The 137,578-nt window shown below is 58.3% G+C and overlaps 5 protein-coding genes and 1 pseudogene across 13 annotated transcripts; 4 read left to right on the top strand and 2 right to left on the bottom strand.

Moving 5' to 3' along the window:
• The first annotated feature begins 3,605 nt into the window (after positions 1 to 3,605).
• SIMC1 (SUMO interacting motifs containing 1) lies at positions 3,606 to 34,522 on the top strand. Of its 2 annotated transcripts, XM_036014647.1 has the most exons (11): positions 3,606 to 3,845; positions 10,813 to 11,860; positions 11,927 to 12,327; positions 15,616 to 15,848; positions 16,627 to 16,696; positions 23,456 to 23,610; positions 27,601 to 27,753; positions 28,073 to 28,201; positions 29,840 to 29,996; positions 30,125 to 30,209; positions 33,517 to 34,522. In XM_036014647.1, exons 1-11 carry the CDS (start codon positions 3,717 to 3,719, stop codon positions 33,777 to 33,779), a joined length of 2,823 nt encoding a protein of 940 aa, XP_035870540.1. In that variant the 5' UTR covers positions 3,606 to 3,716; the 3' UTR covers positions 33,780 to 34,522. The 2 variants fall into 2 exon arrangements, with proteins under 2 accessions (XP_035870540.1, XP_028383445.1); XM_028527644.2 differs by having other exon boundaries at positions 10,813 to 12,327.
• LOC114510449 lies at positions 22,069 to 22,184 on the top strand (annotated as a pseudogene).
• KIAA1191 (KIAA1191 ortholog) lies at positions 34,441 to 47,220 on the bottom strand. Of its 7 annotated transcripts, none has more exons than XM_036014649.1 (9): positions 47,010 to 47,219; positions 45,941 to 46,053; positions 45,571 to 45,656; positions 42,590 to 42,768; positions 39,960 to 40,086; positions 37,903 to 38,027; positions 36,155 to 36,258; positions 35,859 to 36,003; positions 34,441 to 35,750 (listed from the first exon to the last, which is right to left on the bottom strand). In XM_036014649.1, the coding sequence occupies exons 3-9, from the start codon at positions 45,596 to 45,598 to the stop codon at positions 35,547 to 35,549; spliced, it is 912 nt and encodes a 303-aa protein (XP_035870542.1). In that variant the 5' UTR covers positions 45,599 to 45,656; positions 45,941 to 46,053; positions 47,010 to 47,219; the 3' UTR covers positions 34,441 to 35,546. The 7 variants fall into 7 exon arrangements, with proteins under 7 accessions (XP_035870542.1, XP_028383448.1, XP_028383446.1 ...); XM_028527647.2 differs by having other exon boundaries at positions 34,441 to 35,755; positions 35,861 to 36,003; positions 45,552 to 45,656; XM_028527645.2 differs by having other exon boundaries at positions 34,441 to 35,755; positions 35,861 to 36,003; positions 47,010 to 47,218.
• Positions 47,221 to 50,408: 3,188 nt separating this feature from the next.
• On the top strand, positions 50,409 to 57,824 carry ARL10 (ADP ribosylation factor like GTPase 10). Its single transcript, XM_028528639.2, has 4 exons — positions 50,409 to 50,660; positions 51,232 to 51,433; positions 54,370 to 54,545; positions 56,153 to 57,824. The coding sequence occupies exons 1-4, from the start codon at positions 50,478 to 50,480 to the stop codon at positions 56,324 to 56,326; spliced, it is 735 nt and encodes a 244-aa protein (XP_028384440.1). The 5' UTR covers positions 50,409 to 50,477; the 3' UTR covers positions 56,327 to 57,824.
• Positions 57,825 to 60,401: 2,577 nt separating this feature from the next.
• NOP16 (NOP16 nucleolar protein) lies at positions 60,402 to 63,967 on the bottom strand. Its single transcript, XM_028528111.2, has 5 exons — positions 63,756 to 63,967; positions 63,563 to 63,671; positions 62,832 to 62,901; positions 61,344 to 61,450; positions 60,402 to 60,813 (listed from the first exon to the last, which is right to left on the bottom strand). The coding sequence occupies exons 1-5, from the start codon at positions 63,860 to 63,862 to the stop codon at positions 60,670 to 60,672; spliced, it is 537 nt and encodes a 178-aa protein (XP_028383912.1). The 5' UTR covers positions 63,863 to 63,967; the 3' UTR covers positions 60,402 to 60,669.
• A 1,759-nt stretch (positions 63,968 to 65,726) lies between these two features.
• Positions 65,727 to 79,044, top strand: TMEM130 (transmembrane protein 130). Of its 2 annotated transcripts, none has more exons than XM_028528576.2 (8): positions 65,727 to 66,184; positions 70,741 to 71,046; positions 72,729 to 72,888; positions 73,431 to 73,597; positions 73,811 to 73,895; positions 75,044 to 75,246; positions 77,177 to 77,289; positions 77,731 to 79,044. In XM_028528576.2, exons 1-8 carry the CDS (start codon positions 66,100 to 66,102, stop codon positions 77,914 to 77,916), a joined length of 1,305 nt encoding a protein of 434 aa, XP_028384377.1. In that variant the 5' UTR covers positions 65,727 to 66,099; the 3' UTR covers positions 77,917 to 79,044. The 2 variants fall into 2 exon arrangements, with proteins under 2 accessions (XP_028384377.1, XP_028384378.1); XM_028528577.2 differs by having other exon boundaries at positions 65,794 to 66,184; positions 77,767 to 79,044.
• The last annotated feature ends 58,534 nt before the right edge of the window (positions 79,045 to 137,578 follow it).

Here is a 137,578-nt window from a genome sequence, read left to right on the forward strand (position 1 = left end):
CTTGTTAATAAAAGGAAAACAGTCACACATTTTTATTGCAGTAAAATACACATGAACTTGCCACTATAGCCATTTCAGTGTACGATTTCAGTGGCATTAGAACAGTGACAACACTGTACAATCAACTAGCACCGCCATCCATTTCTAGAGCTTTTCATCATCCCAAACGGAAAGTCCGTCCATTAAATAACTCCCTCTTCTCCGTCCCTCCGATCCCTGATAACCTCCGTTCTATCTTCAGCCTCTATGCATTTGCCTGTGGAAGGCACCTCCTGGTAGTATCACGCAATTAGCATCATTAGTAGAATCGTGCGATATTCGTTCTCCCTTGACTGGCTCATTTCATGTAGGACGATGTCCTCAAGTTTCGTCCGTGTGGTAGCAGACAACTTGCTTCCTGACCTTCAGGCTGAGTAGAACTCCGTGGCGCAGGTAGGCCGAGTTTGACTCACCTGTTTCCATCTTCTGGCTCTGATCAGTAATGGCGCTCTAAAGGCTGATGGACAAGTATGTTTGCATCCTTGCTTTCAGTGCTTTGGCACACATACCTAGGAGAATTGCTGGGCCATATGGTAATTCCATGCCTAACTTCTTGAGGAACTGCCAAAACGCTCTCCACAGCAGCTGTACCATTTTACATGCCCACCAGCAAGGCATGAGGGTTCCAATTTTCCCACGTCCTCACCGGCACTTGTTTCCTGTTTTTAAAAAAATAATAGGCGCCCCAATGGGTGCACGGTGGGAGCTCCTGGCAGTTTTGACTCGCATTTTCACATATCGTTTTTTTCACGGGTACATTTTCAATTAAAAGTGACTTTTAAAAAGGAAGGGATTAGGGCGTGCATTCTTCACTCACAGAATAAGGAGACCTCCTTCACCGCAAAGCTCTGTGAGGACAGAGGCCACGGCCGTCCTGCTCACCGTGACACCCTCAGCCCCCGCATGCACCGGGAGCAGGTGGATAGCATGCTGACCGCAGTTAATGATCTGTACTGCATACCAGAAAGTTCCTGTGAGTGTAGAGCTTGACCCTTCTCACCACAACAGCAATTTAAAAACCATAATTGCATGAGGCAAAAGGACATTTAACTAACCTTAGTGTGGTGAACATTTCACAGTCTACCTATGCACATATCGAAATACCACACTGTACACCTTAAACGTACCTAGTGTGATATGTTTATTATGCCTCAGTAAACCTGGAAAAGATAAGGCACTGCTGGGGAAAAAAAGAAAAGAAAAGAAAAATGCACTCACTAATTTCTGGAAAACACACCGTGATTTTGGATGTCTTGGGTCAACAGCGTATTTCAAGATACATCCAGGATGGCCCAAGAATCCTAAGTGACATTACTTACAGTTTTAAGAAAGGCGACTTCTGGGACAGCATTCATGCATCCGGGCTGCCAGACAAGGACAAGGCAGATTTCAAGCGTGCTCACATTTGCACAACCAGGACCCCGGCACTTCCTGAGTGCCAGACAGGATGGCTGGTGAGAAAGATGTGCACCACGGTCAAACCACTGTCCCGCTGAGGTCAACCACTGTTTCTGTGCTTGCAAGTCAGTTACTAATAGTATTCACTGTATCGTAAATTCTACAACAGAAGCAGATATTTGAATTTTTCCCAATTAGTTCAGCTCTCCATGGACGGACATTGCTTATTATGGATGACAACCATCCATGAACAGCTGAAGAAACTTTGAAGTGCAGCAAATGCTCTTTCTCTTCACTCCCCATGCTGAGAACTCGCCTGAAAGTCACTGAACCGTTGACCCGGACAAGCCCCTGACGCCCTTGGGGGTGAGGAAAGGAGAGAGAAGCTGGAGCTGAGAGCGGGGCACCGAGATGGGAGCTGCCTGCATTCCCTCCCTCCTTGAACTGCCCGTGGAAACGGCCCCTGGGTGATGTGAGTCAGCTGGAGAATGCAAAGCTTCTGCTGGTGCTCCCCAAAACCCCTCCAGGCCACGACCCCCCAACAACAAATGATTGCCCCTCGTAGGAACTGGTGGGGGTGCCCGGGAGAAAGGGCTTGAGGCTCACCTTCCCTAGGTTAGGGAGTGCACAGGGGAGGCCCCAGAAAGTAATGATGTGCCCAGTGCCAGCAAGAAAGAGGACATCTGGGGCTCCTGATAGGTGGGGAAGACTGTTACTAAAGTAGCAACAACAACGGGCAGAAAGAGAACAAACAACTCTTCGTGGACAGTGTTGCAGAGAACATGCTTGCCCCCTCCGCCTCATCCCTATTTGGGAGGAACAGGAGCCAAGGTGAGAGGAAGGGAATGGCGTTATCACCCCACCACTAAGGGCAGCGGAGCCACGTGTCCACCTGCACCAGCAGAAAGGGCAGAGCTATGAATATGAAACTAAAGCTCCAAAATGGGCGGCCCTAAGTCTTAATACCTGGCGTGAGACCCTAGTAGTTACTGAAAGTGGCTGCGCAGTTATGGGACCAGATCACATAATATCCTCCAGGACTCCGTCCAACCAACCAAGCCACCCAGCCAGGGCCAGACCACCAGGCGTGGTCCCCTGACAGCAGTATAAACAGTGGCTGGGAACTTGTTAGAAACGCAAATCTTGGGGGCCCCCACCTCCCAGTCCTGAACCAGAAGCTGCAGAGTGGAGACCCAGAAATCTGTGCTTCAACCAGCCTCCTCTTGTGATTCTGGGTGACAGAACACCTGATACCAGTCTCCTTAGGAACCGGTTCCCCTTCTAACAAACATATTTTCATTCGGATCTGTTAATATTAACATTTCACCGAGTTGCTGCAGCCTGAGAGGGAGGAACGTGCCAATACCTCACATTTATTGTAACACAGATTCTATCTCGATTTTAATGATCCTGCCTTCCAACCAACCACCTGCCGCTTTCCCCTCTGCTGGGTATATCTTTTTTCATCTTTATAACCTTGTCCATTGGTAACATCTAATTACTCATAGCGTCCACTACCTTATGGCTTCTCTTTGTGCATTTCTGTAGTTTCCGATCCTACTACCAACTGAGCAAGTCTCTAAATCTCACAGTTCAAATCTCTGAATGACTTGGGTTGTTAAGTGAAATTGCAAATCGGTACAGTTGAGGAGAGTCACTTAACCTCGTTTATTGAAACAACTAGGGGAACGTCGCCTTTGACCCGGTAATCACACTTCTAGGAATTTTTCTTACAGAGGTACTCGCACATGTACACCAAGAAGTGGGGCCTCTCTCCCCCGACTCAGGCCCCCCGTCTCAACCGGATGCCAGGTCCCCCACGGGAATGGACGGACCCGCTGCGGTCAATCAGTGAGGCCGGATTAGTCACAGTCCCGCTCACCCCTCCCTTCACTCTGCAGTCAGTCGGAAGCGTGGTTTCTCACCCCCGCCTTCGCCACCGGCCCAGACGGGCTGAAGCTCGATTTTCTTTCTCTTCTCTTCGGTAAGACAGGACGAGTGCCGCCACCAAGCACAAAGATCATGGCCTTGACCTGGAGGTCACCCGCCAACAGCCAGCAGCAGCCCGCCTTCCGTGGGGCCGGGCCCAGGAGGGGGCGGGGCTCGGAGCGGGCTTCGGGGGCGGGAAGGGGCGGGGCCGGGGGCGGGACTTGGGCGGGAAGGGGCGGGGCCTGCCGGGGGATGGCCCGGTGTGTAGCCGCCGCGACCGCCGTCTCCCCGGCCGCAGGAACCGAAGTCGCCGTCGCTGCCGCGGCCTGGGGCGCCGGCCGCGCGCAGCCATGGAGGACTTCATCGTGATCTCGGACGACAGCGGCTCCGAGAGCTCCGAGGGGACCCGCTCGGGCCGAGCGCGGAGGCTGCGGCGGGCCCTGTCCCGGACCTCCGGCGCGCTGCCCCGCCGAACCGTGGTGAGTGAGCCGGCCGCCGCCGCCTCCGCTCGGGCCGCGCCGCTCGGCGACCGTCGGCCCGGCCCGCGGTCCCCAGGGCCCCCGCCGCCCGCCCGGTGGCGCCCCGCGGCTGCAGCCCGCTCCCGCCTCGCCGCCTTTCCAGCCGCTCTGGCCTTGAGCGCGGCAGGCCCGTGCGGGGACGGCCTCCGGGCTCCGCGTTCAACCCCGAGCGGCCGGAGGCTGGAAAGGGGCGGCCGAGCACATGCGCGACGTCCCACAGCAGGCGGCCGTCTCGGGCCCGGCCGTGGGCTGGCCGCGAGTCTCGGCGGGGCGGGGGTCGGGGCTAGGGGTTCAGGGGGACGGGGAGTCCTGCGGGGAGTCCCCGACCTGGAGGTCGGCACGCGGGGGCGTGTAATGGTTTGGCTCGTGCTGGGTGCAGATGTGTGCTGGGAGCTAACGGGAGCAGGAGCTGGGAGGGAGGGGAGGGAGGCAGGGAGGCAGGGAGGGAGGGAACCGCGGGCCTGGGCAGATGGTGGCGGCGCTCCAGGGCCTGGCAGCCGAGCGAGGGGCCCGGTTTTGGAGTTGTGCAGGAGAGTGATTTGCATCGCTCGGCAAACATTGACCGAGCTCTGCGGGAACGGAGAGGGAAACATGTTGCACTCTTTCTTTCCCCCTGAGTGTCCTTAGTCTTTGTCCTTCTCCCCGACATGGTGACTAAAACATCCACGGTCCCCGCCTTTCTAGAATCCTCCACACGCATTTATTGGACCCTTACTATGGGCCAGATGTTTTTTTTTGGGGGGGGGGCGTAGAAGGGGGAACACCGCATCTGTGGTCCGTGTCAAAGAAGGTGACGTAGCCAATAAGTGGCCACTGAGTACCCAAGGGGTAGGAAGTGGACAGGCTTTCTCTCAGAGGGCTCTCAGCATCATCAGACTTACAACACCTTCTCAGCCTCCCGAAGCCACACCCCAGAAATGAGAGGATGATCACGCTCAGGCTGTTTCATGGGTCTCTAACATACCACCTTTCTTCATATGCAAATACTCCAAGACAGATCTAGTCTCTGCCCCTTCAAACCCCTTCCCAGCCAGACTGATGATCCCTAAGCCTCCAAGGAAGCCCCTTCCGCGCCCCAGGTATGATGGTCCACAGAAAATGAATACCATGCAGAACCAATTAGCACACAGTGCTGTGTTGCCTCGGTTCGAGCACCAGGGGTTCCCAATAAATCTCCGTAAAGAATTTAGATGAGTGGACACGTAAGAGATTTTCAAGGTGGAAGTGACCCAACTAGGAAGCTGAATGGATGTACCTAGCACTGTGGCAGTGTGTGGGACAAAACCGACCCACGATAAATATTTGCTGGGTGAAATGATGGCAGGAATGGGGGAGGGGGCGAGGTTCAGGGGGGCGTTTGGTAAGGGAGCACACACTGGAGAGGAGGGGCGGGCTGGGTGTGGAGGGGAGACTGCGTTCATTCCGGCCCCGCCGGATTTAAAGTGCTGGTGGGAAAGGCACACGGATGCGGCCCGCCCAAGGAAGCTGGCCTCCACAGAACAGGCAGAAAGGAGAGATCTGTTAATTATCCAAAGGGAAAGCACCGAAGGCCTAAGCGTGATTGAGATCATCAAGGAAAAGATACGGAGAGAGAAAAAAGGTGGAAGGAAGAAATACTGAGAACTCACAGCTGCCTTTCCTCCAGGTGCCCCCTCCTTCCTACTGCCTCTTCTCTCACTCCCCCTTGAACTTGGCCCTCCCCACCCACTTCCATCGTCTCAAGTGCTGTCTCCTTTCCTTCATCTTAGTCCAGCTTCCTCCTCCAAGCACACAGGTGGCATCCTTGTCCCAGTCTGCTGTGTCTCTTGAGGCCCTTCCCACGCGTGCATGGACGCGCTCTCTACATGCCCGCCGTCCCATGGCCGCCCAGCCAGGCATCTTGCTCTTGACCCTTTTCGAGTTGAAGAGGAATGAAGAGCAAGTGCTAGAGAGTAAGCTGTCTCTAGATATTTTACCACAGCTTTCTAAAAACACCAAGCTTTTCTCCTTTTCTCTCTCTCTTGTCAATTAGAGAAGGGAGGTAGGGTAACCCCTGTAAAAGATCAAAGGCATTGAGAGACTTGCAAGGTAATAAAGCCTCCAGTGGGCCCAGCTGGTGTGGCTCAGTGGCTTGCATGCCAGCCTGCAAACCAAAGGGTTGCAGGTTCCATTCCCAGTCGAGGCACATGCCTGGGTTTCGGGCAAGGTCCCCAGTAGGGGGCATGTGAGAGGCAACGACACATTGATACTTCTCTCCCACTCTTCCTCCCTTCCCCTCTGTCTAAAAATAAATACATAAAATCTTTAAAGGCTTAAGTGCCTTTGTCTAGCTTTCCCTCTTCCTGAAGGGCCCGAGGCCAGAGAGACCTCTACACGTCACAACCCTGACACACCAGCTGTGCGAGCGTCGGCCAGTTCTGTCACCTCTCTCAGCTTTGGCTCTTGGGAACATTAGTGCCTGCCTTGCAGGACCGTTAGATTTGTAACGGGGCAACGCAAGGAAAACGCCCAGCACAAACGAGAACTTTGGCTACACTCTGTGTTGTGTCTCAGCCAGGCCTGACCTGCTCAAGCTTGGCAGGCCGTGAAATAAAAGAAACAACTTTTACAGTTTTTTTTTTCCTTTTTTGTAATACTGACTGTGGGGAAGCAACACGCTTGAAGTCGGGAACTCAGGCAGCTCTCCCCAGTACTGTGGCGAATGCTCCTGAGCTCCTGGCCCTTCGCTGGGGCTTTCACCTTCGCTGAGTCGGTGAAGCACGTCTGTGTTTCCAATAATCTTTCCGTTTTTTCTTTTCCACGCAGAACACGTACGTGTAGCCGGTTCATTTTGGTTGACCTATTGCAAAAGTATTTTTGAAATGTACATAAAGGGGAAAATGAAAATTGCCCTTAATCTCACTATCCAAAGACAAGGGATGTTAACGTTTTGATGTAGGTCTGTCTGAACTTTTATCTGTAAATGTTCATGAATGCTCATGCATACCCACATGTCCCCCCAAACGTGTTTTTGCAAGTGAGATCTTGCTATACGTGTGTTTTTTAGCTTGCCTTTTTCCATTAATGTACTTTTATCTCTTTCCACACTAATAAATACACGTCTTTACCAGTATTTATAGTGTAGTTCACTATATAGGTTTATAATTTATCACCAATCAATCATGCTGGTTGTTTTTAAATTTCTCTGTTATAAACAGCCCAGTGAGGAATTGCCTCAGAAATAACCTTTGCACCCCGGTTCACTTGTTTGTTTAGGATAAGATCCTCTTAGATGTGGGATTGCTGAGTCAAACGGTGTGCCCCCCTCTGAAGACTTTAGACATATGTTGCCAAACTTCCTACAGAAATTGTGTATCAGTTGCAGTCTCGTCACACCCCTTTCTTCACTACTTCATTATCCCAGCCCTAGATAGTGTCCATTTCTCTTTTTCTTTTTAAATATTGTATTTATTTTTAGAGAGAGGGGAAAGGAGGGAGAAAGAAAGGGAGAGAAACATTCATGTGTGGTTGCCTCTCACACATCCCCTACCGGGGACCTGGCCCACAACCCAGGCATGTGCGCTGACTGGGATTCGAACCTGCGACCCTCTGGTTCACAAGCCAGCGCTCAATCTACTGAGCCACACCAGCCAGGGCATATTTCTCCAGTAGACATTTCCTGAACACCAGGCTCTCACAGGTGCTGAGGATATAGCTGTGAACTAGACCGGGTCCCTGCCCTCGTGGAGATTTCATTCTAGTCAGTGAACAAACAGTTAACAACCACACAAGTGTAATACCAGGGGATACACAGTGTTAGGAAGAAAACTGAGGCCTCTTCGTTCCTTTCATCTTGGCGGAGCTGATGGCCAGATTGTGTCAGCCATCATGTTTTAATTTTTTTCTTTGGTTGTGGTTCATTTTTTTGAATACATACTTTTTGAGCATACGCTTTGACTCTGGGGACCGGAGGTGAGCAGGATAACAACAGACCTGCGTTCTCAGGGGGAAAGACGAGCGCCCACGAACACGGGAGCGATTCAATGGGGAGTAACCTGAGTGGGGTTGGGGGTGCCGGTTGTGTTTTCAGAGAACCCCTCTCGGAAGGGTTGGTGTTGGATCCGAGACCACAGTGATTGACGGGCAGGTGTCACTGAGGTGTTCTGAGGTCCGGAGGAATGAGGGAGGAGCGCAGGGTGCAGCAGAAATAAAGTCCTGGGAGTGGGAGAGTTGACGACTCCCTGGGGGAGCAGAAAGGCCCGAGAGGGTGGAGCGTGGTGAGTGAAGGACAGAGTCCGAAGGGACGAGAGGAAGGTGGGCTGGGTCGCACAGGGCCTTGCAGACCCCATAGGGAATTGGGGTTTTATTCTGTGTATTCAGACATCTTTGAAGGATTTTAGGCAGGGGAAGGACATGGTCTGATTCACCTTTGGAAAAGGTGACCCTAGCTACTTACTGTGAGACAGAAGAACTGTAACAAAGGTGATGCATCATTCATCATCCAAATGGGGGTTCCTTTGCAAATGACAGGGGGCGCCGACAGGACAGGTTCTCAGGCAACAGGTGAACACCGGAAGTGTCCTAAACAAGCCAGAAACACAGTCAGCTCACCATAAGGGGGCAACAGGGGCATCGGGGGGCTCAGTCTGCCAGGTGCGTGCCGCAGTCCAGGCGCGGCCGAAGCTGGGCCTACAGTGGCACAGTGGCTCGGAGACCGCAGGGACGCGGCAGGAGACGGCATCTGGGAAGTGCCGGTAAAACCAGTGGGTCCCGATGGCTCGGATGTGGATAATGAGGGGGACGGAGCAGTCGGGAAGGGTGTCATGGTTTGGGCTTCAGCCACCGGATGCCACTCACCGACATGAGGAAGACTTGGGGAGGACCCGAGCTGGAGGAGCAAAGGTTTCCAAGGCTGCCGTTTCGAAGGTGCTGGATGTAAGACGCCCGTGGGTTAGCCAGCCCGAGATGCCAGGTGCGGCGTCTGCACTGGGTCTGTACGGGCAGGCCAGGGAGGGCCTCCGCCTCAGGAGGGACACAGATCGGGTGTCGTGAGCACGTAGGTCGTAGTGGCTTGGATGTGATCACCTAGGTTGAGCCACTACAGGAGGAAGAACTCCCAGGGCCCAGCCCAGGTGACGGCGGGGGCAGAGGAGCAGCTGGGGAGGCCGGAGGTCAGACAGCGCGCTCAGCAGGGTGTAGGGGCGGGTGTCTTGTGAGTGTTTACTGGAGACGGATTTCTATTGTGTGTGTGTGTGTGTGTGTGTGTGTGTGTGTGAAAGAGAAAGAGAATTGCCTGTCATTGTCTCGTGGGGGGGGGGTGATTTTTCTTACTAGTATGTAAATATTGTTCATGTGTTAGACTCATCGTGGGATTGAACTGGGTCCCCCAAAAAAGATATGTCGAAGTCCCGACTCTCACTGCAGAGAGGGACCTTATTTAGGAATTGGGGCGTCGAGGATGTGACCAGTGCAGACGAAGTCATGGGGAGTAGGGGGGCCCGTGATCCAACATGACCGGTGCCCTTACAACACGGTGTGGAGGGCGGGCGAGGAAGACCCCCAGGTGATGACGGGGGCGGTGGTGGGGCGAGGCAGCGCACACTGAGGGTTGCTTGGGGCTCCGGCAGCCGAGAGAAAGGCCTGGGACAGATTCTCCCAAGGAGCCCCCAGAGAGGGTGGGCTCACGCTCACTGCGCTGTGGCCTTCCAGACTTCCGGGGCTGAGGGGACGCGTGACTAGTGTCCCAGCCAGCCAGCTGGTGGCAGTTTGTACTGGAAAACCGAATGCGGCCCCTGCACCGCACAGGTCACATCTTCCCCCGACCCCTGACTTCCTTTGGCCTTCCTCACGGGAGTTACAGAGTTTTGAGTTACACTCAGTTCTGCCACCCTCGTACGTTGTTTGACTTCTGTCTTTTTGTCGTGCTTAGGACGGCTTTCCTCACTCCTAAGGTTATAGAAATACTCTTTACATTTAATTGGTTCATTAATCGGCCTGGAATTCGTGTCAAAAAAGGGATAAAATGGTAATCCACTATTTTTCTCTCCATAAGGTTAGCTAATTATCCCAACATCATGTACCGAATTATTCATCCTTTTGACCCAGCAGTCTGAAGCATTACCTTGATTAAATGGTAAGGGTGAATATGACGTCTTACCTCCGTGGCCTTGCAGCCACGTCCTGTTGCGTTCAGCCAGCCTCGGGGACCCACCAAAAGCAGCGAAGGCTGCTTCTGAGGGGGGGAAGGAGGTGCTGGTTTCACCCAGCAACCCCTCTTCCAGGTGAGGCACACGCCAGCTTCCTCCTGACCCACCCGGCGTCCTGTACCTGCTTTGGTGCCGTTGACAGTGGCGACTGTCACAGCTGACAAGAGGCGGCATGGTAGCTGTGGCAGCCCGGCACCTGGCACGGAACACGCCAGTGCCAAGGCGCCCAAGCAGGCGAGAAGACGCCTGGAAGGGAGAGCAGTATCAGTCCGGGCTCACGGGAGGCTGGTTCCAGGACGCCCGGCTGGCGTGGAGAGGCTCCGTGAACTGCCTCGTCATTTCACGACCCTTTACCGTATCAGCCTCCGTATCTGACGATGAGCTGGTTACACATTGACTAAAGCTGTACACGCCTCGGCCCTACCAGGGAGAGAAGGAGAGAGACCTGCGTGGCATGTTGGGCTCTGCTCCGTAGCTCTCTGATCCTCAGGTAAACAGCCCGATGTCTCTCGACTTCCGTGTCCCCACCTGTGCAGTGGAGACGCTAACGCTTACCTGGCAGCGTGGTTGTGAAACCCAGAGACACACGAAAGCTCTCGGCGTGCTCTCGGCACGCACCAGATCCTCTTCTGTTATCTTCCCTTTTCTGTAGCTTCTGTTGCAGGTTGTCCCGTGTATCTGCTCTTCCAAACGAAACGTAAGCCTATCTCGGATAAGGCCGGACTCCCTCCGTGACCCTCTGTCTTCTCCCACTCCCTCCCCAGGACTTCATCGACTTAACCCGGGAGAGCAGACCGAGGCCCAAGGATCGCGGCGGGATCTGTGTGATCGACCTGACGACCACTGAGGACGAAGCCAGACCCATCGCCACTTTCGACTTGACCCTAGAGCCTGTTACTCCTCCCCAGAAGGAGTCGGCCAACCCTCACACGTGTCCCGGCCTCTCCAGCAAGGAGGCGAGGGAAGGGCGGGCGGACAGAAGCTCGTGGCCCGGGGCACGGAGGATCATTAACAGCGACCCCGTGGATGTGGACCTCTGGGAAGAGACCGCATTCGAAGACCCCCAGCCCTCTCCATCCGTCAGCGGGGACTCTGTTCAGCTAGCAGAGCCGAACTGCAGCTCGACCACGTTCAAAGGGGACCTCGGCTTCTTGGCCGGCCTGCAGCCATCTTCAGACGTCCACCCCCTCTCCCCGGTGAGCAATAATGGTGGCGGCGGCAGTCAGAGGGCGCCCTTGGTGTGCCCACAGCAAGATGCAGCTTGCCCGCCGCAAGCCTTGCTGTGCCCGCTGCGAGCCTTGCCGTGCCTGCCGCGAGACTCGCCATGCCCACCACGAGCCTCCTCGTGCCCACCCCGAGCCTTGTCGTGCCCATCAGAAGCTGTGCAGTGCCAACTACAAGCTTTGCCTAACCTGCTTCAAGAAGTGCCATGCCCTCAGAACGGGCCATGCCCACCTCAGGACTCATCGTGCCATCCTCAGCACTCACCAAGCCCACCTCAGGACTCACACTGCCCACCTCAAGACTCCCTGGGCCTACCTCAAGGGGTACCAGGCCCACCTCCACTCATATCACATCCACCAGACGTGGCATACCTGCAGGGCACACCGTGGTCACTGGGAGACATGCCACGGTCACCAGATGTGCCACAGTCATCAGGAGACACGTCACAGTTATTGCGAGACGTGCCACAGCCACCAGGTGATGCACTGCAGTCACCTACAGACAAGCCGCAGACACCTACAGGCATGCCACAGTTACCTACAGACAAGCCGCACTCACCTGCAGACAAGCCACAGTCACCAAGAGGCATGCCGCAGTCACCACCAAGAGATGTGCCACAGTCACTAGGAGGTATGCCGCAGTCACCAGTGGGGGCGCCGCAGTCACCTGGCAAAATCTCACACTTACCCGATGTGCCACACTCGCCTGGAGACATGCCACGCTGGCCAGGAGGCGGGCCCGACCCTCCCCCAGACGACGCACAGAACTGCGACACCCCCATGGACGTCTCGGCTCCCTCCTCTCCGAGCTGCGCCCCCAGCCCTCAGTCTCCGCCGTCCGAAACCTCCTTACACCCAGTCCCGTGGCTCTCGGTCACCGAAGCTCCGGCCAGAACGGAGATGGCCCTGCCGGGGCCCGCCGACCCCGGGCCCGCCCAGGTGGCGCCCAGCGCGCTGTACAACAGGCCCTGCCTGCACAGACTGAAGTACTTCCTGCGGCCGCCGGTGCACCACCTCTTCTTCCAGACGCTGATCCCCGACAAAGACGTGAGAGAGGTGAGCCGACCCGTCTCCCCGGCCTGAAGGCCATGCGCCGGGAGCCCTCGCGTGGGAGAACGCGCCTGGCACGAGCTTGACGTTTCTGCCTCTCCCCGGCTTGTGGAGCCATGTAGCGTAGTCAGGTCTGGGTTCCAGTTTCGGCCCCATGCTTAATAAAACCGGCCCTGTAGGGTCGACCTGTCCCAGCCTTATAGCCTTCCCGTCTGTGAACTGGAAACGAGCGCCCGCCTCCCGGGGCCATCACGTGAGACAGCGTACATAAGGTGCCTGCCACGTCCGCTCTTCCGTGCCCAGGCCTCTCCTTGCAGGGTGCCCCCGTTCCCGCTGCCGCGTCACAGAAATCGTAGCACCGCTCCTGCCACTCCGCTGCCTCCAAAATGATTAGCCTCTGACCTTTGGGGGGGAAACTCGGTCTTAAGATTTTAGTGGGAATGTTACTCCCCATTGGTCCTCACTGAACTAAATGAGACGTGTAAGGGGAAAAAAAGTGCGAAGCTGTTTTCTCATTTTCTTTTTTTTCTTTTAAGATTTTATTTATTTATTTTTAGAGAGGGAAGGAAGGGAGAGAAAGAGAGAAATATCAATGTGCGCTTGCTGGGGTTATAGCCTGCAACCCAGGCATGCGCCCTGGCTGGGAATCGAACCTGCAACACTTTGGTTCGCAGCCCAGGCTCAATCCACTGAGCTACGCCAGCCAGGGCTGTTTTCTCATTTTCCATAACCACGTACTGGGGCCAGTGTCAGGCAGGCTGGTTGGAAGTGGCTCAGGACGTCACAAGTGCATTCTCGCTGGAACCATCCGTAACCTGGCTTAGCAGGCCAGGCGCCCACCTTGGTTCGGCCTTGGAGAGTGAAGGGTCCTCTCTCGCTTTGATTGTTGTTATGTCTTCTGATAAGCTGGTCTTTTTCTGAGTGACTCTCCCAACCCCTCGCCTGTTCTTTTTTCCCGTGGGTGTGCCTCAGGTTGGTGACACGTTTGTTTGTTACCCAGAGAGTTGGGGACTCGGAAAAGCCGATGTTTCTGTAGTCAGAGCTGCCGTGCTTTCCGGCGCTGCATAACCAGAGAAGCGCCAGGAGCTGCGGGCTCCTGCAGGGAGACCCCGTCCCCCTTCTGTGCACACACAGCTCAGATGACACAGCAGACTTTTCTCCTTCTGCCTTTCCTACCCTCTGACCTCAGCCGGCTAGAGTGCAGCCGGACGTCCTTCCTGTCTCTCCCGTGGCTTCTCTGGGGCCTTTAGTACCTCTTCACTGGGCAGTTTTCCCCAGAGAACCTCGCGGCCAGCCCCTGTGCTCTCACTTACCAGCCGTGGGCCTTGACTCGTCTGAGCCTCTCTCTGTTCAGCTCTAAAAGAAGTCACAACGCCAACGTCACGGGGTTGTTTGGCTTTGAGGTAAACACATAGAGCACAAAGCCCCCTTCCAGGACCTATAAATATGCTCTGTAAGTATTAGCTCCCTTTCAGGACACAGGCATGGAAACAACTGATAAACTGTACCTTTGCAGATGTCACATTTATGGGCAGGAAACGAGTAACATGGGGTCAAGGCTGTAGAATGCATCACACGTGGAACAGGCACCAAAGCAAGGCTTTGCTCTCTTCCCTTGCTCTTCATCCCTTGCTGCCCATGGCGTCCATTCCCTGCGGCCCGTGGCGTCCATTCCCTGCGGCCCGTGGCGTCCATTCCCTGCTGCCCGTGGCATCCATTCCCTGCGGCCCGTGGCGTCCATTCCTTGCTGCCCGTGGCGTCCATTCCCTGCGGCCCGTGGCGTCCATTCCCTGCGGCCCGTGGCGTCCATTCCCTGCTGCCCGTGGCATCCATTCCCTGCGGCCCGTGGCGTCCATTCCCTGCGGCCTGTGGCATTGGCCTCTCATCAGTGCGGTCAGGGGACACCCTCATGTGGTTTGAGACGCGAGTGCTAACCAGGGCGGTTCCCACCACCACCGTTTCATTGTTGCACATCAGCCGTCAAACCTTTGGTTGCTGTTTTACAGTTAGTACCTATTCTCAAATTTTAAAAATTATGCTTGCTTAATATAAAACATTTAAAAATATAAACTATTAAAAAAATAATTACCCATGGTACTGTCACTCAGCATTTATTATTATTAATAGCTCAGTGTATTTCCTTCCCCATTGCCTTTTTATATATATGCACTTAAACACTTAAAAAACCATATGTATCATGGTTGGTTTTGCTGTTTCTGGAGAGTACGAGCTTACAGGTAGCTCTGGAGTGATACCACCGGTGTCTGCCAGCCATTTGTTGCTCGACAAAGGCTTACTCTCTAAATCTCAGTTCTCTTACCTAGAAAGCAGGACCAATAACAGTATGTATTTCTTAGGGTTGTTGTGAGAGTTAAGTGAAAATAGGTTAAATGTTCAAAAAGTGTCTTATAATTATTGCTATTATTATATTCCCATATCAAACTTTAAAAAAAATTTTGAGATTATTTATTTATTTTTAGATAGAGGGGATGGGAGGAAGAGAGGGAGAGAAACATCAGTGTGCGGTTGCCTCTCGTGCGCCCCCTACTGGGGACCTGGCCTGTAACCCAGGCATGCGCCATGACTGGGAATCGAACCAGTGACCCATTGGTTCGAAGGTTGGCACTCAGTCCCTGAGCCACACCAGCCAGGGCTTATATCAAACTTTTTAATGTTTGTTTTTCTTCTGCTTATGAAAGTAATATATGTCTATTGTGGAAAAATTGAAAAACACAAAAGAGTCTGCAGAGGAAAGCTTGTCTGTGGTTTCGCCCCCCAGATCACAGAAACCGCTTCTCACGTTTCCCGCCCCCCAGACTTTATATGCACGCTTCTGGGGGGAGAAAGCACCTTATTATTTACTATCCACTCCAAAAAAAGTTAACAAAATTGGATTCTTCTCCTGACAATAGAACATTTAAAATATCTTTCTTCCTCTATTTATTTCAGTATCTGAGGAACTATTATAACTACCCCTAAATATCTTATCACCCATACCCCAAAGCAGCGTAGGCTAGCTTCTGACTCTCCTGTACCATTCTTTCTGTGCCGTATTTTAACATGACGGAGTCACGTTATATGTACAACACCGAATTCCTGTTTTTTAACTTAATATAAGCATTTCCTGTATCACTGAAAAAATTTTTTTAGATAAGGCTTTCCAATCTATTTTTTTAAAAAAATTGTGAATATTTCCAATGCATGGAAAACTTTGCTGTCTTCAACCTGTTCCAGAACTTCTTGTTTTTACGTCTGTGGAAACCCGCCCGAACTCCTCTCTTCTTATCTCTGCAGAGCAAGGGTCAAAAGCTGGAGCCCATCCCCCATCGAAGACTGAGGATGGTGACAAACACCATCGAAGAGAACTTCTCCCTGGGCACCGTGCAGTTCCTGATGGACTTCGTGTCGCCCCAGCACTACCCACCCCGCGAGATCGTGGCCCACATCGTGCAGAAGATCCTGCTCAGTGGCTCGGAGCCGGCCGACGTGCTCAAGGAGGCCTACATGCTCCTCATGAAAATCCAACAGTACGGCCCGCAGGCGCCGGCACGCCCTCCGGGGAGCCCGGACTCGGGGCGCAGCGCCCTCTTGCCCCGTCTCTATTCAGCCGACCGTTAGGGAGAGCCACGCAGTGCATCAGTGCTAGCTGGATGACGGGGGACAGGAGACCCAGTCCAAGCGAGCTTTAAGCTAGTAAAATAGAATTTAGTGACTCGTGTTGCCAGACACCTAAGAATGAGACGACTTAGTTCCGTTCAGGAACGGTCACAAGGACCCGTTTCCCAGCTCTGCTCTGCCTCTCTGCCCAGCAGCCCTCAAGGGGCAGCCTTCTCAGCCTCCAGCTCTCGTGACCTTTATGATACGCTCAGTGCGAGAGCCCGCCTGCTTCCTCTAGAGTCACACGAGAGTTCTGCAGACCAGTCTTGTAGCCTAACTGGCATCACTTAGCACACGAGCCCATCTGCGCGAGCCAGTCACCGGGAGCCGCGGGGTAGAATGTCAGGACTGGCTCGGTGTGCCCCGTAGGCTCCATTTCAGGGCCCGGCAGGCGGAGCCAGCAGGCGGGCTAGCACAGAGTAGATGTCCTCAAGGCGGCATTGGGTTACTGTGGCCTCCCAAACGAGAAATGGATACTGTGTAGAAAAACAAAAAAGCAGGGAGTTCCCTTGGCCTCACATGGCATGGTATTGTATCAGAGAGGGGGCAAGGGCACTCAGGATAAGAAGGCCTCTGGCTTCTATCACCTTCCAGATCCCATCCCCTCTGCCACTCAACTCTTCTAATTCCATGTCACTTGACTTGCAGGCTCCATCCAGCCAATGCCAAGACAGTGGAGTGGGACTGGAAGCTGCTCACTTACGTCATGGAGGAAGAGGTAACATAACAATGACGAGAGTGTATCTTTTGCAGAGCAAATTTCTAACTAGAAACAAAAGTAACAGCAAATCTGATACTAAAGCCTTCCGCCATTATTTCCTCCTCCTACTCTCATCCCCATCAAAAAATTCCTACCGGAAGGGCACGTGCTGTCTTCCAGTTCACGAGTGAGTGCTTCCACTTGTCCCTCTCCTTGAGATCCCGTAAGTGAATGAGGAGAGTCATGAATCTGTGGCCATGAAAATTAGGCGAAGGACCTTAGATCTGAAGGGAGAGGGAGGAGCTAAAGGAGCTGTGAGAGTGGTGGCTGATGAAGCCAGGCAGAGAAAGCCAGAGGCTAGAGCACGTATGGGAGGGGCTGCAGCCGCGGAGGGGGGAAGGCTGTGCTCAGGGCAGAGGGGCTTTGGACTCGGAAACACCACACACCGGAGGGTTCGAGTCAAACACAGGCCGTGTGTCTGTTGAAAGTCTGTAGCTGGAAGCGACAGCCTCTCCATTGTTGAGGACAGAACGTGCAGTCTTCAGGGTACCTAAGGATTCGTTGTCTAAGAAACTTAATGACCCGTTTGTCACCAATGAAGGCAGCTACTAGGGTTGGTACTCCAGCAAATAATTCTTCTGCATTCTGACCTGAACTTCCCATCTTTCCGTCTGCTCATCCAAAAGCACTCGGATGGAACAAATTATTTTCAACTTAGAATTCTATACACAGCTGAAATATGAGTCCAGTGTGAGGGTAGAATAAAGACATTTCCAGACATATAGGGACTTGAAAAATAGCCTCATACCCCATTTCTTAGCAAGTTACTTGCGGACACACATCCAAAGTGTGAGGGAACAGCACTGGCTGGGTGGCTTGTCGGTTGCAGAGTCACCCCGCGTACCACAGGGTTACAGATTTGATCCTCAGGGCACATACCTAGGTCGCAGGTTCGATCCCTGGTCAGGACACGTTTCTCTCTCACGTTGATGTTTCTCTGTCTCCCTCTCTCCCTTCCTCCACCCCCACCCCTAAAAATCAATAAGCATGTCCTCAGGTGAGGATTTTAAAAAAACAGTTACAAACATGTATGCACTTAATGAAAGATCAAAATATGAAATAAAACTGACAGAATTAAAGGGAGACATAAAGGGTTTTTTATTAATAGTTGGAGATTTTAATACCCCACTCTCAATAATGGGTAGAGCAACTAGACGGAAGGAGAGAGAGGACTTAACATGATAAACCAACCAGATCTAACAATTACGTGCAGAATATCCTACTCAACAGCAGCAGTATGCACTTTTTTCTCGGTGCACGCGGGACATGTTCCAGGACAGACCATATACTAGGCCACAAGTCAGTCTCAGTAGACTTTATAAGATAGATATCTGACAACGTCTCTTTAGTCTGTGAAGCCAGCATCGCTCTGATATCACAGCTAGACTCAGACACACCAAGAAAGCTACAGACCAACATCCTTTATGAACATTGCTGCAAAAATTCTCAGCACAATACTAGCAAACCAAAGTCGGCAGCGTGTCATAGGAATGATACACCATGACGACCTTGTGGGATTTACCCAGGAATTCACGGATGGCTCAGCACACGCACGCCAGTCCCTGTGAGGCACCACACTGGCAGAGTGAAGGGCAAACTCCGCACGGTCACTTCAACTGATGCAGAAGAGCATCTGACAAGATTCAGCACCCCTTCACGATAAAAACTCAACAGAATAGGAACGGGAGGAAACTAACTCACAAAAGCCCTGTGTGAAAACCTACGGCGGACACCGTGCTCAGCGGTGAGATCCTGAAAGCTTTTCCCCTGAGAGCAGGGACGAGGCGAGGGTGTCTGCTTCCATGTCTCCTCTGCGACACAGCGCAGGGTGTTCCGGCCAAAGCAGTCCGGCGAGGGGAGGAAATACAGGGCGTCCAAACAGGAAAAGAAAATTATCTCTGTCCACACGTGACATGACCTTACACGTAGGAAACCCTAAAGATTCCATACAGAAAATAGTTAGAATAAAGGAATTCAGCCCTGGCTGGCGTAGCTCAGTGGATTGAGCGCAGGCTGCGAACCAAAGCGTCGCAGGTTCGATTCCCAGTCAGGCCACATACCTGGGTTGCAGGCTACGGCCCCCAGCAAATGCACATTGATGTTTCTCTCTCTCTCTCTTTCTCCCTCCCTTCCCTCTCTAAAAATAAACAAATAAAATCTTAAAAAAAAAAGAGAGAAAGGAATTCAGCAAAGTTGCAGGATTCAAAATTATGCAAAAACCAGTTTATTTCTATATACTTAATGATTTACAAAGAATATTAAAACAATTCCATTAACAATAACATCAGAAATAATAAAATACTTAGGTATTAAAATGACCAGGCGGTGAACAACTTGTACACCTAAAACTATAAGACATTGCTAAAAGGAAATAAAGAAGACATAAATAAGTGGTAAGACTTCTCATGTTCATGGATGGGAAGACTAAATATTGTTAAGATGGCAATACTACCCAAAGCAATCCACATATTCAATACAATCCCTATCAAAATCCTAAAAGCTTTTTTTTCCCCTTTTTTCAGAAATAAAAAAATCCAGCCCTGGCTGGTGCGGCTCAGTGGACTGAGCACCAGTCTGTGAACCAAAGGGTCACTGGTTTGATTCCCAGTCTAGGGCACATGCCTGGGTTGCAGGCCAGGTCCCCAGTTTGGGGCGCGTGAGAGGCAACCACACATTGATTGCTTCTCCCCTTCCCCTCTCCAAGAAATAAATAAATAAAATCTTAAAAAAAAAAGAGAAATCCATCCTAAAATTCATATGCAATCTCAAAGAACCCAGAATAGAACCCAAAACAATCTTGAACAAGAAGAGCAAAGTTGGAATACTCACACTTCCTGATTCTAAGATATGTTACAAAGATACAGTAGTCGGATAGTGTAGCACTCTTACAAGGAGAGGCACACAGAATAGATGGGAGAACTCAAAGTCGAACTCCGTGGAAATCGTTAGGTGACGCTCACCAAGGATGCCAAGGCCACTCCATGGGGAGCGCGGGGTGTCTGCCACAAATGCCGTTGGGAAAATCCATAAGCACGTGCAGAACTGTGGAGCTGGACCCTTACCCAACACCCATATGCGAAGTGGGGTGCGGATCTAAACATAACACCCCAAACTATAAAACCCTTAGGAGAAAACATGAGGGGAAGCTTCATGACAGTGGATTTGGCATTGATTTTTCTGACACGACACCAAAGGCACAGGCAAAAAAAAATGCAAATGTAGACCAAAGGGCCCACATCACAGTTAGAAACTGCAGCCAAGGACACGAGTGGGAATGGGAGAAAATGCTTTCAGATTGTGTATCCGATAAGGGGTTACTATAAAGAACTACAGCTTAATAAGCCAAATTTACTTTTAAAAGGGCAGAGGACTCGAAGAGACGTTTCTCTGACGATGAGCTGCAAACGGCCAGTGAGCACGTGAGACAGTGTTTAACAGAGAGTAGGCAGCAGCAGGGACGTGGAGAAATTAGGGTCCTCGTCCACCATGGTTGGGATGCTAACATGGCGCGGCCACTCTGGAAAACCAGGTGGTAGTTCCTAAAGAAATGAAAAACAGTTACAATACAGTCCCCCAGTCCCGCTGCTGGATGTGTGTGCCCAGACTTGAGGGCAGGGGAGGAGACATTTGCACACTCACGTGCGTGGCAGCATTGTTCTCAACAGCCGAGAGGTAGGAGCGACCCAGGTGCCCGTGGCAGGCTGGACAAAACGTGGTCCGCCCGTGTATGGGAGTGTTCATTCTGCTTTAAATAGGAGGGACGTCCTCTCGCGTGTAACAAGGACGGCAGTACAGCGAGGGCGTGACACTAAGTGAAACGGGCCCGTCGCAAGGAGACACACTAGACGGTGTGACTTGCGTGAGGCGTCTGCCGCGGTCAGATTCCCAGAAGCAGCCCTGAGGCCTTGGCTTGCCAGGCGCTGGGAGGAGGGGAGACTCGGACATATCGTTGGGTGTGTGCAGGGTTGCAGCTTAGCCAGATGGAGAGGTTCCGGAGGTGTGTCGCACAGCTACGTGCACGTGCTTAGCACTACCGACCTGTACGTTGAGAAATGGTCAAGATGCTCGTTTTTATGTTAATGTTTTACCACAATTAAAATGACGTTTAAAGAAAGCGGAGAACAGCAACCGTTGGCTGGCGGGGACGTGGAGATGGAGCCCTCGTGCGTTGCTGGTGGCACTGTGCGTGGTCCGGCCGCTCTGGGGAACGGTTCGGCGGGTCCTTGAGCCGTCTTAGCAGAAACAGCGTGTGCCCTGGCTGTTGTGCCTCCAGAGAGCGACCCCAGAAAAGTGAAAACCTTTGTCCACTGACCACTGGTTGGTGGATGTTCTCACTAGCCGTACTCGTAACAGCCCCAGAGTGGAAACAACCCCGGTGTCTAGCGGCTGGTGAACTGGTCACACAACGTGCCGCACGCACACAGGAGCACCACTCAGCAAGGACTGAGCCCTGATCCACGCTGTGACACGGATGAGCCTCGGAAAACATTCCACCAAGTAAAAGGGACCCCCCCCCCCCAGCCACACACACACATGCGCGCAAGATCACATTTTATATAATCCTGTGTATACGAAATGTCCAGGAAGGCCAGTCGGTCCAGCCGGAAGTAGATGAGTGGCCGCCTGGGGCTGGGGGGAGGGACGGGTGGGAATTCTCTGTGGACAGACAGACATGGGGATGGTGGTTATGTGTTGAGTGGCCAAACTCAATACATTTACAACAAATGGAGTTGTATGTTTACCACGGGTGAATTTTATGCTTTGTCAGTAAAGTTTGCTTTTAAAAATACAAAAAAAAAAATTTAGGAAAGAAGGGTATTCTCAAAATTCAACCTTTCTTGAGGAGGTGAAAGAAGCAATAAATGGCAAGCAGTGTGGAGAGGATGAAAAAGAAGCTTTAAGAAAATAAAAAAAAATCTTCACAAGACATGAAAGATTCTCCTAGTATACTACGTGGGTTTCCAGTGTAGTAAATAACTTGAACGCGATCCGTACACTGTGAACACTATCTAGTGATGTTTAGAATCAGTTTTATGCACAGCACGGAAGACGGTTTTGTCAGTTTTAACTATGGGGAGTAGGAAAGTATAGAAGATACAGGTCAGGGGATGAGAAGAGATCGTGCGTGTGCGAACAGTAGGGCCATCACGGCATCCCCACCTCACAACGGCGGAAGACAAAAGACGCCACCTGTAGATGGTGGAGTGTAGATTGAGTGAGTTATTTTAGGGAGAGAAGTGGGAAGTGGCAGCAGGAGTCAGATCCTTCTCTGGCATAGCAGAAGCAATAGGTAACGTCAGAAGTTCATAAATCGAGAAACAGCAGGAAGAGTCTGCAGCCACACCACCCTGGACCCACCCGATCTCGTCTGATCTTGGAAGCTAAGCAGAGCTGGGCCTGGTTCGTACTTGGATGGGAGACCACCTAGGAGTACCGGGCGCTGTCCCTGCCCTGACCAGCGTGACTCTTGGGCGCTGTTCGGCAATCCAAAAGGTCTCGGGTTCGGTTCCCGGTCAGGGCTCGTGCCTGGGTTACAGGTTTGGTCCTCCTGTTGGGGTGCATACCAGTGGCAACCAACTGATGTTTCTCTCCCTCTCTTCCCCTCACTCTACAATATAAATAAATAAAATTGTTTAAAAAGCTAAAGAAAACTAGCGCTAAGAGCACATCCTTTAGAGATGTTTAGGGTGACCTGCAGAAGAAACCGGTAAGCAGTTCTTCCCTCTCGGGCTGGAGACTAGTGCTTGTGCAGACTGGTGTCACTGGGGACTTCTTTCTTCACAAGCCTAGCACCAGTCCTGGAGCTTTCAAAAGTCATTTCTATCAATAGAGATTAGAGACCCCTTAAAAGACACTGGTATCCCATCCTAACCTCCTCCAAAAACAGAAAGAAATGGCAGATGCCTGGACTGGCCATTCTTCTTCCTGCTGACCCAACCGTACCTTGCTTCGAGAGCTTATGTTTCTGGAAAAGACGCCAACCCTTGGGTGCTGCCCACGAGAAATGGCTTGTGGCCTGGTGCCCCCTCACCCTCAGGTTTCGGAGCCCGAGCCCCCGGGCCCCGGCCCCAGCCCTTGTCCCCCGGGAGAGGGAAACTGCCGCATCGTGCGTGCCTGCCTGCCGAGGGGCAGGGACTTGCGCCGGCTGTGGTGAGAGCGCTCACCACCCACGTAAGCCACACGGACACCGAGACTCTGAAAGCGCAAGTTAGATCGGAGGCTTCAAACAAAAGTCCACGAACCGGGCCCGGGTGCCACCCAAGCCCACGCGCTCCACCCGCCTCAGCTGGGCTGCATCGGGGTCGTTTCCCCTGAAACAGAAACCCCCCCACTCAGACTCGCTCGCTGGAGGCTGATGGTTTGGCTGACGGTTTGGCTGTTGGACGGAGCAGCTCAGCAGAGTCGCTTTGCAGCCAGTTCCCGCCGCCCTCTTCTGATAGCCACAGTTGCGGGTTTGTTCCCAGACGTACAGACTTAGCAAGGGAGCGAGACTGACTCCCGACCGTTGTCCCTTAAAACCAGAAAGTGGGCACGCCTGCGCCCCAGGCTGTGTAGGTGCCCGATGGCCCTCTTTGCAGCGACTGGGACTGCCCGCCGCCCTTCCAGGTGCAGACACTGGCCGACACGCGGCCTTCCTTTGCACCGGTATTTGAGAGCCCCCACGCTCACCGTCCTCGCGGGGGACTGAGGAGGCGCCTCTCGTCCTTCCCCCCACAGGGGCAGAGCCTGCCGGGGCGAGTCCTCTTCCTGCGCTACGTGGTGCAGACGCTGGAGGACGACTTCCAGCAGACCCTGAGGAAGCAGCGGCAGCACCTGCAGCAGTCCATCGCCAACACGGTGCTCTCCTGCGACAGGCAGCCCCACAACGTCAGGTACCGGCTGCCCGAGCCCTGGGGGACGTGGGGGGGTGGCATGGAGGAGCCAGAGGGCCTGAGGTGGATGAGACAGTCGAGGAGCTAGAGGGCGGGACAGGGGCGGCTGCCGACGCTGGGGACCTGAAACCTTCTCTCTGCACCAAGCGCGCGCTGGGTGCTCTCTCCGGGCCGGCGGACCCGCTGTGCTCTATTTCACGTGTGTTTCACGGGTCCAGACCTCACAGGATCTAGGAGAAACCGGAACCGGTGTCCGGCAGTCTAGGGGCAGAGGGTCAGTGCGCAGAGAATCTGCCAAGAGCACAGGGCGGCGTAGGTGGGTGTTCAACCGAAAAGTGACCGTTGGAATGGGACGCACTCGGCTGACCGCCCTGCCGTGTGAGCGCAGGCACCGGACTGAGTGGGCAGTGGGGGCAGGCCCTCCGCAGGCCGAGGTCCTCGGTCACGTTCATTTCCACCTCTCCTGGGGGAGCCTCCCGCTCTACAGAGCTGTGGTGCACGAATGGGCATTGGTGGCCTTGAAGGGCACGCCAGGTCCTCCTTCATCGGTGCTTTGTGGGGACAAAAGCCCCTGTTCCAGATGCGAAAACCAGCTGTCTTCAACCCGAGTAAGAGGTGGGCGTGGGGTAAAGGCCGTGGTCACACAGATGCACGCATGCGTGTGTCAGAAGCATCACACAGAAACCTGTGTGCCACTTACTGTGTACCAGTCATTCTTCACAGATGAGGTTTCACACGGAGAGGGACAGCAGGTTAGCCTCCACATGCCCCCTTTGGAAGGGCCTTTCTTTCCTTTCCTTTTCCTTTTTCTTTTCAACTGTAGGATAAAGGATAAAGTAGCTCCACCAGGTTTGAGAAATAGGCTGGTCCCGGGTCCTCTCACTTGCATTTTCCTGCCCCACAGGGCTGAGTACTTTCAGCGCTGCCATCTAAGTCAGGGGCGTCCCACTCACGTTGACGGGGGCCGCGGCAGCCTCGAGGCGGCCCTCAGAGGGCCGAAACAATTTCAGGACTGTGTGCATGTAACTGCTCCTTAACTGTGATGGAGCTGACATGACATTCGGCCCTCAGGAGGCAACCACGAGGCTGATGTGGCCCCCGGTGAAATGAGGCTGACACCCCTGATTTACATGATTCTTTCGCTGTTTCCCTCTGTGTGCCGCCTAACCTGTTGGTGCTGCTGCTTCTCCACTGTTCATTGCTGGCTCTCATCCACCCACGTCCCCCGTGAAGATGAGGAGTTGCCCTTCTTGAGCCCTCCCCCTCCCTCCCACACCGGGGTCTCCCATGCCGTCCTTAGCGTTGTATCCCCGTTTCGCGCAGGTCAGTGTCCGGTATTTCTGTTGCCATGACCATGTGTGCTAGTTGGAGCTGAGCCAAGTACTGAGCCATGGTAACTTCTCCTCTCACCCCTGCCCATGTGTTCTCCTTAGAGCTGATGGTTGCCTTACTTTTCACTTCCTCGCACTCTTCGAGGGTATGGGACATCAAGGTCAAGTCCTCTCCTGTTCGCTGGGAGCCTCCCCCCAGCCGCACTTGCGATCCGCGGTCTTGCCAGCTTCCTCTCCTCCAGCACCTGCGGTGCGGCCCTTCCCCCTCCGGCCTGCAGGGGTCGCTCTCGCTGCCAGCCCCTGCTGTGAACTCGGGAATGCCCTCCACGGGTTCCCAGCGTTGGGCCCCGTTTGCCCACCCGTCCTGCGTCTTCTCTTTCTTGGTTCATTGCCTCGACCTGAGGGATCGGCCCCCAGCAGCAGCTTCTTAGAAAGGTACTCGGGCAGGACAGTGTTCCAGATTTTCCGTGCCTGAAATTACCTTTGTCCTCCCACACATTGGCTGATGCCTGAGTGTGGGCATCGAGGTCAGAGAAAACTCTTCCACAGAACATTGGAGAGTTTCCACTGTCTTCCAGCTTCCAGAACCACCGTGAATTCACCAGCTGCTTTGACTGCTGATTCTTTTTGTGTGCCCTGACGTTTCTCTCTGGAGGTGTGTCAGACCTTCTTGGTGCTAGGTGTGCCGTCTGCAGCTCCATGTCCACCCACCGTGTGAGCCATGGGCACCTGGAGACACGGCCTTCGTTCCCGGAAAACGGAGCGTTCGTCTCCGCTGCCATGTTCTCCGTTTCCAAGGGCTCTTTTACTTATTTCGCTAAATGGTCCCTTTTAAAGTTAGTAAATCACATTCTGCGTTCTTCTCTCACGGACTCCTGACCTCATGCACCTCTGATGACGTTAACGACAGCTGTTGTTTCTGTTCATTCCCTGCATGATGTCTCTCTTTTCCAAGTTGCTTTTCTTTTGGGGGGGCGTGGCTGTTTTGGCCCTTCTCTCTCGTGTGAGAATGTCCCCCAGATGTCTGGCGAACCATGGCAGTCTGTCCGTGTTGCGGCATGACAGACTCCAAGGCTGACGGAAGCCCCAAGAACTGGGGGGACTTGTTTCCGAAGTTTCCTGCAGGCAGAGCTGGCTGTGCCTCTCCCAGCACCTTGTCCAGTGCCTTCAGGTCTTCCTCGTGGGCGGGGTGGGCTTTCCCTGGAAGACTCCAGTCTCCCCGGTGATGCACCGGGATGCCAAGGCATTGGAAGACAGGCACAGGAGGATGGCAAGGGCCCCCACCCGCAGCACGTGTGTGCCCACGTCCTGCCCGTGTTCGCTCCAGCGCCTCTGCCCCCCCCCCCGTGCAAAGGGGCCTGGGGGGCCTGGTCCCCAGGTCCAGAGACCCCCCCGTCTTTCCTCTCCCAAGAGGCAACCCGTCGTCTTCGGGGTTGTTGGGCAAGAAGACCTAGGGTCCGAAAGTTCCTTAAACACCTTACAAGCCATCGGTTTGCCCCTTCCACCCTCACCTCGGAGAAACCTTGTACTACCATTTGCAGAGCTCATTGAAAAACTTTTTTTTTTTTTTTTTTAGTTCTTAGGTAAGTGATATTAAATAGGGTTGCCCTTAGCTACTGCTGGCTCAGAAGTCCGCTTTCTCAATTCTGCTAAGTCAGTTAAAATGTATCCCTTTGCCGTTTAAACATTATCCTTACAACATGACTCACTTCCTTAGTTAGTTAGTTAATTGGTTACTTTTGATTTTGTAGTCAGTATCTCTCAACCACCCCCCAAATCCAAGGCTGGGACCTAGAGGATTACTTACATCGAATAACTCATCTGTCTCCCCTCGCCTCCCCCGGCTCCTTCCTGCGCCCGAAGTAGTCAGCATCCAGAATGTTCGTCATTCCCTCCGCTGTGTGTGTGCTCTTACTGCATCTGCACGTGTCCCTATAAAGTGTACATCTTCATTTCAGTTCCTTTGAGCTGTAACAAAAGGGTATCATGCTGTACGTAGTCTATTATAAGGAAGTCTTTTATTTTTTCGCTTAGGATTACAAAGTGCTAAGGTTTGTTCGTATCGTTACCTATCACTACAGCTCACCCATTGTCACTACTACGTGATTTTCTCTTTTGTGACTATACTTCCCTTTCCTTGCAGCTTCCCAAACTTCATGACTGTCGTCTCCTCTCTTTTCCTCCCCTTCCTTGCAGGCTTTTAAAAAGTATCTGCTGTAGTGTTTATTAGTGGGATTTCGGGAAGGAACAAAATTAGATGTGTGTTTGCAATCCACCATTTTTGCCCGGGCTCCCTAAGGGACGGTCGGAGGTACTTTTGACTGCGTGAGATGTCTTGGCCTCACGGACTTTCAGGGCCCTCGCCCTGCGTAAACTGGGACCCTCCTGCGCGCACCGTAAACCGGGGTTTTTAGCGTTAACAGGTGACACCTAACGAGTAAAAGCCATTCGGTCCAGCTTCCCCCCTGGCCAGGGGGCCACCGAGAGTGCCCTCCCAGCCTGCAGGTACCAGCAGGCTTGCTCACCCAGCGGGAGCCGCCTGCGGGCCCTCTGCGGCCCCTGGGGAGGCGTGGGGGTCTAGGGGCCCAGGCCCAGGCTGCAGTTCTGAGCTCCGCACAGCAGGACAAAGTCCGACCTTCTTGTTGTCTTTCCCCTGCAGGGACGTGATCAAGTGGCTGTTCCGAGCGGTGACGGAAGGCGGGTTACCCCCACCCCTGCCTGGGGGTCACGCCTCGGCGGGAGCAGGCGTCTCGAAGGCCAGCAGCAGCCACCCCTCGGCCCAGCCGGCCCTGACGAAGAACACCACGCAGGTGTAAGGGCGCAGGTGTAAGGGCGGGCGGAAGCTGTGTCCCCCGGGGCTGCCGGGGCTGACTGTTGTAGAAACAGCCCCCCCACCCCTGCCCCCGCCCCTGCCCCCCGAGAGCAGGTTCCTGAAGCAGACAAGCCCCCCCTGCCCCCCCCCCCCGTAGCAGAGGAGTCTCACTGGAGACTCCCGGGTTTGACCAGAGACTCATTTCTGACTCCGAAGGTAGAACAGCCGCAGACGCCTCCCCCGGGTGCACAGGGCGGCCCCCGCCAGCAGGGCGGCCCCATGCAGACCCCCGCTCACCTGTGCTCTGCCCCGGACGCAGGGTCGTGTGCCAGCTGCAGCGCATGCTGTCCATAGCCGTGGAGGTGGACCGCACGCCCACCTGCAGCTCCAACAAAATCGCCGAGATGATGTTCGGGTTTGTGCTGGACATCCCGGAGAGGAGTCAGAGGCAAGTCCTGGTTCTGTCTGTCTGTCTTATGCTGGGGACGTAATGTTGAAAGAAAATTCCAAACAGTAAGTTGGGGGGTGGGGTGAGGAAGAGGTAAAAGGGTAATTCCTGTGTACATAACCTGTGAAAGAAAAAAGTCCTCAATAAATTGTTATTATTTGCAACTAAGGCACAATTGTGGGGGAGGAGGCAAGATACCTTGAAATGGAGGTCAAGTTTTCCCCCTTTGCCCATTGGGCGAACCACCTTACCCACCCTTCAGGGTTCGCCTGTTCAGCGCAACCTCCTTCCCCGACCCTCAGCCACACAGCCTGGCACCCACGTTCGCCGAAGGCTTGAGGGGTGAACGGAACAGGCGTGTCCGGTGTTAGAGATGACCCACGAATAAAAGGGGCTGGACCTGTAGCGTGAGCCCAGACAGTAAGAACAAGGAATTCGGTTTCTCTAAGCATGAATCAATGACACATTCCATTAGGAGGGGATCAAGAATTAGAGTCTTGGCTAGAACGAATCCTTCCTCCTTTGAACCAGTAACCTTAGAATCCAGAGGAAGAAAACCAGACTGGAGTGACTGCGAATCCTCGAACAGGTGCTGGTGCAGGAAGTGACTATGAGAGGGCCATTGTGCCGTGGCGGCCCGGGGGACAGTATGTCCCTCCACCCCCCCGCCCCCGCCTGCCTCCCACCCCCCCACCAACCCCTGAGCTCGCAGCTGGCAGCCGGGAGTGTTCGTCTACACCTCTGGCCCCTCTTTTAGGAGAGTTTCATACCAGATACCACCATCACAGGGTTTAATTAAAACACCCTGCTACCATTACGGCAAACACGCATGGGGTCCCTGCCGTGCACCAGTCACTGTCCCGTTGTCTCGTATTTTCATGAAACTAACACATGAGGACAACACTAGAAGTAGTGAAATAACCAGCCTGGGGTTACACAGCCAGTCAGATGGGTCCAGAACCCAAGTGGAACCCCAGGACTTCTCCCCCCACGAGCTCGCTGTTCCAAGCAGGCAGACGTCTTCTGAGCGCTCGGTAAGAAGGTGGGTGCGCGGGTACACAGGCGCTGTGCTTGGCCTCCCCCTTTTCCAGGAGTGTCTCATTCGGGTCCCTTCGCTCACTTAAGCCCGAGTTCCGGTAAGAGATGAGAAATCTAAGGAATGCATAACTATAAACAAATCTGGGCTTAACTATAAACTATAAACAAATCTTGACTTAACATAGGCAAAAGTAATTTAAATAAAACCTGGCCCAACTTGAACACTCTCTCAGAAGGGGCCAACTGGCAACCGCCCAAATTACACTAAAAGATCCCTATCTTAACGTCCTTTGCTGAGCCCAGCAGCTTCCAGCGTGCTGTGAACATTCAGGAACGTCCACTCTCAGTGTCCATTCTCTCGGGCACGCTCCGAAGTAGTGCTTTCTCGCGTGTCCTGAGCTGGTGTTTCCCGAGCACCACAGACCTGCCGCTCCTGCAGCAGCAGTGAGTCCACGACCGAACCCGTGTCTGCCCGGCCCACGGGCCCCGCGGCCGCCTGCTCCAGGGCCAGCGTGAGAGCGCTGAGGGGGAACCGTGGAGCGCACGCGCTCCCGGAGACAGGAGCCCTGACGGCTCGCCCCTCCCCCCTTCTCCGCGCAGAGAGATGTTCTTCACCACCATGGAGAGCCACCTGCTGCGCTGCAAGGTGCTGGAGATCATCTTCCTGCACAGCTGCAAGACGCCCACCCGCCTGCCCCTGTCCCTGGCCCAGGCCCTCTACTTCCTCAACAACTCCACGTCGCTGCTCAAGTGCCAGGTACCCGCCTCCCCGCCCCAGCTCGGGCCCTGGGCCCCTGCCCCCGGCCCCTGGGCATCACGCCGGGGTGACTTGGGAATGTAACCGAGGGAGGCGTTTGTCAGCGGGCGCTCTCGCTGTCCCCGCAGTCGGACAAAACCCAGTGGCAGACGTGGGACGAGCTGGTGGAGCACCTGCAGTTTCTGTTATCCAGCTACCAGCACGTGCTGAGAGGTAAGGAGCGCCTGTTCGCAGGCAGGGCGGTGTGCGAGTCCCCGGGGGCGTTACCGGGAACGCAGGTCACCCAGGGGTTCTAAAGCAGCGAGCACTGTCCCTTGGCTGCAAGAAACAAGGAGTGACGCCACTAGAATCACTGCTCTGAGGTGGAAGAGTCCACCTGTGTTTCATCATAAAGTGTAATACGCCGGACCCCACGGGTGTTAGGAGTGACGAGAGTCATCGTAACCCGGGAGGTGGTCAGCCCCGACCCGACTAGCCCTGGCCTCTCACCCCCCGCCCCCTGCTGCCACCGCAGCCCGGGGTCGGTCGCTCCCTGACCACAGACATCACAAACGCCCACCGGTGCGGCGCAAGTGCAGGGCGATGAGCGACAAGGTGCAGGTGCACGCCTCGCAGGAGACAGGAGATGCCCCACAGTCCGTCCAAGTGGCCCTGCCCGAGTGCCCGGTGAGCCGGCGGTCACCAGGGCCTGGAGGAGCCGAGTGACTACCGCTCAGGAGGCCGGCACCGGCAAGGAGAGTGGTGCGGTCGCCGCCTCGAATGGGAACGGTCAGCCGAGGACCCCTGAGGTCCTTGGGAAAACGGACATTATTCATTGCGAAGAGCAAAGGCGGTAACTTGAGGAGGAAGCAGGCATCCCTCTCGCTGCACTGCCCCGAGAAGGACACCTGAGCCCTTACGCCACATTCCTGCCCAAGACCCACGACCTGAATCGAAGGAAGATCAGACAACCCCATTCTGAGGAGCCTTTCACAGAAGGAGTAGCCTGCGCTCTTCAAAGGTGCCAGAAACAGCCCCACTTTAGAACAGAGCCACAGCCCGAGAATAGCCCAAGAACACCAAATACAAAGCCTGGTCCTAGACCGGACCCTGAACCAGGAAAAAAGAACCTAGAAAGGACATTATTGCGACAATTGGTAAAACTTAAATAGATAATAAGATTGCATTAATATGAAATTTCCTATTTTTGATCCTTGTTCTGGCTTACGAAACTAAACATCCTTGATCTTAGGAAACCCACACGGAAGAGTCAAAGGGTGGAGGGGCGCAGTGTCGGCCGCTGCCTCTCACGCCGGAAACAGGAGAAGCGTGCACATACAGTTTAGCTGCTAGGGTCCCACTGAGGTTGATTTTAGCTCAGTAACGATGCCCTCGGGCCTGGAACTGATGGAGCTGTTGTGGAGGTAGGTATATTAAAAGGCACTGGACTTGAGGTAGAAGATCAAAGTCGAAGTCCAGCCCCGGCACTTACTCCGCGTTGGGCGGCCAGCCGCGTCTCCAGACCTCGGTGCCTCCCTTCCGCAGAGGGGGGCCGGGCCCTCAGCCTGCCCCAGCGACGGCGGGCGGGCGGCGCGAGCAGCGGGCAGGGCTCAGGCTGCCTGTTCGCCTTGACAGGGGCGGGTTGCAGGGGTCTGCTCTGTGTTTGAAGTCCTTGGGACCAGACTTAACGGAGAGCACCGTGCGGACCGCCACATGCGGTCGTCTGGGCATTTTTAGCGCTGCCCCTCCCCCCAGGACAGCGCCCGCCCCTCGGAACAAAGCCCCAGGGGCAGGCTCCGTGTGTGCTTGGCCTCGCTGAGCTTATGTGATTATTCCTTTTAAAGACCCAGCCAGAAATTTCATGTTCAAGCAGCGGGTTTGTACTTCAACTTCACCTCGAACACTTCTGGTTCATTTGTTTTGCTTCCCAGTTAATACACCTGGGTCATGGGCAATGGTGACTTACTTAATGTGGACACGGAACCTGGTTTCGTTGCAGCATGTTCTTGAGTTTCAAATGAGGGAAAGGAAGGCCTCAGACCAGTCTGCAGGGGAGGGCAACAGCAGGTTTAGAGTTGTAGCACCGTAATACAGTGATTGACGAGTAACAGTACAATAATAGACTTGTGTACGCACGACTGTAAGCCTACTTTTGCCCACCCCTACTGTTGGGCTGCGTTCCACTGTTATTTTATCCTCAACATCTTTTCCAGCTTCTCTGGAGACCAACAGTCAAGGAGAAAAAAAAATTTAGAAACAGTCGTTTGAAATGGTGTCCTACAAAGAACACAGCCGAACAGGACCCTGAAAGGGTCGGCGTCCTTGCCGGTGGCATTTCACTGTGCGGGCTCCTCGGCCGGCGCGGAGGGGGGCCGCTGCTGAGGGCGTCTGGAGGTCAGCCCGAGCTGTCGAGCTCCAGGGGTGAGGGGAGAAGGGGCAAGGGTGGGGAGGACAGAGGAAGGAAGGCAAGTAAATCCACAAACCCTGGTTTATATCATCCAGTGACCTCATGAAGGTCACTGACCGTGGGAAAACAGAGGCTTGGAGAAAAGTAAACGCAGAGCCCGGCTCAAGCTTAGGTCTGTTGCCAAAGCGTGGAAGGAATTGCTTTTCTGTGAGATCACTGGGCGAGATCAGGAAGTGAGATTCTAAGGAATTTCCAGTCCCACTTTCCTAAACTTCCTATGCATTGAACTTCCTATACAGTTAAACTGCTTTCGTACAGACCCTTGACCTTGGGGAGAAGCACATCCTGGAACTTCACCTTTCACGAATACTCCCACAGACAGCAGAGCAGCCCCCGGAGACCGGGGGGCTGGGGTGTCTGCTGAACTCACCGCCTCTGGCTCAGAGGAGCAACCCCACACCCCACTTCTGGACACACACAGTCAGCCGCTCATCTGCACTGTCCTACAGTTTGTGCAAAACGGCCTCCCTTAAACAGAATAACTATAGTAAACCAATATCACAATAAACTAAGTTCAATGCTTCTTTGCAATTCTTTCATACTTAGGGAAAAACCTCCCTAAAGATAATTCAAAATTCACGTGAATATTTTTCAAGTGGTTAAATTAACTTTAAATATAACTTCATTGTTTAAACCAACAAAGGGAAAAATTCAAATGGAACATGAATTTTTTTAACATGAAAAACTGGGGGAAGCCCTGGCTGGCATAGCTCAGTGGATTGAGCGCGGGCTGCAAACCAAAGTGTCGCAGGTTCGATTCCCAGTCAGGGCACATGCATGGGTTGCAAGCCACGGCCCCCAGCAACTGCACATTGATGCTTTTCTCTTTCTCCCCCCCTTCCCTCTCTAAAAATAAATAATAAAAAAACCCTGGGGGACCAGAGGGAACAATGGACCTCCAGACACAGAGTCCCCCCGCCCCCCCGCACGTTCCCACTTGGTCTCTGGCCTGTACCCCGGCACCCGGTTAGCAGGTCCGTGCCCAGACCCTGCCTGGCAGAGCCGGACTTTCACCTCCTTAAACCATGACGAATGAAAAGCAGTTCGGTTCAACTGACTCGTTACCCCTTGCAGAGCACCTGCGGAGTTCAGTGATCGACCGGAAAGACCTGATCATCAAGAGGGTGAAGCCCAAGCCGCAGCAGTGCGATGACATCACCGTGGTGGACGTGGAGAAGCAGATAGAGGCCTTCCGCAGCCGCCTGGTCCAGATGCTGGGGGAGCCGCTGGTCCCCCAGCTGCGAGACAAAGTGCACCTGCTGAAGCTCCTGCTCTTCTACGCCGCAGACCTGAACCCCGATGCAGAGCCCGCCCCCGAGCGCTGGGGCGCCCCCTGAGGGCCTGCGACGCCCGCACTGGGTGCCGAGAATACCTCCCGAACTCTCTCGCCGGCGGCTCCCGGAGTCCTGACAGTACGAGACGTAGCTGAGTCTTAGAGGACCAAACCCACCTTATTTATCTGTAGGTTACAACTTTCTAACTCTCTAGCAAACACTTTTTGATAATCCAGTGCTAGCCTATTCTCAGATATGGCTTAAATATATAGGGTGTATATATTTTTTGATAAATTATTTATCTATACTTTTTGAAACAGGTAATAATACTATATGCACTTAGTATATGTTTAACATTTCCGTTCAAGATGTGAAAAAAACCCCTCTGAACAGACCCTACACGTCAATGTCACGTCACTCCAGGTACTGGCCACCTGTTTCTAAGAGAAGGGCGTATCCGTTCCTCCCTAATGAAACACAGCCACCCACATTATGCCGCACACAGACCGGACTTTGTGGCCAGTCCATTGAGATCTCATGTAATGAGGTGGAAGACGGGAGGTCAGAAACAAGAGGATGAGTGTGTTGCAAAGATGTTTAAGGGATACAATAAAAAGGCAATGAATGGTTTTTCAAAACACCAAGTTTCCTGCTTAGGTTCCGCGGCTGAGTAGGCAGAATGCGGTGAGCACTCCTAACGGGACAAAGGAAGCAGCTATCCACGTTTGAGAAAGCAGTACAGATTTTTATTGTCAAAACAAGAGATCTGAGTGTAACAGAACACAAATAAATTAATTGTTCTCGTCGTCTGAGACTCCGGGCCTCTCTCTGGAAAGGTCAGCGCGGCTGGCCATGCAGCCCCGCTCCCTCCAACGCCGGGGCAGCAGGGGCTGGAGACCAGGTGCTCAGGACGACGACCGAGCGGTGCTCAGTGTGGAGAAACTGGCGGGTGCCCCCCCCTGCCCCCGGGCTCCTTTCCTCGGGAAGCCCGCCGTTTGCACAGGTGTGGGCTCCTTTGGGGGGAATGATCGCACACAGAAAGTGTTTCATCCTTCCACCTCTTGGCAGCCGCTGCAGGCCCCGCTGATACTCATTTCACGTGAGTGTCCAGGCTGTAATCGATGTACAGTCACCGCCACCTTCCCTCTGAAAAAGCTGAACAGCCATTTCTACCAAAACGGGAGGCTGAGTTTGCTCCTTACAGAATGTCTTCCACCAGACTGGAGCTGACGTGATCTCACTCGGGAGTGCAACCAAGGACCTGAAGGAGAAGCACCGCCCAGCACAACTGCCCCGGGGGCCCCGCCGCCAGGAGCTGGCCCAGAGCGAGGGCTGCCATCTCCAGGCAGGAGGGTCCCCGCCAAGCCTGCTCTTCTCCAGGCCCCGACCTCAGACAGACCATGGGTCCCTGCGCAGACAGGGCGGGGGCAGCCACACCAGCCGTCCAGGGGGCGGGGCCTCTCCGCCAGGGCCCTGCAGGGCACGTGCTGCCCGTGGCGAAGGAGCAGCACAAACGCCATCTGCCTGGGCAGCGACGGCCGGGTCCTTGTCTGGGCCAGACGGTGCCGACACAGGTGGCGGGGCCCCCACGCCGCTGCTGGGATTATTACCTAGTCTAACTTGACACTAAAGCAACACGATGGCTTTCTCCACACAAGGACAGACCTTACACTACTGTTTCTCAAAGACCAGTTGTGTCTCTAGTTCTAGCCTCAGGTGCAGGGGTTTAAAAGAAAGAAACAAGAAACCCAAACGCTTCCTATGTCGGGGCCAGAGTAACAGTGGAGCGGGCGCGAGGCACCCTCTGTCCGGTCGCTGGAAGCGAAAGCGCTAGAAGCCGGTGGGTGTGAGCACATTCAGGTCCCGGGGTTTGAGATTGTGGGTGCGTGGTGGCGGTTTCTTCCCTTCGACCACCGGGACGTCCATCTTGGGCGGCTTGCAGGCCGCCGGGTCCTCGGCCAGCCGGGCGGCCTGCGTGCGCATCAGCTCCATCGGGGAAGGCTTCTGGGCTCCTCGGTAGGGCTGCACGGCCAGGCCCGCTGCAGGAGTGGACCAGAGCAAGGGGTCTCAGGGTCCGGGCGGCCCCCCGCCCACACGGGAGGACGCCGGCCATGCCGGGCTCTCCTCTGAGAAAGCTGCCTTACCTGCATCAGACTTCTGGAGGGGTCTCGGTCCAAAGAGGCTCCACTTGTCTGCCGAGGCTCTGTCTTTATCCCTGCCCCCGGAGTCCATGGCGCTGAGGTGCGGGCCGGGCAAGGCTGTGGAAGAGCCCGAGGAGAACCAGCCCCTGGCAGGGAAGGAGTAAAACAGCCCATTGGCCTCGCGTGCGCAGTACCGGGGAACTGCCCTCTCCCCCTCCTTGCTCTGGAACCACCGGCTTAAGCCCCAGTGTCCCGTGCACGCCGCCCTCGGGAGGGCCGCACGCAGCAAGGGCTCACCTAGGCTTCTGCTTAGGGGAAGAGTGGGGCGTGCTGCTGGGGGTGGACTGGGCCGAGACCGGCTTCTCGTCTCGCGCTACCGCTCCGCTCTGCAGCTTTAGTTTCTGTTCGGATGGGTAAGAAGAGAGACTTCGGCTAAGTTTGGGTAGAATCCACCTGGTCCACACCAACTTCAGGCAAAAGGGAAACATTAACAGGTGGGATAATTTTGGATTATAGAACAGTCAAGTCAAAGGATGCATGTTCCTTTGACTTTGCCATACCAAATAGAACTCCACCTGTTTAAAAAATGCACTAGTTCTACAACACACCTTAAACGTTTCTGTGCTAAATACCACACTAGACCTTTTAATGTTCCCGCCTCTGCCAGCCAGGAAGCGGAAGAGCCGGAACTCAAGCTGCAAGCCTCCTGGGCCTTCTAAGTACGGCCTTGAACTCTTCTCCTGCTGCCTCTCTTGCCATGGACAACCCGCCACTGTGTCTCTTGAGACCACAACTCTGGGGGGGCACGCCCCCCCCCTGCAGCTGCCCACTTCCTCCTTGAGGCCTGCCCCATTCTGTCCCTTTTCCCTCCCATGACCAGTCACGCTGGGCTCCCTCCGCCTTGCAAACACACCTCTAACACAGAAGAGGGTCCGCTGGGGGACAGCCCAGCCTACTAGCCGGCTCTTCCAGAGCGAGGCTCCCCGGCCGTCTCTGTGCCGCACGCCCAGTGCGCCGACGCCGAGCCCGGCCCCACTCCCAACACTCCCCTTGTCAGCCTGCGTGAGCCGGCATTCCAGCCCTGGGAAGGCCCGTGTCATGGGCCGCGAGCACCCCTCTCCGGAAGTGACTGTCCTGTCTGACAGCTTAGACCGGCCACCAGCCCGCCCCCGGTCCCCCGCGGCAGTGGTTCTGACTCTCAGCGTGTGTGAACGTCCCCGGGGATGCTCGTCACGAAACGCCCCAGTCCCCAAGGTCAGGCACCCGTCCCCGCAGGCCACCAGAGCCACACTGTTCCTCCTTCCACACCCTGTGTCTCACGATCTGCCTCAGAGCCCCCCTGTGGGTCAGGGTCTCAGACAACTTTGGGACGTGGGGAGAAACGCCAGCAGGAACTAGGGCATCACTAGGAGACATGCGCTCAGGTGCCGTGACTGGTTGAACGCAGGACCTCGGGCCTCGGCCCCTTCGTCTACAGGACACGAAGCATGGGCCCGCCTCACAGGGGTGACGCCGGGGGAGCGAGTGCGAGGGCCCCGGAAGTCGCGCAGCGCGGTCGGGCCCGAAGTGGCGTTCCCTGGACTGAAGTCACTTGAACTGACGGCATTCGTGCAGCTGTTCGGGCGTTATCAACCTTACCAAAAGTCAGTCCCATTCATTCCAATTTCAGAAAGAATAAAAACATCCCAATTCCACACTAGCTTTTAATTAAAAAAAAAAATTAAACCTCGAGCACGACCTTCCTTTCCAGCTGGTGGCACCTCAGAGGAGGCTGCCCGCCCGCGCCCCCTGTCCCTGGGTGCAGCCCGTCCTGCTGCGCCCGGGGCCCACCCGGCCTCAGCGCCGGTGACGCGCTCACACAGGCCACTCGGACAGGACGGCTGGGCTCCCGCACCTCCCGACCGGACGCCCGCCCTGGACGGACGGGGAGCAGAGCCCCCCCCACCCCCACAGCCCCCCCTTGATGAGCCGGTGACTTCTGGACCACTCCCCCCGACAGGAGCCACGACCAAGTCCCCGACTAAGTCCCCGAGCCGAGGGCTTACGTGGAGCGCCTCCGCCCCGCGCAGGTACTTGGTCTCCTCGGCGGTGAGGCCCTTGTGGGGCGTGTAGCCGGCGTCCCTCAGCCCCGCCTGCTGCTCGAAGCGCTGAATGCTCTCCTGGGTCTGTTCTGGGGGCAGAGGAGACGACGGTCGTACCTGTCCCCGTCCCCGTCCCCGTCCCCGCACACACCGGGGAGGACGACATGGACACCCGCTGTTCTCCCCGCAGCAGGAGACCACACCGGCCACCCTGGGGGGGGGGTGTTCCCAGGAGCAGCAGGGAAGCCCCCCCTCACACCAAGACACAGACCGGACGGCTTCCAGGGACTCCTCACCTCCCTCCCTCCCTCCCGTGGCCACGCCGCTCTCCGTGTGTTTGGAAATGCGACAGGGGGAAGCCCGCTGACACTGACACTCAGAGCCGGTGGGCGTTCTCCAGATACGGTCCCCGAGAGGGACTCGCCACCCTCACAGAGACCCTCACAGAGACCCTCCCCAAAGAGAAACGGGCCACCTTCTGGCCAGATGGCACCAAGCGACCGATCAGAGCCAAACCCCAGAGAACGTGCCTCCAACCGGCCAGCCCCCTGGGCCGACTTCTCTGGCGTGCCCAGGTGCCTCTCGGCGGTGCCGGCGCGGCAGGCCGACGGGCAGCTCCGAGTTCGGTGAGCACTGCGTCAGCCGCACCGCGGGAGGACCCTGTACAACCCACGTTTCTGCTCCCTCTGTACACGCGCTGCCTGGCACAGCCCCACGCCCGGGGACGCGGCGGCTCTGGGCCGAAAGTCGGGGTCCCTGAAGTCCTTTAGGACTCAGTCACTCCCCACTGAAGGAACTATCTTATTTCTATCAGAACCAGAAGCGCAGGAAAAAAAAAAAGTATAAAGATCGTTCCCCGGGTTACCAGGTAGTTACCTGACAATTTAAAAGGCAGGAAGGAATGTAGTGCATTACGGCACACCGAGACGAGGATGTTAACCGCGGCTGTTTTTAAAAACGTGAACCTACAGCGACGCCCGAGGAGGCCTGGCAGACAGACACGGCCGCTCCGCCTGCAGCCGTGCACAGCTGCACGCACGAGCACACGGGAACAAGCCAGGCGGCCTCTGAGCAACAGCAGAGCTTCCGGGTGCCGGAATATTCTGGACTGCGGGGGAAGGGCATTTCCAGCGCAGAAGCTGCCCTGTGCTGGAGGAACAGGGACGGGAGCTTTCTCTCCAACACCCTCAGGCTTACGAGAGACAGGTGGCGGCTGCTGATTCACACGGTGTGTGTGCCATGAACTAAAGTCCAAGGAGGGTTTGGACTTTGGGCCCTTGGGCGAGTTCTCCAGAACAGGCCGGATAGGCTGACCCCCTCCCAGAGCAGAGAAACGAGGACTCCCGACTTTGAGACCCAGCCGACAACGAGGAGGAGGGCCTCCGAGGGCCTTGTCGCTGGCAGGGGCCGCTGCCGACATGCCGCGCTGTCTGACAACCAACTGTTCACAGCAGAACCAACGGTTCCGAAGAAATGCAAGCTGTCCCGTTCCCACTCTCACTAGGGCCACAGATCACACATCCTAATGCACAAAGAAGCTTCAGGCAACAACGTCCAGGAAGGGGGAAAGCTTTGAGCCATTTAATTAAAAAAAAAAAAACAAAAAACAAATGAAGAAGAAGACATACAGGGCAGGTGGCGGCTGCCCCCGAGTGCCACCTTTCCCGGCAGCAGCCCCTAGCCACCAAGCCCCAGGACCCCTAACCCTCTCTCCGCCTGCCAGCCGGGCTCCCCATTTCCGTTACGAGGGAACAGTCTCAACGGTTGAGTAACCTGCCCCAGGCCACACACACGCACGTGGGCGTGTGAGGCTGTACCAGCAGACCCGCAGGAATGCACCTCTGTCAACATAGGTGCCCGGGTCTGGCCAATCCTTTCGTCCGTGTGGCTTCGCTGGTGACTGACTGGCAGCCCAGCCGGCCCTTGCCTGGCACGGTGGGCACGGGCGGAGGCCGGCGCGCCTGCAGGACCCCACGCCCGCTCCCCACCCCTGCTCCGCCGGGAGGGCGCAGAGCGCTTACTTGTGATCAGAGAGTTCATGATGACATGGGTGGCTTTAGCCTTCACCACGGGGACCTTGTCCGTACTGTCAATGGCCGATGACAGGGTCACGGCAGGGGAGGGGACACCGGCCTCTCCTTCCTCCACCTGTTCGAGAGAGGTGAGGTAAGCACAGCAGGAGGGCCGCACACCCGAACCCACTCCCCTGGGGAGGCGGCTGCGGGAACACCTTGAACCTGATACACAAGGACACCTTTACAGGCAGGGGATTTGGCATCCCCACCCGATCAGGTGTGTGTGTATCATCCGTAGTGACAACAGATAAAGCCACATAAGTGGCCTGAATGTATAAAAGTGGGAAAGCCAGAGTGTGAAGCTGAGGGCCTCTGATTCCCAGCCACGTCTACCCCCTGGGCCGATCCAGGCCTCCTGCCAAGCGCTGGCCCTGCACCAGGCGCCACGCTGGCCCGGCTCAGCTCCCCACTGCAGGCGCGAGGCAGACCTCAGACTCGCCGAGCACCGGAGGCCCTGGAGGGCTTGCCGAGCAGGCGGCTGGGCCCACCACAGGGCCAGGTCAGTAGGCCTGGGGTGGGGCTCAGGAATTTGCTATTTTTCTAACAAATTCTGAAGTGATGCTGACGCTGTTGGTCCCCAAAACCACACCATGAGGACCGCAGCTCTGGGGTTCAGGAACGGTCTTTTAGAACGAACCAAACAACTCTACGTAGCTCCTCATCTTGGAGCTGAGGGCCGGGAGCTCGCCACCCTCTGGCGTTCAAACCCCCAACGCCATGCTCGGGACCGGCAGGGAGAGGAGGACCGGCTTTATTCTGTCGTCTGCTTCCCCAAAGGGACGGATGAAGACCGTCAGCAAGGAGGGGGCGGAAGCACTGACATGCAGGGTCCCTGTTGCAAAACGGGGCCTGTGCCCTCAGCTGCGACTTCGGTGGAGCAAAGCTGGCGCCTCTGCCCCCTCACTCGGAAGGAGGAGACAGTCGGGACAACGGAAGAATGCATGCAATGAGGCCCGCCCAGCTCTCCATCAACAGCAGTTGTTCCGGGCTGTCAGCTGCTCCAGCCGGGGCACCACAGCGAGGTGGAGCCCACTCTTCGCCTCGGTGGCGAGCAAGCAGCGGCCTGCACACAGGAAAGGGGGCCCCACCCTCGGAAGCATGGCTAGGCCCCTTGCTCCCGGTACTACCGGTCCTCTGTATGCTAGACGTTGACTCCTCCCAGCTGACTGCGTCAGACTGGCAAGTAGAGGACACGGGGACGAATGTCCCCCTGAGCTGGAGGGGATGCTTTTGCAGAAAGAGCTCCCTGTTCTGACAGCTTGAGGGAGGGGAGCGGGGAGGGCCCACGAGAACGGAAGAATCCAGGGCAGCTCCACCGGGTCCGGGTTAGGCCGGGGGCGGGAGTCACAACGTCCACCACAGACCCGACACGTGTTCCGACCCCCTTTGAGTTAACCGCACGGCACCGCCATGGCCAAGGGGTTTCGGGTGGAGACACTTGCTCAGGGAGGAAGCTGTGTGCCCAAGGTCATTGCCAATACATGGGCCATTAGGGGGTTTACACCCAGGTCTGTTAGAGTCGTGGCTCACTGTGTTGTACTTCCAAGGTCAGGCCCTCACCTGCCATGCAGCTCAAAGTTCAGTGCACTTGCAGCTGCAGACTAAACGGCCTCGCCTGAACTTGGCAGGCCCCGTGTGCTCAGGCAGCACCACCAAGAGTCAGAAGTCACAGAGACGCCGCCCCTATGGCCCAGAGCGCGGGCTGCAGTGACAACGAGCCCAGGAGAGCCCCCGGAGCCACAGTGTGCGGACCGGCCAGCCGCAGCCCGAGGACAAAGGCCGCTCCCCAGCGGGAGAGGCGTGTGTGCCGGGTGGGAGAGTGTGACGAGAAAAGGAACAGCCGTGTTTGGGAAACAGCCAATCCCCCTCCCCCCCCATCACTCCGGGAACATTCTTTGGTTTGGTTTGGGATCTGTTCCGTGCCGCGTCCCCTGCCTGACACCGCAGGTAAACGACAAATCTGGCCGCGGCCCCTGCCCCCAGCCCCCCAGAGCTAGCGGGAGGTGACGAAGTGACGCAGGGCACGCGACAGGGGCCTGCGGTGCAGAGGCGGGCTCGAGGGGCGGTGGCAGTCTTGTCAGAAGGAAACCCCTCGCCGTGGAGATGTCTGCACGGAGACCTGAAGGCACCACTGCGCAGGCAGGTGGTGGGAGAAGAGGGTGGGGACGGAGACATTCCGGGCAACAGAGCAGTGACGCAAAGACCTGGAAGCATCAAACACCCTACTAAGTGCAGGACACCTTAGGTGACGTGCACGGTTAGATCACTGGGGGGCAGCAGCACACCAGGACCAGGCAGAGCCAGGCTGAGGAGCTTGTACTTTTAAGGCTGTCGCAAGTGGGGTGGGGGCGGGGTGGACAAGAGAATCTCAGGGAGGAGAAGGCCTGTCCACGCTGGGTTGAATGGGAAAGGACACAAGGCCCACCGACTCCAGCTGAGACACAGAAGACACACGCGGGGATCAGAGGCAGCCAGACTCTGGGTCCCGCGGCCACTGAGGCTCCTGGCGCTGGGGAAGGGGAACGGAAGGCTCGCCTCGCCTCGCCTCACCAGGGGCAGCCGGCGGGGCCCGGTACCTTGGCCAGGTGCTGATACTTGCGCTCTGGAATCACGGGCTTCCAGGGGATGCTGCCCATGTCCGACGGGGGAGGAGTCATGGGCGCGGGGTCGTCCAGGGCATCATCGTAGCTGAATGCCCGGCGGTGCATCCCGATGGGCAGGGACATCTTGCCTAGAGGCCCGCTGGGCTCGAGGGCTGAGAACAGAGACACCTGTCAGGATGGGCGCAGCGACTGCACACGCTCGTGGCTTCGGACTGACCGGCGGGCAGCGACGCTCGGAAACGCTCACCCTGGGACACGGCGAGGGCGGCCTGTTCGGGACCAGCGAGTCCACTCAGGGAACAGGACTCCGCGGTGCCAACCCCTGCCTCTAGGCCTGACACTGGGGTTCTCCTCCTAACCCACTCAGCAGCCCTGGGGCATTCGTGCCGTTCAGAAAAACTGGGAGTCCCATTTAAGTCACCCGAGGAGGTCACACAACATCAAAGCGCAGTAAGGGATCAGAGCCGATCCTGCCTGATTTCGAAGCCTGTGTTCTCTACGCCACGGACTCTGCCCCACAGCAACGCCAAGGCTCTCACTCCTGCAAGGCTGAGGGATGACGGTCTCCCCCTCCCTCTCCCCCCGACTCTGCAGGTGAGGAAACCAGGGCAGGGAGCATAGGGCCTCGCCCGGGTTCACTCCGCACGCATGGTTGCTTCACCCTCTCTGCCTGCCCTCCCTCACCGAGGGGGACCAGAACCCGAAGACCAGGAACATTCACAGCCCGCGGCCAGCCCAGCATCGCCACCAGGTCCCAGCGCTCTGCGGGGTTTAAACGGCAGCGCCAGCCACCACACAGACCCTGCCGGTGGCCACTCTCCTCCAGCACCGCCAGCTGCTCCCGCTGGGCCACCCGGCGGCGCCTCCGGCTGGGACACTGGCACCTTGCTCCAAGGGCACTGTCAGCGCTGCCAGGCCAGGGAGCAAAGCTCACTTTGTTGGCGTCAGAGCAGGACTAACACCCAGATCCTGCCTTCAGCGTGACATTTTCCCGTTGCTAAAATTATATAGTCACCCCCCAAGACATCAACTTGCGTTGTGGCAGCAAGTCCAAAACCCGCAAAGATACTTCATCGAGCCCTGGCTGGCGTAGCTCAGTGGATTGAGCACGGGTTGGGAACCAAAGTGTCCCAGGTTTGATTCCCAGCCAGGGCACATGCCTGGGCTGCAGGCCATGACCCCCAGCAACTGCAGATGATGTTTCTCTCTATCTCCCTCCCTTCCCTCTCTAAAAATAAGTAAATAAAATCTTAAAAAAAAAAAAAGATACTTCCTCGAAACAGCAAGGGACCAAGCAGCTACCGGTATTTTTACTGTTAACATGAATAATAACCACCAACAAACCCACAGAAACAGAAAGAGGGTTATTGGTGGCCAAGCCCCGGGGCGGGGGGTGGGGAGCAGCAGTAGGTGGGCGGGGAGAGTGATCACGAAGGGACGTGAGGTTTTCTCTGGGGGTGAGGAAGATGTTCTGGAATGAGACAGTGGTCATGGCTGCCCACCCTCGTGAATACTAAGGACCACTAAGCTATTCATTTTAAATGGGTGACTTTCATGGTATGTGGGTTATCTCCATTAAAAAAGCAAATAATAGCCGTGACTGGTGTGGCCCAGTGGGTTGGGCATCATCCCACAAACTGCAAGTTCACTGGTTCGATTCCCAGGCCGGGCTCATGCCTGGGTTGCAGGCCGGGGCCCTGATTGGGGGCATGCAGAAGGTGACCAATTCATGTTTCTCTTGCACATCAATGTTTCTCTCCCTTTCTCCCTCCCTTCCCTGCTCTTTAAAAATAAATAAATTAAATCTTTAAAAAAAAATAATCACCAAGGACCCCTCCTTGCCAAGCTCTTACATCCTGAATCTTCTCTGACTCTCATCAGACAGACATTGTTCCCAGGTTCTGGCTCAGGGAACTGAGGCACGGATGCCAGGCGACACCGAGCTGGCGAGTGTGGGTGGAACCGGAACCCAGGCCCCGGGCAGCACTCGCTCTGCATGCAACGCTCCCCACTCCCCGCACTGCAAAGCCTCGGCGCAGTGAGCACGGCAGCCCTGGGGTCCGGGGCGCTCACACCAGAGCTCACGGTCAGCACGACAGCAATGGAGGACAGACCAAACGCAAGCTGATGAGGCTGGAGACTAGGGAGGGATCGGTGTTGGGAGACACGGGGGAGACTCCTGTTACTCCACCTAATTTGGGAGTGAGTTCAAAGACATCCTAAGACTCCTCCCATGAGCCATCCCAACAGCCCTCCTACAAATAACAATAAAGTCAGCTTATATATACACTAAGCCACACAGTCCTACAAACAGACCCCAAAATTTTCGGGGCAGTATATGCATGTTCATCGCTAACTTCTAGCTCACAGTTTCACGTATTTTCCATTTAACCTTCACAGCAGCCCCGAGAGATAAGCACCGTCATCTAACCTTCACTGATGATCTAAAATCAAGTGATTCTGATTTGACTTAAAAAATCACTGCCCTCCCCACTAAAGGTGTCTATGGCAGGGTCAATGACCGAGTTAACCCAGAAGTGACTGTCCTACGGAGACCCGGGACTCACCACACGCGGTCGTGGGCATGTTCATGACTGAGTTCCACTTGCTGCCTTTAAAGCCGGCCGAGGCCTTCCTGCCCAGGCCGCCGTTCCACTGGGCCCCGCCCCCCACAACGGGGGGCTGAGTTTACAGTTTTGCTGCGTACCTTGGGAACTACCCAACTTACTCTGAATTCTTATTTCACACCGTAGGAAAGTGACAAGTTTGTCATACCCTGGAGTGAAATGGCTACTCTCCAGTTAGACTCTGGGTTCATGACGCTGGCTGGGTGGTTAAGAAGATACTATTTAAAGGATGCCAACCTAACCATCGGCACGTGGGTCAGAAAGAGTGGTTTCTGGACAGCGGCGTCAAGGGAGAGACGGGGCTTTACCAAAAGGAATTCAGTTTACCGGGCACTTCTGATTGTCTCGAAGCCATTGAGAGACTGGGATCCGGTGCTTTTCCTATACAGATCTCAGGGCTGAGTCCCTGCCACCTGATAAAGATAACAGAGAGCATTTTCTGACAGTGAACACCAAAGGGGGCACCAACGCTGTTCTTCCGACAGGCACGCAGACTTGGACGGCTCGTTTACAACACAGAGACACACACACACACAAGGAGCCAATGGGTGAGAAACATGCCAAGGCGCGCATGCACGCGTGCACACACACACACACACACACAAAGGGATACTATCAAAGGTCTTGCCACACCTGTGGCTGATCTTAAACCCGTGATACGACAAAGACATTATACCTGGTGAAAAGGTCACCTTACCGGAGAGAAGGGCTGTGATGATTAAGCTCACAGGTGGGTATTAGCGAGGAACATTGTTCAGCTGCCGCCCATTAGCTAGGCTGGTTGGGAGGAGGCCATCCGTTCCGGAGGTTCTGAGAACAACAACCAAGCGGCGTGGGTCCAGCCGTCAGAGTCTGCCCAACACCCTCCCTCCTCCTGACCGTTCCCGTGCTCCCTAGCCCCACGAGAGGGATTTGAAGTTTGTGTTTGTTTTTTTTTCCATGTTTTAAGTCAGTTAAGGCTCAGCGTCCAAATAACCTGGCCCACAGCAAGGGGCCACGTAGCTAGAGGTTAAATTCCTGCTTTATTGCCAACGCTGACTATATTTACAAGGGTTTTAGACAACACCTAACCTGTGTTGTAAGCCTCGAAGGAACGCTGCAAAGCAGGCATTGTTTATCCCCACTTTGGAAAGAAAACTAAAGATCAGGAGATGAGTGATTGGTCCAGGGTCACAGATAAGTGGCCCGGCTACGAGATGGGTAGTTTCATCCCCATTGTACAGGGGGGTTCTCGCAAAGCCCTGAGAAAGCTGTTATTTGCCTTGCAACTTGCTACCTGACCCCTCTCTTCTGATGGAGCTCAGAGGGCAAACTAGCTAGTTCTTCATGAAAGAGCATCGCAGAAACCAAAGTTCAGCCATGCCCCGGGTCTGGGGAGCTTACCCACCCAGACACATCCCTTCCCGCCCCCGTGCCCTCCCCCGCAGGGCTGACGCTTCTCCTACACGGGATGCTGGAGGATGCCACCAGGTTGAGAAAGGCCAGCTCTGACTCAACGCCCCCTCCCTCCCGGCGAGCAGGGAAAGACTAGGGCGATGAGGGTCGGGGCCTGGCACTAGGCGAAGGTTCCCCGAGGGCAGCGCAAGTAAGAGGCTTTAACAGGTGAGGGGGCTGGGCAGCTCCGATGAAGCAGTGGCGAGGCCCACTGGGGCACCCCAGAGCCTCGGGACGGGGAGAGGACTCGGGCCAGGGCCCAGATGGAGGGGCCGGGGAGCGGAGGCTGCGGCCCCAGGAAGGACCAGGCCCGCCTGGCCCCGTGTACTTACTGGTTTCGCCGCCGCGGAGCTGCCTGCAGCCCGAGTCCCGGCACTAAAGAGGCGCCGAGGACCCACGTCGCTCGAGAGGTTGTGTCGCAGTGGAGACCCAAGTCATGGTGTGAACGGCGCTGTGTCAACAGCTACCCCGGAGAGGTTCCGGCAGGGACCAGAGCCTAAGTTGCGAGGCTGACCCGCAGCCTCCGAGATAAAGCCTCCGGGGACTGCGAAGTCACGCGAGACTTTGCCCGGAAGGCCCTCGTGGCATGCTGGGAGTTGTAGTCCACGATCGGAAAGCGCCCCCCCCCCCCCCCCCCCCCCGCGCCCCGACCCTGACCTCCTCTGCACTGGTAGTAAGAAGAGAACGGAGCGGGGACCCTCTTCCAGGAAGAGCCGTGTTAGAGAGGGTTCATGCCAGTAGCAGAGCCAGAACGGGGAGCAAACTTCACCTGCCTCCCCTGGACGAGGTGGTCCGAATGTCATTTCCCTTTTCCACCAACAAAAGCGACGCTTGAAGAGACGCCAGCTGAGATATCACAACCTGAAGGAAGACTTATTCCCCCCCCCCCCAGCAGGGTTTACTAATATGATAAAGCAACATGTTTCTGCCCCCACGTGCCAAGCTTGCCATCAAGGCTCATCTCTGGAGGAAACTCCTGGGGCTGGGGCTGGGGTGCTGGGGAGTGGATCTCACGTTTAGACTTTAGCATCTGACACCTGCTAGTTCTACCGGCAGCTCGGAGAGACTTTCCCCAGGAGTGCGTTTCCCAGGCCACCGAGCCTGAGTGCACTGTGAATTAGTCTTTTAAATTCTATAACTAGCTTATGAATAGCATTGCAGTAGGATGGGGTGTGTGTGCGTGTGTGTATGTCAAAAGTGTTACTTTGTTAATTTGGAAATTTTAAAATACCGTATGCCACAATTGTTTACCCTCCATGGAAGCAGACCTGACACTCGCCGTCCTCCGGCAGAAGGGCAAAGTGCAGGTCACGCCTCAGCCAGGAGGGGAGGAAACTGTACTTTGCATCTTTACGTAAACCAGAAGACAGGATCGCCGTGTTCAGTTCTTAGCCCCCGCTTCCACCACCCTCCTGACCCCGAGGAAAAACTGAATCCTTTCCTGGAAGTTACCAGCTTTCTGACTAAAGCGACTTTACCCCTGACTTTTGCAGCACCGCTGTCTGAAGGCACAGCGTGACCGAGGCAGATTGTAGCCGCATGAGAAAGCCACTGTTTCCACGAGGAACATCCTAACCATATATTTGTAAACTTCACCATCTTATGGGGTTTTCTTCTTTAAATGGGCATTGTGGTTTGCTATTTGCTTGTTTGTTTGTTGGTTTGTTTTTAACTGGGGATCTTACTCATCCAAAGCTTTCAAAGCCTTTTGCAAATAAACTAGTTTCCCAGACGGTTTGGTTGAAAAGGAAGATTCAGTCATGACTGACCCACGGGTCTGAGAAGGGCACCATCTGAGCTGTTAAGTTCAGGCTCTTTTTCAGCTCCTGGGAAGGGGTGGGGTCTCTTGTGGCCACAGAGGTTCCCTTCCACCCCTCTTCTGTGCTTTCTTCCTGACTCTGGTTTTGGTTCTTAGCCAAGCCTGATTCCAGTTCTCTGCACTGCTACCTCACTTCCCCAAGGGCAGCAGCATCTTGGGGAAGTTCTTTGAGGTCTGGCTGTATGGTCCTTTTCTGGGGCAGACCCCAGCCAAGGGGCCGTGTGTGTGGCCGACCAAGGGATCTGGTTGCCTTTTTATGTAGGTTTACAACATACACTTACCAGGACACTAATTTTCTAAATGCTTTTGCCCCTGAATTGTCTTTTTGAAGTTCCTTGGGCATTTCATGCTTTCAAAAACTTGGAGCCTCAAAAATTAGAATTACCCAGGATCTCCCTTGCATCCACCCTGGACGCCCCATATCTTGCATTCTACTTCACAGGGGAGGGGGCACCTGCTTTCCTGCACAGGTCTGCCCTCTCTGGCCGGGCCAAGCCCTCAGAAAGGCCCATCCCCTAGACAGAGCTGCCAGGGTTGGTTGGCCTGACCCATCAGCAGACAGGAGCTTGGTCACTGGGGAGGCAGTAAGAGGGGCATTTGCACTTCTGGGGTCTCTAGACTGAGAGCTTTAGCTGGAAGCCTGCCCCCTTTTTGGTTATCCTAGATGAGGCTTTCCACCTGGCAGTGCTCAGAAATGTCCATTTCCATTGCCCAACTGGCAGCAGAGGAAACTAACACGCTCAAGGGGACCTCGACAAAGGTACCTTAGCCAGGGAGCAACAGAGCCAGGGCTGAGTATGTGCGGGATAACTTAGTTATTGGCTGCCCTTGGTCTCAGTTCCTCCACTTGTTACATCCCCGCGGGCGGGGGACAACAGGTTGAAAGCACATTCCGGAGGAAGAAATAATGGGAAGCAACATCTCCCTCTAGTGGTGAGGGGGAGAAAATATTTCACTGAAGAGATGAAGGATGCTGGGCTGGCCGAGTCAACAGTCAGACTGTCCTTAGAAACCAGTTTATCCAACCTGGTATTACAGGCGGTGCGACTAAGGCGCGAAAGGAACCAGGCCTACGTCACACAGCTAGTGTGAAGCAGTTGGTTAGACAGAAAACATGTTTTTGGGTCTTCCCTTTCGCCAGGCACTGTGCTGGGTGCCCCGGACACACAGGAGCAGTCTCTGGCTGTGTTGGGCCGAGTTGAGTGCTACCAAAATTCATATGAAGTCCCAGCCCCCAGTACCTCTGCATGTCACTGTCTACCGGCTTTTCAGGGACCCACAAAAAAAGTCTCTGAGTACTTAACAGTAAAATAATTGGTCCAATGTTGTTAAAAGCCTGCATTATCAAATGCAGTTGTTTCATTGTCTGTAGATTATGATGTCAACTTCGCTTACGACAATACATACTTTTCATAAAGGTGGCGTTTGAAAGCAATTTTGGAGGTATTTTTCTCGCTTTGAAATAAATCCCTAGTGAGCACCTTAGGGCACCTTAAAAAAAGTCCTTAGCCACAAATTTGACAGGTTACTGCAGCCATTTCCTCCTTGAGGTCTTGAGGGATGCTCAGCACACAGGTGGCCTGGGTTTTCAGGCAAGCTCTGCCAATGCCCTACGGTGCGACCGGGACGGCGGTGTTCCCTCCCACGAGGTACTGTTTTCAGGAGTAACCGAGAGCATCCGCGGGCTAACTCCCTGGCGCGCAGCAAGAGCCCGGTGGATGCCGATATCACCGCCTCCGGTCCTGCTCCGGCACAGCTTCTCGCTCCACTCCGCACCTAGCACCGGGGCCGGAGGTCCCTATGCCCCGGCCCACGCCCCCACTCCCGCCGCCGGGGCGCGGGCTGCCAGTTGCAACGGCGGTGGTGCATTGTGGGGCTTGTAGTGCGGGGCCGGGCTGGGTGGGTGGGCGCGGCTGCAGCGTCGCAGTGGGGCCATCTTCGGCCCGCAGGCTGGTTCGGCCAGCGCACCCGCGCCGGCCTGATGGCGCCGCGGCCGCTGAGCCCTCTGCTAGTGGCGCTGGGCGGCGCCGCGGCCGTGCTCGGCTCGGTGCTCTTCATCCTCTGGAAGGCCTACTTCGGCCGCGGACAGGAACGGCGCTGGGACCGCGGCGAAGGCTGGTGGGGCGTGGAGCCCGTCCGCCTCCCCGAGTGGGACGAGTGGGACGTGAGTGTCGGGCAGGGGTCGGCGCCTCCCCCGCGAGCGACGGCAGGGCCTGGTTCCAGGGTTGGAGCTGCCACCCGCAGGCCCCGCGTGGGCAGCTGGGCTGTCGAGAGCCGCGGAACCGAGGAACGGGTGGAGGTTTGGGGTGGGGGCTGGGGGGGTGGGGGTACCACCGCCGCAGCCGGACGCCTGGAGCTGTGTCCCGGCTGCCCCTGGTGCAGCCGGCACCCACCCAGCGCCTGCGCAGTGCGCGCGGTGTGCGGCTCGGGATGTCGCGAGAGGTCCTAGGGTCCCTCCGTGAGCTCGTGGCTGCGCGGCCTCACCCTCCCTACTCCGTCGTCGTAGCGGCCCTAGCACGTGGGCAAAGGGAGTTCGCCCGAGGTCACTCAGGGAGAACCTGCAGAATGAGACTGGGGACTCGGGACTGCAGAGGCCGCGCTCGTCCCGTTGCCTCTGGCTGTGCTGCCTGCCCTGAACAGGTGGAGGGCGGGGATGGGCGCTTTGGGGCCTGCGGTCTCCCCTCGGGAAGAGCGAGGCAGGAGGGTGAAGCCGCAGCCCGACCTGTGCCCGGCAGCCCGAGGACGAGGAGGACGAAGACCCGGTGCTGGAGGAGTTGGAGCAGCGCGAGGTGCTGGTGCTGGGCCTGGATGGCTCCGGGAAGAGCACGTTCCTGCGTGTGCTGTCCGGGAAGCCGCCGCTGGAAGGCCATGTCCCCACCTGGGGCTTCAACTCTGTGCGGCTGCCCACCAGGGACTTCGAGGTGGACCTGCTAGAGAGTGAGCAGAACCCCACCCCCCCCACCCCCACCCCTGCAACCCTGCCCGTGTAACCGTCTCCCCATCACCTCAGTTGGATCCACGCTTGGGCTCTTTGCCTGGGGGTGGCTCCAAAATGCACATCTAAGCAGAGGTCACCCCTGTATAAAATCCTTCCCGAGCTTCTGGGGACACAGGATACAAAACAAACTCCGTATTCCGGCGTGGGCTCCCTTCATGAACAGGAGGCTCCAGCAGACCCCGTTGCCCTGCCCCTCGCTCCAGCGGAAGCCCACCTGGCCAACACAGACACCCCCCGCTAGTTGTCCCTGTGCCATTCATGTGACAGGCGTTACAGTCAAGCGCCAGTGCGTCATTAGGTGACCTTACCTAGTGCGACCGTCACAGTCTGCACTTACACACACCTAGGTGGTGCACAGCCGGGCTGCAAGCCTCTGCAGCCTGCTGCTGTCCTGCATTCTGCAGACAGTTGTGATGCGTTGCACCAGGATGCCGCTGGGTGATGGGAGGTTTCCAGCTCCATTATAATCTCATGGGACCACTGCTGTACATGCGGCTTGATGTTGGCTGAAACGTCACTAATGTGGTGCATGACTGAACTTAGTGAAATCCGAGTTATTCTCTGCATTGATACATGGGAAACTTGAAGCCCAGCAGCTGCCCGAGTCTTGACGCTGAGCACCGTGCTACGTTGCTTGTTCCTGAAGGCTGCTTGCTGTTTTCCTTCTTGTCTCGTGCCCTCTGCCAGCGCTGTCCCCTCCGTCGGGAAAGCCCATCTTCCCCTGATAAACTCATCCTTCCAGAGTCACATCAAACGTGATGTCCTTGTGGAGCCTCCTCTGCCCCCCAGGCCAGGTGTAGGGCTGCTCCTCCGGGCTCCCCCTCCGCCCCAGTACTGGCCACACCCCAGCCTGTGCCCCTGCTGAGGCCTCTGGGACACGGGGGTCTGACCCAGCTCCAGCTCCAGCTCCTAGGGCCCAGCCCCGAGCAGGGGCCTGGGAGAGCTGGCTGAGTGAGTGATCGGAGGGGGCCTGAGCAGCGCCCTGCCCTCGGCGCGAAGCTGCCTGGGCCCTTGGGGAAGGACGGCAGAGAGGGGATTGAGAGGGCAGCAGTGTTGGCCACCTGTGTCCAGGGGGACAGGTAGACTTCCTGCCCAGCAAAGTCAGACCGGGAAGACTGGGTGGGTGTGGTTAGGTGCTAGGCAGGGCCTTGGACTCAGGGCCCGGCTGCTGGCCTGACGGGGCCCAGGTCCTCCGACTCAGGCACTGGCCTGTGGGTCTGATGTGGCTGCGTCTTTCCTCCCTGAATATAGCAAACACTGACACTCGCTGGGATGCGGGCTCCGCAGCAAGCTTTCCCCATCTCCCTCTTTTGCGCCAGGGACACGGAAAGGTCAAGTGGGGGTTCTGCACTTGAGGCCCACTCTGTCTGGGGGCAGGGGTGCCCCTCCCTCCAGCCCTGGGGGAGCAGGTTTGGTGTTTTCATGGTACCCAAGGGTCTGACCAGTAACAACGTCTAGTCTCCAAAGGGTCACTCGGCCTGGACTCCACCACAGACCCGCTGTCCAAGTCAGGGGCTTTCCCCTCCCACAGCTCAGTGTGCTGCGGCCTCCCACACCATCAGGCCCAACACCAGCTGAGAGTGGGCCAGGGGTCTTCCATGGCCCTTCCCTTCCCCCGTGTCCAGTACCCATTTGCCAGCTGCGCCCTTGTCTCTCTGGATGCGGGTCTGTCTGCTGCTCCCCACCTGCACCGCTGCTGGCTGGGTCCGAGCCACTGTCCTCTCTCGGTGCCACAACAGCCTCCTCACTGGCCTCCCTGCTTCCGCTCCTGCCCCCAGAGTGAGCCAGTGGTCTCTCTCAGATCATGTCGCTCTTAGTAAGGGGCTCCCCATAGCCTCACTGTGACTATACAGGCCCTGTGTGGTTCGCCCCGGGCCGGCTTTGCTGGGAGGGCTCCCTCCCCTCTCCCTCTGGCAGGACCTCAGCCACCCTGGCCACCTTCTGTCCAGCTTGCTCTTCTCTCTGCCTTGAGCGCTTTCCCTGTCTCTTGCATGGCCGGCTCCTTTCCATCACCCCAGACTTGGCTCGCATGCAGCCTCCTTGGGGAGACCTTCGTAGACCACCCAATCCAAGTCCATGCCCCTGGTCACGTTCACTGCCTGTTTCATGCCCTTCCTTTCTGGGCATGCGTGTGTGTGTTATTGCCGGGTCCACCCTGACTGCGGAGGGAGCTCCCTGAGAGCAGGGCCCCTGCCTGCCGCGCTCCCCTTTGCATCTCCAGCACCCAGATCAGCGCTGGGCACCTAGCCAGCACTCAGTCAACACTTGTCGAGTGCCTGCTGTGTGCCAGGCATTGTGCTGAGGGCCTTGGGGGGATCCAGAGATAAACGGCTCTTACTTTCCAAGAGCTCCGAGTGCGCAAGGGTCAGACATGTGACCAGAAAAAACAATGGGATGCAGGGTGACCGATGGGGCCTGCGCAGAGGGACAGAACAGAGAGGAAGAGGAAGGCCACCCATGCTGGGGGTGTGCGCGGGCAGCCGTGTGGCAGGATGGAGTTTGGCGTTTCTAGGGGGAGAAAATGGGGTGCCGGAACTGAATGAAAGAAGCTGGACGGAGAGTGGTTGTGCACAGGCAGGGCAAGGAGCCCTGGCTTCTGGCCGCAGCTGCCGGAGACCCACGAGGAGGCTAGGGCTGGCGGGAGGCGCCTGCTACACACCGGCCCTCAGAAAAGAGCGGTGTGTTTGCACCTTTGGGCTTTGCTGGTGGGTGAGTTCAGTGAGAGGAGACTGATGTCTGGAGGTAGCAACTTGCCAGGGAGGTGCCGCTGTCAGCCAGCGTGAAACCCACATCCGGTCGCCTCTGTGGGGCGGGGCTGGTGGGGCGGCTCAGGGCCCAGGACGATGCTGAACTGGCCCCGGCCTCTCCTCCTCAGTCGGTGGCAGCCAGAACCTGCGCTTCTACTGGAAGGAGTTTGTGAATGAGGTGGACGTGCTGGTGTTCATGGTGGACTCGGCCGACCGGCTGCGGTTGCCCTGGGCGCGGCAGGAGCTGCACAGGCTGCTGGACAAGGACCCTGACCTGCCTGTCGTCGTGGTGGCCAACAAGCAGGTGAGGGCCAGGCTCGATCGCAGGTACCTGGGTGGGGGCGGGGCGGGCACCCTGGAGAGGGACCCAGGCCTGGGCCCACAGCCTGGGGCACTCGGTGGAGACCCTGCCCCCGCCCCCTTCCGCCTGTGCTCCGCCCCCATCCCATCTGCCTTCCCTGGTGCCCCCCTGTCACCCGTCATCCTGGAGAAATGAGAACAGAATTATTCAGCATCCGCTGGATGCCTGGTGTGGTTTTGAGTGACCTTTCCTATCACGCTTCCGCTGGCCCTCCGAGGCGTGGAGCGCTGGTCCCGCGCCACACACGGGGAGCCTGAAGCTCGGGGGGCTGTGATCCCCCCAGGGCTGCATGCCTGGAAAACAGTGGAACCAGGATGTCTTACTCCGCACCTACGCCTTTTGTGCTCTGCCGTGTCCTTGGACTTGGGGCTCTAGATCCAAGAACTGGAGCTGGGAAGTGATGAGAAGTTAACGGAGTACAGTAGAGTAATACCTAGATTTTACTTACTGTGTGCTGCTCACTGTGCGCCAGGCACAGTGCTGGCCCTGACGACGTGACCTACAGACCCCACGACAGGCCTTGCTGTTGGCCCTGAGTGCCCAGTTACAGTCGGTGTGTGGCAAAGGCAGGACTTGAACTCCGACTGTCCCCAAAGTTTCTGCTGTTAACCCCTACACCACACCTCTCCTGGGCGCCAGCGAGGGGCTTGGGGCCTTTTGGCATCACAGACCATAAGTCCCGTTCTCGGTACCAGTGACACGGCCACGGTACGGAGCCCTGAGCTATTCCCTGTGGCCTGTCCCCACGTCCCCGAGAGTCCAGGGCCACGTTTCCAGCCTGGGTGGGGAGAGGCTTATGTCTTTGACCTCAGATTCCCCCTGCCCACTGGGACTTGACATTTATAAATAGGGGCTGTGTGTGTTGGTCTGCCCGGGACAGTCCCCTTTTACACTCGTTATTGTAGTATAATTGCTAACAGTGCCCACTTTGAGTCTCAGAAGTAGCCCCGTTTGGACAGTGAATTACATCATCCTCTTACACATAAACTATCGTTTGTAGCAACTCTGAACCCACAGGAGACAGTATGGAAGGTCCCAGCATTCTATGAGGGACCTTCTTGCTCCAAGAAGAATCATTTTAATCTCAGAGCAGGGCTGAAAGTAAACCGCGCCCTCCCCAGCCGTGTGCTGCAGTGGCCGCTTCCTTCCTCAGCCAGGGCCTGGGGGTGGGGGAGGTGCGGCCCTCGCCTGGAGGCAGCCCCGCTGTAAGATCTGTGCACACTGAGTTCAGGAGGCTGAGCCGGGGCTCCCGTGTGGGTCCTAAGCGTGGGCACACCAACCCGAGTGTGAGGCCTGGCTAAATGACTCCCCCCCCCCCCCCGCCCAGCCGGTCTCCTCGTCAGGTGAGTGTGGACTGTGAAATAATTAAGACTCGGTGCCCGTCACTGAGCAGAAAGGGCGTAGGAAGTGCTGCTTCCAACCGCAGGGCTGGCGATGGGATGGAGGGGGACGCGCACAGAGGGAAGGCAGAGACGAGGGAGAGTGGAGGCCAGGGTTTGTTTCCTGGACAACCAGGCTGGGCGTGGGGAACACTGTCGGCCGTTCCGCAGGACCTGAGCGAGGCCGTGAGCGTGGTGCAGCTGCAGCAGGAGCTGGGCCTGCACACCGTGGACAGCCAGCGGGAGCTCTTCCTCCTGGGGGCCAGCATCGCCCCCGCGGGGCCCGGCTTTGAAGACCCTGGCACCGTGCACGTCTGGAGACTGCTCTTGGAGCTCCTCTCCTAGGCTGCCCCTGCCGCTCGCCGACCGGCCCTGGAGCCCAGGGCTGCTGCTCCATCTCCAGCAGTGGCCCGGGGCGGGAGCCACGTGGCAGCTCGTCCCTGCAGCTAGCCCTCTCAAGCAGGGCCTGGGCAAGGCTGAGGACCACCGCGAGGAAGCCTTCCTGGTGAGGTGGCCGTGGGGCTGCCGCAGGGAGGTGGATGGGGCACAGGGCGGCCCGGAGTGGCCGTCTCTGGCCTGGGAGTGGGCCCAGCTCTCACCAGTGAAGGCCTCTGCTCCTGGCCTGTGCGGTGAGCTGCTCTGTGGGCCCAGTGCTCCCCTCCCTGCAGGTAGGAGTGGCTGAGGACCGGGACGGGTGCCAGAGTGCTCCCCGTCTGGACTGTGGCTCCCGGTAACTCCATGCCACAATCCCGCGAGCGGTTCTGGGCGGCTGTGGGGCCCTGGCTCTCGGGTCCACGTTGCCTCCAGCCCAGCGCTGCCCCGATCGGGCTCACGGTCTTGACAGGCCTCTTCCTCTCTGGCCCTGGGGCCTTCATTAGCACGGTGATTTCTGTGGACTTTTCAGACTAGACCGGAAGATGCATTACCTGCTTACAGAGGTAAGAAGCGTGAGGACTAGCCCGGAGATCCTAGCAAGGATCCCAAACTTCCCTGCTTCCCCAAGCCAAGGCCTGGCCCGCCAGCCCCTTGTGACCAGAGTGAGTGGTGCCCCCCCCCCCCCCCCCCCAACTCTGGAGACTGAAGCTGCTGCTCCCGCACAGACTGTGCCGGAGCCCGTGTGTACACAGGTAGGGGACAGAGGCGTTCCGTTCCCAGAGCGGAAGTCCGGAGACCGTCCGCCAGAGCTGGGCACTGGACGGCCGCCCAGAACTGCGTGGCGATTATTTATTTATTTATAAAGGAACAGGCCAAAGGTGCAGCCTGTTTCTGGGTGCTGCTACCAAAACTCCAGACGCCTGCCACGGGAAGTTCGGACCTTCGAGGAGGACGGCGGGAGTCGCGAGTGACACGGGGGGAAGCCACCTGTGTCGGAAGTCCCTGAAGCTGTGGCTCCCCCTGCCTTAGCAGACTCGGCTGCACGGGAACCGCAGCTCGGTCGGCAGGTCGGACTGATCCTGAGTGGGTGACAGACTCTGGGACAGGCAACTGCAGTCGTGGGAATCCAGGCAAACAGGATGGGACTCAGCCGACCCGCCCAGAGGGCAGCCTGGGGCCCGTTGCTCCGCGTTTCTGGGCTGAGGGTGGCCCGGCCCCAGCCCTGCGGGACGGAGTTCCGGTGTCCCCTCCAGCGCGCATCCACGCCCCTCCTCCTCCCCGGGACCAGCCGGGGCGAGGGCCACCTTGTCTCCACGTCGGTGCCTCTCATCAGTGCTGGCAGAGGACGGGCATCTTGTCTGTCGGCACCACGGAATGACCAACAGCCACAGGTGGACTTTTTTTTTATGAGCAGCTATCCAACTTGGTTTGCCTTCTCGTGGAGAACAGGTGACGTGCCTCCGTGTCATCTGACGGTTACTCCGTGCTCCGGGTCTGTGCCCGTGGGGCGGGAGAACTGAACCGCTCTGCTTGGGGCTGTGGGCGGCCAGCATCCCTGCCCTTTAAACTCTGGTTAACTTCGTGCACTAATTGAGTTGTCTGCTTTTACTTTAAATAATTAACGAATGACGGGGTTTAGAGGAGCCTTTGAAGCCGTGGGAAGGCAGAGAACCCTCACTTCTGTGTCCCAGGAGCCCCGCCCCCCATCTGGTTTCCAGTGCTTGACAGTCACCTTTGGGACCTGCACTGGTGAGGGGACCCTCCTCTCCTCATTCCCACCTGCCTGTGGTCCATTACCACTGTGTGCTACAATGTTTCAAGGTCCCAGCGGGGGAGGCGAACTTGAATGGAGTTCATCTGCTTGTCGCGGAGCTCCTTTCACAGAGCAGCCAGAACCAATGATCCCGGCGGCACTAGAAGACGCACGAGGATGAGGGGCGCTGCAGGGCCACGCTGTGCCCCTCCCTGGTGCCTGCACGGGACACAGCTGTCCTCCTGGCCTGTGGGTGTGCCTCCGCACGCCCGTGGCTGCCAGCTGTCCTCCCAGCAGAGTGCCACAGGGCCCCCTGCTCCGGTTTCCGGGACCAAGCTGGGTGAAGGACAGCGGCCTTAGGAACAGCTAGCTGCCTGGCCTTGTGGCACTCTGAGCAGTTGCTCCTGAATGTGACTTTGTTTCAGGGGGCCAGGTAACGGCTCTGGGGAACCAGGCATTACATGGAGCTGTTCATCTCACCCCGAGCGGGGTTCCCGGGCTGCCGTGGGTCCCCCTGCGGCCCCACCACTGCCCCGACTCTGCAGCCCCATGCCTGCCTCCATGTGGGGATAGGGACGGAGGGTCTGGCGGCTCTCCTAACAAGGCGGCAGAGGAGGAAGGCAGTGCGCACTCTCCAAGTGGGAGGGAGGGAGGCCCCTGCCTGCGGAACTCGTGTCTGGGTCACTTCCCCTGGCCCAGGGGCGTCTGTTCTTAAGTGATTTAAATGAAGCCGAGGCTCCTGATACTACGTTCTCCGACCTGCCTCCGTCCCTTTGGGGAGAGGCCGGCCGGCCCAGAGCTGGGGCACGTGGACGGTCTGGGCGGGGGGCTCTCGAGGCTGCTGGCACCACCGCCCTGGACCGGCTGCCCACCGCGAGAGCCTCTGGTGTCTCATGCCGCCAGCACTGCTGGCGCAGAGGGACCCGCATGAGACCGGGGAGGGGTGCAGCCAGTCCTTTGTGGATCCCTGCAGAGGTGCCGACGAAGACCTCCCGGCGTGGGCCCGTCTGCCTGAAGGGGGTGCTGGGCCCCCACAACACGTTTCCACTCGCCTTTGAAAACCCCTCTGCCCATGGGCCAGTCTGGTGGCACCTGCCAGCACCTCACAGCAGCCACTGACACCCACCTGCGGTGCCGCCCTCACGCTGCTGCCCCAACCTTGGAGCCAGGGCAGGCTGAGCAGCACCCTCTCTCGCCCACCGGCCGTCTGCACGTGTCCCCAAGTCCTTCCCGGCTGCTCTGGACGGCCTCTCCCCATCTGCCGCCTCTGGGAGGAGACGGGCCATTAAGGGGCAAGGGGGAGGCTCCCATCGAAGCGCTGGAGGTGAAGGAGCCTCGCCGCCCACCCTGCCTGGCCCCCCAGACCCACGGGGTGTGGAGTGGAGGGCTACACAGTAAATGCCAAAAACCCTCGAGTGGCTGCACTCGAATTCTGTCTTTGAGGAACAGGTGCTGGGTGCTCCCAGTCCCCGTGAGGGGGAGCCACAGGGGTGGCCCTAGAACACCTCCTGTGATCTGGCTTGTCAACAGCAAGGCCCGGGCCCCGGGCCCCTCGGGCGTGGGGTGCTAGGGAGCATCAGCTTTGGCCTCAGCACCTTCTGGGGGTGTCCAAACCCTTCTCCCACTTCCTGGCCCTGGCCCTGGCAGCCAGGTATGGAGACGGGAGCAAGGATGTCACCCAAGGGCCCCCACGCCTGAGGTCAGAACGAAGGCCACTCCCCGAGCATTTCCGGGCAAGGTCCCCGCACTCGCCCCTCCTGGTGGGAGACGTGGAGCAGAGGGAAAGGCAGACCCGACCGACAAGTCTTGCTAACAGGAAGACTGGGCGTGGGGACTACAGGCCACTTTGTCGGTCTGGGGGCAGGGGATGGTGGCAGGTAGGGAAGGCTTCCCAAAACTGGTGCCCGAACTGGCCAGAGAAACGAGGTCGGGGCCAGCCTAGGCAGAGGCCTGGACCTGGGACACTGTCAAGGGCAAAGTCACGAGGCCAAACACCAAAGGCCATCGAGCTCCACTGCAGCCCGGAGGCTGGGCTGGCCATGCCTTGTGGCCAGTCAGGCCGGACCGCCCAGCCTGCCCTGACAGTGGGCTGGGTGCGCAGCGTCCGGGGGGCCAGGGTGGAGGGCAGCGCATGAGAGCCTAGACTTGGCCGTTGGAGAGAGGACTTCAGTCCCCCAACCCTCAGTGCCTCTCGAGCCTCAGTTCCCTTCCAGGGCTTTTTACATGAAATGGACCGTGTGGAAACCCAAGGCCCTCCTCAAGAGCGGTGAGAAGAGACATGTTAGGGCTTGCAGGAGAAACCTTAGGAGCAGGGGACTTGTGTATTGACAGCTGAGGATAAAGTATTCCAGGCTAAGAAAGGGCCCAGTGCCCACGCCACACCCTGCCCGTGGTCCTGCTGCGGAGAGTCACTCCCTCGTGTCCCCCAGACCAGGCAGGCCTGGCCCGGAGCATGGGGTTGGGCCGGCCTCACCTGCGGCCACACACCTGTCCTTGCCTTAACCCGGCTCCAGCTCCTCGGGTCCGGGAGAGGCTGCGGCCTGGGGCAGGCACGAACCAGTCACTCCACCTCCATCTTGCTCTTCTGCAAAGAGTCGGTGAAGGCCTGCCACTCCGCTGGGTAGAAACGCTTGTAGACGTTGATCTTACTCCGGATCTGTTTCGGGGTGTCTTGGTAGTAATTCTTCTCGTCCCGGGCCATAGCCTAAGGAGAGAGAAGGGCCACTGGAGGGCTTGACAGGCAAAGGTTCAAATCCTCGCTCCGCTGAAGGTGGGCAAGCCACTTCCTGTTTCGGAGGTTCAGACTCCTCACCTCGGAAGCCGCAGTGATGGAGGGACGTGGGTGCAGACACTGCAGGGGCCGGCCAAGCAGCTCGTGCTGCACCCACAGCCAACCAGTCCCACTGGACTCCGGGGTCCCGTGTAGCTAGACCTCTCCATTTTTAACAGAAGCCAAAAAATAGGGACTTTGATTTGAACCCTCCCGTAACTACAAAGGTAAGGAGTTCAAGTTCTTTGGAAGGACCATGCAAGCGAAACCACCCCCGTGGGACCGCCGCTCAGTCTGTCTCAGCCGCGAGCACTGTCGTCAGCGGGACCCGCCCCCTGGCATCCTCCCTTTGTTCCCGCACAGGAAACGGGCACAAGGCAGGCAGATCGGGTCGGGTCACCAGCGGCGCAGGGCACCTTCCCAGCAGGCCCACGAGGTTCCTTCTGCCAGCCCGAGTGGCCCACCTTGTAGTCCTCCCCGTGGTTCTCCACCATGTAGCGCACGTAGTCTATGAGGTCCCGAGACAGTGTGTTTCCCTTCTTTTCTGGGAGGCTGGCTTCTGTCTCCAGGTCTGGGGCGAGAGAAGCCGGGAGATGGGGTGAGGCGTTGCTTTCTGCACCATCTGAGCTGCCTGGTCACCCCTTCGCCCAGTCCCAAGCCACAAAAGTTGCTACACCAGCCATCTGATGGGCCATGCCTCTCCATCCCACATTCAGTGCCAAAACCTTCCTCTTCAGCCCCTCGGGCCCCAGCTCTGCCTATGATACAGTCGTCTCTTTGGGTCTCAGATGGGTAAGAGGAGGGGAGGAAACTTATCTTTACTCAGTGCCAGGTCCTGAGGACAGAGATGAAGGGACAGGACCCCCTTCCAGCTCTAAAACAGAGAACCTTTCTTTTTAAAAAATATTTATTTTTAGAGTAGGAAAGGGAGAGAGAAAAATCAATGTGTGGTTGCCTCTCGTACGCCCCCTACTGGGGACCTAATCTGTAACCCGGGCATGTGCCCTGACTGGGAACCGAACTGGTGACCCTTTGGTTCCCAGGCCAGCAGCACTCAATGCGCTGAGCCACACCAGCCAGGGCAGACCTCTTTCTTGAAGTGTTGCACTGATGCACGAATGGAAAGGTCTGTGCAAATGGGAAATGGCCTCAGGCTGGACCCCGGCTCTTCCCTGTTCCACGGGAGGGAAAAAGCCAGGCTGCGGAGCCTGGCTTTTCGCTCCTGAAACAGCTAGGTAGACATTTCTTAATTCTCATCTACAAAGGCAGAGACAGAACTCTCGGAGACAAGGTGGTCAAATCTTATCTGGAATTAAGTGCTAAACGTGCTTATAGTCAAAAAACTTTAAGTTAGCTTCGACTACAGTAAGTACTTGATTTTATACGTGCAGGCTAGTTACGTGCTTCTCATGAGAGTCCCCGAGATACACTGCAGACGGGGCCTCAAGGAATTCTGTGCCGAACATCTGGCCACCCAAACCCTTTTACATTCGAAACTTAAAAATCTCAGGTAACAGGAAGGATGCGTGGAGGATTCCAGAGTATCCGCCTTCCCCGCGGATTGTACTCTTCTGTTTTAATATTCAGTTTCTACGGCCTTAATGAACATGGGACAGATTGGTTATTGGGAAAATGAAACGAGACGGTCAAATCTCTAAAAAAATCTGTTCATCCTGAAATTCTGGAGAAGCTGAAATGTGCGCCTGAGACTTGATGGTCTTCCTTCCAACCTCCCAGGCAGCTGGTTCCACCCTCCCTGAACACCTCTGACCGCACTTCACACACTTGAGTCTGGTCAGCAGACTGTAAACGTTCCCGCCAGGGACACAGCCCTGACCCCGTGAGCCCGGGGCCAGTTCACGTCTTCCCCCTGACCCTCAGTCCCCCAACCTGCCCTTTTCCAGACCTGACCACGCTGGATGGCGACCCAGAGGGATGCGGCCCAAACCCACCATTCAGCACATAGGGCTTTCGCACGAGCTCCTGAGGCCTCTCCTCCACGTCCACCTCCATGGCCTTGACCTACAGAGAAGAGCCAGGGAGAGCCGTAGATGAAAGATGGACCCTGGATGAGGGAAACTTCTAGAGGCTCCTGCCCATCCCAGCACCAAGGCCCCAAGGAGATTATGTTGGGGCAAAGAGGCCCAGCCAGGAAACATAAATAAATGTGTAACACACCGCCGAGTATTTATAAGTGCTGCAAGGTAAAATAGTACAGGGAAGAATAGTGAAAGGGTGCTATTTTTTAAAAGGGTGGCCCAGAGAATCCTTCCTTGGGAGACACTGGCCCCAGAGAAGCCTCAGGCCAATGAGGCTGGATGCCTAGGGAGAGAGGTAACGAACAGCAAGTAAAGATCCCAAAACCTGGGGATCTTTCACCTTATGATGAAAGTTAAGGACAGAAAAAGGTAAGTCCTGGGAAATATCATTTAGATGCCAGTGACCGCAAGCAAGTTAATTTCAGAGAAAAAAAATGAGTGAAGGAGAAGCTCCAACCCAGGGCCAGAGCGTGCTGGGGTGTAGGGCGGAGGTCGTAGAGCCGCTGGCCGAGTTCGCCGTGGCGAGGTCGCAAACGAGGACCGGCGCGCGGGAGGTAAAGGGCAGGACCGAGTCCTCACACCCAGCTAACGCCGGCGGAGGCCGGGGGCCGGGGGCCAGGGCCGGGACCCCGCCGTGTCAGTACCTTTCTCTTACGGAGGGGCACCGCCTTGTTGGGGTCCATGGCCAACCCCATCTCGGCCAGGTTCTGCCGCACGGATTTGGCGTGGTCCCAGGCATGTCGGATGTGGGAGCTAAAGACAGAGAGAGCGCGGAACTGTCACCTCGCCGGCCGGCGCGGCCGAGGCCCGCGGCCTCCTGAACCCCGGCCCCCTCACCACTCGATCCGCGGGGCTGCCTTCCGTCGCGCATTCCGGTTCAGGCGCTTCCGGTTAACGTTGTAACCGAACTTCTGCCTCCGGGTCTTCCCCTTGGCCTTAGGCATCCCGCTGACCACTGCACGGGTAACTCAGACTCCGCGCCCCTCGCTCCTAAAACCTCGTGGAGCGGACTCCTTCCGGCGTGTGAACGCACGGCTTCGCAGGTTTCTTGGGAAACGTAGTCCTCCCGGTAGCACTAACATGCTAATGACTACAACTCCCAGAATGCAATGAGAAGTTGCGCCTGCGTACATCGCTCAGTAGGGTCCCCGCCCCTTTCATGACCTCATCAGAAGGAGGGGCTTCGCGGCCCAATTTTCCTCCTACCGCTGTTACCTGGGACACGGCTGTTACCTGGGACACGGCGTCCCTTGGCCGGGTGACTCAAGAGGCACCATTTGAACCACCCTGGCTTCCCACTCCCGTCATTGGCTTACCTAAAGACTCCATCTATGGGAGAAGTTGAATAATGAGCTGCTCGTGTAACCCACGGTTACCACGTTAGCTGCACAGAGCTGGAAAATGCTGACCTCTACGAATTCCAGGACCCGCCTCCATGCCCCGCCCCTTCCTGACAGTGCTGAGCCCCCACTCCCCATCATCGCGAACTCCCACAAATCTCTGTGTTCCCTCCCCAGACAGATACATTTCACATCTTGCATTAAGTAGAACTTGCAACACCAGCCGATACCCTGGAGGAAAGGTATCTCGGGCGGGAAACACGCTCCTCACTCGTTCCATGTTTCCACCAGTGAAGTGCTGGGGTTGTGAGTGGATGTATTTAGTGCCACTTATTTCTTCCCCAGGAGAAACAAAATGGGTCGGAACACCCTTTCCTTCCCCCTGGAAGAAGTGGTCCACTTGCAAGAAAAATCCTCTCTGCTCCTCCACCACCAAAACCCCAGAAGTAGGAGGTCCGGAGTCCGGGAAGGCTGACAAATCTGAGGGCTGAAATCAGTGTGCTGAGTGGGGCCGTTTAATGTTGGTGGGGAAAGGGGGAGGAGCTGTAGACAAATCTTCTGATAAGTTGCACCTTACCTACCTTGGATAAAGGCCTCCACAGTTAGGCCTACCTTACCTACCTTGGATAAAGACCTACCACGGGGGAAATCCCTTTGCTTCTGCATGGCCCTAACACCCCCATCATGCTGTTACTGTCTTTAACTGTTTTATCTCCTGAACTAGAGGTCGGGGACCGGGTCCCTGTCACTCTCACAGGTAAATTAGATCACTCCTCCCTTCTAAATAAAATCTTCGGAAGACTTTTCAGCTCGCCCTCATTACCTGGCCCTGCGCACCTTCCAACCTCATGCACCCTGTTCCAGCCACGATGGCCTCGCTGTGCCTCGTGCCCACCTAGCACCTTTGCAGCTAATCCTCTGGTCTGGAATGTTCTCCCCTCAGAGTCCTGCCTGGCAGGCCGTGCTTGACCTCAGCTGCACGACCTCCGCCTTCTGGGCTCCACCCCTTGCCCAGGTGCAGAATGACGCAGAGCTGGCCCCAGGCTGTTAGTGTCTCGCCTTTAGGGCCAGTGAGGCCTGGCCACCGTCCCGGAGGAAAGACACCCTCTGCTCAGTGGTGGCAGGTGGAAGGGGCTGCTTAGGGCAGCGAGTGTCCCAAGAGCAGTCTGGTCACTCCTTGTCACGGTTGTTCGAGTCTTTGTTAACGTGGCCGCGGGCCCAGGTTTGAGCACACACCCCATTTCACAGCAGCACAGAGAAGGTAAACTGAGGAATAGCATCCGTCTCTGTGCTCAAGTCCCTCTCTCTGGAAGGAAAGACGGTGTTGCCAGGCCCTTTGCCCAGAGCCTGGCACACAGTAGGTGCTTCATTCTTGGAATGAAGAACTGCACCTCTAAGCCATATGCCTTACGATCAGAGAAGGCACCTGAAGAAGACCCCAAAGGGGCTGCTTGCGGCTTTGCAGTGCTGCGCGCGCCTCTGGGGACGCTGAGTCAGAGGCGGCGCGGAGGATTGGGGGAGGAAGCGCAGATTGGAGAAATAGGGGAGAGAGGGGCGCAGGAGGGGGGCAGATTGGAGGAGTACGGCCGGGGGAGCAGAGGGGAAGATCGTGAGGAAGAGGAGGCTACGGGGAGAGGGGAAGCGCGGGAAGGGGTGCGGGGAGGGGGCGCTGAGCAGCTGACGTGGGCCAGGGTCGGTGCGGCTGGCTGCGCGCAGCAACGCAGGGTCCCAAAGCGAGGAAGAGAGCGCGCCGAGCCTTCACCTCCCCGCACAGCACGCGCCTCGCGCGCAGAGTAGCGGCCAGCGTGTCCTCTCCGGCTACTGCTGCTCCGGGAGCCGCCATGGCCCTGGCCCTCTGTCCGCGCGTCAGTGGCATCCTCTGGCTCGCCTGCCTCCTGCCCTTGGCCCCGGCCTTAGTGGCTGCAGGTAAGGAGCTGTCCGGGCCAGCCGGCCGCCCTCCCAGAGCCGCAGCGCGTAGCGCGCCGGGGCCTCGCCCAGAGCCTGAGCTGCAGAGCTGGCGCCGTGCCCCCGAGCACACCTCCCTCCTTCCCGGAGTCCCTGCACCGCGCTGCGGAGGGGACACGGGCAGCTGGGCACCGGGAAGCCCTCTACTCTCTCCCTTCGCCGCTCTGCCCAGTAATCGCCTCGCCACTGGCGGGGGCTCCCCGCGCCCCTGGGTTCCTGCTGCTGTCTCTAGAACGTCCCTGCCCTGGGAACCACGCGCGATCGCGCGCGCGGTAACCCTAGAATCCATCCTGATTCTTGGGGACCCGGCAGCCGGTGGGGGTGGGTTAGAATAGTGCGGTGAGACCAGATATGTGCGGGGGGAGGGGGTGGTCGGTCGTCACGCCGCAGTCCCCCAGGGAGCTTGGCCAGGTCGCCCCTTGGAGCAGTATTTTTGCTTTAAAACGCCGCCTTGTCTGGAGAGCCTCTTCCCCCTGTTTGTGTAAGCTCCAGATAGGAGGCGACTTTAAGGCCCAGGACGCCAGTCTGCCATTTCCTCTCTGGGAACGGTTTCCAAAATGGACCCCGCGCAGGTTCCCCAGGGTGCCACGCCGAGTCCCTGGTCGTGATTCTACGGTCCCCACAGCCCCACCGCTGGGAGGCCAGCGCCAATTTTTCTGTCTCATTTTGGCGACAAAAAAGGGCCCAGATTGGAGGGTTGTTGGGGGACAGTTGGGACGTGGGCAGGCAATGGGGGGTGTTGAATTTTACCCAACAATTTCATTCCCCCCGCCCCCTCCTCATCTTAAAAGGATGGGAGAGAAAGGAAGGCAGTTTGGTGCAATCGAAGTGACGAGGTAGAACAAGGGCTTGCATCTCAGGGATGACGTAAGAGGATCGTGTGGGAAGTGTGCCCGCCCCTAGAGGTGCAAAGAGGAGTGGGGTCTCTTGTCCTCTAGGTTTGTGTCCAGAAATGACTAATGTGGCCTAAATTTCAAAAAAAGGGGGGGGGAGGGGAATTATTTAAAAGTCATGCGTCGCTCCCAGCCTGGCCAGCTGCCCCCATGACATGGGCAGACCCGCTGGGCATGGGGTGGGGAAAACCCACAGGAGAGAAGTGAAGGCTCAGATGCCCTTTCCTCAGATGCGCCCCCCCCCCCCCCCCCGCCGTGGGTCTGGGTCCGACCCAGTGGCCTGCTTCCTGCCCCGGGGGCTGAGGTCGGAAATTCTGTCCCAGATCGGTAACTCCAGGCGCCTCTGTCCAGACCTCAGAGGTACGCTGGGGAGTGTGCGGGGCTGTCTACCCGTGCAGAGTGAAAAGGCTGATGTGGCCATATTCTAGAATGTTCAGGGCCCTGCATGCTGTGCTGTCAGAGAAAACACGTGAGCCCCGAGTGGAAGCCCCAGAGCTGGCTCCTGGGCATCGCCCCTGAGGGTCAAGCTTTGTGGCCGTTGCCACTTTGCTGTTTGCCTTGGCCCCTTCCGCTCTGGGTCCCTTGGGGCCCCTGTGGTGCCTTCTCAGCCGTGCGGTGACCGCACTGTCACTTAGGCTCAGACTTGCAAAGATGGGTTTGGAGGGGGAAGGTGGCGGACCTGAGCCTGGGTCCTTCAGCCACACGGGTCAAAGCCTTCACGGTCCATTTCAGCCCAAATATCCGGGACACTTCCCAGAGCCCCGAGGAAGAGGGGCAGCACCGCCCAGGAACCGGGAAAAAACTGCTTTAAAAAAAATGCTTACGAAAAAGTGCCCTTGGAGGCTTCTCGTGTCTGGACAGGTTGAGATCTGCCAGGAGCTGCGCCAGCGTCTGCCTGTTACATCTGCTGTAGCCTCGGCCCTCCCCCCCCCACATCCTCCTCCCCTGGAGCCCATCTGCAGCCCCTCCTGATTCCGTTCCCCTGGCAACAGTTCTGCATCCCGCTGACAGGCGCCCATCTCTCTGCAGATGCTGGATGGCCATGAGCTTGCAGCCAGCCAAATGGCTCCCGCCACCCGCCAGCCTCACTCGGCCCACACGCCCTGCCTGGGGGTGGGCAGGATCGAGAGGGGGAAGGGAGGGCATGGCCTCTCATCAGAGCACCTCTCTCTCTGCGCAGCCCGGCCTGACGCTGCCTCCCGGCCAGAGGGAGGGAGAACAGGACCCAGCCCGGCGGCGGTGCTGGTCTGCTCTGTGGTCACAGGCGGCGGTGTGATCCCAGGGGGCTCCGAGAGCTCAGTCCCTCGGTGTGAAACACACACCTTATCTTCTTGGGGAAGCTTCGGCCAACGGCTCCTGGAATTCCCTCTTTGGGACATGGGCGAGGGGAAAGGCTAGAGCCGTGGGGACAGGCAGCATTGCCACAAGGCGAAGGGGGACAGCTGAGGTCACACTCATGTGCCTCCCAGTTTTGCTGAGTCCAGCAGGTCTCTCCTGAGCTCCCTGAGGGCAAGGAGGCACATCTGCACTTCGGGGTCCCCTAACACCTGTGGGGGTGCAGCCCAGGGACAGGTAAACTGTGTCCCAGGACGTCGCCAGGTCGGCTGGCCCCTCTGCCCCACCCTTCTCTCCAGGTGCCACTCAGCACCAGCATTGTTGAGCACCTACTGTGTGCTAACGGCTAAAATAATTCCAAATGGTGTGCAGAGTGTGATTATAACGAAATTAAAAAAATTTATGCATGAGAAAGAGACAGGATGATCCTCTGGGAGGACATTTGTGACAAACTTTATGCACACGGATGAGCTTTATGATGGAAACAAGCCTTAGTTTTAAAGTCTTACCTTGTTTGTGTGATGAAATATGCAACCCTGTAAAGCAGCTGAAGAATAACGACTTAGGGAAATGCCTGTGGTTCATCGTTGAAAAGAACAATCGACGACACAGTCCCAGGGTAAGAGTAGGGTTAATAAAATGGTAGGAGCCTGGCCAGTGTGGCTCAGGGGTAGGAGCATCGTCCTGTGACTGAGGGGTGGGTATGATTCCCGGTCGGGGAGCATGCCTGGGCTGTGGGTTCGATTCCTGGTCTGGGTGCATGTGACCCCGGCCCGGGCATGCGTAGGAGGCAACCAATCCCTGCTTCTCTCTTGCATCGATGTATCTCTCTCCTCCTCTCTCCATCTCTTTAAAACCAATGAAAAAAAATTATGTCCTTGAGTGAGGATTTAAAAAAAAGGAAATGCCCAAATCTGGTAACAATGATTGTTACTGATTGTAATTCTTTTTTTTTTTAAGTTTTTATTTATTTATTTTTAGAGAGAGAAGGGAGGGAGATAGAGAGAGAGAGAGAAACATCAATGTGCGGTTGCTGGGGGTTATGGCCTGCAACCCAGGAATGTACCCTGGCTGGGAATCGAACCTGCGACACTTCAGTTCGCAGCCTGTGCTCAATCCACTGAGCTACGCCAGCCAGGGCCTGATTGTAATTCTTAATAAAACATTTTAATTAATTAATGTATTTATAGAGAGAAGGCAAGGGAAGGAGAAAGTGAGGGAGTGAAACATCACTGTGAGAGACAAACAGTGATTGGTTGCCTTTCTAATGCGCCCTGACCGGGGACCAAACCTGCACCCAAGGCACGTGCCCTGACTGGGAGTCAAACCGCCAACCTTTTGGTTTGCAGGCGGATGCCCAACCAACCGAGCCACACCAGCTGGGGCTCTCATAAACTATAGTTTTTAGTTTCTGTTTTGTACTTTATTTGCAGGTTGCCGTTAGTCTCACCTTCAGTGCGGGGGTCAGGAGGGGAGTGTGTTTTGAAAGGTCTGCATCCCACTCCCTGAAGGTCCTGCTCACCAGGGCAGCCTGCAAGACTCAGGCCGGGTTTCCCCTAAGAGCTGCATCCCCCGTATTTCCCCCAGGAGTCAGTCGGTTCTCCTGGAATCATAGAGTTCCAGCGTCCGCCCCACAGGGACCCCTGGAGGCCGCTGAGAGCAGCGCAGCCCAACGGAACCCTCTGGCAGTGAGAGGTCCGGGGTCCACCCTGTCCACCATGGTGACCCTCAGTCACAGGTGGCCGGTTGCTCCCGCGTCGGGTGGTGCTGATCTAGAACCTCTCACATCTTCGGCTGAGAAACTCAGGCCGAGAGGGAAGGAAGGGGGCCTGGCTCGGATGAGGGTGGACCTTCTGCACAGCCCAGGCGCCCAGCCTGTGCCAGGGGCCAGGCTCAGCTCTGCGTGTGGAGCTGGATTTCTGCGGACTCGTGCCCAGCGGCGGGGAACGGCGGGTGTTTCTCAGCAGCGGCCGCCGGGGTTCCTCCCGAGACGTGCGCGGGCAGGCACGCATCAGCTGAGCTGCAGTGCAGGCGGGGCAGGCCCGGGCCACGCACGTGCCCTGTGATGTAAACTGGGGACCCTGGAAAGGGCGCGTGGTTCGGAGTCAGCTGGGCCCAGGTTGGAACCCCAGCTTCAGGGTGAGCTCGTCCTATGAGTCTTGGGCAAGTCACCTGGGCCTCAGCTTCTCCACTGTAAAGCAGAGTGATGGAGGCCAGCTCAGAGGGTGGCCGTGGGGCTCCTTGCCACGTGCCCCTCCTGAAACATAGCTTTTGTGTTTTGGCTCCTAGGCCTGTATGAGCTTCACCTTGTCACGGATAGTCCTGCCACCACGGGGGCAGAGGTGACCGTCACCGCCAGCCTGGTGGCCAGTGACAACGGCAGCCTGGACCTGCCCACCGACACTCACTTCTACCGCTTCCACTGGGTCCACTCCCCACTGCTGCTCACGGGGAAGACGGAGGAGGCCCTCAGCTCCTCCATCCGTGCTGTGGGGAGCGCGCCCGGGGACTTCCCCGTGTCCGTCTGGGTCACGGCCGCCAGCTGCCGGAGGTGCCAGCCCGTGGCGAGGAGCACCCTCGTGCTCTCCATCACAGGTGAGGACCCGCCCTGTCTGCTAGTCTGCCTTCAGACTCGGGGTGCAGAGGAAAACACCCAGCCTCGTGAGTGATCGCAGGCACACACAAGAGACCCGTGGGTCCCCCTTGGTTAACAGAGGATCAGAACATGGTGGGCTCTGCCGCAGGGCTGTGCTCAAACCGCCACGTCATGCACCTGTTGCCGCTGGGGGTGCAAGTTACTCCAGCCCCTTGGGGAGCAGCTGATTCTCGGGGATCCATTATTCTACTCTTTTTTAAAAAAAAGATTTTTATTTATTTATTTATTTATTTATTTATTTATTTTAGAGAGGGAAGGGAGGGAGAAAGAGAGAGAGAGAAACATCAATGTGTGGTTGCTGGGGGCCGTGGCCTGCAACCCAGGCATGTGCCCTGACTGGGAATCGAACCTGTGATGCTTTGGTTTGCAGCCCAAGCTCAATCCACTGAGCTACACCAGCCAGGGCCCATTATTTTACTCTTTAGCCCACTCACCTTCATTCTCTCTCTCTCCCTCTCCCTCTTTTCTCCTTCTAAGAAGTTCCTGCTCTCTTGGAGTTCACAATCTCTTAACGAGTTTATCTTCAGGAAATAAACCTCCATTTGGGTGGTGCCTTATGCACAAAGGTGTTCATTGCAGGGGCGTTTATTATAGTAGAGGGAAACAGGAACAAGCTAAGTATGCAGTCACAGGGGAAACGGTTAAGGATCCTGGTATAATTTGTACCAGGAATAACAATGACCTTTACCCAGAGTTCGTAATGTCCTGGAGAGTACCCATGCTCGTCAAACTTTAAAAAGCAAGACAAAATTTTATCACTAATTTGATCAAGTGTGTTTAATAAACGTATACACATGCACACATGAACACTTTGCAATTCTTCAAAAGTATCAACAATGGTTGTGTTTGAGTGCCACGACGCTTCTTTGCTTTTCATCCCACTTTTCAGCATTTTGCAAATGAGCATGATTAAGCACACCTTACTCTCCACTTTTGTGGTTAAAAAGAATCAGCTCTTCAATTTTTAAAAAAATATTTTATTTATCCTTTTTAGAGAGAGGGGAAGGGAGGGAGAAAGAGATGGAGGAAAACATCAATGCATGGCTGCCTCTCACGCACCTGGCCCACAACCCAGGCATGTGCCCTGACTGGGAATCGAACTGGCGACCCTTTGGTTCGCAGGCCGGTGCTCAGTGCCCTGAGCCACACCAGCCAGGGCTTTTCTTCAGTTGTTTTAGAGAAGGACACAGAGCGGAGGTCCTTCCCCGGCCCTGCACGCTGGGTGTGGAGATGCATCCGTGGAACTGATTGCGTTCTTAAGGCTCACCTGATCCTTTGACATATTTCCCAGAAGTTCCTTTCCAAAGCCTGTGCATTTCCTCCTGATTCTGGGCATCTTTTGTGCCAGAAAGTTCGGGGTCCCCGTGAAAGGGGTGCAGGCGTGAAGCGATGCATGTCACCCCTGCTGTCTTCAGCAGGTCCACACAGCAGGTGCAGTGACTTCGGGGACACTCGCCTCTGTGCACAGCGACCCGCAGGGGACCCTCTCACCGACACCCGGCTCTGACAGGGAGGTCAGGTGTGGGGGAGGCCACTGGGCAGGCGGGCAGGTGAGGTCACTGCTGGCTCCACCCCCTCTACATCTCAGCGGACTCACCCTCCCTCGGCCTCTCTCTCCCAGAGTTCATTGTGGGGAACCTCACTGTCACCCAGAACATGTCCCTGCCCTGGCCCGGCTCCTATCTCACCAAGACGGTCCTTAAAGTGTCCTTCCTCCTCCACGACCCGAGCAGCTTCTTCAAGACGGCCTCGTTTCTCTACAGCTGGGACTTCGGAGACGGGTACGTCCTCCTCCCCAGGAAGCCCCAAGGCTTTGGCCCGCAGTTGTGGCCCTGTCCTCCTATGCGGGGTGCTCTGCGTTACCCCACCTTCACCCACTCACTCCCACTCCGAGCCCTCCTTGAGCGCCTGCTCTGTGCTGAGCTCGGGGTGCACGGGGACCAGCGGTGAGCCTGCAAGCTGACAGAGGCCGCTGGTGCCCCAAATGGCCCTTTAAAAAAGGTCAAGGTAGGAAGGATTTTCCCCCCATTTGACTTTGGAGGGACCTGTTCTGGCTTCGTTTCCCAAATGTCTCTCCAAACAAGCCAGGCTGTAGGAGGCAGGTTGGGGAACGGGGGTCAGGCAGGTCACAGACACCTCAAGTTCATGCAACGGCAGTGCGCAGGGGAGACCTCCCACCCGCTTGAGTGCCCCCAGTCCCACAAGCTGAGCCCGTAAGTCATGAGGAACCGGTAGCCAGGGTGTGTCACGGTGCAGTCACCCTTGACTCTGAGAAGTCCCATGAGTCACTCCTGCCCTCTGACTCCTCCCTGTCGCCTTCCAGCACCCAGATGGTGACGGAAGACCCGGTGGTCTATTACAACTACTCCATCATCGGGACCTTCACCGTGAGGCTGCACGTGGTGGCGGAGTGGGAGCAGGCCACGCTGCCCACTGGGAAGGGCGTCGTGCAGAAGACGGGGGCCTTCTCCACCTCGCTGAAGCTGCAGGGTGGGTCTTGGGGGGGAGTGCTTCCTGTTGCCTGGCCACATCGGCCTCTGGTCCAGGGCACAAGGCACAGGGGACTGTGCCTCCGTTCCCCTCGCAGGGAGGGGACACTGGAACCCATCCCTCCCTGGCTTTAGTGAGAGGGGGTGGTCCCACAGCCCGGGCTCCGGGAGCCCTGAGCCACCAGGTTGAATGGGGTCTTTCTCTGCCTTTCAGAAACTCTTCGAGGCATCCAGGTCTTGGGGCCCAACCAAATTCAGACCTTCCAAAAGGTGACAGTGACCTTGAACTTCCTGGGGAGGTAAGTGAACCCCAGAGGGCTCTGTGTGTGGCCCGCAGCCCAGCCCACTCTCTCCCTCGGGTGCTCCTGAGGCTCTCCTCACCCTGATGCGCCCCATGTCCGGCGGCTCTTGGAGGGATGATGCCTCCCAGCCCCTCGCCCGTGCCGGGGCTGTGGGCTCAGCGGCATGCTCAGGGGCCAGGGGAGGGAGCACGGGCCTTTCCGGGCTGTGTGCAGTGTGCGCCTCAGGGCGAAGGCAGCGAGGGACCACCCCTGTGAACGGCCCTCCGTATGTGATTGGGTCTGCGTTCCAGGCGCCTGGAAAGCGAGCCATCTCGCGTAGGATGTGGCCCAGCTCTTGGCAAGAATGGCATTAAGCTGAGTTTGTAGCAAGCGACATGACACGGAGAGGCCGGGAGGGTTTGCCTCGCGAGGAACAGAAGGAGCTGCAGGGGGCAGCAGTGAGGGCCCAGCCCTGCAGGGACTCTGGTGGGGACGACCCCCCAGCCCTGCCCCATGGGGGCGTGCCCAAGGGAGGCGGGGCTGGACGGAGACTGAGCAGCTGGTGGGGAAAGGAGAAGGACCTGCTGTGGGCTGGGCGGGGCTTCTAAAGCTTGGGGGCGGGGCTTTGGAGGCAGGAGCCCCACCCTCGGAGATGGGGTGGGAGGCCACGTGGGCGTGCTGAGCGTGAGTTTCCCTCGAGCCTGGCGTCGCGTGAGACGGGAATTCCCACTGGGTGCTCCTCGGGTGGCCCCTCGTCTCCGGTTTCTGAGCCCCTGCTGCGGCAGGCAGGTGACACGGAACGCTCTTGTCCCCTTTAAACCCACCGCAAGCCGAGGCGCCCTCTCAGATCCCCCGCAGGTGTCACCCCCTCTGGGAGGCGCACATGGCACACCGCATGTGCTGCTGGGCATACATGCTGCCTCGTCCAGCCGTCTGTGCGGGGCTCTGTCTGTCTCGCTGGCCTAGAATCCCCTCGGGGTCTGAGGCTGTCTCCAGGCACTCTTCTCTGCCCCGGTCTGCAAGGTGCAGATTGGAAGCCAGGACAGCTGGGTGTTCTGTCCTGGGAAGGACACCGAAGTTCATGGCCACCTGGCCTTTCTCGCGCCTGGTCTGTGTTCACACTCCCCTCGGAGCCATTTCCGACCACCGCCCGCATCTCCCCGCAGCCCCCCGCTGACCGTGTGCTGGCGCCTCAAGCCCAAGTGCCTCCCGCTGGGAGAAGGGGAGTGTCACCCCGTGTCCGTGGCCAGCACGACCTACAACCTGACCCACGTCTTCCGGGCCTCCGGGGACTACTGCTTCAGCATCCAGGCTGAGAATGTCGTCAGCAAGACACACCAGTACCACAGGATCCAGGTGTGGCCCTCCAGTAAGTGACACCCCCCCTCCCGCTTCAGGGCCACCCTGCCCCCAGGCCGCTCAGGCCGAGCCGTCCACAACCACCCCTTCAACACCGGAATCATCAATAGCCCCACTGACCCCAGCCGACACCACTGACCGCCTGCCCGCACCTTCTCTGGCCAATTCCACCGGTGCCACCGATCCTCCTGCCAGCGCCACCCCCGACACCACACCCCCGGCAGCACCAACAGCCGCCTCAGCCACCACCAGCCGCCCGGAGCGGCACTTCTGCCGCCGTGGCCACACACACCGCTGACCGCTCTTCCAGAGCCGTCCAGAACCAGCAGGCAGCTCTGTGATCGCCATTCCCAACTGCATCCTCCTTCACGTCCCTCCCGCCAGCCCCTGGCCACTGGGACCAATGCCACCCCCGCCACGCCACCCCAGCCTTTCTGCTCGCTTGCTGTCCCCAGCATCGCTGTCAACGTCCCTCCCTGTTACCAATGCCACACATGTCCCCAACATGAACACTCTCATACAGAATGGGCCTCCATGATCGCAATGCACCCCCATCCGTCCCCCGCCCAGTGCAGGGTCTCTGTCCACCGGAGCAGGGTCACCGCCACTCAAACCAGCATCTCCAGGGGTGACTGGGACGCACGGGGCCGTCCTGGGTCCCCGGGGAGTGTGAGCGGCTCAGGAAGTGCATGGCACAGTCCCTGTCACTTGCAGGGATGCCCGGCCTATCCTCCTGAGCACCCTTCCCCCGGCCGTCACCAGGCCCAGCCGCTGGCTCAGGGCCGCAGCCGCGGGTGACCGCGTCAGGCTCTCCCCTTGGTCTCCACGGGGGCTCTTCCGTGACCCAAGACCAGTGCTTCCCTGTGTGGGGTAGAGAGGTGGGTCCCAAACCCCTCCGGGATGGTCTCCCAGATGCCCAGTCAGGTCCCCTGTATAGCACAAAAGGGGGAGCCCTCCCAGCAGCCCTGGCCCCTCCAGTCTCCCCAGTCCCCGCACCCCACTCCAGGCCTTGGCTGAGCTGGCAGGACAGGCAGATTCTGACCCGTGGGAGCCCTTGGGGGCCTGGGGCCCTGCCTCCCCCAGCGCCTCCTGGTTGCTGAGTTCCCAGGAAAACCCTGAATTTGGTGGACAAGACAGCAGTCTGGGTCATCCACACCACCGTTGCCCGGGAAACGCCCTCACGGTGTGTGCTGGTGTCTGTAGGCAGGGAACACAGGTGGAGGTGAGCGGAGAGTGAGGGGGAACTCGCACCTGCTAATCGCCTGCCGGCACCTGGCACCTCCGCACCTCACCTGGTCACATCCCCGTGGTAGGCTCCAGGTGCAGCGTTAGCATCAGGTAGCCCGGTCAGAGGCAGGATTTGAACCCAGGGCCGCCTACCTTTAGACCCTGGGCGCTTCCTGCTCTGCCCTTCAGCTTCCTGACACCAGGATTGGTGAGCGAGCCTCAGGCATCCAGAGGGCACGAAGCTGCGACAGAGGGGGAACAGGTGGGGGGGGCTCAGGGCCCTCCCAGTGTGGCCTCCCCACTGCCAGCCGCCGAGGAAGAGCCAGGAGGAGGCTGTGACGTCTGTCATGGCCTGGACTCGGAAGTCCGGAGCCGCCACCCCTGTCCTATGCTGTTCACTAGGAGCTAGTCACGAAGTCCGGCCAGCACCCAGGGGTGGGGACTTGAGCTGCAGCTCTTGGAGGGTACTGTCAACACCTGTGGGTGCACCGTATTCCACGACCCTCACACGTGCCGACTTGGTTTTCGTGGAATCCGGGCTCTGCCTTTCGAAGCTGCCCAGCTGGGAGGCAGGCCCCTAAGGAAAAAGCTCCAGGGTGGGGGTGGGGTGGCGGTGTGGTGACTCTTCTCCCCCCCGCCCCCACCGTGGCCTCCCGAGAGCTGGCGTGCAGCCCGGACGCCGAGGTCCGTGACTTCTGCTTCCTCCCCCCCAGGCATCCAGCCGGTTGTCTTCGCTTTCCCCTGTGCCACGCTCTTCACCGTGATGCTGGCCTTCATCATGTGCATGACCTTGAGGGGCTCCACTCACCAGAAGGACATGGTGGAGGTGGGTGCTCGGGAGGGTGGGGGCTGGGCCCCCGGGCCCTGAGAGGATGAGGATGGAGCACGGGGGTGGGGGGGGGTGTGGAGAGGACCTGGGGGCCGGGCCAGAGGGCGTGGAAGGGGTCTGGACCCCAGCGCCAGGCCGTGGGGCTCGGGGAGGCGTGAGCAAGAGGCACCTGCAAACCAGGGGAAATGGCTGAGTTGGCTCCTTCCCTTTTGACTTATCCCCTGTGCTCACCCCTTGCCTGGCAGCTGGGCCCATGAGCTGGGGGGGGGAGGGCCACCTGCAGAGGGAGCCCCAGGGAGCAGAAACGCCCAGGGCACAGTGACGCGCTGGGTGGGACCAGAAAGGTGTTTCAGTGCACACTGCCACCAGGCAGCCAAGCTTGGCAGGCCACCGTGTGTGGGTGGGCGACTGACCCGTGGGGTTATTTCTTCGTCACAGGTGGCTGACTTTGACTTTTCCCCTGTGTCTGACAAGAACCCGGAGCCGCCCACGGGGGCCAGGTGCTGCCAGATGTGCTGTGGGCCCTTCCTGCTGGAGACGCCCTCCGAGTACCTGGAGGTGGTCCGTGAGAGCCACGGGCTGCTGCCGCCCCTCTACAAGCCCGTCAAAACCTACACAGTGTAAGCGCCCCCCAGCCCTCTCCGCTTTACTGACTGCCAGCCGGACGCTTGGGCGAGGTGGGGCCTGCCCCCGGCAGGAGGGGTCCGCCTTGTGTGTGCGGGGCCGTCCTCCACGGCCGTCCGACTATCTGCACAGTCCAGCCGCTGCCATGAGCCTCCTCGCCACACCCCCAGCCGCCTGTCCATCTGTGCAGCCCAGCCACCACCATAAGCCCCAACCTTTGAAGAGGCCCCAAGTGGGCCGACGCTGCGCTCTGACGCGGTCCCTCCTCGCTCCGGGCGTGCCTGGCTGCCTCTTTCCCCACCCTCGCGCATTGGCACGTCCACCGTCTCCCCCGGGTTCGAGCCTTCCGCCCCCAGGAAGCCCCGAGAGCTAGGAGGAAGGTGGCAGACGGCTAGGGATGCATCGTGAAAGGTCACGCGTAGACACAGGTGGGCACACACACACGTGTGTCACCTGGACACCTCCGGCGGCTTTCTCCGCATCAGTTCAGCCGGTCACCGGGACGTACCCCAAATTGGAACTAAGATGAAATCTGACCTTCTCCCCTTGGGCCCAACAGCTCCTGGGCCTGGTCTGTCCCTTTGTGCACTGTCCCTGCGGCTCCCTGGTCCCACCGGAAGGACACCTTGTTCCCTGCCTGCTTGCTGGGGGCGGGGCTAATACTGGGCGAGCGCAAAGTGCTTTTATAAATGGCCCCGTCTTATACCGGGACCGCGCTAATAACTCCCACTGGGGAAAAGGCCTTGAAGCAAAGAGGAGTCGAGCTGGTGGGGACTTGGAGTCCCTGGGAGGGGACGGTGGTCTTGCCGCCCCGCTGCCCCCAGGAGGCCCGAGAAGGAAGAGGCAGGGGAACCAAGGCGGGTGCTCTCGCCTGCAGCCCAGTGGCTGGGGCAGGCGGAGCAGCTGGAGGGAGCGGCTTCTGGGGGCAGCGGAGACGCAGTTGGGCCCCAGCCAACCGTGCAGGGGTGCTGGGAGCAACCGGGGCCTCAGTTTGGTGGGGGGCAGGGAGTGGGGGGGGAGCTCAGCGGCTGTAGACGTCCGCGCTTAGACTTTGTGCAGAAAACACTGTCGCGCAGCTCATGCTCATGCAACACGCCGTCATCGCTGAATAAAGTCTGTGTGCTGTGAGTATACAGTCTCCCCTGCGGGGCGGCCCTGGGCTCTCATTTCCCACGCACGCCCGTGTTAGTGGTTCTCCACCGCCGCAGGAGTTCCCTTCTGTGAAGTAAGTAACAGGATGGAGCTGCTGTCTGGGGGCCCAGGACTCGGTCCGTGATTCTCAAACCTGGGGCCCCAGGACTCGGTCCGTGATTCTCAGACCGCGTCTCCCTCCGCGTCACCAGCCAATCAGATTCTGAGGAGGGTCTGGCGAGGGTCTCTGGGAGGTGGGTCCAAGGCGCCCCCTGGCGACCAATGTGCAGGCAAGTCTGACACTGGATCAGACTAGATCCAGAGGATCCAGTCCACCAGGCCTGGGCCCTTGCTGAAAATGCAGGTCCTCCGGCCCCGCCCACACCCCGGGAGGGGGCCGCGCCCCTGTGTTCATGGACCCTCGGGACCCCGGTGCGCCAGTGAGGTGTGAGAACCTGGGTCTCCGGCAGGGCTTCTCCGACCCGGACATACATGAAGAGCGAGGGAGGCCTCGCTCAGTGACCCATCCTTATGAGGGCAGCTGGAGTGTGGCCCGAGGTTCTGCATCTCTAACAAGAGCCCCGCGGACCCTGCTGGGCCCAGGACCACCCTTGGACCAGAACCCTCTGGGTGGACACCCTTCCTAAGCTCTTCTCCTCCTGTAAGAGCTTTGGGTGTTTCTCTTCATTACCTCTGCTCTCTCACCACCCCCAGCACCCAGCACCCAGCACCCAGCAGGCGCACCCCAAGCGGAACACAGGTGGGAGCGGACCCTGCCTCCGCCCCATGCTGTGCCACTCTGGGAAACCCCACTTTGAGGGAACAAAGACATCTGCGGAACTTTCTGGGGCTTTAGCATCATTGGCACGCCGAGGGGCAGAGGCTGCCACATGCGGCCCACCTCTGACCCCCCAACCCCACCAACTCCGTGGGCAGCTGTCCGCTACCACAGCTGGGGAGGCAGGGGACAGACTCGTACAGGTACACAGCGCTTTATCGAGCCTCACTTGGCTGTGTTTCACCAATGTTGTGGTTTTTACAAAGGGAAGGCGAGACCCTTCGCCGGAGAAGAGGTCACAACTCGCTTCATTGTGGCGTTCCGCAGCCACACCCACGGCACCTCCAAGGTGCAATGGTGTTAGTCCGCTCTGGCTGCAACCCGCAGACCCGGCGGCTCACACAGCTGGAATGTATTTAGTTCTGGGGGCAGCAAGTCCAAGATCAAGGTGCTGGCTGGCCGGTTCCTTCTGGGGCCTCTGCCGTGGCTTGAAGACAGCCAGCCGTCTTCTCCCTGGTCCTTACTCGGTCTTCCCTCCATAGGTCCGTGTTCTAACCTCGCCTTCCTGTGATGAGGACACCGGTCCTGCTGGGTCTGGGCCACCCGAGTGGCCGGGTTGTAACCTGACCCCCCTTAGCGGCCCCGTCTCCGTGTTCTGGGGTGCTGGGGCTGATGAGGCAACACAGGAATGCTGGAGGGACACGATTCCCCGCAACCCCTAGATTTCTGGTGTCTGGCCTGCGGCCCCGGGAGAGAACAGGTTTCTGTTGTCTGGTGTGCCAGTGGCCATGGGAAATGAATACACTTTCCCCGTGTCTGTTCTGGTGGCTCCATCGGTCACAGTCAAGTCCATCCAACAGGAAGTGCTCCAAACCAGAGCCTGTGTGCAACTGCTTCTGGCCTCCCCTGCCCTGCGTCCCCCTGCGGAGCCCTCCTGTCCCACTGTCCCCTCACCCTGCCCACAGTGTCCTCAGAACCGCACCAGGACCACGTCTTCCTCCTCCCGAACCCGTGATCACCCCCCAGCTTAGAGTCTTTCCAGTGGCTGCAAGTCCTGGTGACCTGACCCTTTGAGCTTTGACCTCGAAGACCTGATTCCCATTGTTCATCCCCTTAGCTCTGTTGTAATCCTGGAGAGAGGGACTGCTGTTGGGGTGCGGGGTGTTCTTCCCTGCTCAGAGGACCCAGACCTGCCCCAAACTGTGATGGCGTTTCAGAAACCAGTCCTGAGGTCTGTCCATCCCCAGGGCAGGAAGCCACGGCTGGCCCTGCGGAGGACACCTTGTTCTATGTTGAGGAGGGGGATCATGAGGTTGGGAGGGGCAGCTGGGATGTGGAGGGTGTGCCAGAGCCCGGAGGAGCAAGCTGGGGCTGGGGCTGGGGCTGGGGCCTGCCTGGCAGCTGGCCAGGGCGCTGAAGAGGGGTTGGGGGCCACCAGGCGGGGGCTTGGCCAGGGGCTCTTAACCTGGGGTGCCTGAGTCCCAAGGGAGAGAAGCCACAAACTTTAACGGAAGAAATGACATCTTTGGTGTTAAAAACCTTCAATGAAATGGTGGCATTCCCTTCCACCATAAATCTAGGCAAAGAGGGGAGGTGGGGTCTGCGGTGGCTATGACTTTGCGCTGGTGGAAATCACCGGCGTTTTCCCACCACATTCTGATTGCGGAGGATCCCCACACTGTCGTCTGCTGATGGCGGCCCCCAAAGCGCCGCGGGCATTCGCCTGCGGCTGGAGCTCAGTTCACTGAGTAGCTACAGTACAATCACTGTTTTGATACCCACAAGTCAGTATAATTGGTTTCCTTTGTAATCCTGTTATTTTATGTTATGCTTTGAAATACATTACTCTGAGAGCTTAATCCAACTTGTGGTGCCCAAAAGGCTCCGGGGCCCCTGGAGCTGTTCCCTAGAGAGGCCCACAGGGACCCAAGGGAGACTGGAGACTCTGCTTCCTTCCGCCAGAGGAAAGGGTCCTTCTGAGGGGCCCTAAAAGCTGCTGCTCCCCGGGGCTCTGATCCAGGACACCAGGCACCCGCTCTCGACAGGCCGTCTGCCGGCAGCGCCCAGCGTGACCAGCAGGTGGCAGCCTTGCCTGGCCATGCCTCCCGAAGTCTCCTCCCCGAGGTCGCTGGTGAGCGCTGCCCGGAGACACAGAGGACGGGGATGGCAAGCGTCTCGGGCACATTTCAGTCATGAGAGGCATGTGCGGGGTCAGTATTCTGGCGACGGTGCTCAGCCAACAGCCCTCGGTGCAGCGGCTTTGCCGGGATGGGGTGTGGGGGCGCTCTGCCTTTTCATTTTCTTTCCCCGAAGGCTCCCGTGTGCTTCCAGGCACTGGCAGCAGGGGGCGCTAAAGGCCCTTCTGAGAGGAAACCAGCAACAGAGCTACGACTTGGAAGGTTGAGCCTCCCTTCCAGATTCAGCCGTTCCCACTCTGGCTGCAGTTTCAGGCCAGTCCCCTAGCGCCCAGGTCCCCAGTACGCATTTGCCCGGGCACCCGGCCACCCCCAGCCTGATCCTGGAGGAGCCTGGTGCGGGAGGGGGGTGGGGCAGGCGCTGCATCTGCTCTCAAACAGAAACCGCAGCCTCTGGCCCTACACACACCTCGGATCAGCTCACTCTGCTGCTCAAAACCCTCAGCGCCTCCGCATAACCTTTAGCAGCCCGCCCAAACTCTCAGTCTGGCATTGAAGCCCCGCCCACGTATACCTCCAGCCCTGTGCGCACAGAATTCCCCGTCGGGGTTGGAGGACACCCCCACTGCCCTGGGGGCTCAGCCCTCGTGCATTCAGCAAACTGTCACTGTGCCAAGTTCTGGGACCGCAGGCTCACACAAAGCAACGCCTGGCCCCTCGGGGTTTCCCATCCTGTGGGCGACTGACGTGGAGCCAGGAACCACAGAAACAGCCACCGACCGCCAGGGGCCAGGGCGGCAGCGCCTGCTGCTCTGGAGCTGCTCCCTCCTGCTCTGCCTGGAAAACGAGCCTGAGACCTCGCCGGCGCCCAGCATGGGGCCTGGTGCCAAGGAGGCCGAGTGTCCTGACCCCAGCCCAGACCACAGTGACGGTCATTCTGGTGACTAGTGTGGCTTTCCCGGCCGAAAACCACGGAGCTTCCCCAGGCTCGGGCTTCCTGGGGAGGCGCTCTCGAACCCTGAGCCCCAGGGAGGGGGGCAAAAACAGCAGCAGATAGCCCAGCGGGTGCCTGATTGCAGCCGCCACACCAGCTCTGCCCATGGTCACGTGCACACTTCTTGCGGATTTTAACAATTACTAGGAGAAAGGTCAGCGCCTGTGGTCTCCCCGTTCTTGCATTTCACTGTGGACACCACGCGCATTCCTGCTATTTTCAGAGCCAGCCCACTGGTGAGAACAGTGTTACCTGCGTCCCGTGGGCTCCTGGAAAACGGCGGTTCAAAAGAACCTTTTTATTCTGGAAAACAGGTTATGGCAAAGAACCTCCTTCTGCATATGACCTAGTGTACCTGTGACAAGGCCAGGTACAGACCTCGAAATCCCCTTTCCTTCTTCGGAAATGATTGCCCAAACTGCTTGTTTCCACCGGTCATCAGGGACGGGACCAAAGTTTGGTTAAGCTCCTCGCCTTCCTCCAGACCCCCGAGACTAGGCCCCCGGTGGAGCCAGCAGACAGACCCCCAGGGACAGGCTGGTCTCGGGGGAAAACGCACTCTGGTCATCTACCCCTCAGCCCCGCCCCTGGTTCCCGCCACACGCGCTTCTTCCTTTCCGTGGAAGGGAACCTCTTGCTGCCTAAAGCTCTCGAGAAGCTTCTAGACCTGGTGTTTAGAACACTCTCCCTTTTGCCAGAGTTGACTCCCCCTTCCCAAGAATACTTTTGTGTAAAATCTCTGTTACTGAGTCTGGATCTGTCCTTATGTGATGCTCTTGCACGAGCAACGTGGGGATGGTTGCCATCGGCTGCATGTACGTCTCAGGAGGTCAGAGCAGGGGGTCTCGGAGGCCTGCCCACCTGCCTCAGGTTCTAGGCAGGGCTCCCAGGGGTGGGGAAAGTGCTTTTCTGCCCAAGCAGACAAGACCCAGTGATTCCTAGTGGCCCAGCCCAGCCCAGCGCAGCTGTCCCAGAGCCACCCCTTACACTCACCCAAGGACCCGGGGAGCGATGCGCATTGGACACGGAGAGACCAGGAGGCAAAGGAAGAAGGAGGGAGGCCTGTTCTCTTCCCGGAACCAGGGGGTAGGGTGGGGGGGAAATGCAACAGGAAGAAAACCAATGAACAGCTCCGGGATTTCTCCTGCCCGAGCAGCTCACCCAAGGTCAAAGAGCTGGGGGTGGGTGGCACGCTAGGAGTTGGCTACCTGGCTTGTTGGCTCCCACGTGGCTCTGCGCTGGGGTCGCGGCTCCTGCTCATCAGGCCTTCAGAGGGGCCCACCTGTCCTGGGCGGGACCAGGAGGAGGGGAGCTGAGCTGCAAGGGCCGCTCTGACCACCAGGGGGCGCCCAGGCTCCAAGGATGGACGCCAGGAGGCCTGAAGCAGGGCATGGAGCAGAACCGTGGGTTCGAGGCTTGTCTCCCCCATTCTTCACTCCTCCCAACAGCCCTGCAAGGCAAGCCAGGCAGGGCTGCCTGGGCTCGAACCCTCACGAGCTTTGTGACCCGGGACAAGCCTCATTTTCCCTGTCTCAACTGAGTAAAATAATGGTGTCCCTGTAGGGACGTATGTGACCATGAGGACCCAGGGGTATTAACAGTCTCTACTGTCACCCGCAGCTACGGCCGAGGACACTGAGGCCCGGACGGCCAGGGCTACTGGCACCCAAAGCCAGAGTGGCCCTTCCTCACCGGTGCCGACAGAAACCCAGCGGGCGGTACCTCCCAGGCACGTCCTCACGCAAGTTCCAAAACCTCCCAAGCCCCCTGAACCAGAGCTCTCTGGGGGGAGAGGAAGCTCCCCCGCACTGTGGAAGGAAGGCTGGAACTGTGCAGACAGAAAGAGGCTGGGGTTCGAGTCCCCGCTCAGCCACATGCAGCCACCGGCCTCTCCGAGCCTCCGTTTCCCCTGAGCTAATGCCTCGGACGTGGGTGGGATTAGGCGTGGGGATGTGCTCCCAGGGACACTGGCCCCACCTGGGAGTTCCTGGAGGGCGGGGACCAGGTCTGAGCTCTTGGTTCCTGGGTATGTGGTGAATATGCCCTAAATTCCGGCAGCCATGTGCGTGGGGCCGGGGGTAACTGATCTAAACAGTCGTCGGTGGGTGTCAGAGGTGGGAGCCTGGAGGGGGGAGGGAGGTGTGGAGCCGTGGAGGGGTGGGCGGAGTCAGGGCATCTCCCTTTGGAAAGCCAGCAGCCCAGAGTGTGGCAGGAGCCGGCCTTGTCCTGGACATGGGGACCGGGCTTATGGATCCCAGAGTCGCCCAGCCGGAGGGACCAGGCTAGGGATGCGGTGGAGGACGGGGGGCCAGATGGAGCTGTGTTTTAGGAGTTGCACCCAGGACCCCTGTCGTCTCTCGGGGCTCCTCCTGGGGGCCCGTGAGGAGCCCACCGGCTCTGGATGCCCCCTCTGTGCTGCGTGACCTTCAGGAGATCGCTCTCGGTGATTTTCCTTGCGGCCCAGCCTGCAGCTCCATCTTTAAAAATAGTTCCAGAGAAGCCCATTGCTTATTCAATGAGTTCTTTTGTTAAAAAAAAAAAAATTCCTGCCGTTTTGGTTTGTTTCGTTCATAAAAGGCCGACTGCGATTATTAAAAAGCTGGCTCATTCAAGACAAATGGGATGCTGGGAAGGGGTGGGAGAGGGCGAGGGTGGGGAGGGTGGGGAGGGCGGTGGAGCCAGACAGGCCGTGGGTGGCCCGAGGGGCCAGGGCGAGCTCCAGTGCCAGTCTCAGGCCCCTCTGGAGGCCTGGGCCATCAGTCCGCCTCTTGAAGCCTTGATCTTCTCACCTGTCGGTTGGAGACAATAACAAGGATGCCGGGTCCCGGGACTCAGAGCTGATGGGACACCCGCCCCCCCCCAAAGCCCCTCTCCAGGTCTGACACGAGCCCCCAGCCGAACTCCTGGGAAGAGGTGCGCCCACTCGGGCCCCACTCCCCTCCGTCCCACTGCTCCGTGCAGCCGGGCTTCCAGCCCCGCCCCCCTGCCCCGAAAGTGCTCTTCCCAAGGTCATCCGTGCTGTTCCCCAGGCTGAGCCCTCCCTCACGTTTCCCTCAGTGCTCCTCGGGTGCCTCCTGGGAGCCAGGCTCGGTTGCCTGCCGCATTCAGCTCGCCCCTTGCCTGGCGCTCGGCGCCTTGGGTCCCGGCCAGCAGCCCCTCCTGGTGGACGCCCACAGGCCCCTCGCTCCCCTCGGAGGCCCCTGTCTTTTTCCTGGCTTCCCCTCGGTGCGGGCGGCTGGTTGCCCACCCAGCCTTTGTCTTTCCCACGTCCCTTAGGGAGGTGGTCCCCGCTTTGTTCTGGACCGCCACGAGCCCAGCTACGTGAACACCCAGGAGCCCAACAGATGGGGGTGGCCGATGAGATGAAAACCAGATGTTTTGGGTGAAATGCCCGCAGATTCCCCTTAAAAGGGAGGCAGGCAGCGTTACTGTGTCCCTGCAGCCACCGTCCTGATCAAAGCCACTAGCATGTCTGGTGAACTCGGTGACCATGGCCTCCCCACCGGTATCCGGCTGCCCCGTTCTCCCCAGAGCTGCCAGAGGGCTCCTTTGGAGGCATACACTCCTGACCCTGCCGTTGCCCTGCTCAACCACCTGCTGTGGCTCCCTATCACCCAGGAACAAGTCCGAGCTCTGTGCTGAGCCGACCCACCCGACCCACCCCCTCGCCCCCTGCATACCTCTCAGCCCAGCACCCCTCCCTGGCCCTCCCCTCCTAAGCCCCACTCCCGCGCTGTCCCCTGGGGAAACATTCCAGGGATGCCATCTAACCTTTTCTAATGCTCACACTGACACACATGAAAAGAAACCGGCCAAATTGTTTTAATAATATCTTCAACACGGTGCCGCCCACGTATCATCCCGCGCCACGCAGACGCTCTGAAGTTTACTGGGGGACGATGCACCTCTGTTGTCCTGGTCCGTGTTTCCAACGCCGCGTCTCTGCCAGCCGCTGCGTGGGCTCTCCTTGCGCGGCGTGTGTGAGCCCGCTCTGGATTTAGGTTCCATAAAATATACGGTTGGAAAAATAGACGCGCATCCCCGCATTGTTCCAAATATAATGAAGAGTCTCCCAACGACTGAATTAAAGATCTGTTTTTAAATTTCCGCTAAAATTAATTTGAGAGTCAGTTCCTCCGTGGCACCAGCCACATTTCCAGCGCTTAGCCCGCCGCGTGTGGCCGCCGGCTGCCGCGCAGGGTAGCGCCGCTCGGGGGCCGGCCAGGCTTGCCCCCCCGACGCCCCGAGATGATGAGGATTTTCTGCGTCCTGCCCTCGTGCTGTCTGATGCTGGGTGGCTCGTGAGTGCTGAGCGTATTTGAATCTGTTTAATTTTCACTGATTGAAACTGAAAAGCCACATGTGGCCGGCAGATTCCTGCAGGGAAGCCGCAGCGGTCACCCCCAGACCCCTCGCCTCCCCGCCCTGGCCCTGCCGGCTGCTCCCTCTGCCTGACCCCCCCCGCCCCCCCCCGCCCGCCCTCCCCCTGACCGCGTGGGGTCGGAAACATCAACTCACTGTTAGGTCGCTGCCCCTCCTCTGTGGTCCCCACCACCTTCTTTCGTTCCCCACCCCAACAATGACATTTTTATCACAGCTAATTGTTCGAGTTTTCTGACCAGGTAGATGGGGAGCTCCGCTAGGGCATGCACCACGGTGCCCAGCCCGCTGCGGCTGGGGTACGGGGAGCATCGTGTGACACCTCTGGAATGAGTGAACGTTCGAGAATGGCGGAAGTCTCACGCTACTTGGAATCCCACGGTTAGGAAGTTCTTTGCCTTGCAGTTAAGCATCGCCGTTCTCTTATTATAAAACGCACACCCTCCCATGTCAGGCCAAGACATTCAGGAAACTGGGGCTCCCCATTCTCTGGGACCGCCAGCTCACAGCACGGCTTAGGCGAGTGGATGCTGTCTCCAGCCTCAGTTTCCCCTCTGGAGGCGAAGGGCTTCGGCACACGCACCCCTGGAATCTCAGCACGCCGGCTGGAGGTCAGGGCGTACCCCAGCAGGTGTCTCCAGGCTGAGCTTCTAGAAAGACCACAGGAGGGACTTCCTTGGGAAGGGCTGAGCAGGTGTCCCCGAGCAGGGCTGGGGGGTGGGGCACGGTCCCCACCCAGTGGTGCAGCAAGCTTAAAGACCTGGCAGGATTCCCATGGGGTGGGGTGGGGGTGGGCTGTCTTTGGGGTGGGTGAACCCCTGATGGGCCATTCTGGTGACAGAGGGCCTCGGCATGTCGGCACAGGGGTGCGGAGGGGGCCGCTCTGCCCCGGCCAGCTCCCAGGGTTGCCTTAGTTCTGTTTAAAGACATCAGAGGCTGTGATGGAGCTGGAAAAAGCCGCCCCCACAGCGAGTCCCTGCAGCTCTGTGAGGGTGACACCTGGACAGGGGATGGCTGACACTGGGTGACCCATCACTGGGCAGATGGAGGATCCAGCAGAAGCTGGAACCGAGCGCCAGGCGGGCCTGGAGCCAGGTCAGCCCTCGGAGAATCCCCAGGGAGTGCCTCGAGGCTGGCGTCCCTCCCGGGCCCTGGACTGGGGCCAAGGCCAGTTTCCTTGAAGTGTGACAGGCAAGGTGACTCCAGCAGGCTGGTGGGCGTGGGGTGACGGGAGGGGCTGGCGGGCAGGCGGACGGTAGGAGAAAGCCTGCGCTGTGATTTTGGCTGCCTTCCCCACACTCGCCGGAACGCTCACACACACAACCTGTGCAGGTGCCACACCCACGCAGGTGCGCGCACAGCGAGCCTGTCAGCGGACGTGCACGGGTAGACCCGGCGGCGGGCTTACCTTCCCCCCACACCCCCAGCTTTGCCGCCGACACTCCCCGTTCCTAGAGGTGTGTTGTCCTAGAAATCCCTCTCCGTGCAGGCAGTCCTTGGATGCCGCCGCCAGCTTCCACTCCCGCCGTGGAGTTCCTCCGCAGGCCCTGCCAGGAGCCGCTCGTTTCCATCTATTTCGGGTGCCCGTGAGGCAGGGAGGGGAGGAGCCCCGCAGACGTCTCGGGGACTTTCACAAACGCGTCGGCCTCCTGAGCTCCTGCGCCGTGGAAGCCGGGGCGCGGCTCTAGAACAGGGCCTTGCTCTCTCTGGCGGGACTGGCTGGACCGCACCCCTCCCGGGGAGGCGGGGCCGCAGGGCGGAGGGGCGTGTCCTGGCGCTCAGTGAACCTCCCTGTGCACCTGGTCCCGCCACCTGCCCGGTCCCCAAGTTTCCCGAGTCGTGAGGCCACGGGCCATGTCCGGGCCGCTCCCGCGCCCAGCCCAGCGCCTGGCCCACAGAGGGTTTGGTGGGGCGGTTCCCCCGCAATGAGATGCCAAGACGGGATTTTATCGGGCGCGAGTGCCGGGGTGGTCCACTCCGACCTCAGAACCGGGCCTTGTTTGGACACAGGGGCTGTGCAGACACACTTCGTTGGGAATCATTCTGCATTCAGGCGGACCCTGAATGCGATGACGGGCGTCCTGTTGGAAGAGGGGAGGACACCGGGACGCACAGGGAAGATGGAGGGGAGACCACGAGGCCGGAAACCGAGGGAGCGCAGAGAGGGCGCCGCCCCCCGAAGCTGGGAGACCGGCGGCGCAGCTCCTCCCTCCGAGTCCCTGGAAGGAACCAGCCCTGTTGCTGCCACCTTGATCTCGGACTCGGTCTCGTGAGCAGTGAGAAAATCCACTTCTGCTGCGGCAGTGCGGGTGGGATGCTGCCAACCGGGGAAGCCCCCCCTCCCTGAGTCTCGGTGCCCGAGTCTGTACGGGGGTGGGGGGGGCGCTCCAGCGCAGACACGGCTGATTGCGCACACGGCTGACCTCGGTCTCCAGCCCGTCTGGAGGCAAAGCTCCACGGGGCTCACATGGCCCCGGGTCCCCTCATTCACACGGCGAGACCCTCTGGCACAGCCCCATGGCCCCGGGTAAACAAGGCCACTTAGCAGGCAGGGCGTTCATTCCAAGGGCTCAGAGGCCGTCGCCCAGGGGCTCCGGCTGAGGCAGATTCCTCAGCAGACACCCACAAGAAGACCCTGGAGAAGATGCTAAGCCTCTCGGGACCTCAGTTTTCACATCTGAAAAGTGGGTCTGTGGGCACCTTCCCTCTGGCACTGTCGGAGGATTAAGTGAGAGGCTTCTATGAAAGCCCCCAGCCCGGCCCCTTGCATGCAGCTGGTCCCCCCGAAAGAGGGGGGGGGCGCAGGACTGGCTCAGCCTCGCACCTGAGTCATAGGTGATTCACCGCCCGCCTCAGGACGACAGGATCTAAGGGTTCCTGTCCCGGGTGTGGCGTCCCTGAGGGGAGCTGCCGGCCCCCGCTGCAGAGTGGGAGCTGAGCTCATTATGTGCGACCTTTTTGATGAATTATAAAGAGCTGGAGCTACATGCTGAGCATGGGGAAGGAGCGACGGGTGGATGGATACACTGACTTCTGAAGGGGAGGGATTCTGGCTCTTCACCGGGACAGCCGTGCCCTGGAGCAGAATGGCCCAGCAGGCTCGGGGCTGAGAGGACAGGGGCGCCCGTCAGGAAGAACGGAGCCAGGCCAGGGGTCCACGGCGCCTTTTAGGGGCGGCTGCGTTGGGAGTTCCGGGCGGTGCTTCCTGCTGGCGGTGAGAAGGCGCCGCAGGCTCCCTGGGGGTCTCTGCAGGGGGACAGGGGGTGGGCAGGGTCCCTGCGTCTCCCACTCCCCTGCCTGTCACTCCGCTGCCCATCTCCTAAACCCGGCTCCCAACGGGCCTGGGGGAAGCTCGAGTTTCTTTTCAGCTCGGACCCTGTACCCTGCCCCGCCCAGCCTTCCCGCCTCAGCTGATGGCAACCCCATCCTCCGGTGTTTCAGGCCAAACCTCGGGGTCGCCCTGGACCACTCTCTCTTTTTCAAACGACGCACTTAGTTGTCAATAACCCCCTCTGGCAACCGTGGTAATGTATCCAGCATGTGCTCATTTCTTCCCGCTTCTACTGCTCCTGGCCTGGCCCGAGTCCCCACCATCTCCTCCCCGGGTTACTGCGGTCGGCTGGGTCCTGCCGTCTCAGCCTGTTAAAACCTACACGGATGAAAACCCTCCGCCCCGAACCCTCCGAGTCTCCGGGTCTCGCTCAGAGTCCCCGACCTGCTCCCTCTGGGCAACCTGAGCAGGGACCAGGGGACCTCAGCGGGCAGCAGGGGCCAGAGTGTGGGAGGGTCACCCAGGCCTCTCACACCTGGAGCACCCGTCTTGCGGCCGGGCATCAGAGGAGGCTCCCGGGCACGGGAGGTGAGCAGGCACCCCTGGGCCCCCCCCCCCCCCCCCCGCTCTGTAACGCCCGCCCGCATGGGAAAGAGCCAGGTCTGCCCTTGGGAGGTAGGCTGGCTGCCTTTTGTTTCATGAGGGCAGCCAGAGTCCCAGCGAGAACGTTCTGAGCCGTGCACACGCACACAGCACTCGGCTCCCACCGGTTCTTGATTCGAGTCCTTCAATCCACACAACGGCCCCCGAGACAGGTCGCTACTACTGTGTCCAGATGTGGGGGCTTCCACTCTGTCCTCTTCGTAACGTCGCAAGTGCTGTCCACGGCCGCTGGTGGTTTGGGGATTCCTCCTGGGACAGGCAGACACACGTGGGACCCTCCCCACATTTGTGGGGCTGAGACACGCCCTGCGCTTGTTCGGTCAGCAGGCATGCAGGAGCCACTCGGTTCTGGGATGAAGTGGGAAGAGCCGGTGCCCCAGCTCCTCACGGCAGTGGAGCTCGGGGGGGGGGGGGGGCGGACAGCAGGTGACTCCACCGCCCTCACTGCAGTGCATTCTCACGGGTGCAGTTGGGGGGATACTTCTGACACTCACGTGAGCTCGGGCTCATGTGAGCCAGGCCTGTCGCTCACTGCCCTGTGCCGACTGTCTGCTTGAGCGCGGGCCACGGCCCAGCAGCGGCGGGGCCTGTGGGGGCGCAGGGCGACCTCCATGTCACAGATGACACCCAGGTTCAGAGCAGCGTGTCATGTGCTCCAGGCTGCTGAACGGCGGAGCTGCGGGGCTGTCTCTGAGCCGGGGGGGGCAGTTCACTCTGATCCCCGTTTTCACGATGCGTCCTCACCAAGGACTTTCCTCCAAGGCCAAGGAGACCCGCAGCCTGGAGGGTGTGTCTGGGCTGCCATCCCCTCCTCCAGAGTGGGGGAGTGGAGGGGGGGACGCTCTGCTCCCCGAGTCTGTCCTGCCTCCCTCCCCTCCACGTTGTTCACAGCCTGCCCAGTCCTGTGCCCCCCGGGCCACCTGTCACTGCGTTCCAGCGCCTGTCCGCCCCTTATCCACACTCTCCAGGCTCTGTACCCGGGGACCGGTTTCCAAAAATACACCCCGGCTCCGGCGCACGGCTGAAGGGCAGGGCGGCTGGGACGTGGGGGCGGGGGCGCCGTGAGAGAGTCAGCCGGCAGCTCCCTGGGATGGAAAATTTTACCCCGACTCCCGCAGATGTGACAGGGACCCACGGCAGACCCCGAGGCCCGTGCACGGGGACCGGCGTCTGGACAGCTGGTCTCCCAGCGCCTCAGCGGTAACCTTGACTGGCCCAGCCGGCGGTAGGGGGCGGGGGGTGGGGGGAGGCTCTTCCCCATTGCCACTGAGGCCGGTCTGCATGCAGAGCCATAAAAGCAAATGCGTTTGCCACCAGAAGACATGTTCACAAAAGCCACCGCCCACCCTTTCCCAGGCAGGCTTGTCTGATGCCTGATAACTGGGATGAGCCCAGGAAAGTTCTAGGTGAGTGGGAATTAGGCTTTTCATGGGTCTGGCAACAGCTGAGGACCGTTTATGAGACCAGGCTAGAATCCCTCCTCCTCCTCCTCCTCCTCCTCCTCCAGTCCCTCGGGCCCACCCTGGAGCCCCGGTCCTGCCGGCGGAGACCCAGTGGGCAGCTAACCCCTCCCGTCTCCTCCTCTTCCAGCTCCTTTCTGAGCAAAGGGGCCCAGGAGGCCTCGGCTGTTCTGCATGCCCGTGGTGACCTGCCCGTCCTGGCCGTGCAGACACCGGCCGTGCACCCACAGCAGCCCCCGTGGACGCCCGAGCGAGGCAGAGCGGGCTCAGGCCCCCGTGTGCGAGGAGGGGCAGGCCTGCGTCTGTGAGCGCGGACGCTGCTGGGCAGACGTGCCCCGAGTCTCCACTGTGCCCCCGGCTGGGCCCAGGCTCCTTGAGGGGCCCCTGGGGAAGCCGGTCCTGGAAAGGAAGGTGCAGGCCCCAGGGGCCCAGGACCGGGGTGGGAGGTGAGGCTGCGTTAGGCGTGGAGTTCACGGCCGAGCCGGGGGTGGGGGGGGGGCAGGTGAAATGAATGGAGGTGCTCGGCGCCCAGGATAGTAAGGACAGCCAGGAGGGGCCCGGGGCAGAGCAGAGGACAGACCCCCCCAGGAGGGGGACTAGGGGTCACTCCTCAAAGGCTGCCCGGGGAAGGGGAATAGTCTCCGTTTTTGAGAACTTCAGGTCCTTCAGGTGTGGCCTGGGGGCCGTCTGCAGAGAAGAGGTCGGCCAGGTGGGCAAACGGTGCAGCTGAGGCCGCGGGGAGATTGCTCAGGGCCAGCTTCAGAGAGGCGGCCTTTTCAGACTCTCTCGGGGTGTTTGCAGCCCTCGGGTGGGGCACGGAGCTCCGGGCGGCAGCATCGCGGCCCTGACCGCTCAGTCTCAGGGAAGGGCCTTGGGCTGTGACAAAACCCCAGTGCCACCCCCGCCAAGAGCCTCCCACGTCATCTTCACAGTCTCCCTGGACCATGTCACTGGCACGGTCCAGAGAGGCTGGGCTGGATGTCGGGGGAGCCGGGTCCTGCTGCCGGTGCAGCCCTGCCCCACCGGGGGGACGGCGAGGCCGGCTGCTGTCCTTCCGGAGTCCCAGCTGCCCCACTTGTCCCTCCGGGAGGCGTAACTATAGCCCGTGTCCTCAGTCCTGCACCTGCGGGGACGCCGATGGCCAGTCCTCCCCGGGGAGCAGAGGAGGGCACTCCTGGAGTGAAAGCCGCAGGAGACAAGGTTTCTTTCCTTCTCCTCTACCTGGAGACGGCCCCCCCACCCCCCCACAACTCTCTGGGACCACGCGCCTGCTACCCACACCCACAGCCTGAGACTGGCTCTCTGTCTCCGCTCACATCCACTCCCACGAGCAGCCTGAGACCTCCTTGGGGGCCGTCTTTTCCCAGCATGCAAGGAGGGGCGAGGGGACTTCCGAGCTCGGCCTGATTTCCTGGCTGCCTCCGGCTGCACGGCAGCCCCGGGGACCAGGGAGCTTGTGCTCTGTGGCCATGAGCCACGTTGGTCCACGCCCCGGGTTTGGGCTGCCCTGCAGTGGCCGGGAACACTGAAGCCGGGAGCTCCCTGGGGTGGGGGGAGGTTAGGCTGCCACGGACGGGGTTTACCTCTCCGCCTGAGTCCTGCTGCCCGCCTTCGCCCAGGGTGGGGCCGGCCCGGTGGGGCAGGGTTCTGTGCTCAGATGTGGTCCCGGCCACCCACAGCGGGCAGGCCCCGTCGCATGGGAGAGTCCAGGGTTGTGCCCGCAGTCACAGTGACCCAGATGGGCAGTCTGTGAGCACCTCCATGCCTGCCCCAAGCACCCTCCCAGCCTCACCCTGAGGGGCGCTGTTGGAGACAGGGCCACAGCCACAGGGGGCTGCACACACCCTGGGGACACTGCCCCTGAGCACGTTCAACAGCACAGTAGCAGCGCCCACCGATGACCTCGGGTGCTTGGGTGACATGACTTCTGGTGGTGGTTGGAACGGCTGTGTGGGTCAGGAGTGGGTGTGGGTGGGTCAGGAGTGGGCGTGTTTCACCGCCTCCGAATCCTCCGCCATTGGAGAGGGGGCAAAATCCAGCAGCTTGTACCCTACATGGTGGGTCCCCAGCCCTCGGGCTCAGCACCTGCTCACGCTTCTGCCTGGTCCAGCCTCACCCTAGCCTGGAGGCCCTACCTGACTCAGCACACCTGTCCTCCTCTGCCACCTGCTGGAACCGGCCGAGGGATGAGCTCCCGGGTGGAGTAACCCCTTCCCGGGCTGTCTGTGGTCCTTTCTCTCATCTCTAAGGCGGGAAAGCGCTCACAGCCCCCGCCCACTGGCTGGGAGCAGAAGCAGAGACGAGGCCGGGGAGGTGCCGGCCCCACGCCCACGCAGGTGACTGTGACTGAGAGAACTCGGGGCACGTGTCACAGCTGACAGGGCCGGGGCTCCCCACCCACCCCGGGGTTTCTGTTCCTCGTCTGAGCAGCGGGGGTGGGGCGGGGTGGGGGCCTTTCTTCTCCGCGCTCTGAACAATCAGATACCAGCCCGGCCAGCTCAGGCCCTGGCGGTCCCCACCGGCCTGCAGGAGGGGCACAGGCGGCCAGACGCTGAGGGCACGCGTTTCCAAGGGCTCCGGGGGGAATTTTTCTGGGGTGTTCTCCCCTGATGTCTAATTTGTCCCCCTGAAGGCCGTTCCTCACCTGTATTTCCTCCCCAACGCGAACCCCCTGAACCCTGACCTTGGTTTATGTTTTCTGAGGACCGAGGTCTCCGTGCTCCGCCTCTGTGTGGACATTGTGCGTACAGGTGGGGTAGCCCCATGATTGCCACCCCCCACCATGCCCCCCATCACTCTGGCCTACTGTGCATGCACCTTGGCCTACTGTGTGTGCTCCCTGGCCTACTGTGAGTGCTCGACTGCAGCTTGGCTCTCTCTCTCTAGAGTGCTGGGGAGTAAATATCGATTCACCAGACGCTCATCCAACACACATTCGCAACACTCACAAACACAGCTGGATGCTCGTTGCGTGCAGGCCCAGCTGGGAGCCCGTACCTGCTTGTGCCGGAGCTTCTGCATTCATCCCAGCCGCGCTGGCTGGTGGGTGGGCAGGGGATCGCCTGTCACCGTGTTTCTCGTACCCTCGGGGCAAACAGGTGGCATTGGTAGGGAGACCGGCTGGTGCCAAGATGCAGCCTGCCTACAACATCCCCGCGAGCTCGGGGAGGCCCCAGGTCCGCAGCTGCCTTGTCGGCTGGCTCCGAAAACCTGTTTCATAACCGACGTGACCGCCAGGCAGCCGGGGGCCACACCCCCGTGGGCCTCAGCCATCTCCTGCTGGAAAACGAGAAGTCGCCCCTTTTTTTTTTTTAAACTAACTTGGGCTGACAGCCTGAGAACCCTGTGATGTATACGATTAATATGAGAAGCAACATCATTATTCTGTTAATATATTATTCATTTCACGAGTGATCTATTCTCTCCACACCGCGCTCGGAGAGTCAATTCTCCCCTCCCTGCTATTTTAATAGAGCCGCATTGTAAATGGCGAGAACGGCGCATTAAACTTGTATAAGATGTAATCTCGTTTCGGATGCGCCCTTCCAGCCCGCCGCTGCAGCCGCAGCAACACAACAACGCCGTGCAGGCTTAGCGGGACGCGCGGGCGGGTGGGTGGGTGGGCGGCTGAGCACGAAGTTGGCTCCGATTAAGGAATTCGTTACAACTTCCGACTGGGGCCTTCGGCTCGTGGGGCAAGGGGGTCCAGTTCCGTCCCCGGACCCGCCACCTGAAGCCCAGCTCTCCCTCCCTGCAGTGTGGACATTTAAGTTTCTGTGGCTCGTTCGGCACACCCGCAGGGGGCGTCGGAGCACCTCTCCTCCAGCTGAGGGGTTGCACCCCGAAGTTCTCAGTGCCCTGGCCCGTCCCGCACTCTGCGGCTCAGGACAGAGGGGGCTTGTCCCCCGGCATTCCGCAACTCCCTGGCCTCGGGGAGCCTGCAGACCTGCGCACAGTGGGGCCGCACCGTCTCCAGGTGTGCGGCTCCCACAGGTGGCCCGGCCCCCTGGCCGAGCTCCGGGGCAGAGCGGCTGGCAGTGCTCCTCTGGAATCCCCAAGTCCCGGGTCCAAAGCCCAGTCCTCCCCCTTCCGAGCTCTGTAGCCCCTCCCTCCTCAGCCCTCATCAGCAAGGACACTCGAGGAATGTCACCTGGGGTGAGCCCTCACCCACAGCTCGCCTGCGGGCTGGGGGTCTGCAGACAGCCAGGGTCTCTCTGGGGTGGGCTCTGTCTCATTTTCCAAAGGGTCAGGCTCCGGACCTCAGGGCAGAAGGAAACACCGCAGGGTGTGGTAATGGGGTTGACCTGGGTGAGCCGTGTGCCGTGAAGCGGGGGGGCTGACTGGCCAGCACAACCTGGGTGCCCAGGGTGGGTGTGGGGGCAGGTCTGCCCTCGGCTGGGCCCAGGCCCGGGCTCCTGCCTGTGCACCAGCTGATGGCGAGCCGGAAGGGGCTTATGGGCTGGGAAGGGCTCTCCCTCTCTCAGCCTCCTGGCCCCTGCGAGGACCCACTGCAGGATCCCAGGCCAGTCCCCGAACCTCCCCGCACCCCAGGAAACACGCCGCTGCTCTGGGTGGCCTTGCAGGCTGAACCCCTGATCCGGAGCCCCCCTGACTCCCCATCGCTGCTGAAAGGCCCCGCCTGGAGCGCTGCTCTCTGGGAGTTTGGGCTCCAGCGTCCCCTCAAGGGGCAGATCTGGCTGCGTGGCAGGAGAGACCCCTCGGCCCTCATGGCCTGAGCTCGGCAGTCCGGGCTGGTCCCAGACAGCGCTGTTGCTCCACCTTCGTCCCCTCTCTCCCCCTCTCCATCCCTCCCCCCACCCGCCCCTCCCTGCCTCCCCCTCTCCACCCCGTTAATGAGTCCCAAGGAGATGCCTCCAGCCAGGTGTCGCCTTTCTGTTGGCAGGCGAGAGGCCTGGAGGGCCCCTGGCATGTTTGGCGCTGCTCAGCGTGGCCCTGACTCACGGTTTCCATGGCGATGGCACTCGAGTATCAGCCTTGGCTCGTTACCAGGGCAGATGACAACCACGACAGCCAGCCAGACCGCATCCAGCTGCGCTCGACGTCGGGGGGGTGGGGGACGGGGCGCTGCGTGGGGGCGGCTCTCCTGCTCCTCTCTGTCCTCCGGGGTCCAGCCTGGAGCACAGTGCCCAGGGGGCCACCCCTCCTCCCTAGACAACCTCAGCAGCGATGTTGGGGTGCAGGGGGTCCTGGGATGGGGACCGAGCCCTAGCAGCAGGCCAGGCCGTGCCTGTGCCTTGCTGTGCGCCACTGGGCAGGCCTGTGTCCACCAGTGGGGCTGCAGGACTGTCCTGGGAGCAGGTACCTGTTTGGTGGGGCGGGGGACCACTGCCCCTCGGTGCAGGTGTGGGCCCGGCCTTGCCTGAAGCCCTTCCCCTTCCACGGTGCAGGGCTGGGCACCAGCCATGGACGCCTCCCTGCGGGCCCGGACCCAGGGGCGTGGGCTGAGTGGCCTGTCCCTGACACCAAGCAAGGGTGGGCACCTCTCCTCAGAGAAGCCCCCTTGCTGTGCTGACACAGCTCGGCGTCCCCGCAGACCGGCCGTCATCGGAAGGGCTGCCTCTGGGGTCGTGCTGCAGCCCCGTTGCGAGCTGGCAGCATCTCTGGGCCCCGCTGCCTCCCCCAGCAAGTCCGAGAGTCTAAGCTGCAAATACCTCGAAGGGGACAGAGTGGGGGGGGGAGGCGGGTGGTTGGGAACAGGAGCCTCCCCACAGGGCCTCCGCCCCCCGGCGCCTCGCACCTCACGCGTGGAAGGTGCTCATGCTGCTCCGAGTCACCACCTGCTGGTGTTTCACGCAGGATTTTTTTTGGCAGATGTCAGCCCCGAGGGAAGCAGAGCGTGAATCACCACCGAGTCGCTCACCCACTGCTGCCGAACAGACGTCCCGAGCAGATGCCCCGCCGTCCCACCAGTCCCCTGGCTGGCTCGGTGTGGCCAGGCAGCGCCCCCCACCCCACCTACCTGCAGCCCCGCGGGTCCTGTCGTCAGACGGTGGCCCACAGCGTCACCTGGGGGCCCCGCTGGGCCCTGGGGCAGGGGTGCTGCTCCACGCTCCACACCGTGTAGACAGCTGCCCCTCCACGTCACCACCGTGGCCTCCTGCAGTGAGTGCGTGGCCTCGGGCCTGCCCGGCAGTGACCCGGAGGTGCCAGCTGACGCCCCCAGGGTGTGGGGGAGTTGACTCCCCGTGGGAGCCACTTAGGCCAAAGGAGATAGGAGAAGAGATGGAGCTGGGAGAGGAACTCTTCTCCTTTCCTCCCTGGAAAGCCGGCTCCGGTCGGGAAGCCTCCCCCGTGGCTGCGCACCCCGGGGGCTCCTCCTTGCGGCCGGGGGGCAGCAGCCAGCGTTCACGGCGGCATCCCCGCCACGCACGTGTGACCAAGACCAGTGGCGTGACATGCGTGGCTGGGTCAGAGGGAGGGTGGTCCCACCCTGGGCAACCCCGATGCACAGTGAGGTTCCCCCCACGCGCCCACCCTCCCCGCCTGGAGACCCGACAAGGGGCCGCTCTGTGGCTCTGGCATTTGATCGGCATGCAGGAATGTGGGTCCCCAGCAAGAGAAAAGAACTTTGATAGAGTGACCCCCCCACCACCTTGTTAGGAAGTAAGATGCCTTCCTGACGAGCAGAGTCTGGGGGCGGCTCACAGCGCTGAAGGGGAGGCAGAAGGAAAGTTCCCCCGGGAGAGCCGCCGGGGGGTCGGGCAGGTTCACTGGCAGCCGTGGGGTGTGCACTCCAGGGAGGGGCCCGGGCAGCATCCTGGCCGAGCAGGTGGGGGCAGTGAGACGGACACCCCCACTGCGTTCGGTTTCCTGGGGCCGCCAGGAAACGTGCCGCAAACCGAGCAGCTTAAATGCCAGAAATGTGTTGTCTCGAAGTTCCGGAGGCTACAAGGCCAAGATCAAGGTGCCGCCGGGCCGTGCCCCCAGCTTCGGATGGTTTCTAGGCCTGTGGCAGCCTCACCGCAGTGTTCACATGGCCTTGTGTGTGTGTGTGCGTGAGTGTGTGCCCGCACCCAGAATTCCCCTTTCCATGGGGGCACCGCTGGGTCAGGGGTCCGGGCTACTCCCCGGCGTTCATGTAACTAATGCCATCGGCGGCGGCGGCCCTGTTTCCAATGAGGTCACACGCTGAAACACTGGGCTCAGAGGTTCAACACATGAATTTGTGGGTAGCGGGGAGGGAGACACAGTTCAGCCCGTAACACCCACCAAGACAGAATCCGGGGGGGGGGTGGTCCCTCGAAACAAAATAAGGGTGCCCGTCCTTCTCAGAGGGAGGTGGGAGTGTGAATGCTGGGAGGTTCAACACTGCAGCCCCGGTGGCCTGGGGAGGGACTCCCTGGGTGCTCAGGTGGCCGGGAGCCACGGTCCAAATGAACACCTTGCTTTCCCCCGCACCGGTCTCCCTCGGGGGGCAAGGCCGCACGCAGACCTCAGTGGAGCCCTCCTGACCGAGGGGCGGGCCGTGTTTGCTGAGCTCCCGTAGCTGCTCTGCTCGGACACGTGGGCTACGGCAGGAGAACAGGGCGTCAGGTCCCTGCCCATGCGGGGCTCCCGTTCTAGGGGTAAAAGCCCCTGAACACCCGTAGGTCCCTTCCAGAGGGATTCGAGGTCTCACCTTCTCCACCAGCCCTCCCTGCGGTGGTCTCAGGGCTCAGCCACACCTGTCACCACCTCTGTCCCCACGGTGTCAGCTCCCACCTCCGCCCCACCCATCAGCCACCCCCCACCCCGCCCGCCCCCCACGCCTTCCTTTGTCTCAGGAGCTAAAACGGGAGGTGAGTTTATCAAACACAAATTGCTAGAGGACCTTATTCATTTTGTGCAGTAATTAAATAGAAGCTCTTTGGAAATATGATTATAGATTGGCCCATCAAAGCAAATTAAATCTTTGAAGAGTAATGGCCTAATTAGCTTCCAGATTCTGTCATTTTAAAAAAATCCAAATGCCTCATTGTCCCGAACCAGGGGATACCGGGGCCCAGCTGTGGGAGGCACCGAACGGATAGGCCTGCCGGGTGCTTCTGGGTTCTGGGGCTGCAGGGGGCACAAGTGCAGACCCATTTGTCGAGATTAGCCTGGCTGGCTGGACGTTGGTTCCTTAGTTATCTATCCATCTGCTTCCCAGGGTCGTCTCCGTAGTGGACGATGGTGTACAGGCTGCCCACTGCGGGGCTTCTCGGCCAGCCCCGCCCCCACTCACACCCCTCCCGTTTCAGCCCCAGAACTCAGCCTTCTGTCCTTCTTTTTTTTTTTTTTATAGAGTTTCAGCTCTTAAGATTATTTATTTATTTATTTTTAGAGAGGGAAGGGAGGGAGAAAGAGAGGGAGAGAGAAACATCAATGTGCGGTTGCTGGGGGTCATGGCCTGCAACCCAGGCATGTGCCCTGACTGGGAATCGAACCTGCGATGCTTTGGTTCTCAGCCCGCGCTCAATCCACTGAGCTACGCCAGCCAGGGCCAGCCTCCTGTCCTTAAAGCTGACCCCCAACACCTGTCCTGTCTCCTTGAGACCACGCCTGTCTCTGAGGCCGTCTCCCCCTGCCAGACCCTGCTGGCATTCACAGTTTTCCCACTGACCTGGGGGAGAGACGGTGGATGGGGTTCTGGAAGGCTCTGGAATGTGCAGGGGTGTCTCAGGTCCCGTACCTGCCTGAGCCCCGACTCTGTGTGACGGCTGCCCGTGGGGTCCCCTCTGCTCAGCCTCCGGGGGGTGTGGCTCACCCCGCAGAGCTGGCAGCGCTGCCGGACAGTGGCCATTCCGTCCCCTTTTAGTAACGGCGGCACCCGGGTTTTCCTGCAGGGAACCGCCCTCCACGCCTGGTCCAGGCGGATCGTGCTGGTTGACCCCATCCCCTGACCCGATGGACACGCGATCCAGGTCTGGCCCACCAGAACGCTTGGCCCGAGTGATTGGCGATTCGACCCAGGCCAATCGGGAACATAGTGGGGCCACTTGGGCTTCTCTGCAGCCACTGAGCGAGGGATCGCCCTCCGGCTGCTGGAGGGCGAGCCCCCCTGAGGGCGTCCAGCCGGGAGGAGAGTGGAGCCTGGACACCGGCGTGAGCCCCAGACCCGCCTGGGCTGGGGCGAGGCCTCCTGGTCTCTTGGGTGACTGCATGAGGCTTTCACTTGTGACTGTGGCCCATTTCAGCTGCAATGCTGGGAGTTGCCATGCAAAATGCCCTAGTTCTGCAAACGTCTCCCTTCTCAGCACCCCCAATCCTGGGGCCCGGTGATCAGCAAGCTACCAGATTCATGGGGCTCTGGCCAGGTGCCCCAATCCTCCAGTGTTCACCCCGCAAGAGAGTGACCATTGAGACCGCACCCCTACAAAGGCACCTAGGACTTCCCTTGCATCCCCTGAGACGTGGATGCTAAGACTGTCAGCATTGTATTGGGAGAAACACCTCTGGGAAGAATGGGGAGGGAGTCAGCGAGGGCCTCGGGGTGGAGCCCCGGGAGGGCGGGAGGGTGGGAGAGGAGGTTGGGTGGGGTGTCCCGGGAGCAGGGAAGTTCAAGGTGGCTCGGCGAGGCTGTGAGGGGCCTGGGGCCCCGTCTCCCACCCTCTCAGGCAGGGGGGGGCAGGCTCAGAAACTACCAGGCAGGGCAGCTTGGGCGTCCGGCCCCTCTTGCTCTGTCGAGGCTGGAAGTCCAGAGGGAACAGCTGGCAGGCCGGCCCTCCAGGCATCCTGGGTGGCCCACTCTCCCTGGAAGGCACGCAGGGCCCCGTGGGGCCAGGAAATGGCCATCCTGGGAAAGACCCGGCGTGGCCGGCTGGGGCCGGGGGGCCGCGGGCACTGCGGGAGGAGGGCTTCCCAGGTCCTGCTTCCACGCCGTCCTGACGCAGGACTAACAGAGACACGTCCTGAAGGTCAGCATACTGGACACCGGTGGGGTCCTACTACGTGCGGGTGCATGTGTGTGTGTGCACACACGACCTCCTGAAAACTCAACCAACCCAACCAGGGGACGGCTGCCCTGTCCCTGCCTCACAGCTGGGGGAGTCACCCACGGAGAGGTCAGCAACCTGCCCAAGGTCACACCGCCGGTGAGAGGTGCAGCCAGCAGCGGGACCTCTGCCATCACCTTCACTGTCCGGCCAGGGGTGTGAGCTCTGCAGCGGCCGCCCATGGCCACCTGTCCCTCCCTGGGCCCCGGCCGCCTCACAGGAAGAGAGGGAGTCCGACTCCAGCAGGTTCTTCAGAAGGTATGCCTCAGAACCACCTAGAGGACTGAAAAATCCGCCGGATCCCCCCTGGGATCAGCACCAGAGCATGCATTTTATAAACGTCCCCCGGGTGACACCCCCAGACTGAGTCTTGAGAACCCCCGACCAGGAGAACCCTCCCATTGCCCCAAACCCCGCCCCGTGGGGCAGCGGAAGGGGAGAAGGTCTGATTCATTTAGTGCACCACGGGCGAACTCCGCAGAGCTGCGGGGAGGGGGGGCTGGTGGGCCAGGCTGCAAATGAAAACCAAACACATTCTAAATTATGAAATGCACAAGCCCCACCGGAAGCCAGGCTCTTTCATTCAGATCCAGAAACTGGATGCCGTATCCCAGGCAACGGAGTCAGGGGGCCCGGGCCCTGATTCTGTCCTCATGCTGGGCACTGGCTCCCTGACAGGCAGGTCCCTGGGCTCTGTCCCTTGGGAGCGGGGCTGGGCGTGGCGGGGACGGCTCCGAGCCCCACACAGGAGGCAGGTCTGATGCACCAAGAAGTGTGAAGGTAAAGGGACATGGAAAGGGACCAGGACCCAGGGAAAGCGGGGCTGTCAGTCTTGCCAGGGCCACCCAGGTGGTGCCCTTGGGTGAAGGTCCTACTCACAGCTTCCGGTCCAGCAGGACGCCCCGCCCCGTCACTCTGGGGATGCACGGAGCATGTCCACGACCCACAGGGCGTGAGGTAATGGTGAGCAGAGTTATGGACGCAGGAAGGAGAAAGGGGAGAAAGCTTGGAGCAAAAGGAGGGTAACTCCAGGTGCTGTTTATCCAGCACCGTCAGGGAGGCTGTCACCTGGTCCCTGCCCAGCCACACCCTCCCCGGGCCCTGGCCTGGAGCACTTCACACCGAGAGACAAGGAGCCCACTCGGCCTGGGCCGGGCTCTCCTGCCCCCCGTGTTGGGATCCTGCTTCCGGCCCAGTGTGCGCTCCTGTGTTCTGCTCAGGTGTGGGGTCCATGGCCCCCAGGCGTGCCCCAGCTTTCTGTATTTCCGACCCCCCCAGGCAGGTCAGGGTCCCTTCCCTGTAGCAGGCAGCCACACTGCCCGCACTGGTTCCCGGGTGGACCAGCTGTCCTCAGACCAGGGGCAGCGTGTGGCCCCTGGGCAGAGCTTGCATGGTCCCGATGGGCAGGCGTCTTGAGGCGGAGAGAGGAGGCCTCAGGGTGGGGGTGGTGCTCCATCTGCCAGGCCTTGGGGGCGCAGGGCCCTCGGCCTGTTGGCTTTTCCAAAGGCAGAGAAAACATGTGAAACCCGGAAAAAGTAATTTTTGCCTGAGAAATAGGAAAAAGATGACAAAGTCACAATCAATACACGTGTGATTAAACATCTACAGAATGCCGCGTTATGGCTGTTTTGACTCGGACTGGACAAGGCTCTCAGCCACCCCCAGCCAGGTTCTAAGTCACTGCACTCCCCCACCTGCCGTGGGAAGCAGGTCCTGCTGGTACCGCTCCCGTTTTGCAGACAAGGACGCCGAGGCTGAGACAGGAGTTTGCTCAAGGTCACAGAGTGAGTGGGAGAGCTGGGATTGAACCCAGAGGCCCAGCAGTCTGCCCCTGTCCCCACAACCAAAGCTGCCTTTACATGGATGATATGGGGGGGCGCAGGTTGGATGGGGGCTCGGGAAAGGGGGAGACCCCCCTCTCTGAGGAAGCAGCGCGTTTTGGGTGCATGCAGAGGGACAGTGAGAGACCAGGTCCATGCTGGACGTGTTGAGGAGGAGGGGCCTTGCGACACCATGGCCACAGCGTGGTCCGTGGCCAGGCCCTGGGGTGGTGGCGGTGGGGACTGGAAATACAATTCGGACAGTTTGCAGGGAGCCTGTGGACCAGGAGTCGGAGTAAAAGGGGACCGCGGCGCCCCTCCCCCACCGCCCACACCCCCCTCCCCCCCGCGCTCTGCTCCGCAGCCAGGCCCCGGCTCCCACGCCTTCTTCTGCTTTGTGCGAACCCCCTTGACAACGTGCCTCCCTCCGCGTGCGTGGACACAGCAGCAAGCGGGGCCTATTTTAGGACGCGCCTCATCTTCACGTCGCTTCTGCTCCCACAGGTTCTATTCGCATCGGGTGTTTGGCACGGGGCTTTGAACTGTTGGTGTGTGCGCTAAATTCATTCCCCAGAAATGTCAGGCGCCGCCGGAGCCCCGAGCGGACGCGCGCCCCTCCCTGTTCCCGGGCTTCTCTTTCCAGGCACGGACGCGTCCCTCCCTGCGCCTGCGCCTGCGCCTGCGCGTGCAGCCTCTGCGCCTGGGACCCAGCGGAGAGCTGTCCCCTGTGTCACCGGCCCCGCTGAAATGACCACTTAAGGTCTGGTCAAGGGACACCGGCTCGTGTTCCCTGCAAAAGTGGCCACGGGTCTGTGTGGGGCCAGGGACAAAGGAGACCTCCGCTCTCTGTCCCTCCTCCTGGGATATCCCAGGAGGACCTCAGAGCAGTGGGGACAGTGCCCGGCTTCTCCTCTGGTCCCTAGAACCCTGCTACCTGCCAGCTCGGTGTGCATGCCTGCTCCCGGGGCGTGTCTTCGTGCCGAGTGCCGTGTACCGTGCGGGGTACGGTGAGGAGGCTCCGGAGGGCGGAGACTCGGGGCCACACCCACGACCCAGTTCGAGGTGGCCGGCACTCTCACACGGAGAGAGCCTGGGTCCTGGTGGTATGGGGCGTTTTCTCCTCTGGTTTCACATTTTCTCTTAGGTGCCTCGGGCTGCTTTCACACTGGGAGACCCAGACCCAGACCTGTCCCTTCGGGTCGTGGGCCTGGTGACCTGGCAAGCAGCCGTGACTGAGGGCAGGGTGCAGAATGACCGGTAGGGGCCCCAGTGGGGTGACCTGGGTTCACTGGTGAGCACTGGGGCATTCACCAGAGTGGAGGCCATGTGTCAGTACATCATCACCATCATCACCATCATCATCATCACCATCATCATCACCACCATCATCACCATCATCATTGAAATAACGGTCACCTACTTGCTGTGTCCACAACACTGGGCATTACCACTGCTTTGTACATACTAATAATTAGCCCCCACCACAGTCCTGCTGGTGGCCAGCAATGCCCTTATCTAAGCCTCGTCCTGTGCAAGTGTTACGGGCTCAACTGTGTCCCTTCCAAAGATGCCGAGGTTCTAGTGCCAGCACCAGTGAATGTGACCTTATTTGGGAACAGGGCCTTTGTCGGTGATCTAGTTAAGAGGAAGGCATCAGAATGTGCCCCAATCCTTAATAAAAGGGGGAAGTTAGCCCTGGCTGGCATAGCTCAGTGAATTGAGCTCGGGCTGTGAACCAAAGTGTCACAGGTTCGATACCCAGTCAGGGCAAATGCCTGGGTTGCAGGCCGTGACCCCCAGCAGCCGCACATTGATGTTTCTCTCTCTCTCTCCCTCCCTTCCCTCTCTAAAAATAAATAAGATCCTAAAAAAAAGAAAATCATTTTAAAAAAGGGGGGTAGTTTGGACATAGGGACATACACAGAGAGAGACCACCACGTGACGACAGGGAGAAGACGGCCGTCTACACGCCAAGGAGAGGGGCCCCAGACAGAACCAGCCCTGCCGACACCTTGACCTCAGACTTCCAGCCTCCAGGACTGAGAGCCTTTCCTGTTAAGCTGCCCCCTCTGTGGGGCTTTGTCACAGCAGCCCGAGCCACCCAACGAAAGAGCAGTGTCTTCCTGGGGGAGGGCCCCGTGGGACTGGTGAGGGAGTGGGGGAGGCAGGGCAGGGGCGGGAGGAGCCAGCAAGGGTGGGAGTTGAGAATGGTGGTGGTGTTGGTGGTGGGGCGGGGGGAGCACAGGAGTGTGGACCATGGAAACCTGTGGCTCAGTTCTGTGATATGAAGGTGATCTTAACAGATATTAAATTATATGAATTGGGACCAGAACAGAGATATCTGGGCTGAGGGGGGAGTAAGATTCTAAGCTTCCTGCTTTCATCTTTGAGTCCGTCCTTCCTCCCTCCCTCCCTCTTTCTCCCTCCCTCCCTCCCTCCCTCTTTTCCTCCCTCCCTCCTTCCCTCCCTTCCTTCCTTCCTTCCTTCCATCCATCTTTCCTTCCTCCCTTCTCTCCTACAGCATTTACTGAATGCCTATAAGGGACCAGGCTTGTCAATTCAAAAATCCCCTTGAGGGGATTAAAAAAAACAGGTTGGATGAACTATTTTTTATTTTTTACAAATTCTCTTCTATATGATTATGTTATCAGTTTGATATATAGTATGGTTCATTTCTTCATGTTCTTAATCACTTTGTAAGCCTTTCCCCTCAATCTTGTTGAGTTAATTTCTGCTGCAAAAGTGAAAGCTATGCAGAAAAGGTACAGCTGGAGAAGCCCCACCCACCCACACCCCTGAGGGTGGCCAGTGTCATTCATTTTGAGGTTGCCCACCCGTGTATGTTTGTAAAAATCTGCGGGTATATGTCTATATGGTTCTATTCCTTTCTTTTTACACACAAAAATAACCCCACCGTAGATGCTTTTCCGTACCTTGCTTTCTTCACTTAACAATCCATCTTGGAAATCACTCGTATTAGTAGGGAGAGACCGTCATTATTTAAAACAACTGCACGGCATCCATCACGCGAAGGCGCGGTGGGTTCTGCATTGCCCTCCGGGGTGGAAGCACTTACTACCGACGATGCTGCCATAACTCACCAGGGCGCGCGTGCCGGGCCGGTGGAGGTGTGGCTTCGGGCCTGGCTCCTAAACATGGGATTGCTGGGCTCGGAGGAAATGCACGAAGCTTTCTCGGCTCCGATCGTATTTCCTTCCCTGGGAGGGTTGCTCCGTGTCGTCCTCCCACGAGCGAGGCCTGATACATTTTTTCGGAGGGTGGGTCCTCACAGACAGATCAGTAAAGAACCTCATTCTGTGGAGCCGGATGGTAGTTCTCCACCACCGAGGCAACCCACCGGAGACAAGCATGGCAAGGGGGAGACGCACATGCATCTGTCTACGAGCTGTTTTCTGCTTGTAATTAAGTGCAGGGGTGGGGGGGGGTCCAGAGAAATGGGGGTCAAGCGGCCCTCTCCTTCCCTGTGCAGGAGAACCTGCTCCTTGGAGAGGCGTCCTGGAATCACCCTCCGCTCCCCGCCGAGAGGGCAGGGCTGGGAGGAAGGGACCGCAGCCTCCCTCACGAGGACAGCCCCAGGCCCCTCTGGGCATGAGTGAGGCTGGGGGCGGGGTGGGGAAATACTTGCCCTCATGACGTGGACTTCAGTCCCTGGGTGGATGTGGCCATGTTGTCCAAGCAGGGCCCAGGGTCCCTGCCAGGCCAGGGATGACTCCCTTATAACTGAGGGATCAGGGAAGGTTTGGGGGTCCCTGGGGAGTTGCTGGGGTGGCCAGGACAGCAGGGAGACACTCGGAGAGCTTGGAGAGGAGGCCATTTACCGTGTCATGTTCCAGGACGTTGACAACCCCTGGAGTGGCACATCGGCCACTTCACTTGTCTGCGGCTGCGTGTATCAGTTACCTACTGCTACGTAACAAATCCCCCCAGAACCCACCAGCTTAACACAGTACACATGACCTCACACAGTTTCTGAGAGCCGGGAATCTGGGTGTGGCGGAGCTGGGTGGTTTGGGCTCAGGGTCTCTCGGGAGGTGGCAGACCAGGTGTTGGCGGGGTCCCCCATCTTCCGCAGGCTGGACTGGGACTTGTCACCTAGTCTCAGAAGTCACGCACCGTGATTTCTGCCTCACACTGTGTGTCAGAAGTGAGTCACAGAGCCCAGCCCACACTCAAGCAGAGGAGAATCAGGCTCCTTTTTATGTTTTTTTTTTTGAAGGGAGTGTCAAAAAATTTATGGACATGTTTTAACTTCACCACACTGTGTAACACAGCACCCCACAGCTTGGTGGCTTAAAACAGCCACCATTTATCTATTCTGTTATCTGGGCCGGGCTCAGTGGGATGGGTCTTCCGTTGGCCTCAGAGGGGACCTCCCAAGGCAATGAAGAGCCAGCGCACCCCTTGTTCCAGCCGCCTTTGCTCTCAGAAGCCCCTTGAATAAGTGACAGGGAGAAATGTCAGGCCCTCCAGCCACTGTCATTGTTATGCACGAGGGTGCCACGCAGGTGGGGGAGGGGCCCTGCCACTTCGGAGCTGCTGGCGCCTCCCTGACCTGCCCTCCTGGGCATGGCCCAGGATACCGCCGCATTTTCTAGACTTGGAGTATCTTCTGGACAGAACAGGCAGAAACTTGAGTTACATAACGTCCTGCGATCAGGATTTAAGACTTAGCCTGTGCCCTCGGTACACGAAGCTTTCATTTCTAAGCTTTACTGAGCATTACTTTTTAAAAATAATGACCCATCCACAACTTCTGAACAAAGAATAATAAAAGTGACAGATATGGGTACACCGAACACGGATTGTCACCTTGGATTTACTGCCCCCCAACTTTTCCTGGCGAGCCACGCGAAATTTACACTTCGGGTCTCAATCCATCACTCTGTCTTTTAGTGCAGCATCTCATCTCGCCGCGGCTCTTCCTCTAACTCGGCTTCTCCAGGGGGGCATTTGCGGGACTGATTTCCGTCACTCGGAACTTGTTTCAAACAGCACGGTGGCTATAAATCAGATCCTTTATTGGGATGCTTGAAAAGTTGCTTTAAACACAATAAATTGAGTGCCTTTGATTTATCTCGGGAAATCTGACAGCAGGAAGAGTAACGGAGGGCCCTTTGAACTCTGAGGATGGGACAGTTGTCCCTTCAAGGTGGGAACCTCGGTCACATGGAGGATGCCACCCCTCACACACCGGCCCCTGTGGGTTGCAGGTCCGAGCGGCCCCCCTGGAGCCCTGCCCTGGGCCGGGGGATGCTCCCGTGCGGCCACTTGGCGCCCTGGGCAGCTGGGGAGGCCGCCACCGTAGCCCAGGAACTCCTTCCAGAAGCCGCACAGCTGAAATGAAGGGGGATGCACGGCTCCCGGCATGGTTACCGGCAAGACATTTGGCAAACACACATTTCACAAGAAATTAGTCACTCTAAATGGCTTTATTTGGTTTGAACTTAGAATAGTGCCTAAATTATTCAGCGAGGGAGGGGGTGGGAGGGGGCAGGAACGGGCCCTGCATCAGCCTGAAGGAGTCACAGGCAGAGAAGTGGGGACAGCTGTCTGGGGGTGGCCCGCTGGTAGCTTGTGGGACGCCTGGATTCCATCTGCATTTGGTAAAACTCCCTGGGATGTGTGACGCCGTGAAGGCACGACTTTGCATCAGGACCACGCCTGGCTCCTGTGACTCCGCCGCAGCCTGTGGGTCCGAAGGGAAGCGACGGGCTTTCCTGGCGCCTGAGACACCGCCCCGAGCCCACTGCCAGCTCTGCTCTGCAGCACCGCGCCCCCGGCCCCAGCCCCGCCCTCCCCGCCTCAGCACCACGCCCCCGGCCCCAGCCCCGCCCTCCCCGCCTGGCTGACACCCGTTACAAGTGGGTTCCATCCACGCGCAGGACCGGCGCCCGGGGCTCACGACTCTCCTGCTGATGATGCAGCAGCAGGTTCTCAGCCCTCGCCCAGCTCGCCCGGAGCTGCCTCCCGGCCTCCCGGATGAACGCTCTTCCCTTGGCTTCCAGGGCCCGTGTCCGCTCCCCTCCTGCCTGGGAGGCTGGTTTCTCCCTGGACCTGCCCTCCCTCACCGACCTCCTCGGTGGCCCCCAAGGCTGGACCTTGGGCTCTGCCCCTGACTACCCACGCTCCCCAGCCTTGGTGAGCCTGGAAACCAGCCGTTCATCACTGACCCCCGCCCGTGTCCCTCTGGCCGGACCTCCCCTGGAACTGCAGGCTCGCACATGCTCGAGGCTGCCTTCTTGACTTCTTCGCATGGATGTCTACTCTCCCGCCTTAAACTCACCACCCTCCCCGCTGCACTCCCCAAACCTCCTGCCCGCTCCCCGCAAAGGGCCTCTCGGGCTGGTTCATAGCAAGTCCAGCTTCTGTTGCATGGAGGACTTCCTCAATGCCCTGCTTCCCTTCACCTTCCTCCCTGATCCATCTGCAAGTCCCACCGGCGCCCCCTTCAGGACACAGGCAGGATCCCACCTCCTCTGCCCCCAGCCCCTGTCCAGGCCCGCCAGCGTCTGTCTGCAGGGAGGGACATTGTTGCACTGGCATTTCCTGTGTCCACCTCTGTTCCTCCAACCAAACCTCAATGGGGCAGCCCTGAGGGAAAGCATCAGGTCGGCCTGCCCCTCCTCCCTCCTCCTTTTCCCTGCCAAGCCCTCTGAAGGCTCCTGCCGCGGAGCCAAGTCCTTACAAGGGCCGACAGGACCCCACTTCTGACCGCGTTCCTCCGTGCTCGGGACTCTGCTCCTGGGACTGGTCCCCTGCTGCTTGGACACACACGGCGTGCTCGGCCTCAGGGCCTCTGCACCGACTCTCCTCTCTGCCAGACACCAGTGCCCCAGACACCCGTGGGGCCCACCCCCTCACCTCCTCCAGGTCGCTGCTCCCGTGGCGCCTTGTCAGTGAGGCCCACTATGACCACACCCCGTAAAATGCAACCCCTCAGCCCTGAACTCTGTGCCCCTCCTACCTTGATCTAGTTTTGACAGCACTTGCAGTCTTCCAACACACCATACAAGTCACCTGATTATTACGTTTAATATCGGTTGTCTGCCTCCCCCACCAGAACGTAAGCTCCGTGCAGCCGGGGCTTTTGCTCATCGGCTCCCTGCAGTGCTCCCAGGCCGAGGACAGGGCTGGCAGATGGCAGGCGCTCGGTGAGCACGTGCTGGGTGAAGAAATGATGCCACGCAGTCTCGGCTGGACCTGGGGAGAACACACCCCATGGTCTTGTTTGTTTGAACCACGACGCCGGAGAATTGAGTCGGCCGTTGCACAGTGCCCCTGACGAGGCCCGAACGCAGGGGCTCTGCTTGCCTGCACCAGGCAGGTTTTGCTGAATTAACGTGGCTCCTGCCACGGGTGACTGCTGCCTCCCCCGCCCCCCGCTGCTGCTGGAGCCTGCCCCCACCTGCCGGCACCCTCACCTGTCCAGAGATGAGCACGCTGCCACACACAGCCACACGCTGATGTGAGGGTCAGTGAGGGCTATGGGCACACAAAAGAACCATTGAGAGACAGGGTCCATCTCAAATTTAAAAAAGTTTTTCCCTTTGTCTGTTTTGCATAAAAAGCCAAAATGTTCACATTTCAGCAAAATGAAAAAGTCCGGTGGAGAAAAAGGAAAGCTTGGAAAAGGGGGAGAAGGGCGGCAGGTTTAGGGCGCAGAAGGGGAGACCTGATCTGCCACACCCACCGGAGCTGGGGGTCGGGGTGGGGGCCGGGGTTACACAGATAGGCCCCCAGTGCCAGTCAGGTGCCAAGCCTCGTGCTCCACAGCCCCCTCCCTTACTGTCACTAATTCCCAAATAACCCACTGGGATGGTGGGGGTGACAGCTGCAGTTCCTGCCTGGTCCCCCTGCCCTTGGAGAGTCACTGTGTGCCATCTATTGCAGGGGCTCCTGCCCCCAGGAGCTGGGGTGAGCACGTGATGCAGGCTCAGCCAATCAGCATGTGCCATGTCCCAGGGTGAACATGTGACCTAAGCACAGCCATTTACCATATTCCCTGGAGGCCGGGACGTGTGACTGGTCAGAGCCAGGTCAGCGAGTGCCTGTGCTGCCGTGTGGCACGTCAGGGACCCTGCATGCGGTCCCAGCGCACACACAGCAGGTACAGAGTGAACGAGAAGAGCTATTTCTCCCCAAAAGGCGTGTCTTTGCTAAATACACTCCAGAACACACTCCCCCTCCTTGCGCCTTGGGCCCAGACAAGAGCTCCTTCTGCCCGTGAGCCTGAGGCTGCACGGCTCCGCTAAATGACAAATGGGGGGTCCTGGCATGTGTGGGGAGCCCCAAGCTGTCCTTTGTGGGAGTCAGGGACGCCCCAGGGCTGCGAGTCCCCACGGCAGAGCCAGAAATCCCCTGCAGAGGCCTGATCAGGCCCTGAGGTTGGCAAGTAATTAACTTGCTTAATTAAGGCGAGCTGGTTCAGGGCTCCTGGCCTGGGACGTGCCTGGAGTTGCGTGGCATCCGCCACACACGGGGTCCCCTGGTTGGGGCGCATCTGGGGCTGGTGGGAGATTAATCAGGAGACATGATTGGGGAGCACGGCCCCTTGGGGCGGAGGCCTCCGCATGCCGCCTGCCAGCCCAGAAGGAGGGCTGGGCCCCAGGGGCAGGGGAGGGGGCCGGGGGAGCTCTCCCTCTGATGGCCCACCCCCAGGAAGCAAGTTTTGAGGGGAGAGGAGAGGAAATGGCAGAGCCCACCAGGCCGAAGGCAGGCACCGTGGAGCTGATGGGTTGACACTCTGCAGCCGGTGCCCTGCCCTCGGGCTCCCTGAACACTGTGTGGCTGTCCCATCGGACTAAAGCCCCGGGGCTGGACCTGGCTGGGCAGCTTGCAGTCTGTCAACACAGCCTGGGGGCTCACTGTGCATCTGGAGCTGTCCCAGGTGCTGCCCACGGCGGCGAGGAAAACCGACAGCCCCTGCGCCTGCCGGACGCCCCCCTGGGGTCAGGGGGCAGGGGGCAGAGAGAGAACACAGAGGTCACGGAACAGCACTGAGTGTCACCCAGAGGCATGTGGCGGGGAAGCGGGAGAGTTGGGGTGATCGGGGAAGGCCCTTCTGAGAAGGGACAGTTAGAGCTCTATCCTGGAGAGAGGCACTTGAGAGAGGCAATGAAGTTAAAATGAAGTCACGTGGGGGATCCTAATCCAATACGGCTGGGGTCTTTGCAAGCAGAGGACACAGGCATGCCCAGGGGGACGGCCACATCAGGATGCAGGGAGAAGACGTCCCCAGGCTAAGGAGAGCGGCCTCAGAGGAAGCAAACCCCATGAACACTTTGACCTTGCACTTCCAGAATCGTGAGTCAACGAACTGCCTTTGAATCAAGACCCACTGGAAACCACGGGCTGACCTGAGGGCTGCGTGGGAAGTGTGCCAAGTCACGCAGCTGAGACGGACGCATCTGCATGTGTTGGGGGACCAGCGAGGGGGTCCTGGGACTGAGCTGCGTGAGCTGAGATGACAGGTGGGCCCCAGCCAGGAGTTCTGAGCGGGAAGTGGTATGAGGGGCGGGACCTCCCATACATGGTTCTGGATCCCTAGGGAAGTTCGGTCCACTGCGTAGATGGGACAGGGTCCCGGGGGCCCCCAGCACGAGGCTGCTGCCCCATGTCCCTGGGCCACGCTGACGGTCAAGGCAGCGGTGGCCTTGCCCACGTGAGACTCATGCTACCTAGCAGGCCAGCCCTGACATGCATGCAACACACAGCCCCCCAGAATCCCCACGGCTGTCCTGCGGGGTTCCACAAAGAAAATCCAGGCTCAGTGGAAGGGCACTCCTGGGGGAGGGGTCACGTGAGCAAAGGCCAACTCGGGGTGCAGCCCCAGGCTCGGGGGGAGCTGGGCAGAGCAAAGCAGAGCACAGCGCTGGCCGGAGGGAGAGATCAAGCACGTTGCTCCTGAGCCTCGTTTGGGGTCGCAGCCTCGGGGCTAACTAGAGCCCGGGTGGGGGGCTGTGGCCACACGCACGGAGTTGGAGCAGGGGCTGGGGGACAAGCAGCGGTCAGTGTCACTTCCCGGGGCCTGTTTCCTCACCTCCAAGGTGGAGGTAATAACACGCCCCCAGCAGGGGTTCTGAGCAAAGTAAAGGAGGTGATGGAAATCGAACAATCAGCCTGTGCAAACCATCAACGAATAACAGCGATGACGATGATGATGATGATGACGACGACGACTCTAGGGCCCCCAAATGGCTTTGCTTTCTCATTGTGAGCTCCCCCCGCCCCCCACACCAAACGCAGAGCAGCTGCTGGCCTGGGTCCCCGAGGGCCCGAGGCTGCCCTTGACCCAGCACTGGCAGCTGCCAGTTTGTATTTTCTCTCTGAGCGACAGATTGGTTTTCAGCCCGATCTCCGCTCCTCGGGGCGGCTCCACCCCTGTCGGGTTGGGGGACATGCTGTGTGGCCTGCTCCCTCGTCACGGCACGTCCTCGGGACTCTCAACCTTCGGAGCCTCTCGGACGCACCCAGGAAGACTGAGCCCAAGGCGCAGGTGCGCACGCCGGCCGCGGGTGGAAAATAAGTTGTCTGGTTTCCCCGGTTTACCGTAGACAAGAGCCCGTGATTTGCCACGAGGCAGGTGAGGGTGGGTGTCGAAAGAGCACGACCAGATGCTCTTCGAGTCTGCACTGTGAACGGGCGTGCGATTCCCGGGGGTTCCATGCTGCCACCTGCAGAAGCGGGGGTCAGCTGGCTGCACATCGTGCACATGGAAAAGGAAAAAGAGCAGGACCCATGCTCCCCCGTGGGGTAGCTGTCCCCTGTGGAAGCCAGGCCCCAGGTCAGCCAGCCCAGAGGCAGTGCCCCCTGCCCAAGCTCGCACCCCTCTGGTGGGGAGGCCCCCAGCAGGCCTGCGCTGCAGGCCCTTGTCACAAGTAACCCCCGTGGGGCTCCTGGCTGAAGCAGTTATGCGCACTGTGGGGGTGCGGACACCACACCAACCGCAAAGTGACAGGTGACCCCACACTACAGTGATACCCACGCACACTTAAGGGGGCTTCCTGCTTGGTCACGGACCCCCGATGCCCTGCCTGGTTTAGCCGAGACCCACAGAAAATGCCCCCCAGCAAACATGAGGCCTGCAGTCCTCCAGGAAGCGGGTGCTCTCGGGTGGAAGTCCGTGCAGCCCGGGAGCCCCCCAGGGCAGAGTTGGGGGTCTCCTCTTTGTTCCTAGGCACAGAGCAGGCTGTAGCCGGTGAGCATGTGGACCCACCTGGGGGTCCGGTCTCTCTGGGCACGTCTGCCGGGTCAGCCCGAAGGTGACACCACAGGGGGCACAGTCAGTTCTCCCTCTGGAAAGGAGGGTCACCCTGTGCATAAGGAATGTGGCCTCCCCCAAAGAGAGGTCTGGCCCTGTCCCCACTCCTGGGGGCTGACCTCTAAACCCTCCGGATTTCCCAAATGATAGAGAGGGAAATGGAGTGTTATTCGTGCCGGCCACTCAGACCACACCCGATTGTTTATGCCGACAAGGTGACTCGTGGTGGACCCCTCACTAGTTTAAGGAGTGACCCAGGGTGACCAGCATGGCCTGGGCACACCACAGAGCGCAACCACGTGACTACAGGTGTGTGGCTTTGCGCCAGGTGATACCAGCCTGACCTCGGGGAGAGTGGGAGTCTGAAGGTTGAGCTCAGCCGCGCGCGGCCAGGAATTCAGTCGGTCACACCCTCAGAACGAAACCCCGGTAAGGACTGCGCGCCCGGAAGCCCAAACGAGCTTCCCTGGCTGTCAGTCTACTCTGTCAGTGTTGTCCCACGTCACAGGCAGGGCTCCCCGGGGAGAGGATGACCGGGCTTCACGTGTCCACCCGGACTATCCCTTGCGCGGACGCCGGAGCCTCCTCCCTCTGGCTCGTTCTAACTCCCAACGCAAGCTTCTGCGCTGAGAAAACTGTGATTGTAGGGGCTGTGCCTTCCTGCGTCCTGCGAGCTGTTCCGGTGAATCATCGAACCTGAGCGTGGCTTTGGGACCCCTCCCCCACCCCCAGCTAGGAGCTGGCCGCCTTACCCCTGAGTGCGGCTGCCTCCAGGTTCAACCCGACACCACCAGGGGGCAGCGGGGAGACAGTGGGGCTGGCTCTCGGGGAGGACGCCCCTCTTGGAACAAAACCATGTTCACGCCCCAAGTAAGAGGGAGCAGCCAAGACATCTCATTGTGAGCACGTCCTACCTTCCTCCGCCTTTTTCTGAGTTGAAGAAAGACGGCCACCACGTTAAAAAACAAAAAACAAAAACCAAAACCAAAACCGCACCCTGGAGCTCCCTGTCGGTGAGGACGGTTTCCACACCCCCAACGCAGCTCCCTTCCGCCGCATCAACTCTTCTTTTAAACCATTGGTGGAAGGAGCGTTTCCAGACTCCAGATGTGATTTTTAGACCGGAAGCTGCCCTGGTGGGAGAAGGTCGCCCCCACACCGCAAAGACCGGTCAGAGCTCACGGAGCCCACGCCGTGGTCTGGCCCCACAGCAGACCATCAGGGAATCGGTTCCAGGGAGAGGGACGTCGCGTTTTCTCTTCCCAGCACGCCCTGGCCTGCGGACGGAGACACGCGGGCGATTGCCTTCCAATGTATCCGAGCCGGCCGGGGGCTCCCCTGGGCTCCCCGAACCCCTAGTTGTTCAAACAGCACAGACCAACTGCAGCCCCAAGGCACCATCTCCGAAAATTAATTTCTCTCATTGTTGGAAAACAGTTTTCCAAGTGTTTCCTCATCATTCTGGAGCAGGCTCACAACCTGGGTTGGTTTCCTTTCATCCTGATTCCGATGATGGATGCTTTTGAGGATTCCGCTTTGAAAACGTAATTGACCGTGCCCAAAACAAAGGCTGTTGATGGCTTTGAGAAAGTGAGTGTGTGCGCCCGCGATATTTGATGGGCTAATTTTGCCGCATTTTAATTACAAGACTGGATGGCATTATAAATTTGTGTTCAATTAGGCTGCAGCCATCAACTGCCGACTACACTATACATTTGGTTAAATCAGCCCAGCGGACGCTGCCGGCGCCACTGTAAAAGCAAGCAAGGCTACGGTTCTCCGATTCGCTTAACCCCTGCGTCCCCCTTTAGACTCGTCTGTGTAGCTACACAGTTGGCTGAATAAGGAACTAACAGCGTTACAGCAAACATGAGTGTGGACATTGAGTCAAAGCGTGACGGCGTGTAGCAGTGTCCACAGCAGACCTATCCATGCCCGAAACGAAGAAGTCCCTGGGGCCAGGCCAGTGCCCTCCTGAGGACAAGAGGAGGAATAGAAAGGTCATCGGACCAGATCTCTGCAAATCCGCCCACCCGCCCCCGGCTGCGGCGGATCCTTCGAAGGGGGTGTGCTGGTCAGCCAAAGCTCCCAGCTCAGAGAGGAAAGGGGGCCGAGAACCCTGGCAGACATCACGAGGGCTCAGCAGCCTCCTGTCCTCTCCTTCCCGGATCGCTCAGGGAAGCCCCACGCTCGCCTCGGGGCCGGGCTGTGTGACCAGACCTGGGCAACGGCAGACTTCTTAGGAGCAGTGCCACCTTCCAGGCTGAGGCACTAAAAAAGCCAGATTCTCCCGTCTCTCTTGTTCTCCTCCCTCGGAGACGGAGAAGGACTCGGTCGGCCTGGATCCCCGAGTGACCCTGAGCAGAAGAGCTTACCCAGCCCCTCCCCGGCCTGGCCTGCGCCGTGGCCTGGACGCGGCCTGCATGGCAAGGCCCACATTCCAGGACAGAAGACCCACGGGGCACTCTCCCCACCGCCTCCCCACTTCAGTGCCCCGGTGCCGGGCTGCTTCCTGGGGGTTGTGACGCTGGAACGCTCTTCCTGGGGGCGAGCGCCTCTCCTGGGGCGGCTGTTCCCAGTCCTGCTGTGCGTTTGAACCCCAGACTCCCTGGAGTGGGGCCTGGGCACCAGGGTTTTTGAAAGCTCCCCGGGTAAGTCCGGGGCCCGGCCGGGCTGAGGACAGCTCCGCAGGGGTGTCGGTGGGAGGCTGGCGCAGACTTCCCGGCAGGAGGCGGTGAGGCTGGTGGAGGGTCCCGCTGCCTTCCCCCTGCCTCCCCAGCACCCAGCGTCAAAGTTGCTGCAGGCAGAGGAAGCCGACAGAACAGCCCTAAGTCACAGCGGGTGTCCGGAAGATGCGTGTTGTCGCTGAGAAGGCACCTCCACAGGACGTCTGTTGTTCCGGGGTGTCCACACCTGCGGCAGGTGGACTGGCCCGGGTCTCTTCCTCACTGCAACCTCCTGAACTTCAACCCCACTTCCTCTCAAGCTCATCCATCTGCTTCCAGCTTCACTGTGACGGAAGGAAAGGGCCCTGGACTTGGGTGAGGACACCTGGCGTTTGATCCTTAATTACCAGCCCTGTGATAACGGGACATTTACTGAACCTCAATGACCCCGTCTGTCAAATGAAGACACAACATCTCCCTTGAGGGGCTCAGGCAGGCAGGAGTCTGATGTTATCGGGTTGATGGAAATGTTGGAGAAATGCACAGGGTGCATCTTTCATTCGCGTGCTCACCCGGCGCACGCTGGCTGAGCAGCTTACCTTTGACCAGGCTCCGAGCTGGGTGCTGGGCGAAGTCCTCCCTCTCCAAGTAAAAGCGTCTGCGGGTCATCGGCGGGGGGAAACATCCCAGAGACAGGCTGGAAAGATGCGACCCGAACCCCTTGGAGGACTTAGAGTTTAAGAGGGGCCGCGTGGAAGGCACTATTTTAGATTTAAAAATGCACTTGTCACACTGTTAGCTCCTCCCACTCCCCTCCCTTCTCCTCCTTCTCCCAGCCTCCTTCCTTCCTCTTCCCTTTGTAAAAGCAGAGACCATTCTACTGTTATCAGCATAATCTCTTAGTCGCTACTTTCTTTACAACAATAAAACCCTCCTTGGCGTCTCCATTTATGAGGCTATCTGGAGTTGTTTGCATTCTGACAATTTAAATCAAATACTTTAAGAGCGGCCACGAGGAAGGCAGTAAATCTGTGACTGAGTTCCAGCCCAAACAAATAATAAAAAAAAGGTCTTGCGTCAAAGTAATAAACAACAGTAATGCCGGTGGCTCGTTAGCGTTTGAGATTCAGAATCATGACCAATGAGTATTTTAATATAAAGGGGAAGGGTGATGATTAGTTCTTGGGGTCAGAGAGTCCTGAGGTCTCTGGTTTTGAAGAATAAATGCAGTCAGAGTTGAGCTTGCATGGGCAGAGGTAGAAGAAAAATAAACACTCACATCCGGAATCACTGGGTGAGTATGAGCCATTTCAGAAAACCCCCATTTATTTTCCTTACGAATATCCCACCTTGTTTAGGCCAAAGTATCCTCTAGTTACAGGGATCTGAGACAGTCCATGATTAGGCCTGGTGTCACCACGGTGCCTCTCTCTGTGCCGGTGTGTCCCCTAGCAGGGGTGGATTCGGGCCCTGTAACTAATTACCTCCAGCTGCATAACAAATTACCCAAATGTAACAGCTTCAAACTATAAACATGTATCCCTCACACAATTTGAAAAGTTGGAACACGGCTTAGCTGGGTGATTCTAGTGCAGGGGGCTTTCCTGAGGTTCAGCTAAGGCACCTTTGGGTGCTACCACCCTCTGGAGGCCTGACCAGGGCTCACTCACGTGTCGGTGTCGGCTGTGAGCAGGGCCTCCAGCCCGCTCCGTGTGGCCCTCGCCACAGGGCAGCTTGGGGGTCCTCATGACGTGGTTCCCCCAGGGTGACTGATCCCAGACAGAGCAAGGTGAGGGCCCCAGTGTTTTGACGACCTAGTGTCTGAAGTCAGGCTGTCATTTCCCAGGATCCTCTTGGTTACACAGTTTGCCCTGGTCAGTGTGGGCGCAGACCACACCAGGATGGGACTCTCGGGAGGCGAGACCCATTTGCGTCGTCTTGGATAGGAGCGCTGCAGATGCGGAAGGTCCTCCCAAGCTCCCTCTGAGCAGGAAAGGAAATGCTCTGAGGAGTACCCTGCACATCCACAGCAAGGCCTGTCCCCACACTTCCGGGGAGTTTCCTACCAAGAACAGAAGGAAAACAGCAAGGCACACAGGTTGCCTCTTGCATGCTTTTCCCTATGGGTTGGCAGTGGCTGTCTGGAACAACGGCAGGAAATGAATGCCGAGCCCCGATCCAAGCCTAGCAGGAGAGCACGGCGATTGATTGGTGATGTCTGCCACAGCCACAGGAATGCAGGCTGGTGACACCAATGTGCCTTTACCTCAGCCAGGCTCTGCCGGGGATGCAAGAGCAGTCAGATGTGATCACAAGCACCAAGCTCCAGGTTACATATGATGCGAGGCAGAGTCACAAGATCCTACCACCAGGCAGGTGTGGAGGTGACCATCCACTGAGGAGTGGCTTGAGAGAGAGGGAGAGAGAGAAAGAATAAATCTTCCCCAGCAAAGGTCTCTTCTGGTCCCCAGGTCACAATCGCACGAGGTGCAGAACCAAGAAACCTTCCAGAGGCCACAAGCTAAATGCATTTCAAACAGTTTTTGGTTGCAGAGATCCCCTTAAGAAAATACGTCCTCCTTAGCCCTGGCTGGCGTAGCTCAGTGGATTGAGTGCGGGCTGCAAACCAAAGCGTCGCAGGTTCGATTCCCAGTCAGGGCACATGCCTGGGTTGCAGGCCATGGCCCCCAGCAACCGCACATTGATGTTTTTCTCTCTTTCTCTCCCTTCCCTCTCTAAAAACAAATAAATAAAATTTTAAAAAATATATGTCCTCCAAATCCACTCCACATAAAAGAGACGAAGGAGGAATTGCTTGTGTGGAAGTAAAGGGGGGAGCTTGGAGCCCACCCATTCAGGCCCCAGTTTGAAGACCACTTATTTACCCATTTCCTCCACTTTGCAGCTGGAGAAACTGAGTCCCAGACAGAGACCCACCTTGGGGTGCGTCTCCAGATAGCTGTTGCTCCAGTGCAGGCGTGATGGAGGTGGGGAGACCTGAGCACCCTGGGGCGGCCGGTCCTGTGAGCGGCCGACCGTCCGGGGCAGCAGTGGGACCTGCCGGACGGGTGCGGCTGGGATGCGGACCGATGCCTGAGGCCCGCTCGCGAGCGTGCGCATGCGCACTGATGTCAATCCCGCCAAACCCGCAGGGCAGAACGGCACCGGGGATTCCCTGCCCCTCCCTCCAGGAGCTCACGGCGCGGCACGCCGGACTTCCGTGCGGCGTCTGCCCAGGGCTGATCTAGTTGTGATTTGTGGCAAACGTTTGTGATTTAACAAAGTGACTTTCTAGTTGCTGCGTTTATCACGTCTCACTCGAGGCGTCTTGCTGGGGAAGATGTCACTGATTATTAAATAAAAACACTTACGTGAGCCATTTTGTCAAGCTCCTTCGGAGTGGCTCAACCTCCCCAAGCCCGAGAGGCAGAAAAGAGGGAGAAAGCTCGGGGAGGGGTGGCCCATGCCAGAGATGGGCTCCGGAGCGGGCTTTGGGCCATCCAGGCGAGGGTCATTGATTCATGCCGGCCAGGCCTGGCGGGCCAGAGAAGGTTCTGGAAGAGGGCTCATATATGACACCTTAAAATGCATCTGAAGCTGACCACGTCACCACGAAATCAATGTGGAAAGTCAGGAGGGAGATGTTCCACACTGTTATTCTTGCAGCAAGCGTTTCGAGTCAGTAGAGAAGCCGCGGGGCTCCGCCCCACCACGCCTTCTTGGACACGGACCACCGCTGTCCAGCGAGAGGGGCTGCTCAGCGTGGACCCCAGGAGGCAGGAAAGGCCAGGGGCTGTCTCGGAAGCCGGTTACCTCAGTGTTTCAGTTTCCGAGTGTGTGTGTGTGTGTGTGTGTGGCCCATTTGGTTCCAGAACTTTCTTTGAAATCCCCGGGAAAGAGACGGACTTTTTCTGTAGTGAGGCTGATAATAGGCCTGTGCAACGTGGACCTTTCTCGGGCCTTCCCAGGCTTTATGTATTTGTTTAGCATGTATATATCCTCTGATTATAAAAATAATATGTGATTTTTTTTTATAGAGATAGTGTAAGGTTATTCCTGATCTTGCCACTGAGAGGAAGCCCTTGCTAACACCTTGGGGTATTTCTTCTCTTCCTCTTGGTCTGTCTGCCTGTCTGTCTGTGTCCGTCTGACTTTCTCCCTTTTCCCTCGGCCCCCACCCATCCTGCTTTTTATAGCGAGACATTTCCGTTGATCTTGCTGTTGCGCTTCTTCTGTGGCATTAAACTAAAAATAACAGCTAATGAGTCACATATCTGCAGGCTCCCGTTTCCCAGGAGCTCGGGTGGTTGGGGGCTTGGTGTAGCCTCGCTGATAACTCCCGGTCCCTCTGCGGCCCCCAGGGCTGGCAGGACGACGCCCGGCCCTTCAGCCTCTGCTGGTGTCGGTGTTAGGGGGCCAGGGAGCAGGCTCCCGGCCTCCACACCTGCAGCCAGCCGGCTGTGGGTCTGGGGGAGGCGGAGGAGGGGCAGCTATGAATGCCGAGAGCCCCAGGGCCTGGGGCGGGTTGGCCTCCTGGGGGGGGCAGGGCTTATGTTTGCCCTCTGCCCTGGTTTCTAAGGCCCAGTCTCTTCCCTGGGGTCAGCTACAATGGGCGGACCCCTGGAGCAAACTTAGGGCTGGATGATTGTGGATGGACTGAGCCTCCTGACCCCACACCTACCCCCCTCTGGATTCTGCTCTCTTGGTTCCGTTCTCCAGTGGCCATGTGGCCTGGTGGCTCTCCTCGCTCAGGCCATGGCAAAGCTGGGCACCTCCCACCCCACCCCCCCACAGACCTGCTCACCCTACTGGAGCAGGTACCAGAGGAGAGCAGGGCCTGTGCTGGGTGCCCCCTGGATGCCAGCCAGTGTCTGCCCAGCCCTGGTCTCGGCCCCACCCCTCACCGGCCCCTACAGGCCCCACCAGCTCGAGTTCACACTCCCACCACGCCCCTCCTCCACGTCACACCTGCCCCTCCAGCCCTCCTCCAGGGGGCGCTGTCTCCAGCTGCGACACTTCACCCCACACAGCTGATTGAATCTAGTGAGGGGATGCGGCGGGGCCCTGGGGGGCTTCAGCATGGGGGCTGGCCACAGGGAGCCCACACAGGGGATCCGAAGGTGGGAACGTTCAGGCTCACCCCCAAACTCCAGCGGGGGGGGGGGGGGGGAGGGCTGGAGACCGAGTGATAAAAACTCAAGCAAATGTTGGTAAGCTCCCAGTGGTAGCCCCGGGGCGCTGCTGGGCGGGTGGCGTGCCCAGAGAGGGCTCCGCCGCCCTGGGCTCTTCCCTGGACTCTGCCCTGTGCGTCTCCTCCACGGGCTGCCCCCGAGTTGTGTTCTTCACCGTCACCTGCTGAATGGGAGCCTAGCGTCTTCCAAGTTGGGGAGCTGCTCTGGTGAATTACTGACCCTGAGGGGGGCAGGTCGTGGGAACCCCCACGTGGATGGCAGTTTGGATCACGGGACTTTCGACCAGCGCCTGCAGCTGGGGGCAGGCTCGTGGGCCGAGCCCTGCACCTGCAGGGTCCGAGCCAACTCCGGGAGCTGCGTCCGGGTGGGATCGACCTGTAGAACACTGAGCGTGCGGGCGTGAGGAACACTGAGAACTGGAAACAACACCCTATTGGTGGCATCAGGAAGAAGAAGGACGTCAGGCGGCCCTAGCAAACAGATGCATTTGGGGAAATCCGGGGTCTTCCCGCAGGCCATGACCCGCCCCCCTCAGGTCCCCGCCCCTCACATCTGCTCCATCCTGGTTCTTCCCAGGAGGGGCCAGGGCCGCCAGCACCGAGGGTCATGGCATCATGGACTGTGAGGAGAGAGCTGGGGACCCCGACGCCCCGTTGAGGGGATCGGTCGCCTCAGTGGGACCGGCAGCCCTTCCTGTTGCGGACGAGACCCTGATGCTGACGCTACTAAACGTGTCTCACGCCGCATGTGGAAACTGGCTCTTTATGCTGCTCATTTACAGAAGGAGGAGGAAGCCTTCCTTGGAACGCAAGTTGCAATTATTAAGTCATAGCCAGGGAAACACAGCCAATACCTCAAGTTTGCCAGGGAGCCGGAGCCACGCTATTAACTTGCAGTCTGGGGCGGCAGGGCCCTCGGGGCCCCCGCCCCTTCATCTTGCCATGAGATCATGTACTCCCGCTCGAGTGGGGATCCATTTCTCATCCTAGGAATTCTTGACTCTGTCAAAATAATCATATAAACACCCCCCACTTCTCAGCATGAGTTCTGGCCAAGAAAAGCCAAGAAATTTCCTTCCTTAAATTATTCCCCTGAGCGAAGTAGGCCGGCATTCATCAAGTAGCGCACAGACTTGGTTTCCGTAAAACAACTGGTTTGCTTTCCTCGGGTCCGTTCAGAGAGAGAGCCTGCCCGCCGGAGGACAGAGGAAAGGAGAGAACGAGGGACCCGGGAGGGAAAAGGAGGCAGGAGAATCAGAGGGGAGGGTGGGAGGGAGGGATGGAGAGGGGGTGGGGCCCTGGGAAGGAAAGACTGGGACACTCTGCCATTAAATAGGCCGGGACAGGACGGGGTCGAGGGCCAGGGAACCAGAGACCCCTCCAATCTGCCACGTGTCCTTTGACCTCTCAGAGTCTCGGTTGCCTCGTGTATACATTGTGAATTGTCAAAACGGCCTCAGGATTGTCACAGGGCTTAACACAGTAGGGGGGGGTGGGGGGGGGAAGGAAAACCATTCATTAACAAACGGGGAAAAGGTCTGAACAGACGCTTCACCGAAGTGAGTCCGTGGATGACTGAGAATCGCAGGAAAAGATGCTCAGACGTGGGGGCCGTGCCAGCTCAGACCACAGGGAGGTCGGCTCCAGAGAGGACGACTGGCAACCCCCGAGGCCCGGTTAAGAAGTTAGAGACAGGCTTGCTCACCCGCAGCTCTGTTAGGTCTGGGCCTGAGGTCTCTGCCGTGGGGCCCGTGGGATGGTGAGCTGCACGCCCCTCCTACCCCCAGGTGTGACAAACAGAGGTCACCAAGCACAGGTGGGTGGGAGTCTGGTCACCCTCACTGAGAACCACTCGTGAGGGGCACTCAGCACGTGACCCGGCCACCCTGTTCCTGGGCACCTCCCCGAGAGCCATGAAGCCAGGCCCCATGAAGACCTGGACCCCCATTGCCGTGGCAGCTCTAACACCACTGCCCCAAACCGGGAGGAACAGCCCAAATGTCCCTCAGCCGACGGACGGACAACAAACTGTGATGCGTCCGTCAAGCCGCATGTGTATTCTGCTGAGCGGAAGATGCCAGATGCAAAAGGCAACACACACTGTTTGGTTCCATGTGTACGACAATCTGGAAAAGACAAAACGCATTCATTTGGAGAACGCGTCCATCTGTGGTTACCGGGGCGGGGAGGGGGCGGGGCCAAGCCCACAGGGGCGCCCGGGGATGTTTCAGCACAACGGAAATGTTCTGTACCTTGGCTGTGGCAGTTACATATGGTAGGAGGTTGTGGAAAATTTAGAAGTGTGCAAGGTGCGCACTTCTATTCAAGAAGTGGGGTGAATTTTATTGCAGGTAAATTATGCCTCAACAAATCTGATCTCAGAGAGAGAGACAGAGAGAGAGAGGGAAGGGAGAGGAAAGGAGTGGGAAGATTGAAAGTCACGTCACCCAGTGCCCAGGGGACAAACACTCAACAAATTGAAGCTTTCTAAATCATCACTGTTCTAGAGACAGAGAGACAAGATGACAGGGACAGTTGGGCCAGTACAGTGACCGGACAAGACCCAGCGGCATTAGGATCCCGTTCAGGGTGGAGAGCGGGGAGTCTCCACCAAAAGCACTTTGAGCCTCCCCCCCATTCCTGACACGAAGGGGGCACAGCTCCAGAGCGGGGCCGTCAGCCTGGGGCCCGAGCCCCCTCCCCCACATGTCCAGACGGGAAAACATGAGGGTGCTTGTCCAGAACACAGTGTTCAGGGCCAAGGACAAAAGCCCCAAATCTCTGGAAGCTCTGGCCTCCTCCTGCCCCATCCAGGCTGGGATTCCAACTCCCCCAGGGAGGGGTGGGGGCTGGTGTGCACCCGCCCGCATCTCCCTCCCCATCGGTGAGGCCCCTGAGGACAGGAGACCCAAGGAGCTCAGCCCTGGTGCTTAGTACAGGGCGGGGACACGCCGTAGGTGAGACGCAAGGAATGCCCCCTTCTCTCCCCACCAGATGAGTGAAGAAATAGACGCACGAGTAGGTTCATCGGTGAATAAAACGGGCTTCGGCTGTGCCTATGACGACTTCTGGTTTGCTCTGCCAGAAACACCAGGAGAACCCAGGCAAGCTGACGGTCGGCACCGCGGCAGCAAAGCCCGAATGGCATCCCACTGTTGACCATCAGCTTGAGCGTCATGTAGCTAGAGCCATTATGGGCTTCACAGCCCAGTGACCCGTCACCATGCAGCGACACGCTCCCTTCCTTGGTCCCCGGGGCCTCCTGGGTGGCTCGGAGCCCGAGAAGGCGGCTGGAAGCATGATTTCCCTTCCAGCCTCGCCTGGCACAAACTCCCTTTTTCTCATTTCATGGGGGCAATAAAAATGGCTTCCCCGACTCCAGCTGGAACCCCACCGCGGTGCAGAGAGAGGGCGCAAATCACGTTGTTTCCAACCCTGAGCTTTCCGCCCACGGAAAAGTCCCAACGCCGCTGTCAGCTAATGGGAGTGTTTGGATGACGGATCGTTATGTGGGTTTTGGCACACCGTTCTGAAGTTCAAATCACAGAGGCGCTGCTACCGCAAAACCCCTTCCCTCCCCATCCACTTATTTTATGAACCCGTATATATTTTTTAAGCTTACGCTGAAAATTAGGAGGAAAAACTGATGCTGAATTGTGGCTCATTGGTGGCGAGAGCGACACTCAGCCCTGGCTGCGGGAACCGACTGCGGAAAAGGAGACAGATTCATCTATCTCAAGAGATGCCGCTCTAACACATTTTATTTCTATGCTTAATAATTACGTATAAGAATGTGTAACGCACTGGTTTTGATAGATGGGATACTCATAATGGTACTCTTCGCTGAAACCAGAAAAAAAAAACATTTTTAATTCCAGAGTTTCATGGTCACAGGTAATTAAAAAATGTAATTTTAACTTACACTGTTTTTGTTGAAAGAATTGTGATAGGGTGATTAATAAAATACTTTCAAGCATAAAATGGGCTGCACGGGAATTCCATTCTGCAGGGGGAAATGGCGTGGAAGTACCAGTTCAGGGAGAGGCTCAGGAGTGACCAGGTTTCTGACTCTTGAAAAACACCTTGTTCACGGACCTCCTGAACAAACAACGATGGACAGCAAATCACTACGGCGTTTGGAGCTCATGGGATGATAGGACAGCTTTATTTTTAAAATGTCAATATTGACAATGCATAACAAACGTTACCCTCTGTGACCATGTCAATGTATGAAAAAAAATTTTAGGTGTCAATGAAGATGAGGTGAGAGGGTATAAAGTATTTTAAATTCTTTGTGGTGGTAGAGGAAGGTCCAGGAGCAAATAATGATGATGGTGGTAATAATATTAATAATGCTAATAAAGATTTTTGTCTTTAGAGGACCCCTCAGACTCTTACCTCGAGACTATTAACTCTTTTTTTTTGCAAAAAGTGCTAACAAATCTTACTCACCTGGCTCCTTAGCCCGCAGCTACTAGAAGAGGCAAAGTAAAATAAAGCGGGGGAAGCGGGGTGGATGGGACTTCCCCCCGAAGGGGGGGCGCCTACAGGTGGAAACAACAGCTACACAGACAGGAGGGAGGAGACAGGCAAACCCCAAATCAGAATCGGGGTGTCGGGAGCCTGGCTGTGTCAGATCCCCCAGATCACCCTGAATTATCCCTCGGGCCCTAAACATAATCACAAGTGTTGGCCCACGTGGGAGCCGGAGAGAGCTCTGACACGGGCGGACAGAAGGTGACCTGGAGGCAGAGACCACTGAGCGGGGGCCTACAGCCCCCCCCCAGGGGCAGGGAGCTGACTGTCTCCAGAGTTCCCTGGAGGCGGCAGCGTCCTTATGGACACGTTGCTGTTGACCCCGGGGTTCCCGTCCCCGACTTCTGGCCTCCAGGGCGGTGGTGAAGAGGCACATTCCAGCTGTCGGTCCCCTTTCCTACTATCGTTGCCCTGTTCTGCTAAATCCGGTCATTTTCGGCTGTTCTTCCAAGGGCCACACCAAAGCACGTGCTTGGGTCTGGCGTGTACGTAACCCCTTCGCAGTGAAGATGACCGCTTTCACAGTCTTAGCAGCATAGATAGATAGATCTCCCTGAGAAGAAGCCGGCTTTCACTGCCTGACACAGAACCTGATCGTTCTGCCTCAATGTTTGGCTCCGGCGAAGGTACCCAAGATGTCTCTACAACATGGACACCTTAATGAGGTGCGGCTCGGCCCGCTTTGCCGATTGAATCTAACCGGAACACAGAAGCCGTCTCTCGAATGCTGAAACACCAGAAAATTAAGCTGAGACACGGCGGTTCCTACCTCGAATGCCTGCCTTCTCCGTGCCATGTGACCAAACCACGCCTCGGCACTCGCTGTAGCAAAGATCCACTTATCTTTTTTTTTTTTTAAAGATTTTATTTATTTATTTTTTAGAGAGGGAAGGGAGGGAGGGAGGGAGAGAGAGAGAGAGAGAGAGCGAGAGAGAGAGAAACATCAATGTGCGGTTGCTGGGGGTTATGGCCTGCAACCCAGGAATGTGCCCTGGCTGGGAATTGAACCTGGGACACTTTGGTTCCCAGCCCACGCTCAATCCACTGAGCCACGCCAGCCAGGGCGAGATCCACTTATCTCATTTAAATGCTGAACAACCCCTTCCCGTTTGAAATCAATGGGAGCAGCACGACGTGCTGCTTTCCGTGAAGTCCCGTGATTCCCTTCCCGCCTGGACGCGAGACGCACTTCCCAGCTGTTAGCACCCGGGGCCGTGGGAGAGGAGTCCCCCCTCGAGGAGTGCCACGGCCCTGGAGCTTTTAGGATGAGAAGTCCTTCTCCCCCGAGGGTCCAAGGGCCGGCTGGATTTCCCAGAACAGAGTTCAGTGAAAGTGTGTTGTTTCACGACAAACCACGAAACAGGGAGGCTCTTCCGCCATTGACCGGTGTTGCTCACACTGCTGATGATGTCTGTGATCGTGACCTGGCGCGTGGAGGCTTCTTCTAAAGGGAAACCCGCCCTTCCCTTCCAGCCGCCATGCTGACCGCACGGGATCGACTCCCACTCTGGTTCACGCGGAAAAGCTGGTAGACGCTCGCCTGTGAGCCACCGAGACAGACCATCACTCGACTGCGTGAAAATTAGTCTTTTCCTCCTTAAAGTAACCCCTTTGCTCGAGACTTTAACACACATGTGAAAAATAAGCTCAAATCTGAAGGCGTGTGACTTCACCTTTTTTTGTAGCTGCTGCACCCGGTGTCCCGTCTCAGCGGACCGGCAGACTGGTCATTGGGTGTAAGGCTGGCCTGGCGGCCTCCTGCATGCGTGAGGCTGGCTCCAGGGAGGGAGTGGCACTCCAAAGGTGGTGTGCTCGCCTCTTGAGGGGGCGTGGCCCCCAGAGGCTCTGCTGCTGTCTCAGCCCTGACAAAAGCAACCTCTCACCTTCCCAGGTTTTCCCTCCCTTTCACCTGCTGGCAGCTTCTGTGTGTGTTTGGGGGCGCACGCACAGAGGAAAGGCCACAGGAGGACGTGGAGAAGGTAGGTGGCCGCTGGTGAACCAAGAAGAGAAGCTTCTGGAGAAAGCAGTGCTGCCAGCACTTGGATCTTGCGCTTCCAGCCTCCGGACTGTGAGGAAGTACGTTTCAGTCGTTTGAGCCGTGCCGTGCGTGGTGCTTTGTCACGCAGCCCAAACGGGCTAATGTACAGCCCAAACTGGGAACAACCCAAATGCCCACCAGAAGAATGGATGGAATGGATAGATGAATGAATCGCTTTATGTTCACACAGTGGAGTATTATGTACGAATTTAAAAAAAGCAAACTATTGTGACATGGGACATCGTGGATGAGTCTAAAAACACATGGAGTGAAAGGAACCCAAATACGGCAGCGTTCGTTCATATGAGGTTTGCAGTCAGGGAAGACTCCTCTTAGGCCATAGGGGTCAGGAGAGCGGTGACCTCTGGGGTTTCCGACCGGGAAGGGGTGTCAGGGGGTCTCTCTGGGGTGACAGATGTTCTATGTAAGCCCTGGCCGTCACACGGGGCAAGTGCATAAACAACCACCGAGCTGGGCGCTTGGGTGTGTCCACTTTACCACGAGAGTGTGTGTGTCTGTGAGGAGCGAACGGAAGGAGAGAAGGAGGGAGGGAGGAGACGGCCCCGCCCGCATCAGCTTTACACTCTGCAGCCGACAGCCCTGCTGTGCGGACACAACCTCGGGCATCACGCCTCCAGGTGGGAGGGTCCGCTTTACTGACCTTTCCGGGATGGTAGCCTCCCCCACCCCCAGCGAGCGTGCCAGGGGCCCCCGCCTCCTGCGCCCTGCCTCTTTGACACGGCCCCTGATGACAGCACTTTGGGCTTGTAAGGCTTGAAAGGAAGCGAATGAAATATCAAGGCCAGAGAAATGAGCATTAAAACCTTGAAGTGCACCCAAACATCAGTCCGAGTCTGGAAATCGAGTTGGACTTCCTTGAACATCGGTGTTAAGAGCTCGGGCGAGCTCCCTTCCATGAAAGGGCCGCTTAAATATTGCATGCCGGCCCCTCTCCCCGGGACGCGAGGCGGCCGGCGTTTCATCTTCCGCCTCCATCAAAGGCGGGACGGCTTCATCACAGATTCAGAGGGAGAGTGTTGCCGGCTCCCTGGGGGCCGGCCCATGCAATTAGCATTTTCTAGATGCAGCTGATGAAACACGGAATAAAATACGGCAGACGTGCCGAAGAGAAAGATGAGGGCTGCGGCCGACAAGCGCGACTGAGTCAGGAGAGCTTGGTCCCCAAGGTGGGTGCAGCCAAGGGAGGCTTCCTGGAGGAGGCGGAAGTTGAAATGGGACTGCATTCAGTAAGAATAACAACAATAGTAAGCATGTTGGTTTGCAGTCTGCCTAGAAGCAGACCCCGAGATGAGGAATCCAGGGGACACAGTTTCTTTGGGAGGCGCAGGGAGTGCCCAGAGAAGACTGAGGAAGTGACAAAGGGATGAGAGGGCAGACGATAGAAGGTGCGATGACAAGCCAGCCTCCACAGCAGACCATGGGAGCTTCCTCCCACCGGGGACCCTGGGAGGCGCTGCAGCACGTGAGCCTGGAGTTACCCACCCGAGAGTGAGCGGGAGAGCTGGTGTGCCCATGCCGCTGGCGGAGGGCTGCCGGAGGGGGCGGCTCACCCCCTGCACGTCCGTCATGCTCTGAGCACTGCCACAGCAGGCTCCGGCTGCCAGGGAAGCCACAGGCAGAGGGACGCAGGTGGTGGTGGCAGATGGCAGAACACAGGTGGAAGGTGCCAGGTGCAGGATGGCCCGGCTCCCATGGCCGCCATGCACGGTGTCCTCACAGATCGGGCACTGGGCTAATAATGCTTTACCTGCATGTCCCAGGTCATCCGGGCAGCAACCGACCTGGACGCCTTCTATGAGGAAACAGTCCAATTGGCCCAGGCAGGGATGCTGGGGTCAACCCCAAGCCTCCATCAGCCACAGGTTCGAGCCGCCGGCGTGCTGACAGGTGTGGGCTGGCTGCCCGCCCTCCCTCCTCCCAGCCATCCACACCTGCTCCTCCTCACCTCCCCCGAATGTCCCAGGGCAGATTTTGAGTCCTGACCGAGGAGAAGGTGTTCAGTAACAGAAAGGAGAAACACACTCAATTAGAACGCAAAAAAGCCAGCGGCAGAGAAAGGGGGAACCAACCCAGGTGTCCACCACGGACGACGGACAGATACAACAGGTCCATCCACACGGCGGAATATTACTCAGCCGTAAAAAAGGAACAGAGGGCCGACACCCGCTGCAACGGGAGGGACCTCAAAACTGATGCCCTGTGAAGGAAGCCGGGCATAAACGACCACACACCTTACAGGCCCACTTACCCGCAGTGCCCGAGGCAGGCAGAGGCATAGAGACAGAGCGTTGATTAGAGGTTGCCGGGGGTGGTTATCGGCTGACAGGTGAGAGTCCAGGCTGACGGAAGGTTTCAGAAATAGTGGCGACGGTCGCACCACATTGTAAGTGTGCCGAGCACCACTGCCTTGCACAAGCCGGGGGGTTAAAACGGCACATTTTATATTTCTATATATGTTACCACAATTGAAAACATGTAACCACGTGGCACATCAAGAATCATTGGACTATACATTTTAAGCAGACGCCCTGTAGGGAGGGTGAGTTATATCTCAATAAAGCTGTTTTTAAAACCCAGCGGCAGGTGTGAGTCCGGCAGGGGGGCTGCGGCCCCCGCCTCGTCTGGCTCCTCTCTGCCCTTTGCAGGAAGAAAAGCTGGTTCCGGTGGAAGGTGAGGGTCAGGTTGGTGGCACTTGCCACATTCAATGTGACACCAGCCGGTCAGGCAGACTTTGGGGCTCACAGAGGATCCCCGGAGAGGTGGGTCTGTGGGTGGGGTGGAGGCCACCCCGGAAGGCCACGTACCTGGAGGCCACTACAGAGCCCCAGAAAGCCACGCTGGGGGCCCGGTCCAGCAGGAGGTCAATGACGAGGGGGCCCGGGAGGCTGTGAGCGTGGGGATGGCGGACTAGCCACAGTGTGGTGCTTCGCTTAGCCAGGACTGCTAGGCTTTTCTTCAATAAACATGGCTTTGTTCTGCTTTCTGAAACACATGCTCCCTGGGACAGAAATGGCCACAGTACAGAAAATTATAAAAAAGAAAAATGGCCTAAGGGCCACCACGAACATTTTTTAGATTTTATTTTTTTATCCTCACCTGAGGGCATTTTTTTCATGGCTTTTTAGAGAGAGGAAGGGAGAGAAAAAGGGAGAGACAAACACAGACAGGTTGCCTCTCGTTTCGCCCACACCAGGGATCGCCGGGCCCAGGCCTGGAACAGAACCCGCAACCTGGGCGCCTGCCCTGACCGGGAACCAAGTCCACCCCCTTCCAGTTAGGGGACACGCTCCAGCCAGCCGAGCCACGCCGGCCAGCGTACACCATCAACATTTTGAGGACCATTATTGCATGCATCTCTCTTTTTTAAAAGATTTTATTTATTTATTTTTAGAGAGGGAAGGGAGGGAGAAAGAGAGAGAGAGGAACATCAGTGTGTGGTCGCCTCTCAAGCGCCCCCTACTGGGGATCTGGCCCACAACCCAGGCATGTGCCCTGGCTGGGAATTGAACCTGCGATGCTTTGGTTTGCAGTCCGTGCTCAATCCACTGAGCTACGCCAGCCAGGGCGCGTGCACACACACACACACACACACACACACACACACACACACACGGGTTCATGATAGGATTATATACAAGCACATTACATCACGGAAACACGTTCTGTTGCCATTGCTTCCTGCCCCGCTCTTCCCTCCCCTCCTGACCAATGTTCACAGCCCGACGTATGCCTCAGCCCATGCCCTTCTCAGTGTGCCTTCTGGTACACTGTCCTGAGCCAGCACTGAGCTCTACACTGGCAGGTACTGGAGTACAACCAGCCACACTCCGCTTAGTGGCATGAAACTCAGTCACTTAAAGAAGCTCATGGCCTCTGAGGATCTGAAATCCAGGCAGGGCACAGTCTTTGCTCCACAGGGGTGGGGGCCCCAGCTGGGAAGACGCAGCAGTGGGGAGGGGGCATGAGTGGGATCATCTGGAGACTTCTCCACTCCCACGTGTACAGTCTGGGCTGGGGTGCCTCGGAGGCAAGGCTCGGCTGCTGCCTGGAACCGAAACAGAGTTTCACGCCCCTTGTGCCCCTCACAGAGGGGCGGCTGATTTACACAAGGGAGGTCCACAGGAGGCACCCTCTGGAGAGGAGGAGTTTCGAGAGTCTTGAAGTCATGCGTGGTCCCTTTCCTCCCCCTTCTGTTGGTTAGGAGTGAAAGGCAAGGCCAGCTCAAGTTCAAGGGCAGGGGAATAGGCAAGATCAGGCAGCAGAAGAGCTCATGGGATGGGAGGTCATGTTGCAGCCATCACTGGGAGACACTTGACCTCACGGCAGCTGGATCGATGGCTGCACACCGCTCCCCACACCGACTAGAAGGCCCTCCCTCCTCCGAGGCGTGGAGCTCATGGTGAGGAGGCGGCTCCCGCTCTCGGCTGCTCACTGGCTGCAGCGCTCGACAGGGGCCCCAGGGGAGCTCCTGCCTCCTCCCGTCACACAGGCCAGGCCCGGGCTGCCGGACGTGAGTGAGATGCGGGGTCAGGATGTCATCTGAGCCGGTGAGACAACGGCAGGGCCCTTCATCCCGGGTGACTCTTGCTCTGAAACAGGGAGGGGACAGCGCAGGGGCCACGTAACGTCGTAACGTGTCCCCGTCCCCGAGCACAGAGCGTGGACACCTGGGTCCCTGGGCTCACCAAGCCTTGAGGATGCCTTGCTGTTCGGGGGCCTCCGGCCACAGTGGAGGAAGTTCCATTGGTTCCCGACGCGAAACCTACCAAAAGATGGCAAGAAACGCACAGCTGGTCGGAAGGCGTGGGCAGAAGCTGTTGGATTTCCCGCCGCCTCTTGGAAGAAGCAAGGAACGGAAAGTGACACCTGGATTCGTTGGAAGGGGAACCCTGGCCCCTCGTCAGAACCTGGAGTTGGCTGCTGAGACCTGAGGGGGAGCAGGGGCAGCAGGAACAGGTGTGCTGGGACTGTGATGAAATTCAGGCTTCAGCCCTCTCCCCAGCCCAGGCCATTCCCTCGCCTCTCCTGTTTTCACGGTAATTTCATTCCCTTCTTAAGGAGGGCCCCCTTATCAGATAAGTGGCAGGTGCCGCAGGATCTGGGCCCACCCCTGGGAGGCGCTGTCCTGCAAGGCCCTGAAGGCGGAGTGTCAAGTGCACAGTCTGTGACTTTGAAACTGCTATCGATTCCTGGAGGACGAGCCGGGGAGGAAGCCGCAGCTGCGTGTCCGTGGGGAAGCCTCCGTGAGCTTGTCCTTGTTTCAAAGTCAGGGGCGCCGAGGTCAGCTGAGGGAGAGAAGTCAGGAAATGGAAAACGTATTTGCATGCTTATTGAAGATTATTGAAAATAAATACTTGTACTACTGTATTCATTTCCCAAATGCAAATGCAAAATGAGGGCAGAGAGCCAGGCCTTGGAATACAGCCCTTTAAAAAAAAAGGCAATTATGAAATTTCATTTTCAACAGGGCCTTTTATTGTCGAGCCCTTTGGCAGAGAAGTGGAGAGCAAGCCAAGCCTGAAATAGCCACCGTGACCAATGGCATGCTCATGCGTCAGCTGTCGGGCTGACCGAGAAAGTCACAGTTTCGGCTGGCCCCGGGACACCAGGAACTCAGCTGATTCCATTCCCCATGGGGAGGTGCCAACGCACCAGCCTACTGTGCGCTCAGCGTGTTACTCCGATTGCAAGGACGGAGACGGATTCCATGGGCGTGGCTGACGTAAACAGGAAAGGAGGTTGGGTGGTCCCGGGATCACAGGCAGGAACTGGGCGGGGCGGGGGGGGGGGGGCGCTGATTCAGCATCAGCAACAGGCCTGGCGTGGTGAGCCCCTGATACTGGACTCTTTTAAAAAATCCAGTGGAACGGCCTTCACTTAACACTTGACACAGGTCACGGGCCAGTGGGTATTTTCATGATACTATGACACGCTGTTCCCACTGTCGCTAACATGAATGCTACTGACCCCTCTCATTCCGGTCACCAGCTGCCAATACACGGGTTGGACTGGGTGCCTCTGGCTGGCCAAGCCTAGGTCACATGACTCCAAGTGAGTTGCAAGGGAAACTGGAAAAGTGACTGTGGGGCTTTTTTGGTTTACGTGAAAGGCCGGCTTCAAAAGCGTTAGGAGTAGACAAAAGGTTTGAACACACCTCTTATCAAAGCAGGTGCACAACAGCTCAGGAAAAGGTGGTCACCCTCACCATCCAGCAGGGAAACGCAAATTAAAACCACTGATAACGACAGACGTTGACAAGGATCTAGAGCAACCGGAGTCTCTGGTGCTGTTGGTGAGCCTGCGAAACTGCGCCCCCACCTTGCAGGACAGCCAGCAGTCTCTCAGCAAGTTAAACACACATGCGCCACACAACACGATGATCCCACTCGTGGGTCTCTGCCCGAGAGAAATGAAAATATCTGCTCGTATGAAGACTTGTACAGGAATATCCACGGAAGTTGTTTGCATAACAGCCCAGACCAGAGACACTTCGAACGTCCATCATCAAGTGTGTGGATAGACAAACGGCAAATTGTGGTAGATCCAACAAATGGAAAACTACTCCGTCTTAAGAAGGAAGGCAGCCACGTGGATAGACCTGAACCCACGAAGGTGCGTGAGAGAAGCCAGTCCCGTGGGGGCACCTGCGGTATGGGTCTGTCTTCGTGAAACTCCAGGGAAGAGCAGTCTCCTGCAGGGTCAGAGAAAGTGGGTTTGGGGCGAGGGGTGTGTGCAGAACGGGGAGGGGTTCAACGAGAGGACCTCCCATGGTCATGGAAACGGCCTCCACCTGGACTGAGGCCGTGGTTCTCCGTGTACATCCAGTCGAACCTCATCCAACGAGCGTGTATGCGTTTTATTGCGTGTAACTGGTGCCCAGTAAAACCGATTTCAAAGAAGCATTCTGAGAACACGGGGCCTGCTTTCAGATAACTTCCATGTCCTAGGAGAGTCCAGGGGAACACGCAGGTTGGTCCAATCAGAGTGGAGCGCAGGAATCCGTGGTGGTTGTCGGAAGCTATTCCCGTGATCACTCTCCCCATGCTCTCTCTGTCCCTCACCATGAGGGAGATGACACCTGCAGCTGCCGGCTCCTGGCAGCCGTCTTGTGACCATGAGGGAAACCAGGATAAGGAGAGGAGACCAGAGAACAGCAGAGAAACGGGGTCAAGGCCTGCTCAGACAGCCTGCTGCAGGACCCTGTAGTTTCAGAGCCAACAAATGGTCCTTAGGCCCACGCTAGTCTGTATTGTATTTTACACCATTTCCAAAATAGACCTCCTAGAGATTTACTGAACACAGCCCCCAAGCTCCTTCCCCTCC

This window comes from Phyllostomus discolor, chromosome 13, assembly GCF_004126475.2.
Source record: "Phyllostomus discolor isolate MPI-MPIP mPhyDis1 chromosome 13, mPhyDis1.pri.v3, whole genome shotgun sequence".
In the NCBI taxonomy this organism is placed as follows: domain Eukaryota; kingdom Metazoa; phylum Chordata; class Mammalia; order Chiroptera; family Phyllostomidae; genus Phyllostomus; species Phyllostomus discolor.

Coding starts and splice junctions, on each gene's coding strand:
- ARL10 (XM_028528639.2), top strand. CDS start 50,478: ATGGCGCCGCGGCCGCTGAGCCCTCTGCTAGTGGCGCTGGGCGGCGCC. Junction 50,661..51,231: donor CCGAGTGGGACGAGTGGGAC/GTGAGTGTCGGG, acceptor TGTGCCCGGCAG/CCCGAGGACGAGGAGGACGA. Junction 54,546..56,152: donor TCGTGGTGGCCAACAAGCAG/GTGAGGGCCAGG, acceptor GCCGTTCCGCAG/GACCTGAGCGAGGCCGTGAG.
- TMEM130 (XM_028528576.2), top strand. CDS start 66,100: ATGGCCCTGGCCCTCTGTCCGCGCGTCAGTGGCATCCTCTGGCTCGCC. Junction 66,185..70,740: donor CCCGGCCTTAGTGGCTGCAG/GTAAGGAGCTGT, acceptor TTTGGCTCCTAG/GCCTGTATGAGCTTCACCTT. Junction 73,896..75,043: donor ACCTTGAACTTCCTGGGGAG/GTAAGTGAACCC, acceptor ATCTCCCCGCAG/CCCCCCGCTGACCGTGTGCT.
- SIMC1 (XM_028527644.2), top strand. CDS start 3,717: ATGGAGGACTTCATCGTGATCTCGGACGACAGCGGCTCCGAGAGCTCC. Junction 16,697..23,455: donor CTTACGTCATGGAGGAAGAG/GTAACATAACAA, acceptor TTCCCCCCACAG/GGGCAGAGCCTGCCGGGGCG. Junction 30,210..33,516: donor CTACCAGCACGTGCTGAGAG/GTAAGGAGCGCC, acceptor TACCCCTTGCAG/AGCACCTGCGGAGTTCAGTG.
- KIAA1191 (XM_036014648.1), bottom strand. CDS start 45,598: ATGGCTTCGAGACAATCAGAAGTGCCCG. Junction 36,259..37,902: donor GCGGGGCGGAGGCGCTCCAC/GTAAGCCCTCGG, acceptor CCATCCGAACAG/AAACTAAAGCTGCAGAGCGG. Junction 36,004..36,154: donor TCCCCTAAGCAGAAGCCTAG/GTGAGCCCTTGC, acceptor CTTCCCTGCCAG/GGGCTGGTTCTCCTCGGGCT.
- NOP16 (XM_028528111.2), bottom strand. CDS start 63,862: ATGCCTAAGGCCAAGGGGAAGACCCGGAGGCAGAAGTTCGGTTACAAC. Junction 63,672..63,755: donor GCAGCCCCGCGGATCGAGTG/GTGAGGGGGCCG, acceptor CTCTGTCTTTAG/CTCCCACATCCGACATGCCT. Junction 62,902..63,562: donor TGCCCCTCCGTAAGAGAAAG/GTACTGACACGG, acceptor TCTTCTCTGTAG/GTCAAGGCCATGGAGGTGGA.